This window comes from Crassostrea angulata, chromosome 6 (assembly GCF_025612915.1).
Source record: "Crassostrea angulata isolate pt1a10 chromosome 6, ASM2561291v2, whole genome shotgun sequence".
Taxonomy (NCBI): domain Eukaryota; kingdom Metazoa; phylum Mollusca; class Bivalvia; order Ostreida; family Ostreidae; genus Magallana; species Magallana angulata.
The window spans coordinates 7,091,834-7,235,640 of record NC_069116.1 but is presented as its reverse complement, the minus strand read 5'-3'; the positions used below and the strand labels follow the sequence as shown (position 1 = coordinate 7,235,640).

Genomic DNA, 143,807 nt, shown 5'->3' with positions numbered 1-143,807 from the left:
TCTATCTAATATCTGATATTGTATTATGCCAAATGTCTATAAATATCATTTTACTTATGTAATATGTTGTTCATATTGCCGCAATATGATTATATATTGAGCAAATAAAGAATGAATCTTGTTTATTCATTGAATTTTAACCTGATACTGAGCATGAAGCTGTAGATAGGTTAAAGAGTGTTGTATATTTGAAACATTTGCAAAAACTCTTTATTAGCTTTACTTTAAAAAAAAAAGTAATGGTAATGGTAATGCATTACTTTACTCATGTAATGGTAATGTAATGCATTACTTCAAGAAAATCAAGTAATGGTAATGGTAATTTAATGCCCAAATTCATGAAGTAATGGTAATGTAATGCATTACTTTACAATGTAATTCGCCCCAAGCCTGATACACACACATACACACACACACCATACCGAACAGGTTATTCGTGTATACGTATATTTAAGATCAGCAGTTTTTGAACTTTCCGTAATGAAAGGCTAAATTTATTTAATACGATAAATCGGTTTGAACTCTATTTGATATTTATTTGTTCCCATCTGAATATCATAAGAATTTAAACACACACATGAATCGTAAACGCATCGCATACTTTCCAAGATCTATAAGTATCGTGTGAGGGAATCCATAAAGACCCGGGCAATAATAGGTCGTTCAGGTTGCTTTCAATAAAACTAGAACGGTGCATGATATTATGGAATCCCATAATATTGAAGTTATGATTTCAAAAAGCTTCTTAATTCATGTTTGATAATCGGTACAAATGCTACTACAGAAGCGTGCACTCGATTGTGTATAATTGTCAGGTATTTAAATGTTCTTGAGGGCAATTATCCGCCAAATTAATGAAGCTAATTGAAAGCTGTATTTTACAAAGTTGGGATTTCTTTCTTCAAGGAATACCAATAAACCAGCAGCGATCGGGAAACGACAGAGAAAGCCGGGGCAATCCTCGCAATAATAATGAAGTCATGGACGTGCTGGTTAGCAAAAACAATATACTTCCTGCCTGGTAGAATCGCGGGAGTAGAGTTCAGACCATGCAGGAGATAGTTCCGGGATCGAGGAGAAGTTCTATGAATGGTCTGATGGGTGATGACACGTTTAGGGGATACCTGAGCCCCCCGGTCGTATCAGTGATGTACTTAACGCGGCAGGGAAGCGGCTGTTCTCTGTATAGCCCCGGGAGTCTGACCAGGAACATAGAAACAGGAGAAATAACACAAACTCAGAATTTGTCAAACTGCCGAGGGGAGCTCGTTGTAGGATGTGTTTCTGATAAATCGCTTCGATAAGACACTCAATTTACGCGCCTTCTAATCGGAGAATCTGCTCGATCCGCACCTTTCTATCGCCACTAATAAATCAACTCTCAGGAAAAAACAAAAACTCACTGTTATTTACAAGTTGGTGAATAATACTGAAAGAACAAACAAGTGAATTAAGCTGTTGTTGGATGGTTTATTTTTGGGGGGATCAGATAAATTTATTCCCCCCGATAAAGGTGTCAGGGCGATTGATCTGTCGATGAGGCTTATACCCCTCCCTATTAAACCATTAACAACCGAGATACAACGGACGGCCTGAGACAACCTCCAGCTATCTATTTTACTGCCTACAAAACAACATCAATTTAGATAGAGTATACAAGCAATGCTCAGTGCTTGGGGATCAGGTGCTATGGGGGTTGGATACCCCGACTGACCCTATATTCCCTATATAACACGGAATGTTTTGTGAAGGTTTCCTGTAACCACGCTCCGTCTTGCTCATCAATCAACCAACTTCTTTGTACAGAGGCGCGACAATTCATTAAAATTGAGGAAATCTTGATATTGGTTTCATATCTTTCTCGTTAAGGGAGAAATTACTCCGGGGTATTTTCCTTTACAGAACAGATTTTCATGAAAATGTTATAAAGGTTTTAAATTTCAAATTTTAAATTGTGGACTAAAATAGACCACGCGCGTCCCATCCCATGACGGTACTGGAATGTCCCCGACATATTCTGATTTCAAATCATTCTCCCCGGATAGTCTCTTCAATGATGAATAGTGTACTACTAACTTAAATATAAATTGAAAAATAAATAAATTTTTTACAAAAGTAAATAATTCATGCACTGGTTTATACGTTTGTTTGTTTTTAAAAAAATATCAAATTTTTGAAATATGTAGAGGTTATAAAATTTCTCTGAAAAAAAGCCCTTTTGCCGTTTTCTGTGTCATTCTATGAACACGTTTGCCCACATTTTCTGATAATTTATTTCACGCAGTCTTGTAAATTACCAATAATTATGCTCTCTCTCCCTCAGATATTTGATATATTTTTATGAAAATAAAAAAGTATTTATAATTGTTTGCCGATACCTTCAGAATTGTTTAAGCACCTTTGCCATTCTTATCTGTCATAAATATATCTCTATAGCTGCACAATGCGTCATTTTTTTAAATGTTGGAAAAATCATAAAATGAATGCAAACCGCGCACTTATCAATGAATCTCAATAACTATATTTCATTTGAACGGATTTCTTTTCTTTTGCATAAACAAATTATTCTGAAGGCAGTCAAGTCAGGACTTCCCTCATGATATGTGATGAAAGTATTTAGCTTTCAATATTATCAACCAACAATACATTTTTTCACCAGTAAACTAACATTTTACGTCAATACAAACCAAATCATTTTAAATGTACCATCGCAAGTTTTGATCTGAATCTACAACATATACTCGTTGCTTTGAATGAAAGCTGAATAATCTGCATGCTTTGACTGACGTGGAATTATGCACTAAAAACACAACAAAAGTATCTGCAAATTAACATTAAACGATCCATCAACAAAAGTCATGTACCTTACAAACAACTACCAAATCAATCGATATGATATAATCCCACTTATCAAACATAATCAAACCCGCGTCTTCCGATCCAAGAACTGTTCAGATGTCTGTAGGAACAAACAGGATGGGTAAAAATGTACAACAGGCGCCAGAGACGACAACATAACCCTACAATAACAGAATTCAAAACTAGAATTTTGATGAACATCAATTCTTGTGGAAAATGTTAATTTTTTGTGGAATGTTGAAAAGCTGACAGAAATCTCCCGTTTCTTAGCTTGGTATGAAAGAATGCAAGACATTTATATTAAGAATCGAAATCGCAGGCTTATTTCATCTTTTGGGTTGTTAGCATTGGAAGTACTCCGAACTCTGACATCATCTAGAATCAACACCTGGCAAGGCGGCGGCATTAACCCGGAATTAGTTTCATTTTTTTGACTTTATTTCTGCTCAGTGCTAATAAACCCAGACTTCTCCAGGTGTTTAAGATTTCAGCATCTGTTGGTGGTTGATGTAATTAGTGCCATTCTTACATCATGCGTGCAATGGGGTCAAACTCCATATCAACACAGAGACAGTGAGGATTAGTGGCACAGGTGAAATTCTATAGCAAACAATGGCTTATGATTTGATCACTTTTTCAATGACTAAAAAAATCAAACATTTAAAAAAGAATTCCTGTAAAATGTCAAAACTCGCTTACACCTTTGTGGAATAACGTATATATATTTGTATCAGATCCAAGTCCTCTCATCATTTCATCGATCAGTCCATCTTTTCGACTATCTATCTATCTATCTATCTATCTATCTATCTATCTATCTATCTATCTATCTATCTATCTATCTATCTATCTATCTATCTATCTATCTATCTATCTATCTATCTATCTATCTAATCGATACTGATCAATCGATCGATCGAGAGTAGACGATTTTTAAATCAATGCGTTGGTAACACGGTTGGACCCACGGATAGCTATCCAAGCAATGACGAAGAAAAAATCAGAATAATAAAACTCCCTCTCCCTCGATGATATATGCGATTATCATGTAGCAATTGTTCTTAATATCTAAAGACCAAATGCCTGATCTATTGTACCCGCAATTGTCTGTAAATCCCAAATGAACGACATTAATTAATAAAGCTCTTTCGTATTAATTACAAGGATCTCTTTGCACATATTAAACGACCTTAGAGTGACTGTTTTTGGAAAACAACATGCATACGGTCACCAGGGGTATTTGAATGATGTGTTCGAAAATCCACAGAACATTCCAAAAGACGATTGCATGAAATGGTGAGACTAGATCAGATTAACGCGAATTTAGATCAAAGTTTGGTTTTCACTCAGGAGATTAGGCATGTTTAATTTAAATCCCCCTGTCATGTTCTTTGTGTATTGGATATCTTGAAACAAAGCGATCGCAGATTGCTTAGTGACTCAGTCAAGCAGAATACTGCAGACCGCTGCGCCACACGCACGGGGCCTGGAGACCCAGTCGGTCGCCATACAACAACATGGACAGAGCCACCAGTCGAATGTCCGTACGGACGACGGTGTCCACATCCAGTCGTCTGTCCCGGGGGACCTATATCCCGTCCAGGGGGACAACGTTCCGTGGGGAACCCACCCACCTCAAGAACTGCTATATTCACCACGACGAAGACCTGATCCTGATGTGTAAGAGCTGCATCAAGCCGATCTGTCTCGTCTGCTCCAACAACGACCACCAACACCACGAAGTGGAGGCTCTGCCCAAGTACATCAGACATCAGCGGAGTGTTCTACAGGCCAAGTGTCGCGTCATCAGGGATTCCCAGCTCCCCAAGATTCGGGAGGCCATCTCCTCCATTAACGAAGCCACAGCGAGGCGCATGCAGGTCATCAAGGAACAGGAACACAAGCTGATAATGGCCGTCACCCAGGTGGCTCAGAAACTCCTGTCCAAGTGCCGACATCTTGCGAAGCTGCAGAAGACAAAAATATCGGAGCTGAAAACTCATGCCGCTGACCTCAAGAGTTTCACAGAGGTCGTGGAAAATAATACGGGGGATTTCACGGATGCCGAATTGGTCACTATGGTTCAGAAATACAATGCGCTGCTCGGTAAAACAAAGCTACTGGACTGTCCGGATGAAGCCAACCTGCTGAAGTTCCAGAAAGGAGAAGTGAGGACGGAGCAGTTGGAGTCTATGTTTGGACATATAGACACCAGTGATTATGATAAGAAGATGCTGATGAAGTACAGAGTGGAAGAACCAGAAAACAAGTTTCACGTGAAAGAAATCGGAATATTCACGAATGGATCGGAAGCTATCACTGCAATGGTTCCCATCTCTGTCAACAACGCTTGGCTCTATAGTGACAACTCTCGTCAAAACAAGGAGGTCACAGTGAACGGAGAGGTCAAACAGATGATGGAACTAGGGGCCTACTCACGCGACTTCTTCATTGATGATGACGGCACGCACGTGCACGCGTGCACGGATAAAACCGTTCGAACCGTAAGCCCAGACAATATAAACATCCTCTTTAGCACGAAACCCCTAATACCACTGTGCGTGTGCAAATCTTCCAATGGAGAAATATTGCTGTCGCTGGTAGACAACCTGTCCAACTCGCGTTCCCGTTCGAGCACGCGCGTCGTGCAGAGGATGACGCGGACGGGTCAGGTGACCGCTACGTATCAGTACCAGGAGGACGGGCGGACTCCGCTCTTCACCAAGCCCTACCGGATGACGCTCTCTAGTCAGAAGGACCTGATAGTGGCCGATCACACCAGCTCTCATACAGGCAGGCTGTGTGTCCTAAACGAAGACGGACGCCTCAGGTTCATCTATGAAGGAAAGAGTGGGAAAAAGGACTTCAAACCCAACGGCGTGTGTTGTGATACGGAGAGCCACATCCTGGTGGCGGACAGCGCTAGTCACGCCATTCACATCCTGGATCAGGACGGCAAGCTCCTCCGCCATCTGATTACCAAGAAAGAAGGACTCGTGTACCCTTTCTCTATCGCCATATTTAGGGACGTTCTTTGGATTGGAGGGTACTATGGCCTCGTCAAAATATTTAAGGTCAAACATATTAAGTAACTCTTGTCACGTTTGGCGCAAAATTTTGCATTTACCTGTTACTAACATGAATGATGAGTAACATTAGTTTTTTTTTAATTAACTGAAGTTTTTGTTTTATAGTACTTTACGATTAATGTACATTTATACTTATTTATACTTATGTTGAAATTAAAAGAAACAAAACACTTGCATTAAACTTCATTTTATTTCCAACAAGACAAAAACAAACGTAAGATAATTGATATTTTTTCAACAAACAAATCTTGTCAACAAAATGTTTGGTCTATTCACAAATGACCACAGAGTAGATACACTCTGGATCTCTACTTAATGCTAAAAAATAAAACAAAAATCTGTCATAATGCAACCTTTCATGCAATCAGTAAAAGTTTACATTACATCAAAGTGCTAAGATTGTCAAACAGATGAAGAGGACTCGCGAGATTGCTTGCCTCCTCTTTTAAAAATAGTAAATACATCAGATCTAAGGGAGATGACTCTAATGTTGAATTAGAGCCAATTTGCAATACAAAAAAATTCCTTTAAAATACCAAGTCATGATTTTATAAAAAATATTTGTACAATAGACAAAGAAAATAACAAAATAAACTACGATATTATAAAAGCAATACCTACCGGTATATTCTGATAAAGTCAAAGACTTTAATACATATCACATGATCTTTTACAGCAATTCATTTTGTTCATAATCAGGATAGGAAAGAAGTAAAAAAAAAACATCTCTAACAGGACAATGACTTACTGTTGGTTTATAAAATAAAACCAAAAACACCAACATAAATACTATAAATGTAACCCATATGTAATCCTAAAAAATCTCCCAATATAATTGTACACGTATATACAATAAACAGGTTGGCATCAATCAACATATTGTGAAGAGAATACTGTACGCAGAACAAATATCATTGATATCAGTGACAGTTCGTAAAAAGAAAAACAAAGAAATACATCAGTTAATGGTGATAGTTAAACATTGTTTTAAAAGAATACAGGTCACTGGAATGCCAGGTTCAGTTTGCCTTGACATATTCGTTTAAGTTTGGCACAAAGTGAAACAATCGTTAGCAAACGATGGATTTTTGCAGAATTTTAATTGATCATGTTAAAGAATTCCTCAAATGGGTAAACATGTGGAGGAAGAGAATGATGTTTCATCTCTAATTTCCTGTCCGATGCATTATTTGGATGAGCTCAATGGGAACCACTGCCATTGGTCAGTTTGTCACTCCCTGTGCTGCCATTGGTTGCTTTACTTGGACAATAGTGTTTCTTACAAAATTCTTTGATCCTCTCACAGGCAGTGGACACTTTGGCCTTGGGAATGGTAAGTACAACTCGGAAAAAGTTTGGAAACTGGAAACACTGAGGAAGTAAATATAAAGCTGTTGAGTAACACATTATAGGAGACAATGTACCATAGTAGCCTCAGATGAGATAAAAAAAAAATGTTCATATCCACCTGATGTACAACAACTTTAACAAAATCCAAAATTGACATACCCTCATCAGGTCAATGAAAACATAATGAAACATATCAAAGGCTATTTTCACTACACAGTTATATTTTCAATGTTGTCTATGTACTGTCATAGCAAAAGGATATACGAAAAAAATGAATAACATATATTTTAGTAGAATTTTAGTAGTATTTTAGTCTATCAACTCTATAAAAATATGGTTTATAACAGAAGTTTTTAAACAATACGATTTAATAATAAATACCAGTATGAATATTTCTTGAATTACAAAATTACCTGGGCAGGTAGACAGAAGACACTTTGTTCCTTGACCATCCTCTCTGTGAAATCCACGTCGTCCTTAATGCCAGGAAAACAATCAATGTCGATGCCGATCTACAACACAGAGATTTCAAACGTACAGACACCAATCTTCCACTGCACCAATGTTTACATCAACAATTAACCTGGCACATGTTATTCTCACAAGTGCCTGAAGACAAACTTCCCCCCTTTCTTTTTAATATACTAGAGGGGAGTTATGGTAAGGGTTTTTAAAAATTCATTAGTTTTTTGTTGTTTAAAAAAACATTTTGGTTATGTTGTGTACTGGCAATTGAAATTATTTTTTGGGATGCGTATGTTAAGTCCTGTCTTGAAGCACCTGTGGACATACTGCAATTTTTTTTTTTTAAGTTTTTTATGGAATTTTTTGAGTTTGTATCCAAAATTTAGAATATAGTTCAAGAATTGCTCTTGGCAATTCTATCAACAAATTTTCAAAACTCCAGCAAGAAAGACCGGTAACACCTTGCAAAAAATATCAGTGATAGAATACTTTTCTCATATACCACCATATACATAGCTTCCAAACATTACATACCATCATGTACATAGCTCCCTGGGGCTCCACTGGTCTCAGTCCAGGTACTTTGCTGATCCTGTTGTAGAAGTTTCTGGCATTTTCCTCCACATACTGTACAGTTTCATCAAAGAAATGCTGTGGGGTGGCCGACAATATCTCTGGGAGAGCAGCTTGGACGATTGAATTAGGACCCAAGAGACGCTGGGACAATCTGACCAAACCTGCTCGCACCTAATCAGTTACAGATTACAACTATTTAAAACACCTTCTCCAAAACATCAACATAAGCTCCTTTTCAAAAATGATCAAAGTATGCACATATTCACACAATCAAAGTTATGATATATGTTAACTGATAAATGATCAGAAGTTTGTCCTGTAATTTTTTTCCTGCAATATTAGATAGATATTCCTTATTACCAAAAATTTGGACCTTGAAGTATGCGTTATACTACAGTATTATTTAGATCTGTTTCATACAAATGACATCCCTCAATGAGAAATGTTTGAGAGTTCCTTACCTCTGTAAATGTGTCATGGCGATCATTGATAACAATCCATCCGAGTCTCCACCCTGGGACTAAAAACCTAGACAAAGACAAGACTTGACATAATGAACAAACTGTCAACTCTTTTTTTAACAACTGATAACATTAACTGATGTACTGTGGTTTCATTAATTTTCGTGGGTATCAATTTTCGTGGATTTTATGAAAACCACAGTTTTAAGGATGCGTTATTTTGTGACCAATGATCCTATCAATACAAATTGTTAGTTGAAACTGAACTTCAATGAACATTTAATTTCGTGAATCAATTTAACAACGAAATCCACAAAAATTGGTATTCAACGAATATTGATGAAACCACAGTATTAGTTTGCAGAGAATATAGAACTATTTAATATAATATATTCAGTGAACACTGGCAGCCTCCTTCAAATTCTTTTTTTACAGCTACATACATGTATGTAGGTCACAGTACTTATGGGGGTCACATGATTCTTACCGCTTTGTCAGACCACTGCAGGACAAAATGGGGACATCATCTGACAGTGACCCCAGAGAGTGGTACTCGTTCCCAGAAAACACCTGTAAAAATCAACCAATCACTCACTTAGTACAGAGAGAGAACATTATGCTAATGTTGGCTAATTCAAGCAATGTAAAATAACTAGGATAGATTCTAAGAAACATCAATAAAGCAAATAATTAAAATTAATAAGTAAATATTTTTATATTAGAGAAATAATACAACCTTATAAAACAAACACTCTTTTGGGCAGAACTTGCATGAAGATATAACTACAGATAACATGGAAATACTTTCATACATTAAGTAAAAAATCACAAAAATTTGCAAAAAAAATTGATAACTTACAAAATGTTCATAAATCTCGTCACTAATGATTGGCACTTTGTGTCTTTTGGCCAGCTCTAGAATTGACAGGAGATGATTGCGACTGAACACGGAGCCACAGGGATTGGACGGGTTGTTGATGAGAATTGTGGCCGTTTTGTCGTCAATCAAAGACTCCAAGTGATCCAGATCAACTTCCCAGTTCTTTTCAGGCTACAATTAAATCAAAACTTTTAAAGACAAGTACATTTAAATTTTTTTTACAAGATAACAAAAGCAATCCTTATGAAATATAGCATATTTATTGTGTTATGATAAAAACAACTAGAAAACTGACCAGTCAGGAAGGGCCCCGCTATGACAATTAATATAGAGAAGTGAAAAAAATTTTGAATTCCATCCTCTTTATATAAACATTGAATCTTCTTTAAAAATTTCAAGATAATTCCTGAATGTCCAAAAACTCTAAATAGTAACCTTGTATCTGCATAAAACAGGGATAACCTCATGTCTTATAAAAAAAACTAAATTAAATGTGTATTTAAGAAAGATTTAAACAGGTGTTTTATAAAATGCAAGCCTTCAGTGAATGCAAATACATTGTATCACCCAGGGTTAACCTCAACTTCAAAACAAACATCAGTTGCAGACAAAGGTGTTCATATGACAGATAGAGATAAGCCTCTAAATTTTCTACAGCAGACAAGATAAATAATCCCAGGGGATTAATTGTTCTGCTCTCTCATCCTTTTCTTCTAAATTTACAATAAGATTTTTTTTTCAGAAATGACAGAATGGAGTTATAATCTGATTACCTGTTAAAATTAACAGCATTAAGGCAGAAAAAAAATAAAATAAATAATTAAAAAATAAAATAGTGAAAAAGGACATCTTAATATATATCTTGATTTTAGAATTCAATAAAATTACCATAAATCATTGTGTACGGTATATTTTAACCAAAATAAAGTATGAATATTATATTTTAAATCCATATTTCAAAGAATGTACACAATACTACACATCATTCAAAATTGACCTTAACTTCAAAACAAAGTTCATTTGCAGACACAGGCAGTGCAGTAATTAATCTCAATGTGACAGATAAAGATAAAGCTTAGAATTTTCTTCCTGTGGAAGGTTAATTAATCCCAAAGGACAAATATTGCACAGCCTTCCAAGTATACAATGATAACATTCTCAGCAGTTATCTCTCTTTGCCCATTCATTCTTATGCATAGTTAAGGAATCTACCCCACCACCCAAGCTCCAAACCAGAAGACAAAGAGAACCAAACTTAGCATCAAAATATGTATGTTTGCCTACTGAACTACCATACCAAATTTGATCTTGATTGGGCAACCATAAAAAAAGTTATAAGAAAAAAAACAGAAAATTTGTGGACGGAAGAGTGACATACGGACAGACAGACGGACGGACAGACAGAGTGATTACTATAGGGCACCCTTAAATCCTTGCGGGACCCTAACTAGAGAAGTAAGCTTTTTAAACATTTTCAATCTTTTTTCATAAGAATGTATTATATCTCATAATGTGGAATCATTAAATTTGTAGGGATGAATTTTCATGGATTGTCAATTTTTTATATTGGTTTAAGGGGATTTAATTTCAAGGATTCCCTTGTACATATAGAAAAAGAAAAAATTGTGTGTCATTAATTGTTAGGGTACCCACAAATTCCATGAAAATTAGGACATCATCAATTCTAACAATTCCACTGCACTAATACATGTACTGAAGATTCCTAATTAAACATGAGGAATTAATATCTGCGTAAAATCGAGAGAAGCTCATTTGGCCAATTTTAAAATCTCGCTTTTATTTTTCAGACAGGTTTAAACTAAGTAAAAAATCAGTGTTTGCGTTTTTATATTCTTGCTATTTGATGCAAAACAGTGGAATTGCGGAATTAAGTTTTTGCGTAAAATAGGGAATTTACAGTACACAAGGGAGACTACTGAACATCACAGTACCCTGAGGTTGTAGTGCTTGACTAGGATGCCATGTGACTCGGCCAGTGTCTTGTAGATGGAGAAGCCCGGCATAGGGACCAGGATGTTCTGTCCGGGATTCGCTAGGACGCAGATGCACAGGTCAAGGGCCATGGAGCAGCCGCCAGTAAGAACGACATCCTGTCAATGAAAAATGTGACAGCTCAGGGCAACATTCAGCTCACTGGGGTCAGTATGGCAATGAATGCAGGATATATATAGCAATGTGACAAAACATGTCGAGTGATGACAAATCTATAACTGTATGATAACAACTTGTTTACATAAAATTCCTCTAGCTCTCATTAAAATGCAAATCATTTCCAAAGCATACCTGGTAGAAATTTTTTTTTAAACTAAAAACAAATGAATCAGGAAAGAGTTATTTTATAATTGTATTACGGTCATACTTATATACAAAGTATATATATGTTGTTCAATGACAAATGTCAATTTTGATCCACACACGTCATTTTTGGTAAAAGTTACAACAAATGATATATAGTAAATGAAAATGTAATATTTACTCTGGATGATTTTAAATTTTATCGTCTGGCTGGGAATGCTACGTAATTTATCAGAACCTGAAACAAAACTGAGTTATAAAAACATATACAAATATCTACTCCGTTCATTTTGACAAATATTTCATCCTCCGAATCATTGTACATTGGCCTTGACATTTAAACAGAAAAGACATGGCTAGACTTTATTGAATTTGATAGTTTGATCATTGTCAATAAAAAACGAATTTTCTTTGACATTCTGAGACCTACCACACTAATCTCTCAGTTGTTTCATCTCCTTTCTATCTGAAAGTGTAGGATCATTAATAGAACAAAGAAAGGTGACAGTAAATTACTGACGGAGCCGTACATCTTCCCGAATTTATTCTTCAGACTGATAATTAAGATTTTGTCATAGAAAAACTTTCTAAACTCAAATGTTAAACTTTGAGAATAAACAACATCAGGCATAGCCGAATTTTTCATGAACTTCTTAAAATAGCTAAGTCGAAACCTCTCCAACCTGTACAGTATGGAATGTTAATGGGCAATAGCAAAATAAATTTTTTATGTGGATTTACTCTGTAAGTTTGTATAATTTAAATTACACAATGAATAATTCATTTCTATTATCAAGGACCGATTCACAGCTAGAGTTTTTTTTTTTATATCTTAATCTGGTATTTACCATCATTTAGATACCTTACAGCCCAGTAGTTAGTATACAAATCATATACAGTACGGTAATTTCTGACTAGATTGCCAAAGATTTACAAACATTACACCCACCGCTTTAAACACATAGAAAGGGTTTAATGACATTTTTGAGCATTTAATGTTGCATGGACATGTCCTACCATAAAGTATACATATTTCCTACATACCGGTAATTGCATCAATCATTAACTGTTTTATCGAGACAAAAACAAAGCACATACATATTTTAATTAATTGTTCCATGAAAATGCTTATGCAGTCATATGAATTTCGAATACAGTACTTGTGGCCTTCAGAATGTTGACATATTGGTCTGTGGCAGGCCACTGCTAACTTTTAATTTGTTTGTATTCTGTGTCCTAATCATCAGCTGTACTGAGGTGATTTAGATGTCGAAGCTGACATGTTTGAAGACATTATACTGAGACTGATAAATGTAGCTGATGTAATGATAGTTACCTTTGCGGTTAGCTCTTTGCCCGGTGTAGACGAGTACTTTGCCACTGCCGCACGGGAATCTTCATAGCCTGACAAAACAACCACATCAGGTCCATTAAAATTGTAATTTTATTTAAGACATGAAATACAAAAGCTGTCGACTGATAAATTAACAACACATGTATCTAGGGCATCCATTGTGCATATAATTTACAACATATTAAATAGTTTCCACAACAATTTTGGAAACTTTCTTTGCATCTATTCTGTGGTATTGTACAAGGCACAATATGCATGTGGTAAATTTTTGAAATAATCGTAATTATGTATCCCTCCCGTCTTACCAATAGATGGGTTGAAGCTATTAAATTTTTAAAAGTTTTCTAACTATAGATCTATACGAACCTGTTGCTAACTTCTACATGTAGTCATTAATACCTGGTATGCAATAATATATTGTACTAATAAATGGGTTGTAGTCACTTTTTTCTACTTAAGAATCTATATGTACGTTACCACATGTAATCATTAATACTCTATATGAATGCGTTGCTATACGTAGTTAAACACATTTACTTATATTGATAAGTCATACCTATGGAAGGGTTGTAGCCATTATGTTTCTGACCATGGATCTTGTCCACCACACACTTGTTGATGTGCTCTGGGATCGGGAGGTTGTTAAACACAGTCGGGTCTCCTGTAACACGAATAATAAAACAGGCTCAGAACCATTCAATATACATGTAGTGTATACCTGCATTTAACAACATTCACTGGCCACTTTTATAATCAATAACAGCTAGAGGGAGACATATGGTCTTTCAATCAATAATATTCTTATGACAGAGGAAAACTATTTCATTTTATATCTCAGGGGAATGCTCAGCTAAGGCCACCTATTAGTTTATGTTAACAATGATATTCACTTCAATCTTGTTGTTGACACTTGTTTAATCATGTATCATAAAGCATATTGGATTTGCTATCAATTCTAACTTTTCCTAATATTTAACTTATTTGCATTTGGTCAAATTTGTAAAAACCAGTTATCTAAACAATGTTCTTGGTAATAAGCAATATCATAATTCATAAATGAAACAATTTTACTTTGATTTGTTAATATTCCAATTTCAACTGTTGCATTTTTTTTACCCTACATAATATTTAGTTGCCTAAATTCTCATTTTTATATATGGTCCCCTGCCATTGTCTGTTTTGGAAACAAGGCAAGGAGATGGTGGGGGTTTACAGTATATTTTTGGTGACAAAAACTCTTTGATTATCCATGCAACAACATATTCAACATAATTTGAAAGAAAGCAGATGCAGTCAAAGAAAGATGAAAAAAAACAAAACCACCATAATTATTCAACTGGAAAAATAAAGCATAAAGCCCAACAGAAAAAAATATTTTGTTGTTAAGGCTGTATGCATACACCGTTTATTATAAAAACCATTTTTGAACTGTCTGTATGAAATGTAAAGCTTACCAATGGATAAAGCTATCATCTCTTTATCTGGATTGGGCGTTAGCTTCATTGTATCCACGATGTTGCGGATTGGATTAAATGTCTGGTGAGACATCTTTGAAGCTGGCACCTCCCAGCTCATTCTCATTTTCTTGCTTTTGGATGACATATTGCTGCTAATCTGTAGGTATAAAATATAACAGCATTTAAATTCACTACAGTCATCTATATATATTTTTTATTGCTATTAAAAACAATTTTGAACAAATTCATTAAATCCTGGCATTGTCTGACGTACAGAACGATAAGCCTCAACAATCGGTGTTCCAATTGTCAGACAAAAATGAACATCATTGTTGCAAAAATGAGCAGTATCAGTGATTACCACACACACACACACAAACCCACGCATACGGATTCCGGTAATTGATGTAGATCATCAATAGCCTACATATTTTGCATATTCATATTCATATACAAAGCTACTTTTTTTAAATGGGAAAATTACATATTTCATTAGAGTTTTATCATACATGTACCTAAACTTACTTTTTGTTGACAAATTCCTTGGATATAATTCCTATCACCTAGCAACTGATGGCTGAAGAAAAGGACATGTGAACAATGATGCATCTACAGGTTAATGCATGATGTCAATTTATCTGCATTTTAAATTACAAACATTGATTTACTTATGAACCACCAAAGAAAGTATGTTATAGTTAATTTCTATCATAGAATTTTTGGTCATGCTATGCAGATGATTGTATTGATCATAAAGTTTTAAATGGATCTATTCGGTAAGACATAACTTTTGCTCCTTATATTGCTAGCTGTTCATAATGTTCCATGATGAACAACAATCGCTTTTCTTAATTTTCCCTGGATGTAAATACAGTAATAAATTATAGGCTAGCTAGTACTTAGTTATCTACTGATTCATTTAATTGGTGGAGAGTCTGTACCCAGCAATGACGTACTGACCCTACTGTATGATCCACATCCTGGGGATTAATCACAGAGATTGCCTGATCAGGATCAGACATACACTGAGCTGGTGAGGAGAATACTAACTATACACGACGGTCTTTCATGGTTGAACAACTTAGTATACTTCTTGCAAGTTTTGATGATAACAAAAACTTTGCTTTCAGAAGTTTTAGTTACATTAAAAAAAACAAACTCTATAAACTGGCAACAGACTTTTGAGCTAATAAGTCTATTAACTTTCTGATTGTTAAAAAAATTAATATCTTTTTAGTTTAAGTCAGCATGTAAAATTATTTCTGAGAAATTCAAAAAATTATGTGAGGGTACATAAAAAGTAAAATCCTATCTTAGTTGATTCAGTTACGTAAGATGACTGAAATCAAATGGTAGAAATTCTGCAGGATAACTGGTGTGACTTACAGTGCCATATCAACCCAAGGTATTTTCTGCATTGCCCACTAGACTTATGTGGACCATTAAGGAAAACATTTAGAATTTTAGATAAATTATACTTTTTCATTCCATCATCTTTTTGCCAATTTATGTCAATTTGCCGTACAAATTAAATTGGATTTATAACAAGATAGTGAACAACTATTCACGTTATAAAGTAGAATTTTAGACCATTAATTCTCCTTTAAATTTGTCAACCCTTTTCTTCTTTTTACAAACATTTTTGTTTCGGATTTTTGGCAGTTTTTTCTCATTATTTAAGGAATGAATTTAAAATTTATTAGTTTTATACGATATAAAATGGTTTGGGGCAGTTTACGCTTTATAAACCGCGAAGAAAATTGCTTTGATTACTTACCTTAGTAATTTAAAATCTTGCAAAAATTGGTTTTAACCGGTCAAGTATTTGTAAACAAAAAAAATTGAAATTTTAACACCTTCAAAAATTAACGATGTTTCCCCACAATGAAATAATAGTTCTGTTACGAAATCTTCACTGGGCCCTATTTGTTGATAACGCAATAGAAACTGCGCACGTGTAACTTGTGATGTTTACGACCAACGCGTAAACATCACAAGTTAACATGAATGGATTAATGTGTAAACAATCATTCACGCGATCATGTTTTACAAACAAAACGACATAAAAATTCATTGTTCGGGTTCTGTTTTGGTGACATAATACGTTAAAAGTATCCATAAAACAAAGGATCTAAGGAGTTTTTTTTTTTAAATATTGTTTTACATACCTTTTTTATGATGAAACCTTCTTATTCCACTTGCTTGTATATTTCCGTCCTTGACTTCGGAAAAGGTTGAACGTCTGTAAACAATTTCATTGGTCAGAAAAGTGGGACGGGCAGCACAGCTTTGCCACCTATCGGCAAACTAGATACCTATGGGGAAACAACTTATTCAGAAATTATAAAAAAGCATATTACAAATTGAGAAGTGATCTTATTAATTTAAATTAACTCATCTAAAAAAATCTTGACATGCAAAAAAAATAAAAGTTTACTTTACTGAAAATTGAAAATGCTAATCTGTGTCCGGAAGGAGGCGGGGGGGGGGGGGGGTTATACTCATTGTTTATTTCCTTATCTTCTATTCAATTTTTTACATGGTCCCATAAGAGGGGGGTGGCAACTCCATGTTAATTAAATTTTTCGTATATAAATTTAAGAAAAATCTTTGCTGCGCAAAAATTGGGGGTGGGGGGGGGGAGGCCATTTCATAAGGATGCATATGAATGTAGCAAAATTCTTTTTGCTAAAAAAAACTAACTGCATATATATCGGTATATTTAGCTGAGGGATGAAAAATCTAAACTGAATTGGATGATATAAATGTATCTTTTATAGGACGTCATATCTCTAAATTTTGTTCTTTAGGTCAAATTTTAGTTTGTTTTGTTTTTTGGGTTTTTTTTTGTTTTTTATATCAACAAGTTGCGTAGCTGCAGGACTGTAGCTCCCGGTCTCAAATATTCGGATGGACGACCTGGGAGGGCCTGTATAATGACCTGATATGTATAATGTCCTGATGACCTGATGAACTTTCTTTTTAAGTTTTAGATAATTAAATAGATGGTTTTTAATAAATTTTGCATGTTATTTGATTAATTTTTATATTCTTAAATGATTATTTGAAAAAAAAAATATTTTGTTATGAATTCGGAATATTTTATTACATGTTTTTAAAATCTGACGGGTATAATGTCCTGATATTTTGTATAATGACCTGATGACCTGATGAACTTTCTTTTCAAGTTTTAGATAAATAAATAGATGGCTTTTAATAAATTTTGCATGTTATTTGATTAATTTTTATATTATTAAATGATTATTTGAAGAAAAAAAATATTTTGTTATGAATTTGGAATATGTTATTACATGTTTATAAATCTGACGGGTATAATGTCCTGATATTTTGTATAATGACCTGATGACCTGATGAACTTTCTTTTCAAGTTTTAGATAAATAAATAGATGGCTTTTAATAAATTTTGCATGTTATTTGATTAATTTTTATATTATTAAATGATTATTTGAAGAAAAAAAATATTTTGTTATGAATTTGGAATATGTTATTACATGTTTATAAATCTGACGGGTATAATGTCCTGATATTTTGTATAAGACCTGATGACCTGATGAACTTTCTTTTCAAGTTTTAGATAATGAATAGATGGCTTTTAATAATTTTTGCATATTATTTGATCAATCTTTATATTCTTAAATGATTATTTGAAGATAAAAAATATTTTGTAATGAATTTGGAATATTTTATTACGTGTTCTTAAATCTGACGGATATAATGCCCTGATATTTTGTATAATGACCTGATGAACTTTATTTTCACATTGATCATAATTAAAATGGTGATATTTAATTATTTATACTTATATTTGATTCATCTTTATATGACGTTTATTGCTTATTAAAAAAATAATAATTTAGTCACGACTTAAGAATATTTTATACCGCCTTTTGAAAACTGATTGCATTTCGAACTGTCCTGATATTCAGTATAACGGTAATGACCTGATGGCCTTTCCAGGATAGTACACTCTCCCTATCAAACATTTACAAATACATACAACAAATACTTTTCGAGGGTTCAATTTTTTTTTTTATCTTTTTCCTTTTTTTTTTTTTTTTTGATTTTGTTTTGATTTTTTTTTCTTTGTATATATATATATTTTTTTCATTTTGTCTTTTTTTTTTCATTCTTTCTCCCTCATTTTTTATCCTATTCGAAAGGGAACCTACACTATACATAATATTGATCAATGTAGAGTGATCTGTCTCGGGTTGTACACAAAACATTGATCTCCTATTCTAAACTATCATGTACTTTACTAGCGATCTGTCTTTGGTTGTACGCTGTTGAACACTGATAGTTTTCCTATCAAGGTCACCCCTACTGTAGATATAATGCCAACAATACAAACAAAAACATTTTCTTCACACGGAATTTAGGCAATGTATAACATATATATGAATATGCAAATATGTATTGCTCACAATGACAACCAGATACCAAGTACACCTTAAAAAATTAAATGTAATCATTTTGTACCAAACGTATGAAGTGTCGGAATTTCTTTGTTGCGCATTATAGTTATTACCTTGAAGTTACACTGTCCAAAAAGATGTATCTTGAGTTTTTACTCAACAACCAAAAAATGTTTCAATGTTCAAGAATTTTTACAAACATACAGCTGTATTAAGTTCGCCGTACATTTATTTATCATTAAGGTAAAGCCAATGTGATTTCTGTACAGTATGTTCATGTATCGGAATTGTGATTTTTCTTTGTTTTTTGGTTGATTTTTTTTCTTCACTTATTGTATTTTATGGTGAAATTCTGAAATTTCTGTGATAAAGAAAGAAATATGAGATTTTCTTAGTTGTTATTATCATAATATGTGTCCCCTATTCAAAAGGCATTTTAGCTTGGTCAGTAGTTTGATACGTACCATCAACACTTGGACCTACATGTATTTTTTTCTTTGTGTTGGTTAAAATTCATTATTAATCCAATGGGCATTTGTGCCATCTTGATTGTCAATGTTCTTTAAAAATTACATGTGGTTAAAAGACCTTCCTATAGGAATGAAGCTATGCGATTTGACCGTCTCTTTTGTTTATTTTAAATAACTGATATGAAATATATATACATTGAACATGTATTGACTAAATGATCCAGTTATTTGATTAAAATTAGTGTCCCTTTAAAGTTTGCAAGCTTATCAACAACCAGGTAATGATACAGTTAAACTAGTAATAATATATGTTTATTGAGTCAGTCATTACAATTCATCTGTATAATAAAAATAAAAACGTTAACATAATCACGTGTTTATATTTTTAAATACTAAAAACTTAGTTCAATACACTTGTATGTTTTAGAATAGCAAATTTGAAAGTTATTGTTAAATCAAACTGCACTCGATACAACTTATCTTCAAGTACTGTATGGAAACACATCTTTACCAGTACATGTACATTGTATTATAAGCTTTCAAGTATTTTCTCGAATCTTAATATGTCAAAAGGCGAATCATTGCATTCTTACCTCACTAGTTTCTTTAAACTAAGAGCTAATTTAAGATGACAGAATGAATGTATACATGTACCATAAGAAATAATTCTACAAAAATTGCAATAGCTCTTTGCTGACTTCAGTTTTTCTTCAAATTAAAATGTAAATGAATATACTCTGAGGTCTTTTTTCCAACTCCAACAGCGTGGAATTTAATATAAATAAAACAAAAGTACATTTAGATGATCGGGTTATCTTTTTCTCCTCTTTTTTGACGGTGGTTCTGTATTCTTTGAATCGTCTGTGTCAGCTTTCGAAGTTGATGGGGCTGAAAGAATAAAAAAGATTAATGGCACAATATTAACTTTAAAAAAAATGTTTATGCTCCTATTCTATATAGTCACAATGAATAAGAGAAAGCGACATCTATTGGTTGGAAAATGAATTTAGTGTTAATCATTGCTTTATAGCACAGCATTATTGTATGACACTAATTTAACCATACACATCTAAATGACCATGATATTTATCAATTTACTGGTAGTTTTTTTTTCTTTAACCTTGAATATATAGTCAAGCTAAGATGGTCATAATTTGACTAATGCTATTTTAGACAGACATAAAAACAACATATGGCCTGGAATTTTAATAACGTGGATTAATTAATTAATAATTAAATGCTACCATCCCATGTATTTTTGAAAATTCAAAAGTTATGCATGATTCATGACAAAAAAGGTATCTTTTTGTATACCTTCAGCTTTATCTGTGCTAGGAGTGGTCTCCCCTTGTTTGTCTGCTTCAATGGCCTGTTTTTGGGCAGCCTTCCACAAAGCACTCTTTACAAACCTCTTGGATGCTGCTTTGTCAATTTTTGGAGCCTTAGCCAAGTCCTGTATGTTTTTGGCTCGATCCATGTAACTCCTAATTCTGTCCTGCAATAATTTTTTTAATGAACTGCTCGTAAAAACACAACTGCATTTTGATATATATGTGATGAAGTTGACAAATTTGCAAAACTAAACTAGAAAATGTCAAAGTTAAATTGGTATTTCATGTTTTTCATGTGCACTTATGAAATGAAACAAAGTTATACTAAGTCTTGTAATCAGATTTCGTTAATAGTCGCTGTGCTCATTTCAAACAGTGGCAATTCAATTTTGAGTTTGATTGACATAAAAGTTAAGAATTACGAGGTTAATTTATTTCTGATATATTTAATGAAAATGAACACATTTACTAGGATATAAACAGTATTTTTTCAATTGAACCTCAATATGTAGTTGCAATCACACATGGTATAACCTTGCAAGATTTTTTCCTACAAAATAAATGGAAGTTACCAATTCTTGTTTAACTCCATGTTCTTTGGGGTTTACACCACAAATGTTCAGGTATGCTGAAAAGGAAATCAAATCTCATTATGAATATGCATTTGCTGTTGAAACTTACTCAAACAAGAGGCCCAGGGGCCACATCGCTCATCTGAGCAACAATTGCCTTATTTCTGATCAAATTAGCTTTACAGTATCAAAATATCTTGACAACTAAGTAGATCTTGCTACAATAAATTTAAAAATCTGCCAATTTTTATCCACCTCTTTTTTGGGGGTAAATATCAAGCCCCTTTTGTTGTTGTACCTGTAAGAAGATTTTTCTCTATTCCTATATACCCCCCCCCCCCCATTTCGTGGCCCCACTTTTCTCTAGGGAATCATGGTTTCATCAAACGTAAATCTGCATAACCTGAGCTTTCACACTAAGTACTGAGTTTTGGACCAAAAACTTTCCCAGAATATTTTTAAAGATTTTCTCTATATAATCCTATGTAAAAATTCAAACCGCCATCACGGCCCCGCCCTACCACTAGAGACTATGATTTTGCAAACTTGAATTTACACTACCTGAGGATGCCTGTACACAAGTTTAAGCTTTTCTGGCCAAATAGTCTTTAAAAAGAAGATTTTAAAAGATTTTCTCTATATATTCCTAAGTAAAAATTCATCCCCCATTGTGGCCTCACCCTACCCCTGGACTATTATTGAAACAATCTAGAATCTATGCGATCTGGGGATGCTTCCACTCAAATTTGGGCTTTCCTGGCCTATAAGTTTTGAGAAGAAGATTTTTAAAGATTTTCTCTGTATATAAAAATCTATCCCCCATTGTGGGGAAATGAGACAACGCGATGAATAATACACGCAAAACCCATTTTTAAAATGAAGCGCGTTTTACATTTGTAGAGAAAAATTTAATCTTAAATAGATACAAATTTAATTATGAGACGATAATAGCAATATGAATATGTATTTTTGTATAATCGCGCATGCAAAAATTACTTACTTAACCAATGAAAAAAATATATTCTGCCTTACGACAGATCAAAATAAACAATGTACATTTTCGCTCCAATCATCTTTGTGACTTATAATTTTGAGAAGAAAATTGCTATAGATGCAGTGACCAATCGTTGGAGACTATCTTCATCTAGATCAAATTTGATAATTGTTTCTGATTATGTTTTTAAAAGTTTTTGAAACTTTGCTTTCCCGATAGTATCAAAGTAAAAATTGCCGCTTTATAACAACTGGTTATAATTATTTCAATTCATAGTTGAGTGGCTGAATTACCATAATTATCAGTGAGATCAATATACTAGCTATTAGGTCTAAAATTTAAATCAATATGATATTTTAGATATTTTTGTCACTATATACATGTATTAAATAATGTTTAGTTTTATATTCATGAATTTATAAAATCCTCTTTATGGATGAGAAAATCTTACACATGTACTTATATCGGTTAACCTTTTAATGCAAACCAACACAATCATTATTAAGTTTAATACTAATAACACCTTTGAACATTCGGATGAACAATATATGCAGTAAACTATGCCTTTCGTACAGAGCATATTTTGTCTTCATGATGAATACGCTATTAGCATGATCAGATCTCCGATCAGGGCATCAGGTCATTGTATCGACAAATCAGGACATTATACACAGTTACTTTTTATATGGTCTATAAAATCTAATCGAACGCATATTTTCATTTTTTTTCTCTTGATTATAGTATTAATAATCAATATGCATAGCTCCAAATTACCAAATTATATTTGAAGTCATTAATTTGACTGTTTATGTATCATCAGGTCATCAGGTCATTATACATAGAAATCAGGACATTATACACATCTATTTTTTAAATGACGAATAAAAACTTACTGAAAATATGTTTTATTGTTTTTTAATTTTTTTATAGTAATAAAAACTATTTACAATCATAATCAATTACAAAGAACAAAAATTATTCATAATAACAATCTTTATTTTTCATTTTATGGCCCATCAGGTCATCAGGACATTATACATATCAGGTCATTATACAGTTCCGACCTGGGAGCTACAGTGCCTCCCATAGTAAAAAACTGCAATTTACGGCGCACAAAAAAATGCGCTAGTTTTGGACTTATTAACCTTATTTTAACACAAATTCTGTAAAAATAATTAGTACCATTAAATTCTTCAGCAAATTTACTACTGATATCGTCAATTCACTTGCCTCAGATTTTCTCTTAAACATGATAACCGACCTCGGAAAAGAAGTATGTTAATTTACGTCGAGATCGGGAGTCGCCATTTTTAAATGTAAACAAACTTGCACCTCTTTAATTTACAGGGCTGGTGATGGTGTTTAAAAGACTATCAGAAGTAAGTGAAGTGACGATATCTGTAGTAAAATGTCCGAGGAATTTTTTGAGATCAAGGATTTGTACAGAATGTGTTCGTAAATGAGATTAATAAGTCCAAAACTAGCGCATTTTTTTGTGCGCCGTAAATTGCAGTTTTTTACTATGGGAGGCACTGTAGCTCCCAGGTCGTCCATCCGAATTTTTTCAGACCGGGAGCTACAGTCCTGCAGCTACAAGTTGCGCGAGGGGATAATTAATGTGTAAGGATTTAAACAAGCGCGGGATACCATTATATAAATAGTGCCTGTTTGGGAGGGTAACATTTGAAATTGACACCCCGAGGAAACTATTGTCAACCGACGCGAAGCGGAGGTTGACAATGGTTTTCGAGGGGTGTCAATTTCAACTGTTATACTCCCAAACAGGCACTATTTATTTTATTATACTGAATGTCTTAATTTTAGAGATTTTTTACTGCTTTTATATAGAAATGACGTGAATTCCGTGGCGAACCGTTGTGTTACACGTTGCTAAGTGTGTTGCTAACGATGAGGGTAATAGAACGGATTATCAACTGCGTCTAAACCAATCAGATTTCAGTATTTAACATGACAGTCTTATCGAACGGGCGGAGTGAGCTTTCTTAAGGTGGAATAACACAACATCACAAAAATAAAAACGACATTTCGTTTTATTAAAAGGATTTTATCGAAAGCAAGATGAAACGAATGGATAAAGTGTCGGGCATGTGATCCGTAGATCCCGATCGAGTTTGTATTCCGCAGGGGCTTTTGTTGTTCCTTACTAAATTGAATTTTTAAGACATTGATTTTATATCCCCAAACTGCAAATTTTTCAGATGTGTTATTCCACCTTAATCAATAGCGAAATCGCTAGAATTTTACTTAACACACATTTTCATCGCCAAATCAAAAGTTTTACCCCAATCTAATTTAATTTTTCCATCGTTTACGGTTCTCTAAGCTGTCTATCGAAAACTGACGTCTAGATAAATGTGAACTTTGAGAGATTCTTAAAGGTTAAAGGCATAACTTATAATAGGGTATTTTCGACCTTTTATTGGATAATAGAGTGGGTGATGTTGTTATCACATTTCTTTTCATAAACATGATCATGATGATATTACTTTTCTAACCAAATTGCACGTTATGTCTTGGTCACCCTAATGAAATGGGCGGAGCCAGTATACTAGCTGGTGTTGTCTTGTCTTTTTACGCAATTGTGTTTGTGATTTAACCCTAGGTAGATGTTTGTTACCTGAAACTATCCTAAACATACAAACATATCAGTCATTTACAAGACGAGGTGGATGACGAGAAAATGACTGCTACTGGATAGATAATGTTACACTCTCTCCCTCGCCAAAAAAGAAAAAAGAAACTGTTATCTCTCATCATTTTCAGAATATTCGATCATGATACAGATTATTTCAAATGAACATGAAATGTATAATGTAATAATTTATTGTCCAATTTTGACAAACACAAACATATTGTTTAAATAATGTATGTACATCTATATCTAGTAACAAAGCTGACTTTTTAGACAAGCCAAAGTGTACGTCTTGTCTTGCGTGTCAGTACTTTCATAATATTACGATTGTATAAAATGTACAAGTACGATTTCAGAGCAAAGACTACCTCAGCCAGCGCGGCGGCGTATTCTAGGACATCCGTGACGTCATGGACCGAGCTGATGTTGATCAGAAGCAAAAGCATGTAGGGAAACATTAGCATAGCGAGAATGAACGCCAGGAGCATACGTTTAGAGACGGAGTCGGATGTGCTCACTGAATTATGGGTAGACTGGAAGCGTCTCCTATCGCAAACACATTGCTGATCCATGCGATTTGCAGTCTGAATTTGTTCTATAATTGGGTATTCCTTCATGAAGGCATTCCTTCTGGAGACGATCTGATTTCCCGCAGTTGACGGTCGGATAATTTTGATCTCCACTGGTACGTCTGGGTTTTTGCTCTGACTGACCTTTGAACTTGGCAATTCGTCGACGTCATCATAATCGTGTTCGTCTTCATCCAAGTCCTCGATTATCTTTTGCTTCCAGAATTTGACCTTCTCAGACGGCGTGAATGAGATGTTGGAGAATTTATACTCTGGAATATCTGGAGAAAGGAATATTCCACCGATCTTTTGGGTTGTCATGTATTTTTCAGAGCTGTTGACATCCTCGATATCGTTTGTTGAAAGGGAATGAAGGGACAGACTAGTCTCTGTATAGCTCTCCTTTTCTTCGTAACTTTTATTCACCACGCCTTTCTCTGTTAGATGCAGTTCTAATCCACTTGACAGGGACAAGCTAGTCTCTGGACGAATTAACTCTGGTAATTCTCTGCGTTTTTCACAACATGCACATGGTCTTGAATCTATAGAAGAGTGACGATTGCTCTCGCTGCGTTTCTTTATTTTCTTTCTTGCGTACAGCCACCGCTCTTTAGGACATCTATCACTTGCGTTTTCTGTACACGAAAATCTTTCGCTGCTTAATATGGATTTCGTATCCGATATTGATGCCAAATTCTTTCGTTTTCTTTTCATAACGTAAATGTCGGTTGGGGATTCCCATGGGTGGTCCAAGCTGGAAAGCTCGGACCAAGATGTCAAGTTCGTCACGTTTGTTCTACGTCTTGTTTTCAGACGACAATCTCCTGGAGAAGGCGGGAAATCGTGACTTGGCGGCGAATTTTTCGTGTCCGAATATGACGTTAGCGTCGTACGTTTACAGATGCTTCTACGTTCAGTTGATGATTTGTCGCTTGAGCTTATCCTCTTCGAATCTGTTGATGATTTTTTGCAGAGATACCCATCGTTACTGGTGCTGAAGGTTTTAGAACAGGAATTATGTTTCGATCGAAAATTGTTTAGGGATAAGTCACTCTCTTGTAGTTTAAAACTCTCAGCTCTGGACCAGAAGTCGCCTGAGCTATGACTTCTCTTCAAAACCTTTGACTTTTGTTTACCGTCGAAGGAGCACTTACTAGACAGGGTTTCCTGTGTGAATTTAAACTTCGAGGAATGTCTCCTTGATTGTCTAAACGAGTTTCTTTTTTCCCGACATGTTAAAGATGCAAATTTTTTCTTTGGACTCAAATCAGCGTGTTCGTTTAGCTTTTTCATTAACTTTTTAATTTGTGTGGGATTCATATCTGAATGGCTTCGAGAAAATCTGGATCGCCGAAGTCGTGGACTTGATTTTCTTCTAGAGGTAAACAGATTAGACAGCGTAGTGTCTCTTTCTGACCACTTTTGGGTATGTCGAGAATTAGGACTGATATTGAAGGTTCGACGAAACAGCCTGGAAGGACCAGAAAATTCCGAAACGTCGCTATACCCCGGTTCATCGTTCGTTGTTGTCTTCAATGATTCTGTATAGGAGCCTTCAAATGCGTTAGTTAGACTTTCCTCAGAGTCAAATGAATTGAAATGTCGAATGTCTGACCCAGTCGATTTAATTTCTAAGTCAAATTCTGATTCGTGTCGAGTTTCTTCGTGAATGAACCCAGGGATCGATATTTTGATCACTGTATCTGAGATAGAAGTCACTCCTTTCTTGATTGTTGGATGTCTCGTTAAGGCAAAACTTAGTGATTCTAAAGGCTGGACTTGGTGTCGCACTCGGATCGCTAGTAAAATACCCAACCAACAAAAGACGATAGCAATAAGCATGGCGCTGTATAAAAGCATTTGCAAGGATTCGTGAAATAAGGTTGACGGATTAGACGCGATGATGGCGCACCCTTCGCCGAAGAAGGACTGGTTGTGGAATTCACTGGTCCAGGCCTGCGAGTAACTGGTCACCTGTAGGCTGGAGAGGAGGAGGCTGAGGACCCAGGACACCGAGATCTCTATCAAGTTGGTGAGACTGGGGCGGATCACGACAATCCGCTGGCGGACGCGGTTCAGACGGTGGATGGATATGAAGAAGATCGTTAGGCACATGTTGCTCCATGTCAACGTCCGAAAGAACAGGATTGCTAGGCAGTACTTACAGTCGACCACGAAAGAAAACAGAATACTAAGGCGACTGACGAACGTTAGTGGAATGTACAGTCCACAGAATATAGCCCCTGTCACCACGATATTCACTTCTAATGAGTAAATACGACGGAAGTCGGCTTCCAAGATACTCTTCAGAAGGAGATAAATGTTGACCGAGATTCCCAAAGTGAAAGATGTCAGTTTGATCAGAAGTGTGATGATGATGCTGGCAAAAACACTCATGGTCTAAATAGAAAGAAAAGAAAGACGGGGTATATCATTTTTAACTGCACTTTCTCCTTTTGTGTTTAAGATGCGACGATATAGTATTCGAAAAGAATTATACTCAAAGTGTTCATAAGTGACGTATATAGTATAGGAATCTTACCGTGTTTGTAGCCCTACTCAGTTGGATGTGCTAATAGTCTATCTTGTCTTTTTATATAAGATAAGTTGGAGAAAAGACATTACTGATTGGTTATTTTGTAAATAGGCTTTATCGATACAAAACGCCCCTTATATTAACTCAATATAAAATAAAGATACGGTATACGCTGACTAAATGCTCTTTTCTAAAACTGTCTTCAGTATAGCATAAAACATTTATCTCACAACTTATTTACGTTTTCGAATGCAAGCTTTGAGATCTGAAATTAAAAGTGCGGATGCGTATATAGGGAAATGTTTTTGAGCATGGGAATTACTCCATCGTATTTTCAATATCATAGCAAAGTTTTATATCTTGTTATTCGTTTCAATGAATTGTTGAAAGAACAACGAATCAATTTCTTTTGATATTCAGTTTTTCGATCTACATCACCGTCACCTGACGTTATAAATTTTTGCCATCATGAAAAAAATTATACCCCCACCCCCTTGATGATCGGGTTAGGGATATATTTTATTATGAGAAAAATATATAATGTCAAATGCCTGTAATTTACATGCGCATCAGTCTTGTTGAAATCGTAAATTTTGTCGAATTGTCTAGATTTTTCCTACTGATGATTTCGATACAATGATGTCTCAATGTCATGTTAGAATTTTTTAGTCTACCCGCACAGAGATCTGAAAAGTCCACGGGTTCGAATCGAGGATGATAGACGAGTAACCTGAACTCCATGCAACGGGAAATGTAGGTCGCAGGCAATTGACTTGCGGCTCTATTTTCTACAGTGCATCGCAATGTACGAAAGACGAATAGTGCCACATAAAAAATATTTTTATCTCGTAATTACGAGAAAAGATCTCGTTATTACGAGTTAATTTTCTCGTAATTACGAGAAACGATCTCGTTATTATGAGAAAAGATCTTTTCAAAATGGCGTGTTTCATTATTCTATTCTCTTTATGTCAAGTGTATGAACTACTGCAATGTCTTTTATTATACACATACTTAGCATAATCATCGCTTAGTAGCATAAACAGAATTTGACATAAAATCGGACCAATCAGTTTTAACGAAATTTCAGAAGAAGGAGCAAAGCAGGTTGATTGATGAATTGATTGAACTATTTATTGATTAGAAGGATACATGTAATTTGTTTTCTACTCCAAAATGTTGATATACAAAATCAATTATTTTCAATATACATATAGGTTGTGTATGAACACAATTCAGGTAAATCCTGTATATCAATGATTGAAACTACATAGTCATTAAAGTCAACTGTAACAATAGAATTGTGTTTTTACGACAAGGGCTACCTGGTATTTACTTCGGAGTGGGATTGTGATAAATAAGATGAAATGAGAATTACGTGAAGTTCTTTCCACTTACTCATATTAGTAAAATGTCGAATCCAATCATTTTATTTAAAAATTAATGAATAATGTCCGTTGTTATTTAAACATTAATCAGAATTGAATTAACGTTCATGGAAAGAAAAAGAGTGAACCAGTCGACTTGGAGGTGTTTTCAGAAATGCACCATTTATATAAATCTTTTTTCGTAATAACGAGATCTTTTCTCGTTATAACGAGATAATTAACACGTGATAACGAGATATTTTCTCGTAATAACGAGATCTTTTCTCGTTATTTCGAGATCTTTTCTCGTAATTACGAAAGGATGAACTCGTAATAACGAGGTCTTTTCTCAATATAACGAGATAATTAACTCGTAATAATGAGATCTTTTCTCGTAATAACGAGATCTTTTCTCGTAAATACGAGAAAATTAACTCGTAATAACGAGATCATTTCTCGTAATTACGAGATAATTAACTCGTTATAACGAGATCTTTTCTCGTCATTACGAGATAATTAACTCGTAATAACGAGATCTTTTCTCGTTATAACGAGAAAATTAACTCGTAATAACGAGATTCTTTCTCGTTATTACGAGATAAAGATATTTTTTTATGTGGCCCTATTCGTCTTTCGTAGCAATGACATATATAATACAGGTTAGTATAATTATAGTGAGAAAACATCGAGGTAGAAATTGGCTGCAAATTTGAGGCTTATTTTTTTTGACTGACTTGAGATGAGAAATTTTGGGTAGGAACATTTTATTGCTATTGTAAAGGTTAACAAAGACAAGCATCCGTTCAAATGCACGTAGTGACGCAGAGAAACTGTCTGATGATTCTGGTTAAAGTAAAATCACGTTTGTTACTGCCATCCTGTACAGAAAATAGCTTATATACTGTGAAAAAATCTAATGCAGAAAAATGTCTTCTGATTAAAATCTAATACATGAATTAACGTTGGCCTTATTCTCACCAACTGCGCCTTTAGGTTACAAGTAAAATAACCGTATTAATACCACGTTTTAACCACGAAACAAAAGTTGTTTATAAAAATGTTGTACATACACATGTATGTTCATACTGTTTTTAATATTTATAAAAACGTTCTTCTCATATTTGTTTAAAAAGTATATTTAAATTATAGCAGTCAACTAGTTGTTATCTCTAAATGGTAGCATATAAATTAATGTTAATTTGACGATATTTATTCAATTTTGTGCATGTATGAATAAAAGAGGGATATAGATAATCATAGTTCTTACACAAAATAAATTGTCTCTTTGTAAAAGTTCTTTAAAATGTTCCATGGCAAAACTCCAGAATATCTTTCCAATATTTTAGAAACACAAACTTCTAAAGATGGAACACATAATACAAGAAGTAATGATTCCGTAGGAGAAATTTTCGCACGAACAAAACTATATTATGAGTCATTCTTTCCAAGTACAATAAGGCTCTGGAATTCACTACCTAATGAAATTCTAAACAGCCCTTCTTTAAACAATTTCAAAAAAATATTTAAATCGTAGCAATATAAACATCCCGGTTATTATAAATTTGGATCCAGAAAGGACAAATTCTACATACCCAGTTAAGATTAGAGTGCAGCGCCCTGAAACTTTATATGTTCCGCAGAAACCTCTGCCCCTCCCCATTAAGTACATGTGGTTCAGTTGAAAGTAATGACCACTATCTTTTATATTGCCCAAATTATAATGTAATACGTAGTGAAACAATTAACAAACTTCGAGATTCAACAAATGTCAACCTATTACTCTTTGGGTCTCCCAATATTAGCGATAATGACAATTAATACATTTTTATATGGTTCAAAAATTTATCATCGACAGTAAACGATTTTAGGGTACCTAGTGTAACCTCGACACTTTTTCTGCTTAATTATATTCTCTAAATATGTAAAAGCATCCAGGATATATTTATACAGGGATGTATTTCATATATGTATTTCCTTTGGTGTTTTACTTCAAATTGTTCTGAACACAATTTCATTGTTTTCCTTATAGTATAACATGTAGTTATACGTTCGTGGGTCGATTAGCTCACTAGTTTAAAAATAAATGCACTTGTAATTCCAACTCTCAAACTCATGCATATGTCAAAATGTATACTCTTGATTGTTATGTATATTGGATGTCTTTTTTTCTCCTCTTTTATATAAGCTTTCTGATTCTTCATTTAATCATACATACATGTAATTTGCACCTCTCATATTTTTTCTTATCTAAGAGAGGGATTTGTATAAGCTTTTTGGCTTGTTTCCCAATCCTATTGTACTTTATGCCAAATTCTTATACCTGCTATTGTAAAATATCAAGAAATATTGTTTAAACTAATTTTCTTATATTTACATATAAAATATAAAAATGGACCCCCCCCCTTTTTTTTGGAGCATGTAAAAATTGGACTGAAAATAAGGAAATTATGAGTGAAATTGAAGTTGTAGATATACTACGCCCCCCGGGATTAGTTTTTTGAAGATTTTGAAAAGTTTCCTTTTTTTACTAGTCAAGATTTTTTGGATGAGTCTGCCCCCCCCCCCACTTTCAATAACGATGCTACTTGCCTGCATTATGTTTAGAATCGTCAATTAATAGGGAAGCGTAGGGTATGTGACCTTGCTCACTTTTTCTTTATTTTTTTTTTAATTAAATGTATATGATATCCTGATACAGGCACTTAGCATCGTTTTTGAAAGTGGGGGGGGGGGGGGGCAGACCCATCCAAAAAATCTTGACAATCAAAAAAAAAAAAAATCTTCAAAATCCTAATCCGGGGGGGGGGGGGGGGGGTAGACTAACTGTACTTCAATAAATAAAAATTCTTCCCTACCAAAATTTTTTCCCCTACAAATCATGAAATTCCTAATCCGTGGGGAGGGGTAGAGGTAACTTCAATTTGACTCCTCATTTCCTTATTTTCATATCAATTTTTTACTTACTTCAAAAAAAGTGGGGGGGGGGCGGCAACTCATTTTAATTCATTTTTTTATATGTTAATTTTTAAAAAAAATTGTTGCTGAGAGAAAAGGTGGGGGGGGGGGGTTGGGCAGCCCCCCCTGCCCCCCCCCTGATGCTACGTGCCTGTGATACCATGTTTAAAATACAATGTATTTTAAGAAAGTCAGAGCCACAGGCGCATGACGTTAAAATTTTTCTTAAGTAACTAAGTTTATCCATTGTACTATAGTATTATAATAATATCATTCTATTATTATCAATTATTTAGGCGCTTGTGCTTTTGACAGTAAGTTTTTAGGGGGTTGGGGATTACGCCCCCCTCCCCCCCCCCCCCCCCCCCCGGCCGGAGAATTCAAATTTCTTACATATGTACATGGTAAAAAGAAGCTGCCATATCTATGCCCCGAACCGTCTGTCAAACATAGATCCCTCCGACCGCCCCCCCCCCCCCCCCCCCCCCTCATGAAAAAAAACACTTCTGGTTCTGGATTAATGTACGTTACCATTTCACGTCATTCTACAAGAATAGAAGGATTCTATCATGTCTATGTTACGGTAATTGTAGTCGAGTGTCATTTCGTATGTGTTATTTAATTTCTCCTAACCGGAAGTCCATCAGACGATTCGAAGGAAAATCACATGACGAGGGGATGAGAATCATTCTACAAGGATACAATGCTCCAAACTTTATGACACAACAGTGGAAGTAAATGATAATGCCGGGACCGGAAGAAGACGGTGTACGAGGCACGGGGGGCCAAGTGGACGGTAAGTAATATTTGTAAAGGGGGAGGGGCAACTGAAGTGGCGGATCAAAATAAGTCAAAATAAATGATTTCAGTAACACACTTTGCAGCAGATTCGAAAAACAATTAAATTGGGTGAATACTGGGGTACCCAGTTGCTCAGAGGTTCGTAAATGTCCGCGTAATGAGGGTGTTTATAATATTGATTGAATGGGAAAACAATTACATCAACATTATAGTCATTAGGTGCGTTCAGAGTTGTACCGTTGGTGAAATTGAGATTTACCGCTGGCAGCATTTTGTTGCCATCAGTGAACTATGGTAGCCAATGGTCAACAAGTGCTGCCATTTGTAGCAATTTGCATAGGTATAGTCTGTCCCAAGATATTTATGCAGCACATTTGGACCACAGGGGCTTGGTTGTTGGATAGTGAATTTCCTAATTATTTGTTCCCGAGTAAAAAATTGATTAAAATTGGTTATCTTATGTGTATTTCTGTGTATTGCAATGAATAAATTCACTGAAACCCCCCGTTTCAGTCATGTTATAAAAGTGTATTCAATGTACATTAAAAAAAGTATGGGGACGACACTCGCCATCTTGGATTTATAGGGGGTCCTCGTTTCAAGCTATGTTTTAAACAAGTTCTTCCGTTTCTCCAACGATTTCTGACGAGATCTAGGTTGGAAAATGTTAAAATTACTAATTCCTATCGTCCGACAACATTTGAGCGCTGCATAATAAACACATCGTTCCTCGCCAAACTTATCGAAAGCAACAGAAGTTTACTTTTGAGTGACGTAAATTCTCTATATAATACTGAGATGTTCCGAAAATGTATGATAAATCTAGAGAGAGCAAATATTCCGTGAAAAGATATTCCTCTTGGTTTATCCAGTGCTTTCGGATCTCTGCAGTGATTACATGGAGAGTTTGCATCAACTTCCGTTGCTTTCGATAAGTTTGGCGAGTATCTAGTACATTTCGGAACGATGTGTTTATTTTGCAGAGTACAGATGTAGTCAGACGATAGGAATTAGTAATTTTAACTTTTTCCAACCTAGATCTCGTCAGAAATCGTTGGAGAAATGGAAGAACTTCTTTATAACATAGCTTGAAACGAGGACCCCCTATAAATCCAAGATGGCGAGTGTCGTCCCTTTACTTTTTTTAATGTACATTGAATACACTTTTTTAACATGACTGAGACGGGGGGTTTCAGTGAATTTGTTTATTGCAATACACAGAAATACACATAAGATTACCAGTTTTAATCATTTTTTTCTTCGGGAACAAATAATTAGGATATTCACTATCCAACAACCAAGCCCCTGTGATTTGGACGATTTTTAATAAAAATACACGTACCTGTGAAAGAAGTGCAATTGAAATAGTTGAAAGGGATAATTTTCAAGATAATTTCATTGACACATTATCATCGTTCACTCGGAAAAATGTACAGGAACGAAAAAAGATTCCTTGCGGAGATTTATAATGGGGAATGTTTACATCTTTTCTCCATTCAGAATACACTCGGAATACATCGCGCAATTTTACAACGTTATCATCCGGGCTTACTGCAATACAAAATCCCCGTAGACATCACATTTTTTAGCATTGTATTGAAACCTGATAAGCTAACAGGGGCGTTTCGACTGAGAAATCTTGGAAATTTTTCATACTTTTGAATGAACATCGTTTGAACCCTGAGGTATTTATAAATATCATGCAATAAAGCAAAATGTAAATCCAGGATATCTTTGGACAGAGTATAGTACCATGAACGATTTTTGTCAAATTAAAAAAAATGGTAGCCTTTGGTTACACTAAAAGTCTTATAGTTACCAGTTGTAACCATCTGAACATATAAAACAGTTGAAAACAAAACAAAATACCTTTTCTCTGTAAAGTGTGACTGTTTAAAGTACAAAACATTGATGAATAACTTACTTTGTTAAATTCCCAATTATATAAAGAAGTCTACAAAATGACTACAATTCCATCAAGATTAATTGCAAAATTGATAATAAATCTCTAACCCCAGCAAAAAAGTATATTAATTAAAATCAATTTTAACAAGAGATTGGACTTTGGGTAGTTGTATTAAACAGCAATGTGACATAGGCATATCAATAATTTCTTTGTTGGCAATTCAGCCATGGATCTTTGAAATCAACAAGATTTGTCCGACTAATATATATTAATAAAGCAATTTCTATGCAATCTGTGCATATTTCACTTGATCTTAACTTGATTTGATGCAAGAAATAGTAACGTTCTACCGAAAGTCCAAGTTCGAATATCAAAATACCAGTTCTCTATCACATACTTTCTATAATAATATTAATAATGTTTCTGGGTATAGAAGTGGGTTTAAGAGGCCCTCAGTTGTCTTAGATTGTCTTCAATATATTCATTCAATAAGATAAGCATATATCCTATTCTAAAGTCTTTATTTACATCAGTATCTATAGGCATCTTATAAATAACCCGCCGTGTTGAATTAGCATAACGACGTCACCTACCAAACTTGCCTAAGCTCTAGGCTGCCGGTAGATTTGGTGACCTCATTTGAAATTGAAAGTACACCAATGGTCAACATTGGTAACCAATTGCTACCATTGGGAACCATTTGTAGACATTGGTAACCGAACTTGCCGTTGGTAACAATCTGGTGAACTCTGAACACACCTATTGTTAATGATGGCACGTAAATAGGACCAGTCACCACAATGCGTTATATCAGCTCGTTTGGAATATGATATCGGAAATGTGATAAAGATTAACTGTGCAAATAGTAGAAAGAAATGTTAAAAACTAAATGCATGATTATGATGTCCATGAGGCCCTCTACCAAAGTTGTGAAATTCATGACCCCTAGGTGAGGGGTTCAGGCTCTAGGGTGGGGCCAATATGGCCATAAAGTAAAAATGTATTAAATCTTAGAAAATCTTCTTCTTTACTGCCATATATATTTGTTAAAAACTAAATGCATGATTATGATGTTAATGAAGCCCTCTACTAAAATTGTGAAATTCATGACCCCTTGGTCATGGGTTCAGGCTCTAGGGTGGGGCCAATATGACCATATAGTAAAAATGTATTAAATCTTAGAAAATCTTACTCTCTACTTCCATATATATTTGTTGAAAACTAAATGCCTGGTTATAATGTCCATGAAGCCCTCTAAAAATTGTGAAATTCTTGACCCCTTTGTTAGGGGTTCAGGCTCTAAGATGGGGCCAATATGGCCATATTGTAATTTTAATGTTTAAATCTTAAAAAATGTTCTTCTCTACTCCCACACGTGTGGGCAAAAAACTGAATAAATGGTTATGATGTCCACTTACTCCTCTACCTAAATTGTGAAATTCATGGCCTCTGGGTCAGGGGTTCAGGACATGAGGTGGGGGGGGGGGGGGAGCAATATGGCAATATACTAGTAGTGTTAATGCATATAATGTTTAAAAATAATTTTCTTCTTTATTCTCACTCATCTGTATTAAAAAGTGACTTATGATTATGTTTTCCAGGAAGTCCTCTTCTGAAATTTTAATTTTAATTTTTGATTTTGTAGACCAGATCTTTAAGTTTTTTGCAAAAATTATAGGTTTCATAGTTCTTTTTGAAAGATTTCAGGCAGGGAGGTGGTCGTCATTACAAATTTATAATTTTTCTACTCCAGAATGAAACCTAATTATTTAAATGCATATATGAGACTCCTCGACAAGTTTGTGTATGGGTTATATGCTACTCAGGTGACCGTTAAGGCCAATTGGCCTCTTGTTTTATTTGCTATGAAGCGAGTATATGGGACAAATTCTATCGTTTAACTGGGTCCCTTGTACATCTGTAATTTTAACGATAGAACTTTCTACCTAGTTCTCTGCTTGTTCATCGCTCAAGCAAGGACACCATTTTCAATGGGAGAGGAAAATATCACATTTGCGGAGCTTTCGGATGTTATTTCAAAAGAATTTAAAATGTTAGAAGAAAAAATTGATTCCATTGAGATAGAGTGTTATCACAAAGAATTACAAGAGTTTGCTCAGGAGCTGATTACATGTGACAGTTTGGACAATCATGATCGGTCATGTGGTAGTGCCCCAATCATTGGTTGCACTAAACAACCCAGCTCCACTTTTGCATATCCCACTGGTGTAGGCCCAGATACCCAGGGTTCGAGCCACTAATGCTCATTAAATATATTTAGGAAGTTCAAAAATTATTTGGGACGCTCTCATGCATTTGGTGAATGGCTTCTGGATGATGTGCCAGTAACCCGAAAGATATATTTTGATGTTTTAGTATTTGTGTTTTACAGACATGACAATGGCTCTAATAGACTCGGCCAATGACAGAACAGAGGAGGGACAGGAACAGATCTCGCAGGCCCTGTATGACCTGGGTAAACACAAGCCTGCCCTGGTACTCAGCTCCTGTTACTCTTACCTGAAGAAGCACACAAAGGTAGAGCTAATGGAGACATGCTCAGTTATAACATGCATGTCCTTGACACATGTTGAGATCAAGTTCAAGGTTTATTCAGTATTTCAAAGCTACTAGCCTGAAGTATAATCTATAGATACATGCACTTTGATTAAAATAAAGAGACAGATCATGCAGAAGCAAAAGGATAATATAGTTCATTATTATAGCATGTAGTCTTGCTTGTTTCAGAAGCGTTTTAGTGACCTTTTTGTGTTTAAGAATTAAAATGTAAATCAAGGTCTTGTATTTTCTCTATATTTGACTATTTCAGAATGTTTTTATTCACATACAAATTACACATACAAATCAAGAAAATAATCATCAAATCTTCATTAAAGTTTTGAATATCTAATGATTTTTAAACCATAAACTATTGTGTTTTAGGAAAAAAATTATCCTAAACTTTAAGCTTTAAAATTTGAATATTTTCCGATATCTTTAATATACAATGGTCTTCTTCTAAAGAGGATTGATATAGTTTAAAAATCACAAACATCATGCACTCTTAACAAGTACAGTAAAACTCGGTTAGTACGAACATGGTTATATAGCCAATTCTCTGATAAAGCGAAGTTTTTTTTTAGTTCCCGATAAAATTCTTTACAAATCTTTGCAGAACTTTATGGTTATAACGAATTCGGATATAATTAAGAATCGGATGAAAGAAAATATGTATATTGTGAATTCACTATAGATATTATTATGAATTCGTTATGTGAATATAATGAATTACGGATATAAGAAAGTAATTCCATTGGTCCCTAAGACTTTGCTATGACCGAGTTTTACTGTAAATGTCTGACATTTTGCCCTGGTTTGTTTGTCAGCTGGCCCAAGAGCACCGGGTGATCCTGCTTCAGTGCATGGAGAAGATTGTCAAGGATACTCTGGATCAGATCGATACAGGACTGGCCACGGATCTCATCAAGCTCGGGGCCCTGGAAATGACGCTATCCAAGGTCTCTATGCACACATCATTAAACAAGCTGGACAAAATTTTTGTTGATGTATTTATAATTTTACATCATAATTGCCAACTGACCCGATTTCGTCGGGTCACACCCAATTTTTCAACCCTTCACCCGATTATTTTTTATGACCCGGCGGGTCATGCTTTTTGAGCTTGGATTTACGTAATGCGTAAACAATGCCGATGGCTATAATAGACACATTAAGTGTAATTATTATCGTGAGTTGTTTTGACTAAGTGAAGGTTTAAATCATTAAGTGTGATGGCTTCCAATAAGAAAAGGTCTTCATCGGGGCCAGCGGAATCAAAACCAACAAAAAGAAAACGATATTTTTGTACCTTTCACCATATCTTGGAAAATGTATTCCCATAGGTAAAACAAAGTAATCGAGTAAAAAACGAGGCCTTTGTGTTCTATGAAACGCACATTTGAATATTGGATTTTGTGCCCAAAATGATCTGACGAATAAGAAATTAATGACATTATTGACAACACGTCCTTAAAATGTACGTCACACGTTATGTCTCAAGAGCTTGGCTATGCATGTACATGTACATGTTTTGCACAGTGCATGTATTGAGGTTTAAAGGACATATTGCATGTTTCTAAAGTATGAGACATTTTACATTTTTTGGCTTCCTTGTGTATCTAATAATTACTTCTAACTTACTTCTAACAGTTTGTTAACAGTATAAAAGCGGTAATTAGCCATAATATCAATTTAAAGTATAGCCCTGATCGTTTAAGAACTCGTTAATTAGATAGCGTGTCACGTGGTACAGTGACGTCACATGCGACCTTCTTCGAACAGCTGATTGTAAACAAATTGGAGGATTAGCATTATCTTCTTTAAATCTTTGACATTTATTCACCATGCACGTGTTTTTTTTTTTACATGTTGACTAAATTAAAAGAATCTTATTATTCAGTCGTACATGTTTGAGCCACCAGTACGGATAAAAAACGATATCGCCGAAGAAGCGACGATGAAGTCGGCAATAACGATCAAATTGATCGTCGTGTATACATTGTAAACACAACTTAGTAAGGATTTTAGCTCAAATAAATCGGTTAAAGGTGTTTATTATATTAAAATCTACAACAGTCTTGTTTTTAGCATTCCTAACGACTCAGAATATTCATTATTGTAAAACTATGGTGCACAAGAAGTTTGTCTCTTCGGCTGTAACTGGTCACAACTTTCTAAGGTTGTTTACTTCATATTAATGTACACTGTATAAATATATATCTTAAAAGGAGACAAGAACGTTTATCTTATTAATTATTGGGGGTTTTTTATGTAAGATCCAATCTCCGTATTTTTTTATCCATTTACATATAAATGTATATCAACGAACTTTGTCAATTTCTCGCGTTAACATTCAATATCGACAACTCGATCCTTGACTTCCTCCAAAAAAAAATAAAACTCACAGAAATCTCACCTACCGTAATTAAATTATGATTTCTGCAGAGGTGAGCTATGAATGAAGAAATCTTTTATACAAAACCGATGCATACATGAACCTATAGTTTAACAATAACAATAAGAAAACAGCTAATGAAGCGAGGAGGTATCCAAAATGGCATCCTCTTTTGTTATTTTTCTCCAATGAATTTGCGTTTTGTACACAGGCCCCTGTGCATAAATATATTTTTTCTCTTTGAAAAATAAATTCGATTTATTTATGAAATTATGATTACTAAAATATACCATATAAATAATAATATATGTATTGAATGTTTATTTATAAATTCTCTCGTCGACATATAGACCCCTATTTGTCGCAAGATTTCCGTATAACAACAGTCCAAATCCCCATTTTTGACGGCTAGAACACCCACAGGAGTCACGAAACACCATCTTGTCCCGTTATCGGCGTTTTTTTTTTGATAATTAGTTTGATTGTCGTTTAAATCTAATCCAATTACATAGATGGATAACAGCACCTTCTCGCTCGAGGTCGCATATGATGTCACACATAATGGCGGGTAGATCAACAGAGAAAATATGCATATCGTGACATTTGAATTTCATCGCTTTCAAACTCCCGAATTAGCCAGATTATTTTATGAAAGCGATAATAAACTTCATTTTTAATGAGTATAGAATGATTTTATTTTAAAAATTCCGAAAATTGAAAAACATGCGATATGTCCTTTAAGTAACAAATTTTTTCATGATCAAAATTTTTAAAGTACTTAACTTAATTTAAGATGGAATGGGACACTTCCATATTGTGACATATTATACATTTATTGCATGATTGTGAGGGAAACAAATCTTCATATTTCCCTCACTATCATGTAATAAATGGTGTATTATACCGAACGACAATTGATGATAAGAATACATCTAGTTCTAATCCTTTTTAGCTCACCGAGACCAAGTCAGGGGAGCTTATGCTATACTGTCGGCGTCGGCGTTCAGACCTGGTTAAAGTTTTTGTTGCAGGTCCTGTATCTAAGTTATTACTTGTCCTATCTTCAGCCAACTTGCATGGATGCTGCATCTGGGTTCTAAATTTCAGATGCTGGAGGAGGTTAAGGTTTTTGGAGCAGGTTAAAGTTTTTGTTGCAGGTGCCCTTTGATAGCAATATCTAAGTAACTGCTGGTCCTAACTTAACCGAACTTGCATGGATGGTGTGTCTTATGATACTGATGCACCAGACAGCTTGAATGCTGAATCTGAGCTGTAGGTTTCGGATGCTGGAGGAGGCTAAGCTTTTTAGAGCTCGTTAATGTTTTTGTTGCAGGTGCCCTCTGATGATTACTGTAAATTCCTAATTAAACGCGAGGAATTAATATCCGCGTAAAATCGCGAGAAGCCCGTCTCGCGAATTTTTAAATCTCGCTTTTAATTTTGGGACACATGTAAACAACATGAAAGTAAGATAAAATTTCGGCAATCGCGATTTTATGTTCTCGCGATTTGATGGTAAATCGTTGAATCGCGGAATTAAGTACTCGCGTAAAATAAGGAATCTACAGTATATCTTGGTTACTACCACTGGTCCTAACTTCACCAAACTTGCATGGATGGTGCTTCTTATGATACTGATGCTCCAGAGAGGCTTGAATGCTGAATCTGAGCCATAGGTTTCAGATGCTGGAGGAGGTTAAGCTTTTAAGAGCTGGTAAAAGTTTTTGTTGCAGGTGCCCTCTGATGATTATATCTTAGTTATTACTTGTTCTAACTTCACCAAACTTGCATGGTGCATCTTATGATACTAATGCAACCGACAGGCTTGAATGCTGAATCTGAGCTATAGGTTTCGGATGCTGGATAAGGTTAAGGTTTTTGGAACAGGTCACATGTTTAATAGATAATAGTACTATTTCAAACTTGCATAGTTGATTAAACTATAATATGAATGAATCGCATAGGTAACTTCAGATGCAGAGCTTGATCTTAATTATCAAAGATGCTAAAAAATATATCTTCGTTATTACTGGTCATATCTTCACCAAACTTGAATGGATGGTGTGTCTTATGATACTGATGCACCTGACAGACATGGATACTCAATCTGAGCCATAGGTTTTGGATGCTGGATGAGGTTTAGTTTTTTGGAATAGGTCACATGTTTTATAGATAATAGCTTGCATAGTTGATTTAACTATGTAACAAATGAAATGCAGAGGTAGCTTCTGATGCAGAGCCTGATCTCCATTATTAAGGATGCTAAAAAAATCTCCTTCCTCACTCGAACCTGCTTGATAGATAGATGTGTTTGTTGTTAAATGATATAACATGATTCCTATGATAAAGTATTGTATAACATGATTGTTTGATATGATACAATATGATTTTATATGTTATATTGTAAAAAAGTTATATTGTATCAATATTTTTTTTTATATTTTATGATATGATATTGTATCATAATATTGTTATGTAAAGTATTGTATATTATGATACAAAATTGTATAATATGATATTGTGTTATTTATTTATTACATAATCACATGATACTGTTACATATGATATTGCAATATATAATATTGTATCTTATGATACAATATTGTATATTATATAAAATTGTATCATATAATAATGCATAATATGATATTAGTTTCTATAATATAGAATTTTATCACATGAAATTGTATTATATGATATTGTTATATTATATATTGTTATATTCAGTAGTATATTCTCACTATATAACTCTATATAGACAAATAGTCAATAACTGTGATATTAGCTCGTCCGAAAAATATTGACCGGTCAATATTTTTTTGATATTGACTGGCTAGAAATAATATCTAGAGAACATTCCCTCTATTTCAAATAATCGCCTCTGATTTTTTGATTCGTAAACGATGACGTAAATAACTCTTCGCGACTCCACAACAAGGTGACGTCATAATAGACAGTCAGTCAAGGCAAGTAAACAACGGACGCGCAATGCGACGGTTTGCTATCATAACGGATATAAGGATTTGCGAATTACTGTGATTTAAAATCAGGTAGAACATCTGTATTTTAATTCTTCCGGTCGGCGGAATATCACCAGTGACCGTTTTATGCTGAGGATATTTTGGAAATGAACTTTGCACAAAATTGAATTCGTGAATTCTTTGTTGAGCTGAGAAAATTACGGCGATCTGTTTTCAGTTACTTTCTTAAATTTTGGTTTGTTTTTTCATATAACAAAACAAATGTTGACTGTGTTTTCGGGCAACATTGATTATATTAGCCCCCTTGGGACGAAAATATTGCCCTCCGCTTCGCGTCGGGCAATTTTCGTCCCTCGGGGGCTAATATAATCAATGTTGCCCTCAACCCCAGTCAATATTTGTATAATATTGGATCATATGATATTGTTTATTATTATGCCTTCTGTCAGTTTGTCACTATATATTCAATACTTATTTATTTTCGCATAGTATCAAAGGATTTATATAGCGTAAGCATACTATGCCGAAATAGAGCACGGCAAATATTTTCAACGAAAACCTTTCAAGCGCCGACAGTGGGGTTCGAACTCACGACGCTAAAATCATTCCAGCTTGAAGCCCAACGCGTTACCACTACGCTAAATTAGACGTTATTTTACTCAACGGTATTTATAAATATAAAACGTAGATATATATGATGTACATCAAGCAATTAAAATTATTCATTTTTCCAAAAACACTTCATTATTGACGGTAATTTTAAAGTTAAAGTTTTCTATAAACTTTTGAACAAATTGATTGAACATTTTCAAAGAAATTCTACATGAGAATCACAAAAACGCTTTTTTAAATGAGGCTTGATAAAGAATGTTCAAGAAAAAAAATTCAATGAGATTTCATCTGCTAAACATTTCGAGTTTTCTCGGTAAGGCCAAACATCTCTCATTTCTTGAAAAGAACATAAACCTTTGTTGACTTTTTATTGTACAACAACTTGTTGATTAAATAAACGTTAACAATCAAATCAATTGATTAATTTGAAGGAAAAAAAACGCTTGCTTTTCCGGTGATTATTTTTAGGGACTTGTCAACACTCGAACGTCACAGCTACTTATAGCTTATCGCCTCCGGCTCGTGCACTATGTATCAAACCCTGACTACTATTTAGGCATAGTACATGCACAACACAACACTTTTATATAAATATAATATTGGTTTTTATTATATATGATTATATCCCATGAAATTGTATTATATGATATTGTAAAATATATTTTTGTATTATATGATACAATATGTATAGTATGATATTGTATTATATAATATTTTACTTTATCTCATACGTGTGGTGTATATTACGCGTGTGATAAACCTTTGCTATATCAAATGGGTGATGCTTTATCAAATACTTCCTGTCCGAACTATTTTTGACAACGCTTCATTGACCTATTTTGAAGATTTGCTAGTACTTTTAACATATCTATATCTTAAACCAAAAAATTGATATAAAATAGATTTTGTCAAAAATTTGAATTACAAACTTGAACAAAAACACACAACTGCAAAGTATAGGTGTAGGAACCAGGGAGCTGAGGGGGGGGGGGGGGGCTTAATAGCCACTCGTTGAAATGGTTATTTTTGCTCGGCAAGCCTCGCGAATATATACACCATTTCAACTCGATGGATAAAGCAAATATAAAATCACACAATATAGATATCCTGTATATATCACATGATATTGTATCATTTGATATGATACATTGTTGTATCAAATTATATTGTATCATATGATACAATATCATATTATGTATCAAACATGATACAGTATCATACAATACAATATCATAATATATTATACAATATAGGGTGATTTCACCATGCATCGGACACCTTTGGATTTTTCCCTTTGTTCTCGCATCAAATATCGTCCAAATATAAATAAAACTTGTTTTAAAAGTTACAGGTTTTCCCCTTGCTTAATTATCGGAGAAAAAATTGTGAAATTGTTAAAAATGTAGAAAATAAAGCAAATTATTGAAGTGTTGAACTATTTCACCATGGAACAGACAATATTTACCAAGCATCGGACAGCTATAGCAGTACAGTAGAGATTAAAAATAACAACATTTTCTGGTTTTAAGGGGAAAATACAAAGGTTTGGAAAAATTAATTTATTCAAATGCTAATCAGATTTCTTTTAACGTAAATCCTCAAATCTACATATAGGATTTTAGACTAGTGCTTCTGTTTAAAGGAATATTTATCATATGGGGTTCTTTATCGTGCCAGCTCCTACAGGAATTTTGGACTAAAAAGGCTGTGTCCGTAAAACTCGATTTTTAAGTGGTCCGAGGAAAATGTTTGTATCAATTGTTTTTCAAATTTTTATTTTACTTCACATTAAAAGTATATCACAAGGAATGGGCACATAATCTCCATATTATCAGAAGAAATCATGCAGTGAAAACTGTCCGCTGCATGGTTAATTTGTGTCCGATCCATGGTGAAATGAACATGTGGTGCAAAAATGACCTTGACATTAATTGTTCAAATTTCTTGAACTTATTTAAATCAAATTTTGTTTCAAAATTTACTTCTTTCTAATTATTTTACGCAGAGAGTGCATTTTCACTAATTCACAATCAAACGCACAACATTCAAATAATGCTTTAGTGTAAAATCTTCGTAACTAAATTTTCAATAATGGCGTATTTGACGTCATTTTACGATGCCTATATTGCTATTTCTTTGACAATGTGACTGTCAAATTCTTAATAATGATTAAGTTCATTTGTTCTAATTCAGGAATATACAAAACAACACATGAGCGCATGCACATTTATTTGTACATTTATAAACAAAGCTGTCCGATCCAAGGTATGTGTCCGATGCATGGTTAATTCACCCTAATATCATATGTTACAATATTATGATGTATTATGTAATATAATATTGTATCATAATAATATATTTTGTTTTCCCTTGGACTGAAATGTCACATTTTCATTGGTTTAAACATAGCACGTGACTGCCTCATATATCTCTATATTTGTTCTGTGAGAAATAATATTAGGCAATATGGCCGTCATTGGTCGACGCTTCGCTTACTCATTTCGACATTTCATAGTATTTTATACATAAACTGCATGCCGTAAGTTCTTAAAGTATTTGGAGTAGTTGCCCTTTGAAATTCTTTAAAATTAGAGTAGTTGCCCTTAGAATATTGACGTCACATTGTTTTGTCTGGAGCAGAACAAAATGGCAGCGTCGAAATTTGCTCAAATCTCTGCAGAGGAAAGGGAGAAAACATTTAAAATTGAATAGCAACAAAACATTGTAAGTAAACATGGGTGAAGCAAAGATTTTGAAAGAGTATTTGTAAGGTGAGATTGAAAATTTTGAAGAGTTTAAATGAGTTAAATTGGACGAGATGTAAGGCATCTTGTACATGGCTTTGCGTAGATCATCGCTATTTGTGAATAAATGGTCGCTTGAAAGTCCTCGAGAAAACAAAACACTTATTAGGTTAGTTACTGACTCGCCGAGCCTTCTATGAGATTGATCAACTCAATATATTTCCGTAGTGAGTCAGTAACTAACCCAATAAGTAATAGTATTATATATTAATATATTATGATATTATATTATGTAATAAAATACAATTATTTATAACACAATACAATGTCATATCATATGTTATATATAATATCATATCTCATCAATGTTTATTACAGTACTGTATTTTATTTTATTATATGATATATATTGTTAGTTTCATAGGATGCAATATTCTATTTTATATTATTGTATTGATAAAGATTGTATCTTATAATACCGTATGAAATGAACCTATGATTATCATACAATTTTTTAACAGATGATATATGATATTGTGTCAAAACAGTATCCATGAATATCCAAGATCATAAAGTATGATTTTCATTTAAAATGATAAAGGTGGTTTCATACAGGTGATGCCTCATAAAGGTGATACCTTGTCTCGGTGAGCTTTGTAATCTGTGATTACCTATGTTTTTATTCTAATGAAGCAATAAGATGGTGAATGTTTACCGACCTCTCTCAATATCAGCTTTCTGATATAAAAAGGATTTAAAACAATTTTTTTTAGAATTAATCATTCAATCACATCGTATGCTCATCCTAGCAATATTTCATAGTGATACGCATGGAATGAAAATTTGAAGAGTTGGGATATGGTGTAAAATATGACAGGGAAATGTTATACAAATATTGACGGGGGTTGAGGGATGAAATATTGCAGGACGCAAAGCGGAGGGCAATATATTCGTCCCAAGGGGGCTAATATAATCAATGTTGCCCGAAAACTCAGTCAACATTTGTTTCGTTATATGAAGGAACAAACCAAAAATCAAGAAAGGATTTGAAAACAGATCACCGTAATTACCTTGACTCAACATAGAATTTACAAATTTAATTTTGCGCAAAGTTCATTTCCAAATTATTGCCGGCATCAAAAGGTCACTGGTGATATTCCATCGTCCGTAGGAAGTAAGCTTAAGATGTTTTACCTGATTTTACTTCACAATAATTCGTGCAATTCCATATCCCCGTTATGATAGCGAACCATTGCATTGCGCGTTCGTTGTTTACTTGCCCTGACTGATTGCCTATTATGATGTTATCTTGTTTTGGAGTCGCGAAGATTTATTTATGTCACCGTTAACTAATCAACAAATATGAGGCAATTATTTGAAATATAGGGAATGTTCTCTAAAATTATTCCTAGCCGGTCAATTTTAAAAAAAACATTGACTGGGCAATATTTTTGGGACGAGCTAATATTACAATTATTGACTATTTGTCTATAATATAGAGTTATATAGTGAGAATATACTACTGAATATAACAATAAGTTTTATTGCCCGTGACTGTCTAGAACCATTCCGATGTAACGTTATATACAGTAATTATATTAAGGTATAATAATACTGTTTATCAAAATAAACAATAAAATCAAGTGTTATTTTATAAACAGTTTCTTTCCAAAAATAGAACAATAACAGCACAGCGAAGTGGGTTAAAGGGTTTGATACAAATCTGTAAATTATGAGTTCGAATCCCACTGGGGTTTTTAAAACTTATACCTTTCCAAAATATTTTAAAATGTATTTTCTGGCTAATTATTGTAAGATTTGAGAACCTAAACTGGTGAGAGTATTTTAATTATAATGTACTTTAAGGTGGTATGAGACACCTCTATGTTGTGACGAATTGTTTATTGAAATAAACAATAAAATGAAGAGTAATTATATAAGTAGCTTCTTTTCTGATTTTGTCACCTAACAGCAGAGCGCAGTGGGTTAGAAGGTTTACTATAAGTAATGAGTTAGAATCCAGCTGGACTTTTTGATTTTCTACCTGTTGGGTTGTTCCTAAGGTGAGCTGTGTGTCTCACAAGCCTCTTGTTTTGTAATTAGGAGGTGGTACCGGACTGGCAGAATGCAGCCAGTGGACTTCTGGTGGCTCTTGGGGCTCAGTACTGTGACGAAGTAATGGCTGAGATGTTTGAGAGATTTCAGCCTGGCACTCTCCCTCATTATTTTGTTGTCCGGACAATTGGCAACCTAGCCCAGGCTAATGGTAAATATAATAGCTTACAAATCTAAGAAAGCATTTCAATTAACTCAAAATTGTTAAAATTCTGTAAAACACCATGCAGATGTGTTTAGAAAAGGATAGGGTTGGCTTCTTACAACTGGTGAACTGTAGGGAACTTTAAGCCCACGTGAGTCTGTTGAAGAGATATTTAACATGACCTATGGAGTAGAGACTAACTTTTGTCTGTTTTCTAGTTTACAGGATGGTCCCCCATCTGACAGCTGTTCTCAGTACCACCCTTCCTATGCTTGGAATGGTTAAACACGACAACATGAAATGGGTCTTCTCAGCAGGTAGGCCACTGATATACATTAGATCCCTTGTCAAACATGCATGAGGAATTAATAACTGTGAAAAAATCGCAAGAAGCATTCCTAGAAGATTTTTGAACCCTTGCTTTTATTTTTCTGACAGTTGTAAAATATATAGAATTATGGTAAGAGTTTGGCATTTACAGTTCTATGATTCCAATGATTTGATACAAAACAGCAGAATTGCGTAGTTTAAAAGTACTTTGGGCATAAAATAAGGAATCCACAGTCATCTCATCAGTCAATGTAGACAGTGTTACAGAATTTATTTTTTTAGATGATGCGAATGCCTGTGTTAATTCATTTAACATAGCTACTTTATTGTGAAGAGATTAATTATGTGTTAAAATTCATTTTGAAACCTTGATTTTTGTTATTTATACATTTTTTCAGTCATGTTGCATGGCAGTGTAGATAATTACACATTGCAGGGACTGAAAGAAATTCTAAATGTTCTGTAACTAATATACAGTTTTAGCTGTATTCCCTGTAGGACAACTCTAACATAAATAGGTTCATTTGACATATTTAGCTGACTGTATCTTTCAGTTCTATCAAACATTTTAGGGTGTCTTGTTTTGCAGCTCTCTCCAAGTTCAGCGAGGCTATCATTGAGTACTGTGCTAACATTGACAAGGCCCCAGACCCGTCCATCACCGAGGACCGGTTCTCTCAAGAGATAGGATCAGCGTTTGATGTCCTCTTCTCTAGCTGGCTCCAGTCTAAAGAGGCCAAGGTACAAATAAAACAAAGTTTAAAAAAAGGAATACACATCAAGATTAAGGAAGCTAAATACTTTACAAGTTAACCATCAGGGTTAAGTTAAGGCCTCAGGATCATGAAGCATATTTAGACTAAAATCAAAATTACAATCATTCATATACATGTACATAATTATGATATATCATAAAATTATGCTAAAATTTTTAACTATCACTGTAATATGGAGAAACATTTTAATAGTGATTAATTCCTTCAAAGTTTTTTATCACAAGACAATAAGACAGTGTACAAATCTTTTCTTAAACCTAAGAGTGCTTTATGATCTTGTGTGGGCCAGATCTTCATCTTATTAGCCATAAGGAAAAGATCCTTTTTTTTCCTTTAAAATTTACAAAGGAAATTAATATATAGTCAAAAAATGGCCAGAATCATGATCCACACTTATAACTATAAGGGAATGAACCTTTAATTGATCCCAGGTTATATATGTACTATGAGGAGTACTGTCACATTATACAGCAAAACTCGGTTATAACGAAGTCACTGGGACCTAAGAAATTACTTCGTTATATCCGTAATTCGTTCTAACCGTATAAGAAAATCATTAAATTTACATAGCTGGGGATCCAAGATGACTTCGCTATATCCGTGAATTCGCAATATCCGTGTTCGTACTAAACGAGTTTTACTGTACATGTACTATGAGGAGTACTGTCACATTATACATGTACTATGAGGAGTACTGTCACATTATACATGTACTATGAGGAGTTCTGTCACATTATACATGTTCTATGAGGAGTACTGTCACATTATTGGATGATACAACTTCCTTGTTTTATAAGGAAATAAATCTTTAACTGTCCCAAGGTTATATATGTACTATGAGGAGAACTGTCACATTATACATGTACTATGAGGAGAACTGTCACATTATACATGTACTATGAGGAGTACTGTCATATTATACATGTACAATGGGGAGTACTGTCACATTATACATGTACTATGAGAAGTACTGTCACATTATACATGTTCTATGAGGACTACTGTCACATTATACATTATACAAGGGAATTAATATATAGTCAAAAAATGGCCAGAATCATGATCCACACTTATAACTATAAGGGAATGAACCTTTAACTGACCCCAGGTTATATATGTACTATGAGGAGTACTGTCACATTATACATGTACTATGAGGAGTTCTTTCACATTATACATGTTCTATGAGGAGTACTGTCACATTATTGGATGATACAACTTCCTTGTTTTATAAGGAAATAAATCTTTAACTGTCCCAAGGTTATATATGTACTATGAGGAGAACTGTCACATTATACATGTACTATGAGGAGAACTGTCACATTATACATGTACTATGAGGAGTACTGTCATATTATAAATGTACAATGGGGAGTACTGTCACATTATACATGTACTATGAGAAGTACTGTCACATTATACATGTTCTATGAGGAGTACTGTCACATTATACATTATACAAGGAAATTAATATATAGTCAAAAAATGGCCAGAATCATGATCCACACTTATAACTATAAGGGAATGAACCTTTAACTGACCCAAGGTTATATATGTACTATGAGGAGTACTGTCACATTATACATGTACTGTGAGGAGTACTGTCACATTATACATGTACTATGAGGAGTACTGTCCCATTATACATGTACTATGAGGAGTACTGTCCCATTATACATATACTATGAGGAGTACTGTCACATTATTGGATGATACAACTTCCTTGTTTTATAAGGAAATAAATCTTTAACTGTCCCAAGGTTATATATGTACTATGAGGAGAACTGTCACATTATACATGTACTATGAGGGGTACTGTCACATTATACATGTACAATGGGGAGTACTGTCACATTATACATGTACTATGAGGAGTACTGTCCCATTATACATGTACTATGAGGAGTACTGTCACATTATACATGTACTACGAGGAGTACTGTCCCATTATACATGTACTATGAGGAGAACTGTCACATTATACATGTACTATGAGGAGTACTGTCATATTATACATGTACAATGGGGAGTACTGTCCCATTATACATGTACTATGAGGAGTACTGTCCCATTATACATGTACTATGAGGATTTTTGTCCCATTATACATGTACTATGAGGAGTACTGTCCGATTATACATGTACTATGAGGAATACTGTCCCATTATACATGTACTATGAGGAGTACTGTCCCATTATACATGTACTATGAGGAGTATTAACTGACACCAAGTTATACATGTACAATGAGGAGTACTGTCACATTATACGTGAACAATGAGGAGTACTGTCACATTATACATGTACTACGAGGAGTACTGTCACATTATACATGTACTACGAGGAGTTCTGTCACATTATACATGTTCTATGAGGAGTACTGTCCCATTATACATGTATTATGAGGATTTTTGTCCCATTATACATGTACTATGAGGAGTACTGTCCCATTATACATGTACTATGAGGAGTATTGTCCCATTATACATGTACTATGGGGAGTACTGTCCCATTATACATGTACTATGAGGAGTACTGTCCCATTATACATGTACTATGAGGAGTACTGTCCCATTATACATGTACTATGAGGAGTACTGTCCCATTATACATGTACTTTGAGGAGTATTATCTGACACCAAGTTATACATGTACTACGAGGAGTACTGTCACATTATACATGTACTATGAGGAGTACTGTCCCATTATACATGTACTATGAGGAGTATTAACTGACACCAAATTATACATGTACTACGAGGAGTACTGTCACATTATACATGTACTATGAGGGGTACTGTCACATTATACATGTCCTACGAGGAGTACTGTCACATTATACATGTACTATGAGGAGTACTGTCCCATTATACATGTACTATGAGGAGTATTAACTGACACCAAGTAATACGTGTACAATGAGGAGTACTGTCACATTATACGTGAACAATGAGGAGTACTGTCCCATTATACATGTACTATGAGGAGTACTGTCCCATTATACATGTACTTTGAGGAGTATTAACTGACACCAAGTTATACATGTCCTACGAGGAGTACTGTCACATTATACATGTACTATGAGGAGTACTGTCCCATTATACATGTACTAAGAGGAGTATTAACTGACACCAAGTTATACATGTACTACGAGGAGTACTGTCACATTATGCGTGAACAATGAGGAATAATGTCACATTATACATGTACTACGAGGAGTACTGTCACATTATACATGTACTATGAGGAGTACTGTCCCATTATACATGTACTATGAGGAGTATTAACTGACACCAAGTTATACGTGTACAATGAGGAGTACTGTCACATTATACGTGAACAATGAGGAGTACTGTCACATTATACATGTACTACGAGGAGTACTGTCACATTAGACATGTACTATGAGGAGTACTGTCACATTATACATGTACTAGGAGGAGTTCTGTCACATTATTGGATGATACAACTTCCTTGTTTTCCAGTCTGTACCCTTCTCTTACTAGCTTTCTGATTGGTCAGTGAAATACTGAATCCTGTTGATTTGTATTCCAGGCTCATAAAATTCCACTTATGAAGGCAAATTATATTTCATTAATAATTTAAAGTAGGAAATTATTTAACACTCTGGAACTTCAATTAATGATTATTCTTCAAGAGACTCTATTAAACAAAGGAAGCAGTCATTATATGCATTACATATTATGTCACGTATAATACTGGGTATTCCACTTATTATTCTGCATTAAATTTTGTTGTGTAACATCTTTTACTTAGTGGTCTTGAAAAGTAAAATCAATTTGATTTGAAAAATTATTGCATGAAATCCTCCATGAGAATGGTGTTCAGGTTTTTTGGGCTGTACTTCCAAACTTACTACAATCTCAGTGCAAACAGGGTATTGAATTTAAAGCTGAATACCATTTGTGAATAGGCACCATCACATAGGTATCTGGTATTTAAACCCTTCGATTTCATTACACTTGATTGCACACCTGAAACTCGTGGCTGATATGTAGTATTCCTTTTGTGGTGTTTGGATTTTATGCATTTTATTCTTAATCTATGTGCATAATCTGATTGTAAATTATATTTTGACCAGTATATTTGATGTTAGTATTCTCCTGGCTGGAAAAAAGTGCGTAAAACTTGATAATTTTATCGTGGCCCAGTAAGATGTACGTCCACACAGGTGAGATCTCTACAGCGAAATACTCTTAACTGTTAAGAGGTCTGCGCCTTATATAGGGGTTGCAGGGATAACGGTGGTGAAAGAGAAACATGGCAGACAGTGCCTATTTACAAGCAGTGTACAGCTTGAAGGACCCAACTGTCTGATCATTGTTGCAATTTAGAGAATAGGACACTTGTCTCCTAATCATTCATGTTTCTATATATGAATATACAGCCTGCAAATGAAATATGATGGACAGGAATATCTGATCCTCTGTCTGTAGATATGATTTTGTCTAGAAGTTTTCTTTGAGACTAGTGCATGTATACTGTTTATCACATAGGGATGTGTATTTGATATTTTTATGATGACTTAGCAGTCTTTTTTCATTCTACAGGTGGGTTCTAAAGATATAATCAGCAGTCATCATTTGTTACGTAATCTTCTATAAAGTTTTAATCTGCAGAGAAACATGTATGTGTGCAAAACGAGTAGGAGTGAACACTTCAGTTGTGACACTTACTCAACAGTTTGACTAACTCTTACCCAATCATCTCATGTTTTGCTAATATTTCCTTGTCAAATGATAAACTGTTTTCCTCTTACACTGGTGCATTGGTAGTTTGTCCCATCCCTAATGACAAATATTTTTCACATGACAAACTTTTGCCCATCAGTTGCGTGACAAAGACCATGGAACTGTTCTAACATCGGTACAAAATAACTGTTAGAGACTAAATTTTTCCTTTAACTTGACTTTCAAGAACCACTGAACTAGAAAAGCCAAAATGTTTGCTCAGGTATGAGGTTTGCTCAGAAGCCCCCCCCCCCCCCCCCCCAAAAAAAAAAAAAAAATGAAGAAAGGAGAGAATATGTATATGTAGCTGTTGACTTCCCTCAATGATAAAAAGATGAGAAATGAAAAGAATTCATGATTTATTTAAGAGGTAGGAAGATGTATCAAAATGACCTTGAATAAGTCTGCAGTTGCTCCAGGACAGCATAAAAGTTTTTCAGCTGTCATGCTGATGACTAGCAACTTCCTTTAACATTTGTAAAATTTATCTTTGATAACATTCTGATGATTTTTTTTGAACTGGTGTGTTTTTCCTGAGAAGTAAGGGTAAATGTCTTAATAATTTCCCAACGGCCCTCCTAACATTGTGTCCATCCCTGTAGGAAGCAGCTCTTAATTGGCATCAGATGAAGTTTCTTATTCTGGAGCCATTGTTCAGTGATAAATCATGTATTATGTTTTTTCCTCTAATTTCAGTTGCGCCTGACAATTGTGGAGGCCATGGGTCACATGACACACCTGATGGCCAAAGACAAGTTGGAAGAGATTCTACCAAGAGTGTTGCAAGGAATTCTGGGATTGTACAAGAAACATCCTGAGCCATTCCACATTACACAGGTGATTATTTCTCTGTATACTGGGAAGGCGTACAGTGTAACCATGTAGATGTAAATAATATATATCTATTATTACAGTTACTTGTTGAGTCGCCAGGCGCAAATCATATCAGATCAAACTCAGCACTTGCGACTCATTTAACAATTAACCAACAAGTGATGATGCTTTAGCAGTTATATTAAAGGGACATATTTATAAGTAGCCTGTACTTGCTTATGGTCTTTTTGATTTACAGCAAAACTCGGTTATAACGAAGTCACTAGGACCTAAAAAATTACTTCGTTATATCCGTAATTCGTTATAACCGTATAAGAAATTCATTCAATTTACATAGCTGGGGATCCAAGGTGACTTCGCTATATCCGTGAATTCGCAATATCCGTGTTCGTACTAAACGAGTTTTACTGTATTCATAAAGTCATGTTCAAAACATGAAAAGTTTGAATGTTTCAGGGGTTGTGTAATGTCCTGGATGCTGTTTGTACAGAGGGGAATACGATCCTGGAGCCCCAGCTAGAACTGCTTCTCTCAGCTCTGTTTCCACAGGTAAGAATGAAACACCTGGCCAGGTGATCACAGGTAAAACACCAAGAATTAAATCAAATACAAAAACATTAAATAATGGTACATTTATTTTTGTGTGTGTACTTTTCATACCAATATCTCTATAAAATTAATATAAAGGATAAAAATGTCTAAGAATTGCTCAGTTTTTGTTATATCATTCTAATTCTCTGTCAACTAAAGTTGCTAATTACAGAGGAACCTTAGTAATCTGGACACCATTGTTTCCAGTTATATCATTTGGATAGGTTAAGCGACCAGCTATCTTAAATGAATCATTTCTAGTAGTTTTTATAATGGCTGTTAATATTGCTTTCTTTGCCTTCCATACCAAAAAGCAATACATTAGAATTGTCTTTTCATTAAATTCACTTTGACATAAATAACTTTTTCACCAGAAATCTATTTAATGTGTATATGCAAATGTTGTCAGAAGTCATATTGATAGTCTGTGTACCGGTATATCACCTCACACTAAGAATGCCTAGTTGCAAAACTTATAATGACAAAGTCTGATGCCATGCTGTTTAATTCAACATTAATAAAAGATGGAAAAACTGGGGTTTTTTTCATATGTATTAAAAAATGGTATCACTAATCATCAAAAAATAATAATTTTTCTCAAATTGTACATTGTATTATTTTTATAATCATAATAACTTAAAAGTGTGGAAAATTACAATTTCCTTTGATATGTTCCTAAAGTAAGTGTACCTGTATTTTGAGCTGGCTCCATAAAAGAACTAGATGATGCAATTTCATGAAGCTTTGCATGTACATAAGAACTGGTGTTTATTACACTTGGTTTAAAAAACAAAGATTATTTCTACTGTAGTAATTTGCCAAAAAATCAGCCTACATAAGAGATAAGATGTTTTTACAACAATTAAATCTCTTGATAAGCAGGAGAAAGCTATCTATAGTGTAAACTGACCATTCATTTTACCATATACATGAATAGATAATTAAAGCAAAATTTAAAATTAAGTAGTGTTTTGTGGTAAAAATAGACATTCCAGATTTTGAACGTGGAATTCTGGATGAATCACACAAAACAACATAAAAAAGCAATTCCAAAATAAAATCTATTTAAAGTAAACTGTTTTGTCTGGGTATCTGGTGTCCAGATATCTGATGTCCATTGAACTTGGAGTGATTGATTGATTCTACTATAAACAATCATCTGAAATGAACAAACAGTGAAGGAACATAAGACCATTCATGAAGTGAGAAGATGTAGTTGACCATGCTTCTTTTCCAGGTGTTTAATCCGCCCGACTACAACAACCCATTCAGCATCAAGAACCACAATGAAGTGCTCCGCTGCTTCGCAATACTTGGTACAGATATTTAGCATTATTTGTGTTGGTTATAAATAATATCGTAAATAATTTTGTGCAATCCTACTAGAATAATGGTTTGCATCTGAAAGGCTTCAAAGCAAGATATTATTGAAAACTATGTGATGAAAAGAATCAAAGAATCATTTTCTATGTAGCTTGTAAGAAGTTTTGAACAAATGAATTTTTGAGTTATGCTCTTATCAAATTATGTTGTGTATTTGATGCAATGTGTATTTGATGCAATGTGTGTTTGATGCATAACCTTCCATGCATTATGTGTAGCTTTATCAAGTAGTGGGAGAGGATGGGGTATGTGAGCTTGCTCACTTTTCCTTTATTTAAACTGTAAAAGATCGTGGAAAGAGAATGCACTGTACAATGAAATAGAAAGCTGTTATCATTGCCAAAAGTCAAGCCAAAGAAAAGTAAATATTTTTACATTGACAAAACTAGAAAATAATTCTTAATTGTGGTTTTCTGTTTGTAGCTCGTCCATTTTCTGGGAAGTTGACTGGAATACTGCTACAGAAGTTGGAGCAAGGAAATGAAAAAATCCGAATCGGAATCCTGACCATCTTCAAACACCTTATCAATGCAGCAAGTATGTGCTGCCTTACATGAATTATAGCAAATGATTTTTTTCTCGGGTGTAAATTTGAAGTGTGTCAATGATTTTCAGCATTATGATTTTCGCAATTTTGAGTTGATGGTTTGACATTGATCTTAAAAGAAGAGTTCTACTATGAAGCACCTGCTATTTAATAGTATATAATTGAGTTTTTATCAATTAGAAGGTGAGGATGGATACTGTCATTTAAAGATTAAATTGTCAGTTAATGATAAGTAAGCACAAAAGTAAAGCTGCTTCTTACATACATAAGAACCCTGTTATATAGCAAATCAAAGAATGTTGTATTTATGTTCAACATTATGTAGTGTTTTGTTTGTCTAGTAAATGTTATGTAAAAGATGAAAATTGTAGAATCAAATTTTTGTATGAGGGTACTGTGAAAGTAAAATTATTTTAGTGAGGGAAATACATGTACAGTCAAACTTTGTTATCTTGAACTAGATGGGACTGTTTAAAAAATTCGAAATATCCGAGTATTCAAGATATAACGGGTAAAAAGATTTTTATAAAGTGGTTGGGAGTTACAAACCACTTCGACATATCCATTGTATTCAGTGTTGGAGATATTGAAGTTCAACTGTATTTGCAAAGTGGAGGTACATATAGGTACTTGTAGAGAGTACTTTTGGAGGTACAGGTGCATACAGGTACTTGTGGAGGTATAGGTACTTGTGAAGGTGCAAGTACATAAGGTACTTGTGAAAATACAGGTACTTATATAGGTACAGGTACTTTTAAAAGTACAGGTACATTTCTGTTTTACAGGTGAAGCCATGGAGGACAAGCAGGAAGTAGTGGTCTCTGGACTCAAGATGATGCTGGGTGAACAAAACAACAAGGTGAGTGACCATTACTAATAAAATTGATTACATAACTGATTACATTGAATACATAACTGATTACATAACTGATTACATAGATTACATTGGTTTATTATTATTATTTTATTTTTAGTGAACTAAATTGTTGAGTAATGTTCAGAAGTATTTAATAATTTTGCCGCTTCCTCAAAATTGACGTTATCCACATTAGAGTCGCACCTTACAATGACTTCAGTTGAGGATTTGACACAGCAATTGACAAAAATGAATGTTCAGGCATTTTTTATTGCAGCATCAAAAATTAAAACTAAAAATAGAATTTTCAAAATTAAAATATATGCACAATCCTTTTATGTTTTTTGTAAATGGAATTTTTTCTTTTTTTATCAATTGCAAATAAAATTAAATTTGATTCGTAAACATTCTTTTATTTTTTACAATTCTATATGTAAAATGGCTGGCATGACATGTTTATAGGACCAAACTATGAGGGTGGATAGCATAAAAACTTACTGCTTAATTTCATTTTAATTCGGCAAAAAGTTAACTTATACATTAGCCCTCCACTGCTGAAAATTATAAGAAAATTGTATGTCTTATTTTTTAACATATGAAATTGAAAATGAAAAAACCCCTTTTTCCTATTTAATCCTCTGTAAAATGTCAGGGATGATTCAGACATAATTAAGACATAAATTTGAGCGTGGCAAACAGGTAAACTATCCGATCAATTTTCTTTATATTTTGCAAATAGTTTACTCAGAGGTTGACCTTCCACTGTATAAAAAAATAGAAGGAAATTGTATGTTTGAAACATTCTCCCCTGAGTCTCCTTAAGAGAAAGTCTTCATGTTGGATCTTAGGTTGAGGTTAGGACAATTGTCTTTTATGGAGGTCAGACGTCCATTGTGTTTCCTTTGAGACATTATGTTTCTCAAACACCTTTCATTTTATTTTGTTTTACAGCTGAAGAAGATTTTTGCCCAGGTGATTATCGCCATGGCTCACCATGGTTACCTGGAGTTGGAGGGGGGTCATCAGATGATCGAGTTCATCGTCAAGCAGTGTTCCCTGCCCAACGACCCACCCGTGAGTTCACTTTTTACCTCACCTGACCCTGGAGTTCTCACTTCAAACAATTTACGAATCTTCTTCTCTAGACAAAACCTTTTTTTAAAAGCATTTTCATTATTTTACAGATCTTAATTTTAAATAGCTGCAGGTCTGTAGCACCTGGTCTGAAAAAATTCAGATGGGTGAACTGGGAGCAACAGTTTACTACCTTTCAAAAAGTTGCACTTTAGGAGGCACACAAAATTGTGATAGTTTTTGACTTATTAACCTTATTTTCACAAAAATTCTGTTGAAAAAAATAGAGCTATTCGGAAATAAGATTAATCAGTCCAAAACTAGTGCAAGTTTTTGTGTGCTGTAAATTGCAACTTTTTGATATACCGGTAACTGTAGCTTCAAGGTTGTCCTTACTTTTTAGACTGGGAGATACATGCAGACCTGCAGCTAAATTTCAAATATCTTATTTAAAAATCTGTACTTCATCAACTGTTTTTCATTAGTCATACATTCTTTTAACTAAAACTTCTTCAATAGGATGTTATGAAAAATTGCAGCTGTCGCAAAATTTATAGCAGTACAATAAAAGTTTAGATTTGAATTAGGGTTATTGTTATTAATAAAAAACTTGAATTAATAAAGCAGGGCAAGCGTTCGACTGACCCAGAGTATGTGAGTAACCAGGCACTGCGACTGATGTGTGATAACGTTCTACAGCTCCTTGCTACAACAGTAGAAGACATGGAACCAGTAAGTAGATCAATGATGTCAAAGTGAACGCAGCTAATTCCTTGAGTCTTTTAATTAAAAGCCCTTAATTTAAAAAAATCTTGAAGAAAACTTATTCATGATGTGCTAGATAGTGTTTTGTTGGTAGGCACGGATCATTAGATTGAACTGCAGGCCTCGTGTCTCGCTCCCCGTCTGTCTGTCTGTAAACTTTTTACATTTTCAACTTCTTCTCAAGAACTACTGGGCAGGGCCAGTTCCAACCAAGCTTGGCACAAAGCATCATTTGGTGAGGGGATTCTAATTTGTTAAAATAAAGGGCCTTTTAAAGGAAGATTATTAAAAATTATTTAAAAATTTGTTGGTATTTTATCAAAAATCTTCTCATTAACCGATTGGCCAGAAAAGCTGACACTTGTGTGGAAGCATTTTTAGGTATGGTAGATTCAAGTTTGTTCAAACTATTATGATTCCTAGGGGTTGGGTGGGGCCACAACGAGGGGTCAAACTTTTACATTGGAGTGAATCTTTAATATCTTCTCAGAAACTATTTGGCCAGAAAAACTGAAACTTGTGTGGAATCATCATTAGTTGGGGGGGGGGGGTTCAAATTTCTACATAGGAATATATAAAGTAAAACTTTAAAATCTTCTCAGAAACCAATTGGCCAGAAAAGCTGAAGGTAGTGTAGATCGATTCAAATTTGTTCAAATCATGATCCCTAGGGGTAGGGTGGGGCCACAAAGTGGGGCAAATGTTTACATAGGATTATATAGAGAAAAATTTTAAACCATCTTTTTCTCCAAAACTGATAATCCAGAAAAGCTGTAACTTTTTTGGAAGCATCCTCAAAGTAGGGTAGAAATCATGATCCCCAGGGGTAGGGTGGGGTCACAACTGTAGGTCAAATTTTTCCCTATGTATATATTAAAAAAAATCATTAAAAATCTTCTTCTCAGAAAGTGATTTACCAGAAAAGCTGAAACTTATGTAGAAGCATCCTCAGGTAGGGTAGATTCAAGTTTGTTCAATCATGATAAACATAAGAATATCAAATGAACAATTGATTTTTTTTATACAGCTAGGTTCTATATTTACTAAATGGTCCAAATATTTTGTTTATGGGCCTCTTGACGTCGCTATTAGAAACTTCCTTTGTACTGTAATTAAATAACGCAAAATACACTCTTACAGTTTTGGTCAACATTTCACTAATGATTTATTCTTACCTAATTTTTACAATAAAATCAGGAATGCAATTACCCCTGTTGTCTGGCATCAGAGGAGTGAATAGATTTATTAATGATATGAATTATTCCAATGAAATAATATGTCTTATAGAAGCATGTGGAGCAATATGACATCTTCAGTCATTAATTCTATGTATTACAAAGTTAAATGGGTTACATAGGTCAACAACCAGCCAGTGTACATGAATTAAAGATGATTCTCCACTGTGTTAATGTATGCACTGATGAAGAATAAATAAGAGCGGCCTGCTTCATTAACATTCTATGTGTTTGACACACTTAATTATTAGAAGGCCATTCGGCTCCCTATTAATTAGAACAGCATGCAGATGGTTGCAAAGCTTATCATTTGATTTTTGATAAGTTTGTGAGAATGATTGATAATTTTAAAAGATGTTCAACTGTTTATCTTTTTTTTTTCTTGTTGTTTCTCTGTTTAAATGAGGTTTTGTGTCTTGATCTAAATTTCAATGAAGGACAGATGTCACAATCACAAAAGCACATAACTAAAGGTTAATTGTCCTTAATTAATTAGTTAATTGCCCTTCATCTTATGTAGGGTATGTGATGATCTTTCTGCAGAGTTTCCACAGCTGCTTCCATTTGTTTCATGGCTGCTGCTGTAGCATTGACTTTATAGAATGTCTGACCTCAGTATAGTACCATTGACCTTGTAGAGTGTCTGACCTCAGTATACCTTGAAGTTGAAATTAGAACTATAAACCTAATATTTATAACCTGGCAAAGAAACTAGTAAAAAAACCTGTCATCATTAGTCTAAGATGTAATGCAAGCATTCAAAGTTCTAGGTCATAAACATCCAAATAATTCATTTAGGTCATTATGTTCGATGTGCCGACATACGCAATTGGTGCCACTATAAAACCATTTTAACAAGACCTTAAATTGGACTTTCGGTTGGGTGCATAGCTATCTATTTCTTGTGTCAAAACAAGTTTAAAATGATGCGGTTTCAATCGAAATACACACAGATTGCGTAGTCTTGGCTCAAAAGCCAGAAAGATCTTGTTGATTTCAAAGAGCCATGGCTGAGTGGCCAGCAATGAAATAGACAGGCATCGTCAAATTGATGTTTACACAACTACCCAAAGTCCAAGCTCTTGTTAAAATGGTTCTAAGTACAAAGAAAATCGTATTTTGAGTTCAAACACATTTATGATCTAAACATTTTTATTAATTACATCTTGACGTAAGTAACTTTAGCTACAATGATGTACTGATAATGCTTGTGTTTGGAATAAATACCGGTATGCATGTTTGTCATTTCATTATCCAAAAGACAATGTTTTCACTTAAATTCTCCTATTGATAGATTAATGGGTGTAAATGCTGATATTTTACTTTTGTAAAAATTTATCACTCTAAATGTTTTCTCCCTATAGTTTTGTTATAGAAGGACTTCAAAATTTAGACTTTCCAATTCATTGTAACGCAAAAAATCAGAAGAAAATTGAAATGTCCACTCAATTTCATGTACAGGGAAATCAATTGCTTAGAGAACATGTGTTACTTCCAAACAAAGACACTCATTTGTTAATTTGGATATAGCTATTGCACGGACTAATCAGAATTCTTTCAGCCACCTGCTTAGCCTATTGTTTGTTACTTGTGTTATGTGGGTGTTCTGAGGGAGGTACGTGATGTGTATTACCTTAATTAGCTTGAATAAAGGAGCTTGAGATATGTTTTCAAAATACAGTTTTCTGTTGTTATTTCAATTTGAAGCATATACATGTATGAATCCAAAGTCAAAAATATTTTCAGTCTTATAAATGATATATAAAGAAACAAAACTAAGAACTTTATTTATACAGCTACTCTGATGTCCATGATAATATTTTACAACCATGAGAATAAAACATTGAGTAGATTGTGATTAATTAACGTTCATTAATTTGGTCGTAAGTCGTAAGTTCTTTTGTAAAACGCAGCCCAGTGTTTTTTGTGATGTAAACAGTGTGATTGTATTATAGAAAATGTTTTTTTGCGAAAAAGTGAAAATTGCTTTATGTAACATATTTTGGCTATCATTTGATGATTAAACTTTTTTTCTATGAAACACCCACATATCTGTATATTCAAAAATCATTTCAGATCTATCAGATTCTTTAGGCTACAAAGATATTACAAATGTACTTCTTTGATATCATATGACTCCTGATCTTATTTTAAATGATAGATTTTAAACTTTAAACCCTGTAAAATGTGTAGTGTACTTAATGAATAGAATATACAAGAATTATTTGTTTTGGGGACAAAATTATCTATGTATATACATGTACAACATTACTGGTACTTAGGCTTTATGGAAGCTTAATTTAAAATACCACCCCATTCTATGAATTTTGTAGGTCCTCTGGCCATTTCTGTTCGAGATGATCATTCCAGAACAGTACACAGAGGCTGGAGGAGTGGTCTGTAAGTGCCTTTCGCACCTCGCCAACAAGAAACGAGAGGAGAGGGCCGAAGATTACGAACTTGACTACGAGATCCTGGGTAAGACTATCTTTTACAATATACATTGATATTGCTGTTAAATTTAGCTGTTGGCAAAAACTCTATGTAGCCCTATAATTTTTTTTTTGCTTTCAGCTAATACACCCAAACCAAATGTAATGATAGCCAGACTGATGGTATGTATTTAAACAAGAGTTGGAAATTTTTAAACTGTACAGGATACTAGTATACTATAACAGTAAGAAATTTGAAGCCTTGGGAATTACTATGATGCTGTATTGACATATGCTATCATAATAATAGAAAGTGTAATGGGTTTATCAGTATCAGTATTATAGATGGGCATTGACTTTTAAATTTCTTCTTCCTGATCTGCTGAAATATTTGGATTATTTCATTGGAATTCTGATTGTCAAGTTACCTGTGCTAGATGTAATAACTGTAATTCCTCTCTGTATCTTTCCTTATTACAGTCTGAGGTTTCTTGAGATGTCATGACATTTTTGTGTTTAATGAGGAGTTATAATCATAATATATGTCCCAAATAGTGCAAGATATTTTATACCCCTGCATGCTCTGATTTCCTAGTAATGACATAATTGTACAAAGACATGAAGTTAATATCATACTCAGATGAATACATGCATTGATTTATGAAGGTCTTAGCTGGCCGTCCAAAAAATAACCGAGACAGAGGCATCCATGTTCTACAGCTGATGAAGGGGATGTCTCCAAACTTCCATGAGAGTTTGGTGGAACTCTGGGATACAGTTATACCAAAGCTCACACAATATCTTGAGGGTATGTCTCAAAACTCAGAAAAAACTTTAAAAATCATATACCACATTTTCTAGAGGATATTTTTAAAGGATGTACCAGAAGGTTTTAAATAATCATTAATTTGGTCTTTCACTGATGTCATCTGATCATGAATATTTATGAAATATAAATTTATTATGGTTAGGTATGTTAGATTTTTAGTTAGAAATGATTCAGAAAGGGTTGAATATGGAATACAAAACTTTATTGTGTCTTCAGGGCTTCAGTATAAAAAAGGAGTTAAAGGACTATAAATGGTTTGAGCCTAAAATGGCACCCACAAATGAACATACTCATTTCACTGTAATTCTTTGTTTTATTTGTACAAATATACATTTGAATTTTTTTCATAATTTTCATTTTGATTTTAGTGCCCACTATTTAAAAATATGACATCATAAAATTTACCTTTCCTGCCATTTTTGCATTTTTAGCATAAAACGACTTGTTTTGAATCAGTTTTTCTTTAAGGAAACATTGAGTGACTGCTTGAACAAACAAAATATTTTCACCAAAGATGTATCTCTCCAGTACTTATAAGTGATAAAAATTTCGTTCTTGTTCAAAGTCCAATTCGAAAAAAGATAAGAAAAATGTCAATTTTTGACTGATTTTGATTGAATTATAAAAATAGCGTCACTTCTGACGTCATATATACTTCCAGTGAGTGCATATAAATCAAATAAATAGATGAAAAACATATTTTATGTCAACTCTTGTGTAAAACAACACATCAAATTAGTGTACCTGAATCACTTTAAAAATAGCGAATTATGGGGGCCAAATTTGACTAATATCATATATAGTTCTTTTTAAATATAAGTTCATTTTAGGGACCTATTGAGGGAGGAAACATATGAACCTCTATGACATTATCTTTAATTGTTTTTAAACCTTTGACATTGCCTAATAACTCATAACTGTGTATCGTAGATGCCAGCAAAGAAGACAGTTGGTCTCAAAAGAATTGGGAAGATCTCACACTGAAGGTAGTGCCTTATGTATACAGCTAACAAACTTATTAAAAACCTTATCACGAAGCAGTTCTACACATTCTTGGATTCTTGCATGGGGTATATTCAAGCTGTCAATTTGAAATCTCTGCATCGATTTCTGCCAACTCCCTTGAAATACCAATTATCTACTAACTCCCCTGAAATAGCGATCCCTCAGTCTGTCCATGTGATCTGATTTGTGAAAAACTTGTTTCAATTCTCTCCCATTTGTACAGTTGGGCTCAAACCATTTAAGTGGTTTGGCATTTGAAACATATACAGTAAAACATGCTCATAACGAATGCCCAAGGACAGCAATTTTACTTCATTATAAGCGTAATTCGTTATATCCGTCAAATTTAGAACATGTAATAAAGTCACGGGGATTGAGAATCACTTCGCTGTAAGCGTCAATTCATTATAAGCGTGTTCACTATAACCATGTTTTACTGCATCCTTTAAATGAACATTTCTGCATCAAATATTTTTAAAAACTGTTATTGAAATGCACACAGAATCAGTGAGGATACATTTACCTGGTAGGGCCAAAGTTAAACAGCTTGTGTAGGTTTATATTGTTTTACGTGTTACAACATCATGATGTTTTGTTGTGTTACAGTTGCTGTCCAAAAGTTTGGATGTGGTGGAGAGTGAGGACTGGATTGCTGATTTGGGAGAAACTTTTGGGAGTCAGATTCCTCTTTATCACTCCTATCCTGAAGAGAAGGTACACATAATACTGTTAAAACTGATATAGATACATTATATCAGTATTTCAAAATACGGTTCATTGTTTACCAAGTATTTACAATACTGTTCTTTGTAAGAATATAAAGTTCATGAGAGGCAAAAATTAATACATGTTATAATAAGTTTTTATCTATGTCAGAAGTTTTAAACAAAATTATCTACGATACATTGTAGTCCATAGCAAAGAGACTTTAAATCAAAACCTAATATAGCATTCCTTTATTAATTAAAATGTTTTAGAACTTCCTGTACAAATGTATTGGGATAATAATGAGGAAATCAACAAAGAAAGACTTTATCAACAAGCACTTAGACTTGATATTCAGCACGGTTAAACACACAGACCAAGTTGAGCGAGAGGTATACATTCACAATAACTGTCAAAAAATTTAAAACCTGATTCCTTTGTCAATAATATTTTCAGTTAAAAGAACTGCATATGAATAAAAATTAATACATAATTTATACATGTAATGAAGCCTTGGACACTAATACTCTGTGTTACAGTAACCATTTGACATTGGTGTTATGCTATATAAAGATGTTTTGTTTAAGTTGGTAAACATTACTTTGAAATTGCATGTAATGCAATTGAAAGCTTCATATTTATGAATGAATAAGTCAACTAGTGGCTTTGATGTTAATTCATGTAATCAACATGACCTTTTGACCTCTCTCATTGACCTTTTGACCTCAGGGTGTGGCCATTGCTATGGGCTTCTGTGCTGCCTCCCATCTGGATTCTGTTCTTGGGAAACTGGACTCTGTGGCTAAAAATGACATGGCTCAGAAATCAGGGGGCATCTTCAAGTTCATGAAGGTAATACAGTTTTTGTACCAATAGTGTAAAATGAATGATAAAAGATAATGAGCTTGTTTGATTTCCAGATTTTGCAATGATTTTTTATTACAACTTCAATGGCAGATGCCAGTGAGTGAAAAGTAATTTGTTGTTTTTCAGATACCACATCAGTGTTTAAAAAAAACTATTCATTGGGGGTCAAATTGTGTGTTTTGTTGATAAATCTATTAACAAAATGGAATCTTTGACAAATATTTTTTTTATTTTACTTTACAATTTTTTTATAGTTATTTTTAAACAAAAACAATAAAATCTTTACAAAACCATTTAAGAGCATGAATCAACACATTTCTGTTTCTACATAATTATGTGAATTCTTTCGCTTCATTATAATTCTCATGTTTATGTATTGTTTGTAAAAATTCATGAGCAGTTTGTAAGGTAACACATTTGATTGAATGATTTCAAAACTAAAGCAAATAAATCATGATTATTGGTATGTTTTTTGAGTATTAGGATTGTATTATTTGAATTTTACTAGATATTGTTATTTTAATTTTATTATAATTTTGATTCCCCTCTAAAGGACAAGTCAGAAGTTGACGTTGAGCGTATCAAGGCGACCCTGATGCTATGCTATGGATACGTGGCCCTGTTCTCACCGGTCAGCCTCATTGTTTCCAGAATGGAGGCCACCATCCTCCGCAGCATTACCCCACATTTTGTCAATGTCAAGGTCAGTTGTACCACACAAGGAATATTGTTGCTGGTAAAATTGTAGATGATATCTTGACATTTAGAACTTTGCATGGGACAGATGTCTGAGGGGTTTTTAAATTGTAGGGTTTATTGGTAGAAATAGCACTGATGTTTACACCTTTGAGATAAATTTCTATGGATTTTCTTAGCTCATGTATAAACAATTACTTTACCTAATGAACATTAAGCAGGCTACTTTAAAGACACATGTTTAGATGTTTGGGAAACATCAATTACGGTAAACGTATTACATTTGGCTGTGTATTCTATTTAGCGCTTTTGGCGGAATGCAGCGTCCGCTAAATCAAGTACATCGCTAAATGTCATGTATATATGTTTAAGAATAGTCACATTTAGGAATGCGCTAATTCAAATCCTCGCCAACTTGTTCAAAAAACTATTTTTCGCTAAATATCATACGCGCCAAATGTAATACTTTTACAGTACTGTTAGGTCTCAAGTATAGTACATGTACATAGAGCTGAAACAAATACATGTACCGGTACCATAAATCAATATTCGAATGTTTGTGACTGCTATTCTATTCATATTAGAATATTCGTAGACTTCTTCTACAAAGTAGGATTTATGTTCGACAGCTTATTTGACTATGTAATTGCATGTGTAGACTGCATAAACACTTTAGCTTGACTTAAAAAACATATAAGTATCCATTGAATTAGGGGAAAATTTTAATTTTTATGCATATGATATCCAAAAAAAAAAAAAAAAAAATCTCTATTAACTACAATTGAAAGATTAATTTCTTATATATAATACTGCAGTCCTGACTCCCGAGACCAGTATGTAATCAATCCAATGCTCCCCGCCATGTTTGATTATAGTATATTAATACTTGCCAACTGACCCGATTTCGTCGAGTCACACCCAATTTTTCAACCCTTCACCCGATTATTTTTTATGACCCGGCGGGTCATTCTTTTCACCCGAGTTTTGTCGAACAACCCGAAAATCTCCCGATTTCCGGATTTGGTTCGTAAATTACGTTGCGCGTTTGACTTCCAGTTATGAACCCAAGCTGAGCTTGGATTTACGTAACACGTAAACAATGCCGATGGCTATAACAGACACATTATGTGTAATTATTATCATGAGTTGTTTTGACTAAGCGAAGGTTTAAGTCATTAAGTGTGATGGCTTCCAATAAGAAAAGGTCTTCATCGGGGCCAGCGGAATCAAAACCAACAAAAAGAAAACGATATTTTTGTACCTATCAACATATCTGGGAAAATGAATTCCCATAAGTAAAACAAAGTAATCGAGTTCAAAACGAGGCTTTTGTGTTCTATATAACGCACATTTGAATATTGGATTTTGTGCCCAAAATGATCTGACTAAACATTCAAAAACGCTAAGTCATGCATGTTTAGGATGTTTTTTAATACACATATTAACTCTTCCAAGTCACTTACAACTTTCATGCCATCATTTACAGAGTTCAAAAGCAAGGTTAATGTAACAGAAACTCTTTTTGCATTTTTTTAGCTGAACACAACCTACCATTTTCTGTGTCAGATCACTTTGCAAAATTCAAAATCAGCAACTGTTAGTTAAAATGCTTCTTTGCAATAAAGCATTACACATAAGTTTTAACACATATTTCTATTGTATATACCTATGAAATGCATGGTAAATATGTCGTGAATGTCGTTACGCGCTATGACCAGATTTTTTACTTTCCAAATCTGGTCATGACCAGATTTTCACATGTTGGAGGTTGGCAAGTATGATAGTATTTGATAAAACCAATAATGACCATGATTCCAGAAACGTCTCGTTGAAATTTTTTCATCGAACTTGTATCATTGAAAAAACCATTTGATGTACCTTCAATATTATCACTCTGTAACTCACATGCATTTGCTCGAACATATTTAACAAATTATTTAAATATTTCTGCTATTAATACATTATTCATATTAATATCCGGAATGTTTGTCTCCATCCAATGTAAGCCCTGCTTTTACATTCAATGTAAACAAGTATGGCAGTCCTAGATCATAATTTTGAACTTATGATAAAATAACAAATATCATGAGGCCCATGCGTGTTTGCCTTTTAGATTATTGATTAGGGTTCACCCTTCTATATAATGATACTTGTACCAATTGGACACAGCTTGAAAATGACATTGTCTTTAATTTCGTTTAGAGTAAAATGGTCCAAAACCCAGCTTCTCTTTTCAATCGTAATACAATGCTGTATAGTTTACAGTGCTGCAAATGGGCGATAAACATGTGACCGAATATTCCAATACTAAATATCCATTTGAATATTAGAAATTGACTATTCATTCGCGAATATTCAAACATTTGTTTCAGCACTAATGGGACATGCTTTTTGTCAGCCGAAATTTTAATTAAAAGTGGGGGTTGTGTATTAAACAAAGGAACAAATTTACACCCTAATATTTCAGGCCATGATTCTGGATACTGGGGGAGTGTGATATAGATTGACTGCTGATATTGTGTGTAATACATCTTATTCTATCAAAAAAATGTGATTCTATATTAAATTCCCATGTATTGGAATAGTTTTCCATTGTTCCTTGCATCAAAAAAGTTCTCGCCAGTGTATTCTCCGTTATGTAATCATCCACTATTATACATAGCAACAGTGGTTTTTTCAGCATTTTACACCCAACTTCATGTGTATCATTGTCAAGTTATGTGGAGCTTACCGGTACTCACTTTTTCTTCCATTTTTCATGAATTATATTTTCAAGGCTCATTTTCACATTCTATGTGATAACCATGCAGTTTAAACCAGTTTAAGAAAATATTCTTGCTGTTACTAATTTACTCCCTCTGTGATCTGCAATTTATAACGATTTATTTATAAAATAGTTTATTTCATCAGTAAGGGATGTAAATATAAGCATTTATTTAAATGATTTATTTTTGACATCATTGTGTCAAAAACGCTGTCAGTTGTGCAGACAAATTATACTGTGCTAATGCATGTTACTCAGTTTGTTTGTTTACATGATGGCAGTTACATGTATTGACATGATGACATCAAAAATAAATCATTCAATGCTATATTAGAAATACAGATTAACAAAACATATATGTTTTAAATTAAATTTTTTCTTTTATTTATTTTATGCATCAATAAACAGCACAATTTAACCTTAAAATGTTCTTATTTTCAGCCAAAACAAATTTTTAGCACGTCTGAGCCACAGGCTCAAGTGAACTTTTCTGTTCAAAATTTGTCTGCAGTCTATCATTGTTGTAAACTTCACATTTTTATCTTCTTTTCCAAAACCCAGAGCCAAGTTTAATTAAACTTTGCACAAAGCATCCTTGGGTGCAGGGGATTCAAGTTTGTTCAAATGGAGGGCCACACCTACTTTCACGGGGGGATAATTTAGAATTATTGAAAACTTGTAGGTATTTTTGAAAACTTTTCTTTTCAAAAACCCTTTGCCAAGGAAGCTAGGTCAATCTTGTATGGAAGCATTCTCAGGTGATGTATATTCATGTTTGTTCAAATTATGATCCCCTGGGGTGAGGAGAAGCCACAATAGGGAGTTGAAATTTATGGTATTATTATTGTATACCATTTTTGATCTCGCACCGATTCCAGAAATTTTTCAACACTGTGATAACCCCAGGTTTGACAGGGCCTTATGGTAGTGTAGATTTAAGTTTGTTCAAATCATGATTCCAGGAGGTAGGGTTTGGCCATAATGGGGTTGAGATTTTACATAAGAATATATTATATATATAGAAAAAATACTGATTTGATTAGAGTTATATGTTATACAGTTTAATGCCATTATTGACACAGGACAGTTTTTATGCTTTATAAACAGACATCTTATTTAAGCTTGTCATGATAATCATGAATTGATTTTAAGATATTTATTTATAATAAAGCTTAAGATGGATATATTGTAACATATTAAGAAGACTAGCTTGCACAGATTGTTTATGTATTCCATTGACCTGATTTCAGACCCATCAAAGCACTGAACTGAGGAAAGCAGTCATACACTGCATGGACCTGATGGGCAAAGCTTTCCACCCGGAGCGAGTCAAAAACCTGAACTTTGTCTTCTCTCGGAGGCACGAGTTTCTGGTTTGTCTGAAGGTAACAATCCTTACACACAAGTCATGATTTATTTTCTGTTTTAATAGGATACAAGTGTCAAAACAAACTTAATCAGGACACTTGACCTCATTGGGAAGGCCCTTCATCCGGACCATCTAAAAGCCCAGTACAGCTTCAGTACCCGGGGAGAGCTGATAAATCATATGGAGGTATAGGGAGCCTCTCTACCCCACTCCTCAAGCACTCACTAATTCCCTCAACAATCATATGGAGGTATAGGGAGCCTCTCTACCCCACTCCTCAAGCACTCACTAATTCCCTCAACAATCATATGGAGGTATTGGGAGCCTCTCTACCCCACTCCTCAAGCACTCACCAATTCCCTCAACAATCATATGGAGGTATAGGGAGCCTCTCTACCCCACTCCTCAAGCACTCACCAATTCCCTCGACAATCATATGGAGGAATAGCAAGCCTTTCCCCTCCTCAAGCACTCACTAATTCCCTCAACAATCATTTGAAGGGATAGCAAGCCCCTCCCCCCCTTCTCAAGCACTCACTAATTCCCTCAACAATCATGTGAAGGTATAGCAAGCCTCCCCCTCCTCAAGCACTCACTGATTGATCATTTCCTCAACAACCACATGGAGGTAAAGCAAGCCTCCCCGTTTCTCAAGCACTCACTAATTCCCTCAACAATTATATGGAGGGATAGCAAGTCTCCCCATCCTCAAGCACTCATCAACTTATTCCCTTATTAAGTTCACAAAGCCCCCATGCATTGTCTACTTAAATTGCTAGAAAACATGTCCACACATTGCTTTGTCTTGCTCTACTAAAATAAAGATCTACCGGTATAGGTCATTCTTACATACAGATATATAGTTGAGGGCTTTTCTTCTTGGTCATTTAATTTCACAACAATGTCAGATTCTTTCACTTCAACATCCCAATTCCCACAACCGTGCAATCTTTTCAAATTTTCAGTGAAAATATCAGGTTTTTTTTTCAAATGATATGTTTACGAAAGGAATAATGTTAATAAAGTGTAGGTTGAATTAAGTGTAATGTTTTTCAACAATAAAGAAAGCAAGGATTAGTTTATGTGTTGTTTTATGTGAACTTTTCAGAGTTATATGAAGGCCGAGAGCCTGACCTCACTGACCACAGAGACACGAGCCCTGGCAATGAATGCTTGTGCCACATTAGTGTATCCTTATGTTGTTCAAACATTAAATACTGGTACTGTAGGCATGCATGGTATAATGAGAATACTAAAAGCTGAAAGTAACCAACCTTTTAAACTGATGGGTATTCTCATGGATTACTGTGGAATCATTTAAATTCGTGGGGGCCAATTTTTGTGGATTGTGACTTTTTTGTTCATTTGCGGGGATGTACTTTCGTGGATATGTCGGTTACTGTTTCAGTAACAAAGATAACTGTTTCTAAAATTGTTTTCGTGGAGGATTTAAATACGTGGGAGAGGACTTCCATTGAATACCACAAAAATTGAGCCACCTTGAATTCTAATGATTCCACAGTATTTCAAGTTAGGCTTCTATGTGCACGTATTTCTTTGAATCCCATATTAGTGAGTACTTGAAATACTGAGCAAGATAAGGAAGGAATTGCTCCAGAATGTGTTTAAAGCGAGATTTTTCTATAGTACTCGTTCCTCTCCCTTAATTTCTACCTGAATATCGTTCACATATGGTACTCAAAAAATGCATAGTACTTAGTATTTCATCTGAGGAAAAAAGACTTTGACTCTGTGATAGAAAACTAGATCCCAAGCTGTCGGAGGCAGAAGAGTTTGACCTCATCAAGACAGCCACAGAATGTGTGTATCCTCTACCTAGAGATGGCGGGGGAGTGGCCAAGAAGGGGAAGGAGGAGATGGAGGTTGAGGTTGAGGTGCTGCTGGAATCCTCAGTGGAGGCGCTACATGACCTGTTGAAGGAACTCCTCAAAAAGGACCTCACAACGGATGGTTTGGACTCCATATTTAAGGTGAATGCTTACAATGTTATTGTACTGCATATGTGGATTTTCTGTTTGAAATGGATCCAGGTTAAATATAGGGTTATCCACCTAACAATCAGATCCGGTTAATATTATTTCAGTGAATCAAGCTATTTGAAATAACTAAATTAAGGTACTTAACTGAAGTAAGAGATTGAGCCAGAGCAGATGCTGTAGAATGAACTAGCTATGTTAGAATTCCAATCATACCATGGGATGGTCCATTAACAAAGGAGTTTGCTGTTCATGTCACTGTGTGACCAGAGTGATAATTAATGCAAAACTGTGGTGTTGGTAATCGAAATAACAGAACTATGGTGTGTTTAACAGATTTAATTAAATAACAACAAAAATGAGAGAATATTTTCATGGTTTTATTTTCTCTCCCAAACTCAAATACTGATTTAACTTTATTGAGTTATCATTATTGAGTAAAAATTTACATGGTTTTATTTTTCCCCAAAAACCAAAATAATGATTTGGTTATTTGATACTTGCATGGACCTTCAGTTTAGGCAAGTAATTGAGTAACCATTTACTCAATTCATCGATTGGTATCTGTCGATTTCTGGTCTTTTCACTTTTATTTAAACATGGTATCCTATGTTTGTGTTCTTACAGGGATGACCTGTACTAGTACTGTGTGATTTGTGTATCATTATTAAAGTCTCCTCTAACTTGCTTGATCTGTAGCACATTGTTCCATGGCTGTTGTCCACCCAAGACCATGAGCGAGAGCGAGCCCTGAACACATTCCTCGAGTGTGCTCAATTCCTACTGGAACACATGGAACCAGCCAAAAGTGTAAGCCATGTTTCTTTTCTGATGTGCATATAAATTAATTTATAGGGATCTCCTTATCCATTCCTCTAGTCCTTTATCATTCTGTCATTATTTCCTACTGATTACGAGGCTTTGTTTGCCTTGTCTTTGGGTTTGAGTTCCCATACGATTGTTTAGGCTTTAAAGTCTGTGATGATGAAATACTGATTACTTGATAATTGTCACTCTGATTGTGATTGCCATACAAAAAGGCTCATTAGAGGAACTAAAATCTGTAGATATGTATACAAAATGCTTAGGGCATGGTATTGATTAATATCAGATCCTCGATGCGATTAATATTTGACCGGGTTTGAAAAATTAAACAGCTAGTCTACAAAATAGCTTGAATACTCACTGTGTTTTGATTAATGAAAATGAATAAAATTTTATTCTCTTGTTTAAAAAGTTTGTTTGTTTTAATCTTGTTGCTCTCCTTCATAGGTTGGGTATTTTTAAGGAGACATTAAATATAGAACTAACTTTGGGCAGCCTTAGTTCTGTTGATTAATTTATGGAATGAAGATAAAATAAAATCATGTAAACTCTTTGGATGATTATTAAAGATTAAATGAATTGATATTGTCACTTAATTGTATTAATTAATTAATGCCATAGAAATCTCTATGATTGTATATGTCTCGTTTCCTGTTATTCCTCAGTGTGACGTGGGTAATTTTCAGCTTAAATGATATTTGATGTATGATATTTAATAAGTAAACGTTTTACCCCCTGCATGTTCTTGTGGTGGCCTTTTAGAACTTCAGCAACCAGAGCTCGATTATCGCCCGCCTTGTTCCACGCTGTACAGACCCTGATGCTGAGGTTCGAAAGCTTGCTGTAGACTGCATCTATGTCTCTCTTAAAATCGCCTCACGAGTAGAGGGTGAGTTCCTTCTAAGACATGTCACCTACATCATGTTACAGACAATTAATAAACACAAACTAATAAAAACTGATTAGGCAGAGTTAGCACTGCTGAAGCTGGAAGTATCTGGAAAAAAACCTTGGCAAACAACAACAAAAATTGAAATTGTTCGTTTGGTCGTTTTACCAAAACATTAAAACATAATTTTGATATCTTGCATCATCATTTTCACTCTTTCTTTTGTAAAATAAACATAAATTTTGTATCCCAGATTAAATTCATTTTGTAAGAATTCTAATTGGGTCATTGTTGCTATCTGTAGATTATATGATAACTGTGTGCTACAACAAATTGTTTCTGGACAGGTCATCCAGCTGATTATAAGGACACAATGATTGATGCACTGCCCACTCTGAAAGAGAGGCTTGTCAAAGGTGACCCCAGTGTTTTATTCAGTGTCATCAATGACCTCTCCAAGGTATGTAAACTACAGCTTCTGAATTTAGATAAAATTTTGGTAGTGATAAAATATCTACACTCTGTCTATCTTTTTATAGTCCATGCCCAATTCTTCTCTCTAAAATTAAACAACATATTTTTGATAGAACACTGCAAACTAAACTGTACCATTATATTTTATCAAGTACTTGGGACAGTAATACAATATCAATAAATAACAAGAATAAACTGCTTCTTAATAAATATTTACAATACCGGTACCTTCAACAGTATACAAGACAAATTGCAAAGATGCTGTGATTGAACATAAAATCTGAGAATAACTGAATTTTATGTATCAATCAATCAAAGATGTGAGTGGTAGACCAACAATACGTTTATATTTTCATCAGTTAAGAAATCAAATTCTTGATACAGGTGATTGCCAAGAAGATGCCCTCAGACCAGCTACAGAACTTCCTGGAGGTGCTACAGGAGGGGTTACTTGACCCCCAGTCTCACAGCTCCTCGGGGGCATGTGTGGTCCTCAACGGCATGATGAAGATCCGAGGGGCCGAGATCCTGAAACAGGTAGGACCAACGTGTGTTATGGTACCAGAGCCAGCTAACAAGTCAGCGCTCTCCAAAACTCATCATTTCCTCTGTGTAACACAAAACATTTTTTATTTAGGTTCCTAAGAAAATGGTAACAATATACGATTATGAATATCCTCTCCATGTAAAACTTGGGAAACTTGTATTATAATACGGCTTGGCTATTACTTTAAAGAAAGAAATATAATATACATTGCGATTTGTTCTCCCTGTTTTCATATTTCTGTCTTTTTTTTGGATTGAAATTCATCATTACATTACCACCAAGTTTTTTCTAATACATGTACATATAAAATAAATCAGCATGTTTGGTTCTTGACAGGTTGGGACTTACAGCTTAAAATGGGATTTTATAGCCAAATGGGATTAATGTATCAATCAGATAGCTGAAATTGAATTGTTTGAGAATATTATTAATTTGATTATGAGAAGAGAAAACCCAAAATGAAAGATGTTAAAAGCAGGGTAATTTTGACAAAATTTAAAACTTAACAAAATCAGATCACTGGGGGTTTATCTAGTAAGCCTGGCCTCACCATTTAAAAGAGGGACCGAGGCAACTCAGTGATGATATCAGTAGTAAATTGTTTGAAGAATTTTATGATGTGAATTTTTTTCACAGAATACATGATTAAGGAAATAAGGTTAATCAGTCCAAACCTAGCATAATTTTTATGTGGTGTGAATTGCGAGTTTTGTATGGGAGGAACTGTAGCTAAGTCTGTCAACCGGATTTTTTATCGTAGAGTTACAGATCTGCAGGCAGAAAATTTCCAATCTATTTGTAATAGTTTTTAAAAAACAAAATGCATTGTAAATCATTATCCATGGAAAGTAATACATGCAGATGAATATAATATTCAGTTGTTTGAGGTTTGACTGATATTATCCAATTGGATAGGTAGGAAATATTCAAACATAATGAGATTTCTTACAAGGTATTTTGGTTTTTATTTGCATGTTATGGTCATTGAGAAAATTGCTCATGGACTTCTTGTTTTTCATCTCTTTACATGATTATATATTATTTACATCCTTTCTAAAACAATGGATAAGGAAAAATCATAGGTATTTACTCTCCATTTCTCGTTCTTCTTAAATTCCATAAATATTTACGGTATGTTATCACCACCATTTTTATTTTTAAAGATAAACCCATTAATTTGTGTTGATTTCTGTGTTTAATTATTGAAAGATAAAAGAGTACTGGTACCAAGTTTGCCTGTCAAGCAATTACTGTTTTACTGTTATATAAACAGATTTAAAAGAAAATGAAGGCTCTTATTAAGCTAGAATTAAGGAAGCAGTATCTGTGGAAAAGTAGTTTATTCATAACATTGAACCCTATAAGTATACGATAGAGTCACAATTAGGGATCAAAATATTCAAGCAGAAGTTACTGTAATATATTTTTGATGAAAATGGTTGTGATATTTTGATTTTATCTTCTTTGAAAGAATATGTCATTAATACTTACAGTAATTTAAAATGTTCTAAATACTGAAGTTTATTTGCATTTTTGACCATACTTGTATTTTTAAAATATACTAAAATTCCATTTATTTGAATGGTTTTGTTTTGCAGGTTGACAACATTGTTACATCTCTTCACAATAAACTAGCAAGCATTGATTTCACACAAACTCGGACAGGCACCTTGCGCTCGATACGGACACTGGCCACTCATCATCTGAGTTCTGTACTCAAAACTCTTCTCAGCTACCAGCTGCCATTTGACAGGTATGTACCGTAGGTGTACATTTGTCAGGTATGTACTGTAGGTGTACATTTGTCAGGTATGTACTGTAGGTGTACATTTGTCAGGTATGTACTGTAAGTGTACATTTGTCAGGTATGTACTGTAGGTGTACATTTGTCAGGTATGTACTGTAAGTGTACATTTGTCAGGTATGTACTGTAGGTGTACATTTGTCAGGTATGTACTGTAAGTGTACATTTGTCAAGCATGTACTGTAGTATCTTACTTGTACATGTACTATTGTCAATGAAGACAGGTTAATTAGGTTTTTAGAACTATCACAATAAAGCAATAGATATGTTAAAACATGAAGAGAGCTGCAGTGTGGTGATCTCTCTGCAGTGACATGGTGGAGGTCTGGCAGACCCTGTGTCAGGACCCCCAGCTCACCGCGGCCATGATTGACCACATGTTGGACCTACTACACAAGAGCTTGCCCTATGAAGAGAGGACCAACGAAGAGGAGACGGTTCGCACAGCCACCAGTCTACCAATGGCAGTAAGTCCATTAAAGATGTAATGGATTAGTTGTAATTTATACATGGATGGGATGGTTAAGAAATAAGGAAATTAACTTTATACTCAAAAATCAAAATTGACATCTTGATATTGTAAAAAACTTTTTTTTAGTTAGTTAGATTATTCATTTTGTTCCATGTTATAGATAGTTAACATTCATCAAACTTCCTTTTTGTTTGATGGTAGAAAAAATCATTGAAAAGACCAAGATCTCCAACATATTCACACATTCAGAAACATTACAGAATTAATAATTCTGTTCTCATATCCAGTCATTTTTTTTATGCCCCACACAACAAAGTTAAGGAAGTGAAACTTTGTAGATATTTAGGGCACAATGTGTAGATGTGCATATTACCAGGAAATTTTGATTCCATTCATTTCCTGGGAATTTCGGCCCTTTAAGAATTTTGGTCATATGTCAAGTATACACATTATCTATAGCACTGTCAAGTAATGGGGGAGCGTGGGGTATGTGAGATTGTTCACTTTTTTCATTTTTTTATAGGTGACTTGTGCCTTAAAAATAATTTTTGATTGTGAAGAGACAGAGGAACAGGGTCTTAAAGCTTACCACACACTGATGGGGGCATTAATGTTACGAATAGGGTCATCTGTCGGGGTCAAACCAGTCAGGCAGAAAGAGGTGAGTACGTTTGTCAGATTTACTGCTCGGGTATAAAGTTGATCATGCCAGGGACTTATTTATGAAAACATGATGGGCATTTATCCATTGCCATGTTAATTTCACAAAATATCATGTGAACATTGGCAGGGTTTTAAAACTAATACTGGTAATTCTCAGTAAAAAAAAAATGAACCATAATAATTTAAGATTGAATTTTAAAGATTTTGTACCAAATATATTTGATAACAAGATAGATAAATTGAAGTTGACTATGAAATTGTGTAAAGCGAGAATTAGCAAGACTTGCTGTATACTAGTAGTTCAAAAACATTTTACATCCTCAACAAATTAATACATAAAATTATATTCCCATGAACCTATGAAAGACAATAAATAAAAATTGGTGCCAACTAAATTAAATGATTCAACAGTACACCATTACATCCTCTGTACTGGCGGGCATCTCAAAATCAAACTGACCGAGTTTGCTACATGTATTGTTTGATCTGATCTTTAACGCCTTACAACTTGACAGGATCTAAGTTTTCAGCACACTGAAAAGATAAAATCAGACTAGGGGTTATAATACACAGCCATTGATTTCAACTGATATGGTTTCTTACAGATGGAGAAAGAGGACAAGCCAAAAGGCAAGAAAGTGGCTCCTGTGTCCAGCAAGAGCCCTGAACCAAGTCTGTAAGTGATATCTACCAAGTCAGTGATATTTACCATGTCTAAGTGATATCTAACAAGTCTGTAAGTGATATATAACAAGTCTGTACCTGATATCTACCAAGTCTGTAAGCAATATCCACCAAGTCTGTAAGTGATATCTACCAAGTCTGTGATATTTACCATGTCTAAGTAATATCTCACAAGTCTGTAAGTGATATCTACAAGGTATGTAAGTGATATCTACCAAGTCTGTAAGCAATATCCATCAAGTCTATAAGTGATATCTACCAAGTCTAATTGGTATCTACCAAGTGTGTAAGTGATGTCTACCAAGTCTGTAAGTTATATCTACAAGGTCTGTAAGTGATATCTACCAAGTCTGTAAGTGTTGCTTAAAAGGACAGAATTTATAACAGGCAATGGTCAACATTAGGTTGTTGAATGGCAAATTTATTTATATTTTCGTAGGCTTTTTAATAACATTATTAGGGATGGGAACTGTTTTTAACGGATTACTTCATCAAATTAATGGGAACCAGTTACACAAGTAGTAATTAATTAATTTTGTAAAAAATTTGTATATTCTAGATCAAATTCTTTGCAAATTTAATAGTTTTTCTTGGGGTGTTAATAATTTGAGACAGTTAGGCCCCAGGGGCTTGGTTCATAATAGGAAATTGTTCAGTAGGTGTAAATGATATATAATGCCCACAAAACAATAAGTCATCGCTGATTGGTAGTGCTGCAACTAATTGCCATCCTTTTCATTCTATGAATCATTCGTCTAAAGAAGCTGCTGTATATATCACACCTTTTTAAATTCTCATCCCAGTGTTATATATGTATAGCAAAATCAATCTTTTTATGACCTTTAATTTCGTAAAAATGTGATCTGTAAGTATTGAAAGAAACCTGTCAGCAATATTGCAGAATGTAGTCAGGAGGTTTTTTATTACTGCTGTATCATGCATAAATTGCAAGGAAAAGTACTTTTGGAATATAAAAATTCAAATTAAACATACATTGATATTTGATAATAATTTTATTATTTACTCAGAAAATGTTTTGGCTATAACAAAACTTTTAGATATTTTATAGCGTGTTTTGTGACAAGTTGAAAAGTTAACCCGTAATAAAATGATGATGTCAGCGTTAAAGGTGGTGCAGCAGTAACTGATACAATTTTGTATAGACTATAAAATAAATCCTAAGCGGCTTTGGAAGTAAATGAAATTAACAAAATCGATTAGAAATGCGTTTTGTAAATAAGTAGTTAAACAACATTGAAAATATTTGAACAAGTATGATGACAATAAGTCGAAAAAAGAAACCTGAACGATATCAATGGACATCAAAATGCTGAACGACACAATTCGGCAAGACGGACGTTAGACAACAAGTAATACAGGCCAAGTTTGGAGCCGACAGATCATTTGTACTTAAAAAATATTTAGAAAAAAAACAAAACTAGAAATATATGTTGAATGTGCACTCATGGTTCATGTTCAAAGATAATGGTTTTTCTATGACACTTTCGAATAAAACGTAAATGTTATCGTAAACGATGTGGAGGGTTTAGCAACAACGTAAAACTGGAAATTTTCGATCGCACATTGCGCCACCTGACAAAACTTGTTAAAACTATTTACAGTATTTTTCGGGGCATATGACGATGTGGGGCATGGGCCGAATTGCTCATTTTCAGACAAAATTCAGGAAAAATCCTTAGACTAATTGGGGGATAAGCCGATTTTCAATCAATGATTACTATAGTGAAAATATGACCACTGAATTAGGAAGTCGTTGTATTAAGTATTGCTTAACATATATTTAATTAAAACAATTTTTAAAAACATATCTGTGTTTTGTGGCTGTTTGGTCTCTTCCGTATTCATCGGTATATCGTTACGTATCGTAATTATACATAGTGTAAATTTAATTGCAACACCAACCTCTGTGGTTCTGCCTGATAGAACTAAGTATAATATTTTACCAAACCTTTTGTATTTTATTAAAACCTTATTGCTAAATTTCATTTAATCAAGTTATACTTTGCAAGCTACTTGTAAATACGGGGTATGTCGTCCATTAGCTCAACACATGGTTTCATATTCAAATAGAGTTATCCCCCGTAATCGCTATGAATGAGAAAACGAAATACCACACATAAAATATTTAATTTGTGTTCTTTTCCATTAATTAATTAAATAGTGACTTGCTGTCATGCAGAGAAGTTGTAATGTTAAATACACAGTGAATGCAATGAAGTGTAACGGTGTACACTACATACCCCCAGGCTGTGTTTTAGTCACAGGTTTCACACCTTTGTATATACAAAAGACACCAGAATACCGTTATTTTACCCAACAGAAAATTAATTGTAAAAACACAAAGCATTTGATTTATTCTACACCCAAGACCAGTGATTCCCACAAAGCAGACATGAAGAAATTCACAAAAATTCTGTCATATTACATTCTACCCGGTTTCGTTTTCTTTTTTACTCCGCAATAAAAGTTACCAGGGTTAATACATGAATGTGGGGGAAAAATTCTTTTGATTGGGGTTGTAGAGACATACCTCGTACAGTAGTGTACATTTTATTACTCATGATGTCATTACAAAAATTATCGATGGGGCAACTATCGAACAATAGTTCAAATGGATAAAAAAAACCAAAAACACAACCTTCATAATAAACTGCTACAACTGTACAATGGATAAAAACTGAATTTTATATTTGACTGTTTAATTTTTTCAACTTTGAGCCTACGATGAGCCGATCCGGGGGGTCAAGCCGGGGCTCGCGCATCAGAGGAAAAAAATACCGGTCTATGCCCCCCAAAAAACGGTATTCATTTTCTCAAGAAATAAATAAAGTACAGATTTGTATTTTTTCAGTATTGTTTGCCAATAATAGTTACCAGGGTTAATACATGAATGTGGGGAAAAAATTCTTTTGATTGGGGTTGTAGAGACATACCTCGTACAGTAGTGTACATTTTATTACTCATGATGTCATTACAAAAATTATCAATGGGGCAACTATCGAACAATAGTTCAAATGGATAAAAAAAACCAAAAACACAACCTTCATTATAAACTGCTACAACTGTACAATGGATAAAAACGGGATTTTATATTTGACTGTTTAATTTTTTCAACTTTGAGCCTACGATAAGCCGATCCGGGGGGTCAAGCCGGGGCTCGCGCATCAGAGGAAAAAAATACCGGTCTATGCCCCCCAAAAAACGGTATTCATTTTCTCAAGAAATAAATAAAGTACAGATTTGTATTTTTTCAGTTTTGTTTGCCAAAGCGTCATTGAAAAAAAAATACAAGTCTAATGAAATTGCAGTGACTAGATTATAAATTATGTGTCCTGTCTATGCTATTTTGGGACAACCCTCATAAACACCTGTATCATGCTCTCCATATAACACCTGTATCTTGCTCTCCATATAACACCTGTATCATGCTTTCCATGTAAACACCTGTATCTTGCTCTCCATAGAAAACCTGTATCATGCTTTCCATGTAAACACCTGTATCATGATCTCCATGTAAACACCTGTATCATGCTCTCCATATAACACCTGTATCATGCTCTCCATGTAAACACCTGTATCATGCTCTCCATAGAACACCTGTATTATGCTCTCCATGTAAACACCTTTATCATGATCTCCATATAACACCTGTATCATACGCATCATGTGAACACCTGTATAATGATCTCCATATAACACCTGTATCATGCTCTCCATGTAAACACCTGTATCATACTCTCCATATAACACCTGTATCATGCTCTCCATGTAAACACCTTTATCATGATCTCCATGTAAACACCTTTATCATGCTCTCCATGTAAACACCTGTATCATGATCTCATTAGAATACCTGTATTATGCTTTCCATGTAAACACCTTTATCATGATCTCCATATAACACCTGTATCATGCGCTTCATGTGAACACCTGTATCATACTCTCCATATAACACCTGTATCATGCTCTCCATATAACACCTGTATCATGCTCTCCATGTAAACACCTTTATCATGATCTCCATAGAACACCTGTATTATGCTTTCCATGTAAACACCTGTATCATGCTTTCCTTGTAAACACCTGTATCATGCTCTCCATGTAAGCGCCGTTTCATACTCTCAATATAACACCTGTATCATGCGCTTCATGTGAACACCTGTATTATGCTCTCCATATAACACCTGTATCATGCACTTCATGTGAACACCTGTATTATGCTCTCCATATAACACCTGTATCATGCGCTTCATGTAAACACCTGTATCATACTCTCCATATAAACACCTGTATCATGCTTTCCATGTAAACACCTGTATCATGCTCTCCATATAACCACTTGAATCATGTTCTCAATATCAACATCTGTACCATGATCTCCACATAAACACCTGTATTTTGCCTTCCATATAACACCTGTATCATGTCCTCCATATAAATACCCTGAGTGTATCGTGTTCTCCATGTAAACACCTGTAACATGCTCTCCAAATTACACCTGTGTCATTTTTTCCATATAAACACCTGTATCAAGTTCTTCATATAGACACCTGTATCACGTTCTTCATATAAACACCTTTAATATGCTCTCTATATAAACACATGTAGGGGATATATCAAAAGATGACAGACTGACATAAAATTAAAAACAACTTGACATATTTGTATACATGGATTACATCTATGAACAGAAAACTGATTTTTCAAAAACTTGTATGTGCACTTTAAATTCTTCTTCAGGGCAGCCATTGAGACTTTCAGGTCCTTTCTAACAAGAACAAAGAGTAATGACATTCTCGATATTCTGACAGAGGAAGGATGCTGGGAAAAGTTTGAGGCAGAGGAAGATTACCCAGAAGGCTTCACAATACTCACCCGGTATATTACTTATTCCTGATATTTGCACTTGTTTTAGTTACAGCATTGTTGTTGAAATTTCAGTCATTAAAGATGTTACTGTAATGGAAGTGTTATTCTTTGGTACCTGATGAATTACAATATTGTAATATCAACAGACAATAAACGCATTTAGTTTTCTAAATAAAATGCATTTTGCAAAGCATGCATTTTATGTAAATATTGGTATAAAAGCAACATATTTTTGTCATGAGATGTAGTTTGCTTTCTAATAGTATTGTTAACTGTTATTCTTTTTAAGGAATTGCTATTGTAGCCATAAAGGCTTGCAGGCCTCTTTTATTGGTTAAGACAAATCATTATTTTTACTTAGTAGGATTTTAAGAATTGGAATCATTTTCATTAATTTAATTTTGGTTTTTATATACTATTTCATCGAATGGAGAAATTTGTTTAATATATTATAGAGCATGTTGTCTCATCACAATATGTTGCACATGCAAAGTATATCTTTCTGTTTGATGTTAAATTCATTAATTTAAATTAACAGTATGTATGAAGATAATTTTTAAAAACATCGTTTTCTACAAACAATGTTTCTTATTTTCTGAGCTTATTGAAAGAAATTAAAGAACATGGAAAGAATTTAATTTTCATCCTATATGATAATTTTATATAACATTAATAACAAAACTTGGGTCAGTTTACATTTTCTTGTCATTTAAATGCAAACTTTTCTCATTGTGTTGTACAAAAATACCATGGGTATATTGTTTTTAATTTATTCCAAAATTTACGTCACCAATCATTTTCTGTTTTCCTCCACATATAGGGCACTTGTGGCCAGCAGTGTGGCCGCCCCACATATCTCTAAGATTGTGGCTTCTCTCACCTCTGCTCTCTCCAGCCTCTACGACCCCCAAAGAGTTGTGGTGGCAGCATTTTTTGCCGAGGTAAGATATTTTTGTTTGTTTTGGTTAAAACTGCAGCTGGTAGCAATTATATCATTTTTATTAAGGTCAGAAAATACTTTTGTCTGTGTTAATGATATGTTTGAACTTTAAATATTAGTAACAATTATATCATTTTAATAAATGTCAAAAAATATTTTTTTGTCTGTCACTAATACGTTTGCATAACTAGGCATATACTAATGTACCATTTATATTAGATTTGGCTCGTTAATAAATGGCTAAGCAATAAATACATTGTTGTTGATCTCGTAGTTATGTCACATGAACTGGCAGTAGCTGTATACTGTGGAACTATTAGAATTCATAGTGGCTCAATTTTCGTAGTATTCATGGGTAGCCCTTCCCCTCGAATTTACATCCTCAACGAAAAAATATTAGAAAGAGTATTCTTTCTTACTGAAACTGAAAACTGACGCACCCACAAAATTACATCCCGACGTATTAACAAAAATCCAACTATCTATGAAAATTGGCCCCCACAAATTTGAATGATTTTAGAGTATACAGAAATTTAGGTCAAGGCTCTTGGAAACATACAATTTTGCAGATAAAAAAATATGTTATTTATTTTAAATAAAAATGGAAGTCAGAGGATTAAGCAATTTTAGCAACCATTGCAAATTTGCAAATTTATCACCAAGCTTTTAAACTGAGACCTTAGGGATTTCTTCTTGTGTTGAGAAGTCAATTTTTTTTTTTTATTTTATGGTAAATGGTTACTGCATTTAAAAAGGTTAAGTTTATTTTTTCAGCTGATTAATCAGAAGTGTATGGATGATGCTGATTTGGTGGAACTGGTGATGAACAGTTTGCTAGGGAGACTGGTCGACTCATCTCACAAGGTCCGCATGTTGTGTATACGCGGCCTCGGGAACATCGCCAGTGTAGGGTCAGAACTGGTAAGACCTGTTGACAACAATGTGACATTAAAGTTTACATCTCTTTGTTATATAGAAATAAGTAAAGTAAATTATCAGTACAGAAATACACTCAGGACTATAATATATGTTTGACAAACATATCAATCATTCATTTGGAAATTTTCTTAGTACAATAGGTGAAAATCATTGTTTGTATCAGTAAATCCTTTTCTCAGGTGAAAAAGTACTCCACCACAGTACTGTCGGCTATGATGGCGGGGATGGATGATAAGGAAGACCCTGATGATGACATCACCACTGAGGCAATGAGTGGGTTGTCACGGATACTATGTGAAATTGAAGAAAGTCACATTCGAGCTATCCTTATCAATGTTTCTCTCAAAATCAGACCCTGTTTTGAGAAGGTAATTCTTCCGATTTGCTGTTCTGTATATTTTGAACAATTAAGATTTAAGAAAATTTAACAAATTAACCATCAATGTCTTTACTTTGTTGAGAAGAAAAATTTGTTTAGAAACAGCTTATTTGCTCAAGGATTTTAAGCTAAATTTTTTAATGAATTTTGATCTATTTTTTTTTTTATTTAAATGCACTTTTTTCTGTATAATCTTTTTCAGGAGAAGCCAGCAGTGAGAGCTCAAGCAATCATTTTATTTGGAAACCTTTCCCGCTTTGGAGATGGTCCCTCCAAAGCTCCATTTCTCGAACAAATCCATAGCAACCTTGTTAGTCTTCTGCTTCACCTCAATGACCCTGAGATAGAGGTCAAAAAGGTCAGTTATAGTTTATTTTAGGAGATGATGTTTGAAGTATTAATTGAATAATGACGCTTATGAAATTAAATTCTTTTTTTCAGGCATGTAAATTTTCTCTTAGACTGTTGGGTCCTCTGATGGGATCAGAGGCCATTAACAACAAATTTCAGCGCCATCTGCTGGAGGATGCTAACCTTATCTATGGAGAATTCCTAAATGACCTGGCAAAGCTAATGGTAAACGAACAAGTAGAATTCCTACGTTTTCATTTATTTCTTTAAAATTATCTTGACCTTGATATGGAATTATATGTATAATGATGAGGACATTTTAGATTGATGATTTTCCTGACAAAGTGAACTTTTATGTGATGGGTTGTGTCTCCTTCTTCAAAAGTTTTTGGCCGGAGATCAAAAGTAACGCAGCATTATTTGTGGGTAAGAGTGATATTTACGATTTTGAATTAATTGACATAACAATAAGGTTGTTATTCTTTAGGATGTAACAACAATGCTAGGAAATCTCAGTCAAGTTGTATAATTAAAATTATGGGGTACCAGAAATCTAAGTTAAAAATTAAATTAATTGTTTATAGGGTTATTTTTGGTCTGCTTTATTTTCTTTCTATGCTTACGGTGATTGAGTTTGCCTCAATTTAAATTTAATTTAATTGCTCCAAAGAGTTGTGATTAACTAGATTAACTAGATTTTGATTACTTATCAATCTCATTGAATACTGTAGACTCCTTATTTTAGGCAAATACTTAATTCAGCAATTCTACCGTTTTCCATCAAATTGTAAGAATATAAAATCTCGAACACCAAACTTTTATCAGAGTTTCATCTAGTGTACATAAAAGCAAGATTTTAAAATCTTCGAGATGTGCTTCATGCCATTTTATGTAGATATTTATTGCTCATGTTTCTCACTTATATTAAGAAATAATAAGAGGATAATGAAATGGAACTAAAATTATCTCTGTAAACAGATATAGTATAAACTGGGTAAGACTGGTTTACTTAAGAAATAAAGTAGGAGTGTTCATGAATGTTGCAGAATAACCTCCGAGGTCAAGAAATGTTGTTAAAAATATAAAAGCTGAATGAAGCTTTCCTATTTCAAACAACATTTCAAGACCATGCAAGGAGATAATCCTGCAGCATTCACAGTAACAAGAATTTTAGTTCTACTCTACAAACAGTTCAGAGTTTTCTGAATCACCGATTGTTTCTCTGCATTGTCCATATACATGTGTTTGGCTCCAGAAAGCTGATTTTTTTAGGCTACTGTTGCTTAGATGACCATGAGGCCCATTGGCTTCTTCTAGTCTTGTTAAAATTCCTGTTTATCAAACATGGTAACATTAACTCTTGCAAAATATACATTTCTCAACATATTTTTCTGTAGTTTAAAAACTGACAATTGTTTTTCATAGTATATTCTACCCTGGAAAGCATATTGTTGCCCTAATTCAAAATGGTTTTGATTAATATCATGTTATATTTCTCCATCTTTACTCTCTGTTACCATAGCTTTGGGACCACATGCCAACAGTTTGATAATGTTTAAAGTTTTAAGATATCAAATTTACCAAACTGTTAAGTATGATAAAAAGTTGATGAGCATATGTGATCATTGCATTTTGTTATTTATGTAGAATTGATCTTAACAGTCTAACAAACTGTGAGAATGATGTTTGGTATATTACACATAGTTGTCTTTTCAGAAAATGTAGAAAATGTTTTAAATTGTAGGTTATTTACTGGGAAATTTACCTGAGGCCAGGCAGAATGCAATATCCAAGGAACATGTTTGCTCAGGTACATCCACTTCTGAACAACATAACATATTGAATACAAATATCTATCAAGACATGGTTTGATAATAAATTTCTGGTAGATCTTATTTATAGTATACGTGACATAAGTTTTAAATATTCTAGATAAAACAGAAATTAAGTTACAATACTGTAAGTTTCTTATGTACAGAATTCATGACATTGTGCATGGGTAAATTGGAGCAAATGTTTTCCAAAGAACTATATATGATATGACTTAAATTTGGCCCCCATAGTTTGCCATTTTTTAAAGTGTTTTGGGTACAATAAAATGATATGTTATTTTTTATATGAGTTGATGTAAAATATATTTTTCACATTTATTTGATTTATTTGCACTCACTGGCAGTATATGACGTCAGAATTGACGCTATTTCTATAATTCAACCAAAATAAGTCAATAATTTACATTTTTCGTATCTTTCTATGAATGGGAAATATAGAGTGCATGCTTGAACAAGGAAAAAAATTTTGTCACTTATTAGTCTTGGCTAGGTACATCATTGATTAAAATAAAATGAACATGTATCTTATATAGTTCTTTGATGTAGAATCAATCTTGATCTTTTTAAATAAAATGGGTTAAGTTAGACTTGTTTATTCAGTAAGTTGGTATTTTTGTTGGTTTCAGCGTTAATCATGTTGCTCAAGGACCAGACGCCTGCCGTTCGCTGCCGAGCAGCGGAAGCTATGAGTCTCCTCTACCAGTATTAGGGCTCATCTTTTATACATAAGTGAACAAACAGAACAGACAGTGGAAAAACTGTGGGAGCCCTGGAGACATGGCATGAAAGAAATCCATTCTAAAATCTGAACACAAAATCAGCACATATCATTGTTACACCTAATCCAGAGTGAAAGGGAATCTAAGGGTCAGGGTGACCAATGACAGTGTTTGTTTTTTTATTGTCCTTTTTGGATTTTTTTTAATGGGTATCATACTGGTATTTCTTATTTCTTGTTAAATTGATTGCTTTTAAACTTGTTAATGTTTTGAAGGAACATATTTAATTTGATGGGTGATCCAGAAATGTTTCTTGATTTAGTAATGTGGCCCAATGAGCCTTTTTCTATTTTAAAATCATCATGCATAAGTGGGTGGCAAAAACTTACTTACTGAAAAACTCTTTTGTTGATTGGATGAAAATGTCAACATTCTCGTTTTCAACCCCCGGTCTAGATAGATTAAAATGCTGGTAAACATTTTGGCACATTCAATTCTGTTAATTGATTTTCTTCAGTTTGTTATTTTGTTACAAAAAAGATTTTGGGCCAGGTTTCCTATACATGTGACTTAAAAGTTCAGTTAAGCTGAGGAATGTGAAAACAATAGTGAGAAAGTCCGTATATGTTTATGTACTAACGCGTATGATGCAGTAGATACCAAATTGAAAGATGTTTTGGGATGTATGTGCAATATATCATTTTCTGTGTTTATCAAGTCAATTTTGTTTTGTTTTTAATATACATGTATATTGGTAAAAAAACATTGACCTGGCTAAATGTAGCTTGTTTGCTTATGTTTAGTCGTCCCCCAGAATTTGAAGTGTTGAAATGAGAAAGGTGATAAGTGGTGGGCACAAGATCAAACTGTGAGGAGTATTAATTTACACATGTATTACAGCATATAAGAGATGAGAATTGTAGCACTCTGTGAGTTGTGAGAATCAGTATGACATGTATACTGAATGATTATGTTGTTTTTTATGATGTTATTTATTCATTAAGGCCCAGTGTTTGAGTGAAATGAATGGTTTGGATGCTGCTTCTTTTATTATTAATTTTTGTTTATGAACCAAAGTGATTGTGAAAGACCATTCCAATGTAAAAGTCTTTGCTTTAAATTTATGCAATAAATATGTTATTCCCTTAATTTTTTTGTTTTGAATTTTTGATCCAAAAGATTAATAAAAAAAGATTAAAACATGTTTTAAATTGATTTATCTTTTAAAACACCTATTGTTCCAGAAATGAACTTAAAAAGATGACCAAGCAAGGAAATCAAAGCATTGAAACTATTGATAGGAGTCTATTATTGTAAAACTGTGTAATGTTTGGTATTGTAGGACCATTAAATGATCCATTTTTATTACATAATCTGAAATGCTGGCATCAGGGCATGTCTAATATTTGAATGATTTATTTTATGATTTGGCAAGAAATGTATCGTTCATACTAGTCAGGCATGAATCATTATTTTTTAAATTGGAGGGAGGAGGTGTTATTTTTACAAAGAACATTTAAAAGCCAAAACAAAATACAAAATGAAACGAAAAAACAAAAAGAATAGAAAAACACCAACTTTAAAAATTTTGAATGTAGGCTCAAGTATTATTATCAGATTTATAAGTAAACATTCAGAATAATAATGGTCTCAAAAAATGTGAAGAGAGGGAAAGGCAGTTGAATTAATTTACTTATAGATTAAGGGGGAGGGGTTCTGAAAGCGTATGCCACTAAGTAAAATGCAGTTTACGACCAACGATATCGGCATAGATCCAACAGCCTATAATACGTTTATCAAAGTTGGAGCTTTTCAGTGTGGTGGATGACCAGTTGTTAGTGATGCAATAGATTTTGTTTGCCTCGGACTACAACGACGCAACCTCATTGGATAAAACGCGTCACGTGATTGCCGTCTAAATCTCTACAGAAGACTATTTGTATTTTGTCGGCAACAAGGCGGATGCAACCGCAATTTTTTTTCACGTTGTATTTCTTTCTTGTATATATCAATAAAGAAAAGAATTTGATCCTCGACAAAACAAACCACTTGATAAGTTTGTTACTGACGGTCTGCTAAAATTTGTCGGGTTGATATCGTCCACAGAAATCAAGGTAAAACACGGTAAATGTCCGTAAACATGCAGTCCATAACAAATCAATAAGAAATAGCATTCATAAATTACAAAAATGAACATGATTTCCAGCAGCGGACGCCATGAGTCTCCTCTACCGGTACCCCTTTTATGAGTGAGAGTAAAGAAAGGAACAGTGAAAAATGTGACAGGAGCACTAAAGACGCGTCACGAAAGAAATCCAGTCTATAATATGAACACAAAATTTGACACAATCGATTAGATAATGTTGCCCGCGTTAGCAATGTTGCCCATGATCCTCTTTTCGCCTTTTTAAATGAAGGGCAGATAGTTAATTGGGAGAAAAATGTCAACGCTTTTATTTTCAGCCCCCAGTCTAGACTACTTCTTACGAAATAGACTTATTTACATGTACTTGTAAATGTTAATGTTCTTCCACGTTAAAATTTATTAATTATTGCCCCCTCATTTTTGATGTACATCTGTCTTAATCAGGTCGGGTACACTACCTTTTATGGATTGCATTATTTAACATGTGACTATTTACGTCAAACAGATTCTCCAATCAAGTGAATGAGTTGCAAAGCATAACAGTCTATGAAGTGTTTACACAATATTTAATTGCTTTCCAGAAAATTTGTTCATCTTAATTTTTCCTTTAGAAGGTAAAAAATATTATGTACCATTAGCTTTGTTCCATGCTCACATTGAAAAATACTGCTGTTTTAGTTGATCAGTTGTTGCTTCAAAAACCGATCAGTATCAATTAGGCAAACATACGCATACAAGTACAAACAGATTTTGATTACGAAAAAACAATACGATTGTTTTTTGGTGACTTTATCAGTGTGCACTAGAAATAAATACAGGTAACTGTACATGTTATAACCTACGTTAAGGCCCTGTCACAACAAGCTGCGTCCCCCAGCGTGTTCACGGCGTTGTAAAATTCATGGAATCGCCGTACGATCGCAAGGCAAATTCAGAAAAAATGTACAGTTTTATTTGAAAATTTTACAAGTGGAGATGTCACGGCGTCCTGACGGCGACCGAGGCGTTCTTACGGAGCTCCCACGGCGTATAACTGCGTTTCCACGGAGTTCTACTTGGCGATTAACTGCGCTCTTGCTGAGTCAGCGCCATCTGCTGGAGGATGCTAACCTTATCTATGGAGAATTCCTAAGGTAAATGACCTGGCAAAGCTAATGGTAAACGAACAAGTAGAATTCCTACATTTTCATTAATTTTTTTAAAATTATCTTCCAATGATCTTGACCTTGATATGGGATTATATGTATAATGATGAAGATTTGTGGACATTTTAGATTGATGATTTTCCCGACAAAGTGAACTTTTATGTGATGGGTTGTGTCTCCTTCTTTAAAAGTTTTTGGCTGGAGATCAAAAGTAATGCAGCATTATTTGTGGGTAAGAATGATATTTACGATTTTGAATTAATTGACATAACAATAAGGTTGTTATTTTTTAGGATGTAACAACAATGCTAGGAAATCTCAGTCAAGTTGCATAATTAAATTTATGGGATACCAGAAATCTAAGTTAAAAATTAAATTAATTGTTTATAGGGTTATTTTTGGTCTGCTTTATTTTCTTTCTATGCTTACGGTGATTGAGTTTGCCTCAATTTAAATTCAATTGCTCCAAAGAGTTGTGATTAACTAGATTTTGATTACTTATCAATCTCATTGAATACTGTAGACTCCTTATTTTAGGCAAATACTTAATTCAGCAATTCTACTGTGTTCCATCAAATTGCAAGAATATAAAATCTCAAACACCAAACTTTTATCAGAGTTTCATCTAGTGTACATAAAAGCAAGTTTTTAAAATCTTCGAGATGTGCTTCATGCCATTTTATGTAGATATTTATTGCTCATGTTTCTCACTTATATTAAGAAATAATAAGGGGATAATGAAATGGAACTAAAATTATCTCTGTAAACAGATATAGTATAAACTGGGTAAGACTGGTTTACTTAAGAAATTAAGTAGGAGTGTTCATGAATGTTGCAGAATAACCTCCGAGGTCAAGAAATGTTGTTAAAAATATAAAAGCTGAATGAAGCTTTCCTATTTCAAACAACATTTCAAGACCATGCAAGGAGATAATCCTGCAGCATTCACAGTAACAAGAATTTTAGTTCTACTCTACTAACAGTTCAGAGTTTTCTGAATCACCAATTGTTTCTCTGCATTGTCCATATACATGTGTTTGGCTCCAGAAAACTGATTTTTTTAGGCTATTGTTGGTTAGATGAGCCATGAGGCCCATTGGCTTCTTCTAGTCTTGTTAAAATTCCTGTTTATCAAACATGGTAACACTAACTCTTGCAAAATATACATTTCTCAACACATTTTTCTGTAGTTTAAAAACTGACAATTGTTTTTCATAGTATATTCTACCCTGGAAAGCATATTGTTGCCCTAATTCAAAATGGTTTTGATTAATATGTTATATTTCTCCATCGTTACTCTCTGTTACCATAGCTTTGGGACCACATGCCAACAGTTTGATAATGTTTAAAGTTTTTAGATTTCAAATCTACCAAACTATAAAGTATGATAAAAAGTTGATGAGCATGTGTGATCATTGCATTTTGTTATTTATGTAGAAATGATCTTAACAGTCTAACAAACTGTGAGAATGATGTTTGGGATTACACATAGTTGTCTTTTCAGAAAATGTAGAAAATGTTTTAAATTGTAGGTTATTTACTGGGAAATTTACCTGAGGCCAGGCAGAATGCAATATCCAAGGAACATGTTTGCTCAGGTACATCCACTTCTGAACAACATAACATATTGAATACAAATATCTATCAAGACATGGTTTGATAATAAATTTCTAGTAGATCTTATTTATAGTATACGTGACATAAGTTTTAAATATTCTAGATAAAACAGAAATTAAGTTACAATACTGTAAGTTTCTTATGTGCAGAATTCATGACATTGTGCATGGGTAAATTGGAGCAAATGTTTTCCAAAGAACTATATATGATATGAGTTAAATTAGGCGCCCATAATTTGCCATTTTTTAAAGTGTTTCGGGTACAATAAAATGATATGTTATTTTTTATATGAGTTGATGTAAAATATATTTTTCACATTTATTTGATTTATTTGCACTCACTGGCAGTATATGACGTCAGAATTGGCGCAATTTCTATAATTAACCAAAATAAGTAAATAATTTACATTTTTCTTATCTTTCTATGAATGGGAAATATAGAGTGCATGCTTGAACAAGGAAAATTTTTTTGTCACTTATTAGTCTTGGCTAGGTACATCATTAATTAAAATATTTTGTTTGTTCAAGCATGCGCGCTATGTTTCCTGAAAGAAAAACTGCTTGAAAACTGCTTGAAAAATGAACATTATGTAAAAACATCACATATATATCTGTACAAAGAAAACAAAGAATTACAGTAAAATGATGATGTTCATTTTAGGGGGCCATTTTAAGCCCATATCTTATATAGTTCTTTGATGTAGAATCAATCTTGATCTTTAAATAAAATGGGTTAAGTTAGATTTGTTTATTCAGTAAGTTGGTATTTTTGTTGGTTTCAGCGTTAATCATGTTGCTCAAGGACCAGACGCCTGCCGTTCGCTGCCGAGCAGCGGAAGCTATGAGTCTCCTCTACCAGTATTAGGACTCTTCATTTATACATAAGTGAACAAACAGAACAGACAGTGGAAAAACTGTGGGAGCCCTGGAGACATGGCATGAAAGAAATCCATTCTAAAATCTGAACACAAAATCAGCACATATCATTGTTACACCAAATCCAGCGTGAAAGGGGATCTAAGGGTCAGTGTGACTAATGACAGTGTTTGTTTTTTTATTGTACTTTTTGGATTTTTTTTAATGGGTATCATACTGGTATTTCTTATTTCTTGTTAAATTGATTGCTTTTAAACTTATTAATGTTTTGAAGGAACATATTTAATTTGATGGGTGATCCAGAAATGTTTCTTGATTTAGTAATGTGGCCCAATGAGCCTTTTTCTATTTTAAAATCATCATGCATAAGTGGGTGGCAAAAACTTACTTACTGAAAAACTCTTTTGTTGATTGGATGAAAATGTCAACATTCTCGTTTTCAACCCCCGGTCTAGATAGATTAAAATGCTGGTAAACATGTTGGCACATTCAATTCTGTTAATTGATTTTCTTCAGTGTGTTATTTTGTTACAAAAAAGATTTTGGCCCAGGTTTCCTATACATGTGACTTAAAAGTTCAGTTAAGCTTAGGAATGTAAAAACAATAGTGAGAAAGTCAGTATATGTTTATGTACTAACGCGTATGATGCAGTAGATACCAAATTGAAAGATGTTTTGGGATGTATGTGCAATATATCATTTTCTGTGTTTATCAAGTCAATTTTGTTTTGTTTTTAATATACATGTATATTGGTAAAAAAACATTGACCTGGCTAAATGTAGCTTGTTTGCTTATGTTTAGTCGTCCCCCAGAATTTGAAGTGTTGAAATGAGAAAGGTGATAAGTGGTGGGCACAAGGGGGCACAAGATCAAACTGTGAGGAGTATTAATTTACACATGTATTACAGCATATAAGAGATGAGAATTGTAGCACTCTGTGAGTTGTGAGAATCAGTATGACATGTATACTGAATGATTATGTTGTTTTTTATGATGTTATTTATTCATTAAGGCCCAGTGTTTGAGTGAAATGAATGGTTTGGATGCTGCTTCTTTTATTATTAATTTTTGTTTATGAACCAAAGTGATTGTGAAAGACCATTCCAATGTAAAAGTCTTTGCTTTAAATTTATGCAATAAATATGTTATTCCCTTAATTTTTTTGTTTTGAATTTTTGATCCAAAAGATTAATAAAAAAAGATTAAAACATGTTTTAAATTGATTTATCTATTAAAACACCTATTGTTCCAGAAATGAACTTAAAAAGATGACCAAGCAAGGAAATCAAAGTATTGAAACTATTGATAGGAGTCTATTATCGTAAAACTGTGTAGTGTTTGGTATTGAATGTTATTCATTAAATGATCCATTTTTATTACTTTATCTGAAATGCTAGCATCAGGGCATGTCTAATATTTGAATGAATTATTTTATGATTTGGCAAGAAATGTATCGTTCATACTAGTCAGGTATGAATCATTATTTTTTAAATTGGAGGGAGGAGGTGTTATTTTTACAAAGAACATTTAACCCGTATTTTTCCGACGATTAGTCGGTATATTTTTCCTCTGAAGCAGAGCACCCGACTTATCGTCTTGTTCGACTTGTCGTAGGCTCGTAGTCAGAATTTTTTTAAAAATAGCATTAAAAATGTTGGTTTTAATCATCTTGAGTTGGCTGTGTGATTGAAAATTACGTTGTTGAATTCACTGTTCATCTTTAATAATTATCATTTCCACTCATCTGTCAACACTTAAATACATAATAATAACAACAGTTATTAAAAAATGTTACATTGTCTTTAATCGATTAAAAGTTTTACCGTTCCATTTTTATAAACACATCGTCACATGCTTCTATGTATCACAAGTAGGAAGATAACATTGCGCAGTACAAATGAAACCAAGTTTGAATGGAACAAAACATTGCAGTAGGTCGGGGGGGGGGGGTGGTGTTTTTTTTAGATTTAATTATTTTATTTGTAAAGAGTTGTTAGTGGAAAGTATAAATCAGAAATATTTAATGTTCAAATTCAATCTTAAAATACGTAATCGGCAATTATCAATACTACTGTTTATACAATAGGCTGACACCGGTTGTGTTAATAATCTTGCCCTTAGGCTGAGATATTTACGTCAATTTCACTCCCTGTGTATACAAAGAGTACCGTTATAAGAGTGATTATAGTTCATTGATTAATTATTGTCCAATTCTTTGATTATTGTTAGATAATTTTTTTAGGAAACGTATGTATGTCGTATATCGTCATTATCAAGTCGTACAAATGATCGATTTATTTCTAACAGTGGTTATATAAAACAATAGCGTGTAACTGCATTACTGGATACAAAGTAAACAAGTTTCATCAAATCATAGTAATTGCTAAGCTTTCTGCACTTGAGATCCCCCTTTGAAGTCCGACACGAGACAGGTGCATGCCTATGACACCGGAAATTGTTAAACAAACATTGACCACGCGCCGAGTCAACAGGTGGCTGGTTACGTAATGGCGAATACACTGGCGATAGTCAGAGTGGATACTTATTTTAATGCTTGGGAATAAAATATTTCTGACAAAGTAAGTTTAGTTTTGCATTACACGCGATATCGGGAATTGTTTAAAATGCAAGCGACTTTGTAGAAGTTGCCGGTATTTGAAAATTTGATGCATAAGTATAAAGCGTAATTGTTTAAATGTTAATCATTAATAATAATTGGTAGCAATATCGGTGACATCATACACTGATAATGTTACTGCAGTTTTATAGGCCATTTTGAAGTGATAAGATCGACGTATGGTCTGAGATCGACGTTTCGTAGGATTTTGTTAAAATTTTGGCTAAAAATGGGCAATTCGACGAGTCGTCCGCATCGACGAGTCGTCGGGAAAAAAAAATACACCTTCGCTAGCCAAGGGTTTTCGGTCCACTTTGCTCCGGGGAGCAAAGTGGACCGAAAACCCTTGGCTGGCGAAGATGGGAAAATACGGTAAAAGCCAAAACAAAATACAAAATGAAACGAAAAAACAAAAAGAATAGAAAAACACCAAATTTAAAAATTTTGAATGTAGGCACAAGTATTATTATCAAATTTATAAGTAATTATTCAGAATAACTTTTTATGGTCTCAAAAAATGTGAAGAGAGGGAAAGGCAGTTGGATTAATTTACTTATAGATTAAGGGGGAGGGGTTCTGAAAGCGTATGCCACTAAGTAAAATGCAGTTTACGACCAACGATATCGGCATAGATCCAACAGCCTATAATACGTTTATCAAAGTTGGAGCTTTTCAGTGTGGTTGATGACCAGTTTGTTAGTGATGCAATAGATTTTGTTTGCCTCGGACTACAACGACGCAACCTCATTGGATAAAACGCGTCACGTGATTGCAGTCTAAATCTCTACAGAAGACTATTTGTATTTTGTCGGCAACAAGGCGAATGCAACCGCAATTTTTTTTCACGTTGTATTTCTTTTTTGTATATATCAATAAAGAAAAGAATTTGATCCTCGACAAATCAAACCACTTGATAAGTTTGTTACTGACGGTCTACTAAAATTTGTCGTGTTTATATCGTCCAAAGAAATCAAGGCAAAACATGATAAATGTCCGTAATATGCAGTCCATAACAAATCAATAAGAAATAGCATTCATAAATTACAAAAATGAACATGATTTCCAGCAGCGGACGCCATGAGTCTCCTCTACCAGTACCCCTTTTATGAGTGAGATTAAAGAAAGGAACAGTGAAAAATGTTACAGGAGCACTAAAGACGCGTCATGAAAGAAATCCATTATATAATATGAACACAAAATTTGACACAATCGATTAGATAATGTTGCCCGCGTTAGCAATGTTGCCCATGATCCTCTTTTCGCCTTTTTAAATGAAGGGCAAATAGTTAATTGGGAGAAAAATGTCAACGCTTTTATTTTCAGTTCCCAGTCTAGACTACTTCTTACGAAATAGACTTATTTACATGTAAATGTTAATGTTCTTCCACGTTAAAATTTATTAATTATTGCCCCCTCATTTTTGATGTACATCTGTCTAAATCAGGTCGGGTACACTACCTTTTATGGATTGCATTATTTAACATGTGACAATATTTACGTCAAACAGATTCTCCAATCAAGTGAATGAGTTGCAAAGCATAACAGTCTATAAAGTGTTTACACAATATTCAGTTGCTTTCCAGAAAATTTGTTCATCTTAATTTTTCCTTTAGAAGGTAAAAAATATTATGTACCATTAGCTTTGTTCCATGCTCACATTGAAAAATACTGCTGTTTTAGTTGATCAGTTGTTGCTTCAAAAACCGATCAGTATCAATTAGGCAAACATACGCATACAAGTACAAACAGATTTTGATTACGAAAAAACAATACGATTGTTTTTTGGTGACTTTATCAGTGTGCACTAGAAATAAATACAGGTAACTGTACATGTTATAACCTACGTTAAGGCCCTGTCACAACAAGCTGCGTCCCCCAGCGTGTTCACGGCGTTGTAAAATTCATGGAATCGCCGTACGATCGCAAGGAAAATTCAGAAAAAATGTACAGTTTTATTTGAAAATTTTACAAGTGGAGATGTCACGGCGTCCTGACGGCGACCGAGGCGTTCTTACAGAGCTCCCACGGCGTATAACTGCGTTTCCACGGAGTTCTACTTGGCGATTAACTGCGCTCTTGCTGAGTCTCCGCCGAGAGCTCATGACGTGCTAGGAGTTTTTACCGCGCGTCCACGGCGTGCTCTGCGCGCTGACTGCGCTCACAAGACGTTCTTTACTTCTTGATTAGTTATATTAATTTGTACAATTGTATGGGAAACAAACAAGAATTTACAACTAGTAAATAAATGATTTAGAGATGATCAGAGGCCATTAACAACAAATTTCAGCGCCATCTGCTGGAGGATGCTAACCTTATCTATGGAGAATTCCTAAGGTAAATGACCTGGCAAAGCTAATGGTAAATGAACAAGTAGAATTCCTACATTTTCATTAATTTCTTAAAAATTATTTTCCAATGATCTTGACCTTGATATGGGATTATATGTATAATTATATGTATAATGATGAAGATTTGTGGACATTTTAGATTGATGATTTTCCCGACAAAGTGAACTTTTATGTGATGGGTTGTGTCTCCTTCTTCAAAAGTTTTTGGCCGGAGATCAAAAGTAATGCAGCATTATTTGTGGGTAAGAATGATATTTACGATTTTGAATTAATTGACATAACAATAAGGTTGTTATTTTTTAGGATGTAACAACAATGCTAGGAAATCTCAGTCAAGTTGCATAATTAAATTTATGGGGTACCAGAAATCTAAGTTAAAAATTAAATTAATTGTTTATAGGGTTATTTTTGGTCTGCTTTATTTTCTTTCTATGCTTACGGTGATTGAGTTTGCCTCAATTTAAATTTAATTGCTCCAAAGAGTTGTGATTAACTAGATTTTGATTACTTATCAATCTCATTGAATACTGTAGACTCCTTATTTTAGGCAAATACTTAATTCAGCAATTCTACCGTTTTCCATCAAATTGCAAGAATATAAAATCTCGAACACCAAACTTTTATCAGAGTTTCATCTAGTGTACATAAAAGCAAGATTTTAAAATCTTCGAGATGTGCTTCATGCCATTTTATGTAGATATTTATTGCTCATGTTTCTCACTTATATTAAGAAATATTAAGGGGATAAGAAATGGAACTAAAATTATCTCTGTAAACAGATATAGTATAAACTGGGTAAGACTGGTTTACTTAAGAAATAAAGTAGGAGCTTTCATGAATGTTGCAGAATAACCTCCGAGGTCAAGAAATGTTGTTAAAAATATTAAAGCTGAATGAAGCTTTCCTATTTCAAACAACATTTCAAGACCATGCAAGGAGATAATCCTGCAGCATTCACAGTAACAAGAATTTTAGTTCTACTCTACTAACAGTTCAGAGTTTTCTGAATCACCAATTGTTTCTCAGCATTGTCCATATACATGTGTTTGGCTCCAAAAAACTGATTTTTTTTTTAGGCTATTGTTGCTTAGATGAGCCATGAGGCCCATTGGCTTCTTCTAGTCTTGTTAAAATTCCTGTTTATCAAACATGGTAACATTAACTCTTGCAAAATATACATTTCTCAACATATTTTTCTGTAGTTTAAAAACTGACAATTGTTTTTCATAGTATATTCTACCCTGGAAAGCATATTGTTGCCCTAATTCAAAATGGTTTTGATTAATATGTTATATTTCTCCATCGTTACTCTCTGTTACCATAGCTTTGGGACCACATGCCAACAGTTTGATAATGTTTAAAGTTTTAAGATATCAAATTTACCAAACTGTTAAGTATGATAAAAAGTTGATGAGCATGTGTGGTCATTGCATTTTGTTATTTATGTAGAATTGATATTAACAGTCTAACAAACTGTGAGAATGATGTTTGGTATTACATATAGTTGTCTTTTCAGAAAATGTAGAAAATGTTTTAAATTGTAGGTTACTGTATTTACTGGGAAATTTACCTGAGGCCAGGCAGAGTGCAATATCCAAGGAACATGTTTGCTCAGGTACATTCACTTCTGAACAACATAACATATTGAATACAAATATCTATCAAGACATGGTTTGATAATAAATTTCTGGTAGATCTTATTTATAGTATACGTGACATAAGTTTTAAATATTCTAGATAAAACAGAAATTAAGTTACAATACTATAAGTTTCTTATGTGCAGAATTCATGACATTGTGCATGGGTAAATTGGAGCAAATGTTTTCCAAAGAACTATATATGATTTACATTTTTCTTATCTTTCTACGAATGGGAAATATAGAGTGCATGCTTGAACAAGGAAAAAATTTTGTCACTTATTAGTCTTGGCTAGGTACATCATTGATTAAAATATTTTGTTTGTTCAAGCATGCGCGCTATGTTTCCTGAAAGAAAAACTGCTTGAAAACTGCTTGAAAAATGAACATTATATAAAAACATCACATATATATCTGTACAAAGAAAACAAAGAATTACAGTAAAATGATGATGTTCATTTTAGGGGGCCATTTTAGGCCCATATCATATATAGTTCTTTGATGTAGAATCAATCTTGATCTTTTTAAATAAAATGGGTTAAGGTAGATTTGTTTATTCAGTAAGTTGGTATTTTTGTTGGTTGCAGCGTTAATCATGTTGCTCAAGGACCAGACGCCTGCTGTTCGCTGCCGAGCAGCAGAAGCTATGAGTCTCCTCTACCAGTATTAGGGCTCTTCTTTTATACATAAGTGAACAAACAGAACAGACAGTGGAAAAACTGTGGGAGCCCTGGAGACATGGCATGAAAGAAATCCATTCTAAAATCTGAACACAAAATCAGCACATATCATTGTTACACCAAATCCAGAGTGAAAGGGGATCTAAGGGTCAGTGTGACCAATGACAGTGTTTGTTTTTTTATTGTACTTTTTTGGATTTTTTTTAATGGGTATCATACTGGTATTTCTTATTTCTTGTTAAATTGATTGCTTTTAAACTTGTTAATGTTTTGAAGGAACATATTTAATTTGATGGGTGATCCAGAAATGTTTCTTGATTTAGTAATGTGGCCCAATGAGCCTTTTTCTATTTTAAAATCATCATGCATAAGTGGGTGGCAAAAACTTACTTACTGAAAAACTCTTTTGTTGATTGGATGAAAATGTCAACATTCTCGTTTTCAACCCCCGGTCTAGATAGATTAAAATGCTGGTAAACATTTTGGCACATTCAATTCTGTTAATTGATTTTCTTCAGTTTGTTATTTTTTTACTTTTGTTACAAAAAAGATTTTGGCCCAGGTTTCCTATACATGTGACTTAAAAGTTCAGTTAAGCTTAGGAATGTGAAAACAATAGTGAGAAAGTCCGTATATGTTTATGTACTTACTCGTATGATGCAGTAGATACCAAATTGAAAGATGTTTGGGGATGTATGTGCAATATATCATTTTCTGTGTTTATCAAGTCAATTTTGTTTTGTTTTTAATATACATGTATATTGGTAAAAAAACATTGACCTGGCTAAATGTAGCTTGTTTGCTTATGTTTAGTCGTCCCCCAGAATTTGAAGTGTTGAAATGAGAAAGGTGATAAGTGGTGGGTACAAGGGGGCACAAGATCAAACTGTGAGGAGTATTAATTTACTTATGTATTACAGCATATAAGAGATGAGAATTGTAGCACTCTGTGAGTTGTGAGAATCAGTATGACATGTATACTGAATGATTATGTTGTTTTTTATGATGTTATTTATTCATTAAGGCCCAGTGTTTGAGTGAAATGAATGGTTTGGACGCTGCTTCTTTTATTATCAATTTTTGTTTATGAACCAAAGTGATTGTTAAAGACCATTCCAATGTAAAAGTCTTTGCTTTAAATTTATGCAATAAATATGTTATTCCCTTAATTTTTTTGTTTTGAATTTTTGATCCAAAAGATTAATAAAAAAAGATTAAAACATGTTTTAAATTGATTTATCTTTTAAAACACCTATTGTTCCAGAAATGAACTTAAAAAGATGACCAAGCAAGGAAATCAAAGTATTGAAACTATTGATAGAAGTCTATTATTGTAAAACTGTGTAATGTTTGGTATTGAAGGACCATTAAATGATCCATTTTTATTACTTTATCTGAAATGCTAGCATCAGGGCATGTCTAATATTTGAATGAATTATTTTATGATTTGGCAAGAAATGTATCGTTCATACTAGTCAGGCATGAATCATTATTTATTTGAATTGGAGGGAGGAGGTGTTATTTTTACAAAGAACATTTAACCCGTATTTTTCCGACGATTAGTCGGTATATTTTTCCTCTGAAGCAGAGCACCCAACTTATCGTCTTGTTCGACTTGTCGTAGGCTCGTAGTCAGAATTTTTTTAAAAATAGCATTAAAAATCTTGGTTTTAATCATCTTGAGTTGGCTGTGTGATTGAAAATTACGTTGTTGAATTCACTGTTCATCTTTATTAATTATCATTTTCACTCATCTGTCAACACTTAAATACATAATAATAACAACAGTTATTAAAAAATGTTACATTGTCTTTAATCGATTAAAAGTTTTACTGTTCCGTTTTTATAAACACATCGTCACATGGTTCTATGTATCACTAGTAGGAAGATAACATCGCGCAGTAAAAATGAAACCAAGTTTGAATGGAAGAAAACATTGCAGTAGGTCCGGGGGATGTTTTTTTAAATTTAATTATTTTATTTGTAAAGAGTTGTTAGTGGAAAGTATAAATCAGAAATATTTAATGTTCAAATTCAATCTTAAAATACGTAATCGGCAATTATCAATACTACTGTTTATACAATAGGCTGACACCGGTTGTGTTAATAATCTTGCCCTTAGGCTGAGATCTTTACGGCAATTTCACTCCCTGTGTATACAAAGAGTACCGTTATAAGAGTGATTATAGTTCATTGATTAATTATTGTCCAATTCTTTGATTATTGTTAGATAATTTTTTTAGGAGACGTATGTATGTCGTATATCGTCATTATCAAGTCGTACAAATGATCGATTTATTTCTAACAGTGTCTATGTAAAACAATAGCGTGTAACTGCATTACTGGATACAAAGTAAACAAGTTTCATCAAATCATAGTAATTGCTAAGCTTTCTGCACTTGAGATCCCCCTTTGAAGTCCGACACGAGACAGGTGCATGCCTATGACACCGGAAATTGTTAAACAAACATTGACCACGCGCCGAGTCAACAGGTGGCTGGTTACGTAATGGCGAATACACTGGCGATAGTCAGAGTGGATACTTATTTTAATGCTTGGGCATAAAATATTTCTGACAGAGTAAGTTTAGTTTTGCATTACACGCGATATTGGGAATTGTTTAAAATGCAAGCGACTTTGTAGAAGTTGCCGGTATTTGAAAATTTGATGCATAAGTATAAAGCGTAATTGTTTAAATGTTAATCATTAATAATAATTGGTAGCAATATCGGTGACATCATACACTGATAATGTTACTGCAGTTTTATAGGCCATTTTGAAGTGATAAGATCGACGTATGGTCTGAGATCGACGTATCGTAGGATTTTGTTAAAATTTTGGCTAAAAATGGGCAATTCGACGAGTCGTCCGCATCGACGAGTCGTCGGGAAAATACGGTAAAAGCCAAAACAAAATACAAAATGAAACGAAAAAACAAAAAGAATAGAAAAACACCAACTTTAAAAATTTTGAATGTAGGCTCAAGTATTATTATCAGATTTATAAGTAATTATTCAGAATAACTTTTTATGGTCTCAAAAAATGTGAAGAGAGGGAAAGGCAGTTGGATTAATTTACTTATAGATTAAGGGGGAGGGGTTCTGAAAGCATATGCCACTAAGTAAAATGCAGTTTACGACCAACGATATCGGCATAGATCCAACAGCCTATAATACGTTTATCAAAGTTGGAGCTTTTCAGTGTGGTTGATGACCAGTTTGTTAGTGATGCAATAGATTTTGTTTGCCTCGGACTACAACGACGCAACCTCATTGGATAAAACGCGTCACGTGATTGCAGTCTAAATCTCTACAGAAGACTATTTGTATTTTGTCGGCAACAAGGCGGATGCAACCGCAATTTTTTTTCACGTTGTATTTCTTTCTTGTATATATCAATAAAGAAAAGAATTTGATCCTCGACAAAACAAACCACTTGATAAGTTTGTTACTGACGGTCTACTAAAATTTGTCGTGTTTATATCGTCCATAGAAATCAAGGCAAAACATGATAAATGTCCGTAAACATGCAGTCCATAACAAATCAATAAGAAATAGCATTCATAAATTACAAAAATGAACATGATTTCCAGCAGCGGACGCCATGAGTCTCCTCTACCGGTACCCCTTTTATGAGTGAGATTAAAGAAAGGAACAGTGAAAAATGTTACAGGAGCACTAAAGACGCGTCATGAAAGAAATCCATTATATAATATGAACACAAAATTTGACACAATCGATTAGATAATGTTGCCCGCGTTAGCAATGTTGCCCATGATCCTCTTTTCGCCTTTTTAAATAAAGGGCAAATAGTTAATTGGGAGAAAAATGTCAATGCTTTTATTTTCAGCCCCCAGTCTAGACTACTTCTTACGAAATAGACTTATTTACATGTACTTGTAAATGTTAATGTTCTTCCACGTTAAAATTTATTAATTATTGCCCCCTCATTTTTGATGTACATCTGTCTTAATCAGGTCGGGTACACTACCTTTTATGGATTGCATTATTTAACATGTGACAATATTTACGTCAAACAGACTCTGTAATCAAGTGAATGAGTTGCAAAGCATAACAGTCTATAAAGTGTTTACACAATATTTAATTGCTTTCCAGAAAATTTGTTCATCTTAATTTTTCCTTCAGAAGGTAAAAAATATTATGTACCATTAGCTTTGTTCCATGCTCACATTGAAAAATACTGCTGTTTTAGTTGATCAGTTGTTGCTTCAAAAACCGATCAGTATCAATTAGGCAAACATACGCATACAAGTACAAACAGATTTTGATTACGAAAAAACAATACGATTGTTTTTTGGTGACTTTATCAGTGTGCACTAGAGATAAATACAGGTAACTGTACATGTTATAACCTACGTTAAGGCCCTGTCACAACAAGCTGCGTCCCCCAGCGTGTTCACGGCGTTGTAAAATTCATGGAATCGCCGTACGATCGCAAGGAAAATTCAGAAAAAATGTACAGTTTTATTTGAAAATTTTACAAGTGGAGATGTCACGGCGTCCTGACGGCGACCGAGGCGTTCTTACGGAGCTCCCACGGCGTATAACTGCGTTTCCACGGAGTTCTACTTGGCGATTAACTGCGCTCTTGCTGAGTCTCCGCCGAGAGCTCATGACGTGCTAGGAGTTTTTACCGCGCGTCCACGGCGTGCTCTGCGCGCTGACTGCGCTCACAAGACGTTCTTTACTTCTTGGTAAGTTATATTAATTTGTACAATTGTATGGGAAACAAACAAGAATTTACAACTAGTAAATAAATGATTAAAAGATTGTTTTGATTTTATGAAAATGTACATTGTAATTGAAACATAGTTACTTCTAAACAATTTGTGAAGGACTAGGATTAAACTCTTAGTAGTCAGGTCTACAAAAACGATCCGTTATTAGCTGTTAGAAAACATAAAAAAGATATGAAAACATCAGAATCAAATGGTATGAATTCCATCTACGTCCATTGATTGGTCTTGGAATATTAGCAAATGCTGCTTTTTACATAGTCATCTACATCCAGTTTGATAATTATTACATCGCTTGCTATTGTACAACAGCCATTTTTCGAGTTTTCGTGGTCTTGATGACAACGCACTAGAAACGCCGTCGGAGCGCGGTATAAACGCAGAAGAAACGTCACGAGAGCGCGATGAACGCAGCAACAGCTCTTTGGGGTCGCTGTGTGAGCGCGATAGAGACGCAGTGAGATCCCAAAGGACTCCGTGAGGTCTCTGTGCAAGCGCAATTGACTTATCACTGCGTCTACACTGCGATTAGCTGTGTTCCTTGAGCGCGCCGACGGAGCTCTTGTGGCGCTGTTGGAGATCTTACGGCGCTGTCACGGCGACCTCACTACGCTTCTTCGATGTGTTTATCAGAACGCCGAGCCACGGCGCGTACTTTGTGCATGTTCAAAGTGCGCGCCGTCGCATGGCGTTCAATGCGATCCCACCGCGACGGACGAAGATGCCGTTGCGTTGTTACGGCGCTGTAGGAGAATCTACTGCGTTTACCTTGGCGTTTTGCATTATTTAAGGACGCAGCGGGATCGCCGTGAGAACGCAGCTCCGGTGTGACAGGGGTTATAATAACCACGGTAATAGAAATGCACAAATATACAACCGCAGAAGCGCAAGCTATGTAGCATATAGTATTTTGTACGTTACGCATTCTGATGAGTGTCCCTGAAGAAAATATCAATGCGCATTCTACTGATGTTGTCTCAGTTCTGGGGTATCACGTGAAAAACGGTACTCACTGCCTCTAATTCAATAGGACATACATTGTACCTCTCTTTTTAACATTGACAATGGAGTATCTAAATAGGTTGATATACGGCCTCATATGCAATATTTTTTTAACCGTGAACTTAGAAATGAAAGATCAGACATAATTGTCCATATTTATTTCATAAATTCTGAAAAGTCATTTAAAATGAGTTTCCACAGGACAATTCAAAATGGTATATTTTTTCAATACTCTTTGTATACACTGAAACTTGTAGTAACCCACAATGCCTTGCAACTCATTCTGCTGATTGGTTTGTCGATAAAAGTAAACAGATGGCTAATTTAGTATGCATTTATGCCGACGTCACAAAATCTAGTGGTCTCGACCTGTTAATGCTCTTATAAATCTTGATTTAAAAAAAACACTTGATGAAAAACGAAAAAAAAATTCTTCTTGATTTCTTACAAGTGCCTCTTCTCCACTGCTGTTGTATCCTATCTTTTCGATGGTATTATTCCTAATCCTTGCCTGCCTATTGCCACATACACTTCCCAACAGTATCACCACTCTGCCTCTCGTACTGTCTTCTTGGCTGACTCCTTCCTGTCCGTCTTGATGCCCTTGCCTCTCGTACCTTGGCATCACTGCTGTCGCGCATCATCAGAAACTGCCTGAACTTAGTGACCTTGATTTCCTTGACGACTGACGTCATGCATCAGTAATTGCAACTTTGCTCTCGTGATGTACTAAGCAATGCTGCTGAAGCTTCTGAGAACCTCGAGCCATCTTCTAAGATACACTGATCTATCGTTCCATCGATTCCACTGATGTTAATGGCACGTTGTACACAAGTAGAGGCCAAAGAACTGTTGTGCTGGTATATCCATGCCTTGTATTTTCCTGGTAAAGCGGTTTTGTCTATGATGTCCCCTGATACTGTATAGCCAGTGAAAATCGGAACCTCTAGGTGCTGGCACAATGTTGTGAAGTCCTGAGTGGTGAACATTTCTTGTAGCCTGTCAAAGTAACTCTTCAGCAGCATCCATATCCTGTGTGGTCTATGGCCGGTATTGTGTAATGTATGTTGGGCTAGCTTATGAGGCATGGAACCATCAGTGACTGGATCCAACCAAATGACTGACTTATCATCTCCTTGGCCTCCTGTAAAATTTCTATTAGAACACTTGTATTCTCTTCACAACCTAAGACCCCTCGCACTCCACCCTTCTGCATACGTTATACTATATGAACTGAAATATGAAACTTCTCTTCCCTTGTTTTACCCTGCCTTTCTTGGTCTATATACTGTATGTTGTTTTATGACAATATTGTAACTTATTACCTGGCCAAACGGTTTGATGTTTTGTCCAATGCATGGTTGTCAACTTTAACCGTTTGAGGGGCAATGTCACAAACCAACAAGAATTTCATAGAAAGTGGAAATTTTAAGGAAGGAGTCTTTTCTGCATGGTCTTCGACTTGTCAAACGAAAATTTGTTTAAATGTTCATGAAATCAAGATGACAAGAAATTAAATTATCATAATTTTCATTCATTTTTACTATCGTACAACTTGGCATAGAAATTGTCATCAAAGTTTAGAATCTAACAAGGACTATTTTTTGTGGAACGTTGGCGTGGGAAAATATCACGTTTTTGCAATTCAGTATTGTTCATGAGTTTATTTAGCATTTTAAGAACAATAAAATCGATGTTGGATTTTTTTTAACTAACGTGAACTAATGATAAGATACTTGGGTTTCAGAATCTGTTTTTAAAATATGATTTGCCTATCAAATTACATTTTTATTAGCTTTTTAAGCGCTCATTCTATAAATAGATTTATGTAAAATAATTCGTTAATTAAAATAAGATTTTCTCTCTTATTAAATGGTCAATATATTAGCTTTTTGTCAGTTTATATCTTTTTATAAAGTCTTCATGATATGTAAAAATCAGAAATATTTTTATGTTGGAAACATAAAAAAGAATCAAATATCTTCAAAATTTGAGAAAATTTGAGGAAATGCGGGCTAAGCAATATCAATTTAAGTTTGAATATTCCAATTTAGTATAAGCTGATAGACATTTTAATATTCTATCATTTCATTAAAGAATAAAAACTTCATACCTTAAACAGATGTCTACATAACTGCAGATAACTACATTTATTTTTAGCATCATTTACATGTGTAGAGTAAAATGGTAGTGACCTTGACTTGAACTCTCTGCGAAAACAAGAATGTCAAATTTGTTTAAACTGATAGAATCATTAGGTAATATAATCTGTTTGACTCGTCACTGTGTCAAAATTTCATGAAATTCTTAACATAAGAAGTATGTCCAATAACGAAAAGACTCTTTCCTTAACACATATATAATTATATATACCTCTTTATCATTAAAAAAAACTCCATAGCACTGACTTCTTAATGTTAACGATTGACAGGTGTAAAGGCCGTATCTCTCCACTGAAATAACCAAGGTCATGTTCGCTCACGTTCGCAGTGTTATAACATATTCTGTATGAAATTAAGGAAAGTAGAGAGAGAGAGAGAGAGAGAGAGAGAGAGAGAGAGAGAGAGAGAGAGAGAGAGAGTGTGTGTGTGTGTGTGCGTGTGTCTGTGTGTATGTGTATGACGTCTTCAAAAGTTACTTCATTTAAACAAAGATCTTAGAAGACACATAATACCAATTATAAAAGAAAATGGTTGCATGAAAAGCTCTCCAATTTGCATTCGCTTAAGAAGATGGAGGAAATAAGATAGTGCAAATGTCCATATTGGTTCCAATTTCTAACTAACCAAAGGTTTGGTGCTTTAACCACTGAGCCATTTCAGGCACAAAAAGAGCGTTATTTAAATAATATATGGGACTTAAGCCACGAATTCACGGACTTTTATTTTTTTAAAACGTTCATTGGTGGGATACAAAACGATATTTTTTAATTTATAGTGGGTCATCAGTCATCATTGAAATGAAAAACAGGAATAGAAGTTTAAAAAAATGAAATTACATGTATATTCGAAGTTTTAATGCGCATACACCGCTTAAAATCAACTTACTCCAAGTATTGAAGATATTTAAGGGTTACAAATCGATACATGTTAAATATACATTGTTTTGAATGATTTTAAAAAAAAAATGATTTGTTGATATTTTTATTTTACAAATCTTATCCGTCCTAATATTAAGCATTTTACACGCCTTATCCCCGGTTTTCGTTCATATACATGTAATTTTATATAATATTCTCAAAATATTTTTTCAATATAGGCCTATAGCTCTATGTGGAATTGTACCCCGGCCCTCACTTGGTTGCTTCTTTATGACTTGCTGGGGTTATGGTAGGTTTATGGTAAAAAATCATTTCACAAGTTGTTGTCGAATCGATAATTAAATTGTAGTATTAGCCTAAAAAATGTCTGATAGTTTTTTTTCTTCAAAATGTCTAAAATTCATCAGTACTGGTCAACCCCCCCCCCCAAACAAAAAAAAAGGGGTTTATACTGTACATGTTTTGAAGTTTTAAAAATCATCGCTGAAGTGAATGATTATTTTGTTGAGATTAGAAAATAGCCATTTATTTCAACACTTTTTCCAAAATAATTTATGCCATGTTTTATGGTAACTAACTGGAGTAACAAGATAATGCGAATACACTAAGTAACATGCTACTTTTGTAATGAAAAAATAATGTGAAATTAAAAAGATAGAGTGCAATATTAATGTTTTCTGAAAAATAAAGCCGAGAACATTGCTTGTAATCAAGATGCTTAAACTATAATAATGTTTGGTAAAAAAAAACAACTTGTTTGTGCCGATATTTTTTTGTAATAATGAGATAATCCCAAAAAAGTCGAATACATGTATTTGTGTTTGGCGAGGAGGGTTCCGAGTCCTAATTTACGCCCGAGTCCTATTTTTTACTATGTCAAATTAATAAGTTTGAATTTTTCAGGGGAAGGGGTTTCTTGACCCTCCCCACCCCCATCCTAATCCGCGCATGGTTTGACGAGTTTTTTTTGTGGAGGTGGAGACAAGGGGATTTTTTAAAAGAAATTAGGCTTTAAGTATAAATTTTTGTCTCGTTTACATGTTGGGTTTACTTATATAAAATCAAAAGATGCTAATAATTCGTATTATATGTCGCATTCATTTTTTGTAAACAAATCAATTATCTACCGCATATCAAATCACATTCGCCGTAACTTTGTGAGGGGGATTACCTTTATGAAAATATAAATACAGATTATTAGAAAACTAAACATTACAATATCAATGCATTTTATGCTTAAGACTAAGTTAATGATTGAAATTATTATTTATTATATGATAATTCGTCCACTTAAAAAAAGCCAGTCGTATAGACCTGTCAGTTCCCGCTACTAGTGTCACCAGCTGTGTTTCACGGAGTACACGCCCAGCGTAAGCTTTCTGTTGCTTACAAATAAATTAATTAATCCCAACATTCTAATTACGCTGGAGCCAGACACGTTTAACGCCATTTTCTGAAGAAGTTTTAAAGTAATTTTTATGGTTTTCTGAAAAAAAGTCCCATTGATTTTTGATAAACATGCTGTCTGTGCATTTGACTTTTGAATACCTTTATTTTGAGGAAAACATTTATATCTAAAGTGCAAATAAGGTACTTTCCTGCATAATTTCGATGTTTTTGGTGAGGTATATATACAGGGGACGGTATACGTCTGGATACAAAAAACAAACAACTCAGTATGGTGTCCATTGCTCTGTGTTTTGTACTGCTGGTAGCTGAATCTTTCTGTGGGGTCATTCGTAAGTACACCGGATTTGTATGTTCGATACCGACATGTAAGAGCATAGATATAAATAACATTTATTATTTATTTATGTCTCTGGTAAGAGGGTGTTTCCGATGTTTTGTTTACATGTATATCAGCTGTTATAACGAGAAGGTTTTTATTTTGATAGCCCCTGGCGGACACGCAGCCGGCGAGCATTGGTCTGTTGAAAAGGAATCATCATCCAAACTAGAAAAGGCAGAACACAAAGCTTGGGAAAAATCCAGCGGAAGTAAGTGGAACAGCGAGGGTGCTGCCACCGGAAGTCAGCAGGGCTCTCAATGGGAGAGTTCCTCGGGAGGGGCTCAGGGATCACAAAGCGCTATGAAGGAGGAATGGTCAGCGGGCTCCCAGGGGTCTCAACAGCAATCCGGCAGCAGCTGGTCAAAGGGGTCCCAGTGGGGAGCGAAAGAAGCTTGGGACAAGAAGTGGGGCTCCTCAAGCGGGGGTTCCAAAAAGTCCGGAGGAAGCTGGTCCCTGGGATCCAAAAAGGGCACAGCATGGAAAGCAGAATGGGGAAGCAAACCAGGCGCCAATAAATTTTGGAGCACAGAGTGGGGTTCAAGTTCAGGAGGCATAGACAGACGGCAAGGTTCACAGGGAAATGCAGGTGGTTCACAGCAGTGGAGTGAAGGATCACAAGGTGGTTCAGAACAAAGCTGGAACACAAGGGGGTCAGAACAGTCGGGAGGGCAGTGGAGTGAAGACGATTCGTCAAGAAGACATTCAACTGGCTCTGAAGGATTCCATTCAAACTTTGCGGAAACACAAAACAACGCTGGGGCGTCCACTGATGACGGGTTCGGCGGAAGTCAAGGAGCAGCTTCCGGTGACGCTAGGGCCGGCGCAAATGGCTTTGGATCAAACTTTGCTAATACACGCACTGGTTCATCCGCCTCCACCGACGGATTTGGCGGAAGTCGCGGTGACGCTTCCGGTGATGCTCAAGCTGGATCTGATGGGTTTGGATCAAACTTTGCTAATACACGCACTGGTTCATCCGCCTCCACCGACGGATTCGGCGGAAGTCGCGGTGATGCCTCCGGTGACGCACGGGCTGGATCTAATGGATTCGGATCAAACTTCGCTAATACACGCACTGGTTCATCCGCCTCCACTGACAGATTCGGCGGAAGTCGCGGTGATGCTTCCGGTGACGCACGGGGTGGATCTAATGGATTCGGATCAAACTTCGCTAATACACGCACTGGTTCATCCGCCTCCACCGACGGATTCGGCGAAAGTCGCGGTGATGCTTCCGGTGACGCACGGGCTGGGTCAAATGGATTCGGATCAAACTTCGCTAATACACGCACTGGAACAGCAGCTTCTTCAGATGGATTTGGCGGAAGTCGCGGTGCCGCTTCCGGTGACGCACGAGCTGGGTCTAATGGATTCGGATCAAACTTCGCTGAAACACGCACTGGTACAGCAGCTTCATCAGATGGATTCGGAGGAAGTCGCAGCGCCGCTGCTGGTGAATCCCGTGCTGGGTCCAATGGTTTTGGATCAAACTTTGCTCAAACACGCACTGGTTCATCTTCGTCAACAGATGGATTCGGTGGAAGTCACAGCGCTGCCTCTAGTGATGCCAGAGCAAAGTCCCAGGAATTTGGATCAAGTTTCGCTGAATCCCAAAGCGGTGCCTCTGCCTCGTCTGGACAAGGAGGAAGCCACAGCCACGCCTCTAGCAATGCTCACGCCGCCTCTGATGGTAATGGATCAAGCTTTGCCGAGTCAAAAAGCTCATCGTCAGCAAGCTCAGGAAACGGCGGCAGTCACAGCGAGGCGTCCAGTAGCTCCCACGCGTCTGCCCACGGACCCGGCAGCTCTGCCCATGCGTCTGGCAATGCTGCGGCCGGTGCTCATTAACACAACTTTGGATTTTATAAAAGTGTGGCGTGGTTTATCATCGTAAGTATCAATGTGGTCAGGTTTGTATCCCTTACCTCATTTAAAAAAATCTGCTGAATGTGCATTTCATACTTTATCATAAACACTGATCTGAACAAACCATTCACCGTCGTTTTCTTTTTTTTTGCAGATGAAGCAAGGTAATAGCATTGTCGAAAAACAAAATCCAAACCGTTGTATATGTAAATCTATTTATTTATTTATCATCTATATAATAAATTATTAACAATTGTTATAAGCGTGTGCTTTGTTGGGATTACCAGAAGGGTTGAGAGCACCGTGTCTCGCCATCAGCCTGCCAGGAACTTCTAACAAGGCGGATAATTATAGCACAATGAAGAAAGCCAACAGGTAGAAATACAAGTAGACATCATAGAACGTACACCAAACAGATTGATAGATACAGCGTTGGTTAACATAATATAAATAAATTACCTATAGATATTGTATACGTGACTATGAAAATTTCGTCAAACTTCAACTTACAAAAAATCAACAAAAACAACTAAAAATGCAACAAAGAGAAACATTCCCTTGTTAAGCACTACTGCAGTGCTGGAAAGGCAACTCAATAAAATTTAACAAGAGATTTTAACACCGTTTCATTGGGTAGAACGTGCCCACACATTTATGCATTATCATCTAAAGACGGCCAAGTGCTACCGTCTCTATTAATTACTTGTACAAAACAAGACGCCATTACCAAAACCACTAAACAAAAAACCGAAAATTACCGATGTACACTTTTCAGAGTGGAAATAAATAAATGTTAACTTTTTAATATCAATCCATAGTTGAAATCCAGCGTTATTTCAATAGCCGTTGTATTTAATCGGGGGGAAGTGGTTAAATCGCGCTGGTTCCTCGTAATTAGGGGGGTTGTAGAGTCCCCACTTTGGGGGTGGCACTTCCATGGGGTAAGGCTTGGGGTAACTAAACTGCCCTAGGTAATGCTTGCTGTGGGGCATCGCTTTTTGGACATCCTTCATCATGACGTCATTCTCACGTGGTATAAAGTGGTCGTGGACTCTACTGGTCGGTTTGGATGGTCTCTCATAGTGCCAGTTGATGCACTTGTAGTCACCTGAAATTATGCAATTTGTCTCCTGTACATGTCTTATACCTGTACCCTGTACAGACTGTACATACATATATATCAAGAGAATTTATTACACCTGGAATGACACGATTTGTCTCCTGAACACCTGTATAATAAAATTAGAAAGGTCTTCAGAAGACAACATGCAGTAATTATTAATAATACCTGCATATTTAAAGTGTTTTACCAGCAATCATTATGTTGGTTATGACCTGTTGGCATACGGATTTTATAGCGCTAGACGACGCATAGGTTTAGCCTATATACAGGTAAATGTACTGCTTAAATTACTAGCAATTTTATGGCCATTGCCTCTTGAAGATAAAACAAGTGCCTATCTGATCGCCTTAAATAAAGATTTTTATCGCAAATATAATTGTTGCCACTGTAACCAAACTAGTTTAGAAATAAAAACTTTGTGAATTTTATAAATTTGATTGAGCATAAAGCCGGGAGCCTTACTGCGCCTGATAGTGTCCCTCTCCCTATTGTACCAGTCGGGGTGGGTGGAGGTCGACCGCCGAGCGTACCAGTCAGGGTGCTCGCGACTCCACTTCTGCCATCCAGCCTTGTACAAGATACGAGACAGTCAGACAAATATTGGAAATGCCTTAAGCATTTTGATGACAATTAAAAATAATTTTTTTTCTAAAGTCATAATTAATTTCAATTTTGGCAAAATGAAAAACTATAGTGAAGCTATAAAAATCAAGCATAATATGTTTGTTTGTTTTTTTTTTAAATGAGATACTGGCAGTCGACAATTTGTTAATATATGAACACGCACCTGCCGAACATCAGGATGGCTGGAATGGTAGACTTTCCACTCGTGTATCTTTGGCTGCCTACACACATATAAAAAAAGACAGAATAATTATGTATTTTGTAATGAAGAAGTGGCACAAAATCTCCGGTCATATTCATTATTGTGTGTTTAGCTTACCATTCTTTCGGTAATTTCGCAGGTGTTGACAGGAACTGCATAGAGGCAGCCATGATTCCTCTATCCTGAAAGTGCCACTTATGTTCTGATAAAATCACGTAAAAATCATTTATACACGTTATTTTTGCAGCTTAACCAGTATATATGTTTTCTAGTCAAAATATTTATAAATTGCAGTGAAATAATGGGATGAAGGTGCGGGCACGAACGATTTGTTTTCGGTTTTACTGACATTGATATAAGCGATATCGATTTTTTCAGGTCTTCTCCATAGGAACGTTTGTCAACTATCTACTTAGTAACACCTGAAGTCACTTACAACAATGACAATAAAGCCCGACGATTTAAACATATTCTACGTTGTACACCGTACTGTATATTACAAGAGTTATAAACACACGTTCCTCGCGATATTCAAAACCGCCTATTGATTTGATTGTATCTATTTAAAAAATCTCTCTCTCTCAAACTTTGTTTACAATCTTATCCTAAGCGGGCCTGTTTACCTGTCCATTCAGATAGACTTCAAGACAGTCGGCACCGACCAAAGAAAAATGGCGATGGCAGACACACTTTTCTTTAATGGGCGGCAGGACAAGTATCCGTACCACACGAACTATCCCCCGACCGTGCCAAGGTACCCCAGCTCACAGGAAATGTTCAGGTACGATAGATACTTCAACCCCCCCCCCCCCACCCTCGCCTTGTGAATCTGATTGTATCTTACTCGCATAATTAAGAATACTTAAAAGGGGACGTATGTAAATGTATTGAATTATTTTGTTCTTCCTTTCCTGCTGAGGGGAATATACAATCATGTACATATACATAGTCCGAGCACATTGCTAGCACATGCTCGTCCACTCCTCAAGGGAATAGTGCTCACCTCCTCCTGGCGTAACATTTGTAATATAAATGTACTATATGTACTTTACCTTAGTATGACATATCTTGATAGGGGTAAAGAAAAATATATAATTTGTCAGGTACCATTAAGTGCTAGATAATTTTGTCAGTGCTGATAAAGCATTTGTGCACCCGTCTAAATGGAGAGAAGTTTAAAAATGCATGTTATATTATACACTGTATACCATAAATCCACTTTTGTTATGAATCAAGAAATATTCTTATCTGTTGGATGGGACATTTATATTATACACATATTTTCAAACTAAACATATCATTAAGGAATACTATATTCCCAAAGGAAAAATATTTTTTTTTTACAAAATATTTAGAAAATCTAACCAGAATCAAATAATTGTTATTGGAATTTTGCATTAATTTCTGATAGAAATTGAAAAATATATCTGTGACAATTAAATTCATTAATGTAAGAAAATTCAGTGTTGTTAATATGTTTACTACTCGTCTAGACTAAATTCTTACAGGAATTAATTTTATTGTTTATAATTTTTCAATATATCATGGCTACAGATAAACTATTTTTCCTCTAGGAATTTTCATTTTCCAATGGAATATCTATTTTCAAAGGGAAATATCTCATTCGTCAAACAAGACACGTTGAATATTCCTACTATATAGGCCTATATATATGGTTAATATAGGATATGACACAGGTGATTTTTGTTGGGAAACTACACCTCTAAAGGCTCTATTGGATGAGTACAAATGTGTAATGAACCTTAACCACCCGTTCATTCTTTAGGTGTTCGCTTATATTTGAGGTAGAGGAGTAGCTTGCACCATAAACTATACAAAAACGCCATTTTTAATAAAAATCTTTGTTTAAATTGCTCCAGATAATGATTACTAGTATATTACTGCCCCAGTGTACAGGCCTGTACAAAATGAAAAGCCAAAGGTTATTATGACGTCAGGAGTTAACGTCATAAAAGACTGTCACAATGCTGAATTTGATGGTTTTGAAGTATCCCGTGTTGAGGTTTCATATACTAAAGCTTTTTGTGTTCATTATCAATTTATTTGTTTAAATCTTCCGATAATCAATGATTATTCTGAGTTATTTTTTAAACATGTATAATAATTAATTGATTATTTATTATCTGTAGGCGGGAATCACCTGACAAATATACAAAAGTGGTGGGAATGATAGCTCACCAAGAGTTGGACACCAAAATCGGACAAAGATCCTCCCACCAGGTATTCGTTTAATTAAATATAATAAATGTTCAATCTTATTCAAACTGTAAGGGATTCTGAAACGGGTATTACACGCGACCAAACTGTTTCTAGAGCATATCAATAAATGATGACATTGTAGAAAATTCAGTGAAAGAAGAATTATTTGAAGAGTTTGTAAAATTTTAAAGGATTACAGATATTCTATGAAACGAAGTTTTGATTTGCATTTTTATTAAAATTATGCTCAGATATGAATGATTCAGAAACATTTAAAACTTGAATAACATGAATAAAATTTTGCTTTCATACATGTACATGTATATCTCGTCCATTGTACGGATACATTTAATTTAATATTTAGCCATTATTTTTGATAATGCATTCCTTATTGTGTAACGATAGTCATCTTTCAAAGTCAATGGTTTTTTATCCGTTCCTCTCCTCACAATTATAGGAGGAGCGGATCAGAAACCCTTGACTTGGAAAAATGAACGATGATGGTAAATCTTATTTCACAACATGAGTTAGACTACCTCTAAATCACTGAACTCTTAAAAAGACGTCAATGACATACATGTAATAATAATTGATTCCAGATAATTTACCGGGTTGGTTAAGATACAGTAATTTTCTCAAATAACAGTTCACAGTATAGTATTCTAAAGGATATTAAACTTTATATGCTCTACTGGAGTTAATGTTTTGCTGTTGGATTTACTGTTTTTGAATTATCCCCAACCTGCTTGAATTTTAATTTTCTATAATATTCACGTTTATCTCATTTTGCTCGAATAAGAAAATCCTGTTTTCTAGATACATCTGTAACTATTATTGAAAAATATTTACTGTCCCAAAAATGTGATATGCCCCGTTATACATATGATCAATTAAATATAACATCATCCTTGTCTTTTATTTTAGTCGTGGTACGACAAATGGTACGATTCGGGAGTTCCGAAACTCCGCAGAGAGGAACTCCCAAAACTTGTGGACCGCCATGAGCCATGCAATCAACCGTGGCAATACAACGTTGGAACTTCCGCCATCCCCAGATGGACCAAGGAGGGCAAGGATTGGCCGATATCCAAGGCGTATCTAAACCAGGGCAGACCCCCCACGGAGACCACGCGAGCGCGCGGCATCAACCGTCTGTCCATTCCGAAAGAAGAAAACCTGTATCCATTCTCCAATTATATGACATCACAGTACCGGAAGCCGGTGTATTCTATATTTGGTCATCTCCAGAGGGACAAAGTGTACGGGGTCACTCACCAACACAACAGACACGGCAACATGCCGTTTGAGGACCACTATTAAAGAACTCCTGTCAGGGTGAAGGGTGCAAGACATTCAGTGTTAGTGTCAACATTATGTACAAGTCTATCAGCACTGTGTTCTTTACGACAAATTCAATATTTATAATGGTTTTAAAATATTAAAACAATACATGCTTTCTTTATGTAAATAGTTCTCTTAGTGCTATAAGAATTGTGAAACAAGATTTTGTTTTGTACATGTAATTTTGTTAACACTCTATAATTATATGTTTTGACTCTTTGTTAGAAGTTCCATTAAATTTTACTGTATATATGCACAAACTTTATGCAATTTGAATTTTTTGCTTGTTTTTACAATTTGATATGTTAATCATTTAATATTTATTCGTTTGATGAGATATCGGCGCTTCTGATTGGTTGAAAAATTTCTTTGATACCTGCATCAATAAAATTTTCGCCGGATCTACTTTTCTCAACTGCTCTGATCTAACACTATTTATAGAACGGGAATTTCCAAGATAAACACTGTTAACAAAATGTAAAGTTCTGTCTGTTTTATTGTCAGCTAACAAAATGCAAACTTGTGAATATAAAAACTTGAAAGTTTAACCTTCAAAAAATAAACAAAACACTTCGTTTGATTCACGAAATAGAAAATTAAGCGTCTTCTCACGATTTCGTCTGCTTGAGATCAATCAACATTTACAGCGAGGCTGGCTAGCTGTTCCTTTTCAGGATTTCAATATTATAACGAACATATAGGCATATAAACTTTCACGGTAACACTGCTGTTCAAATTTGGTAACGATAATTTTTAAATTTACACACGTAGATGATCGGTCATCAAAATAAGCGTCGTATAGAAAAGCTATGAGTAATGCATCAACTCCTTCGGTGAATTCCAAGCGGCAGATATATACCATTTAAGTACATCACTGGCTATCTAGTTACCACAAAGTTTACAAAAGTCGCTTATACATACTATTCTTTGTCGACATATCAGCTATTTTCGTCCACGATCGCTTTTCCTTGGATGGTTATGTCCAGTTGCATATTCCAGCGATCTCACATGAAAACTAGTTTTTATACGAGTTTTTCTGCACAGTGAATGATATCACAAGCTATCGCATGTATTTTCCTTTCGTTTTCAATTCAGCCGGTTCAGATTTTAACTCACTTTTTGTGTTTAATCCATTAAATTCAGCCCAGTAGCTCTGCATCAGCTGAAGGCGAATCCATTTTGAATATTGTTGCTGTTGTTGTTTTGTATTCATACGCGCCGCTTCATTTACATTATTTACATTTTTGATCAATGACACTTCACATTTTTTTATTTGAAAATGTTTATTAAATGATAAGAAATGAAGATAATAATTTTTGCTACGCGCATTGATGAAGTTTTCCGGTCAATTTTTTCTTTGATACGTCGATCAATAGAAAAATTATTATCTTCATTTCTTAACAGTTAAAGTATCGTCAAACACACAAACAATACAAGTACATCCATGTACGTTAAACAGTTTACTTTATAAGTTTTTTTTTATACAAGAAGAATTTTTAAAAGTCATTTCAATGTGTATCATTAGAGAGAGATCCTAAGTATCTCCCGTAATACTGAACGTCTAATTCATTAAAAAAAAAAAAACCGCTATAACACTGGTACAAGTACCTGCACACGAATTTATTTGAAATTAATAAATTATGAATATAATATATCATTAACTATGACAATTTATTTCTTAATATTTTATTGTACAGTTTAAAGTTCAATATATTTATATTTACTTAGTTGTAGCATTAATTGTTCATCTGTGACTGCCTGTCTTTTACTAACCTTTCTTTTTATTATTATTTTTTTTAATCTAAAGTGAAAATTAAATGATAGAAAACTAACCCGCAGATCTTATAACACACGTCGTTAAATGTGAAACAGACACAAATTAACAAAAGAATGGATGTAAAGATAAATATGATAAACGGTAGAATATAAATGCATATATAAAACCTAAAAATGTCTAAACGTACCGCACTCATGTGTATGTGTAAAGGTTACTTACATACTCCAATTTTTATCATTGAAATTAATTTTTTTTAGTATATTACTCACACAAACAATTCAACTCACACATGTCGTTTCCTTGTTTCCCACATGCGTCGATTTTTAATAGAAATTAACATCGGGATCGACATTCAATGAAACGTAAATATGGTGGAAGTGCATTTGTACAGAATATTTTGCGATGTATATCTAAGGAGTTTTACACTTTACTGTTAAAGACAGACATTTTCATTAAAGTCAATAATATCCCAAGACAATGTAAACATAGCATCACTTGAGGAGAAATGTCGTTCTTCAGCAGAAGAAAAGGTAAGGCAACTTTCTCCGAGGTCAGTAGGTTTATGACTTGGAGGCGTATCCTGTCGTCGAACTAAATTTGTGTGAGTGTAACGAGTCTTAACTGTCCGTGCTTTATTGACAGTTATGTCAGTGAGAAGAAATGTAAAGAAAAAACAAGACTGCACAGCTTAAAGATATTATAGAATCCGTGATCAATTGATCATACCAGCATACTTTACATTAAAGATAAGTCAGATTGACAATGTTTGATTACAGATAAAAAATCAAACCAACAAAAAGCCCCTGATGCCTCTTTGAAAAGAAACCACTCACAAAGAAGCACCCAGAGCCTCAGAAAAGAAGATTCAATCAATGGAGACCTAACAGATGGTTGGTTTTTTGATATCTTATTTAGAAATTTTGAACAGAATGGGAAAAATAATGATGGACCAGACCGAGATTTGGGTCCCCAGAATGTCTATTTATAATCAGGTGCTCTACCAACAGAGCTATTTGATGCCAGTAATCGAACCAGTCTGACTGTAGAATCCTGACCTGGTCTGACATTATTTCTCCCATTTCATTACAAATTTGAAAAACCTTGCCCTGAATAGCAATTATCTGGAAATACAACAGTTTTAATATTATTTACAATAACTTATGCTCAATATGTCATAAAATTGATACATTATCAATATGATTAAAGATTTTCAATTTTTTTTATTCATGTCTTAACATAGGATCAATGTAAATGTATGCACATATGTTGCATATCTTTAATTTACTGTGATAGGAAGACAATATTTGATTTGTTGTTGGCCACACAAGGAGCAGATATTTTATGAGTGCTCTGAAAAAGTACAGGTATAAATTAAATATGAAAAGATTGTTGGCAATGGATGCTTTTTCTGTTTGTGGTAATTTCCTCAAATGTAAAATTCTTTTTGACAATCAAATACATGTGTATTTTTTCCTCTACTTTTTGCTGACTTAATCTCCTCCCCTGTGCATTACAGAATCAGGCAGGTCGTTTGATGGGAGGAGTAGAAGGCCAGTGTCTCTCTGTCTGGATGAGTCATGTGACCCAGATCTAGGTAGGTGCATTTTGTGTTGTACAACAAGTAAGAAAATGTTCATTAAACAAAATATAGAATCTTATGGTAAAGATGGATATTTCTTACAGTGCATCAAATTTTACTTCTATACTGAATCCATGCTTATAGCAAAATCTGTTTCATTTCTCCTAGTTTGAAAATAAAACACAAAATGAGATATATACCGGTAGATGTAAGTTTTGTTACAATTCAGAGTTGTTGGCCCTAAGCCTTTTTCTAAGAAAAATTGTATGAACCATACTTGACCCAAGTGCTGAGATGTGTGTTTTTTACAAGAAATTTTTTCAATAAACAGGTGTCACATCCAGACAACCTGCTTCCCCATTGAGATATTCCAAGCTTTCCAAATCCCTGGATGAAATTCTCAAAGACAAAGATGCCCTCTCCTGTTTCATTGAATTCATGGAGTCCCGCAAGTCTGGGCAGTACATCCGATTTTGGTTGGATGCGGAGAGTTTCCAGGTCTCTACATGGAGCAGATTGAGAAGTCAGTCCTTGGACTCTGCCAGAAAATCATCATCAATAGTCAAACAGGATAAACATACTTCACAACCACTGCGGACTGGTCAGTGGACATCGGAAAATACGCTGGACATGGGTAGTTCCTGTCAAAGAGTGACAGAAGGAAGTCTACCCTCCAGTAATACCACAAGCAGTGAAAAACTGACCGAGGAAGTGCCAAACAAACCTATAACAGACACAGGACAACCAAGTGTTCAACCAAATCAAACCGAGACCTATTTAAAACCCAAACCTCACAGTCTCCCAGTTACACCTGTAGACCCTGAGGACAAGCACCTGCCAGGGGCGCCCGACCCCACCTGTGATATTAGCGACAGCATAGAGTCAAGACTCAGTGATACCGTGTCAAATAGTGCAATCAAAAGAGCAGAGAGTCTTAAAAAGACCAACCTGTCTCAGGATGAACTTGCCAATAAGCTTAGAAAAAGTACTCATATCTCATTACTTCTTGTGTTTATCTTATTTAATCTTTGCACTGCAAGTGGTAACATCAGAATGAATAGCAGTTTCTGAAAAAATGTTAAACAATGTAAAAATTAGCTTAATTTTAACTTTCAGCTGGTTACAGAGAATATGCCTGTTTGAGAATGAATGCTTTTAGGTTGTTCTACTCATAAGTGTATTTTTCTTACAGGTATAGCAAGAGATGCTGTAAGCATATTCCAAAATTATTTATCTCATGATGCTCCTTATCCAGTACAGATTACAGACGACCTAAGAAACCAGTGCATGGGTGAGTGTTATCCTAAAGTGAACTGTAATCACAATCAGGTTATTGATTGTGCTAAGTAATTATGTAATCACATGCAGGTTATTGATCGTGTTAAGTAATTATAATGTAATTGGGATCACATGCATATTCTTGATTGTCTTAAGTAATAATGTAAGCACTTGCAGGTTATTGATTGTGTTAAGTAATTACAATGTAATTGAGCTCACATGCAATTATTGATTGTGTTAAGTATAGTAATACTGTAATTGGGATCACATGAGATAATTGATTGTGTTAAGTTATAATGTATTCACATTTAATATTTCAAAAATTTTGCTTTATCAGATGTTTTAAATGCTTAACAATTGAATGATTTTAGCCAAAATTTGTCGAGAAGACGGGGAGGTGGATCCAGCCTGCTTTACGGACTGTCAAGAATTTGTTTTGAATGTGATGCAAGTGGAGTAAGTATACTCAATACAAGTATAAACAGGCTAAGGGCAGTTTTTACTTTATATTTCATGAAACATAAGATAAAAATACATGTATAACTGTTGCAGTCCATTTGATATTATCAAAACTTGGATACTAGTTATTAGAGACATCCATAGAGTTTAATTTGTCAAAAGAAAATTTAGGAAAAGGAGATGTTTTCTTTATGACTTAATATGATTTCATAAATTTTAATTGAAATGGCATAAAACAATCTGGTTATATAATATGAACTCATAAAGTATTTTTATTTTTGTAATAATCAAAATCAAATAGTGTATTATATGTCCAGAATTAAAAAGTTTTCCTGCGATCACAAGACTGCTAGATCTACATGCATGGCTGATTTCATGTACATGACTTTTTTGATTTGATGGTTTGATTCCTTTGATAGACACATGCCTGACTTCACCAGTAGCGAGTTCCTCTGTAAACACCAGGTTAACATTCTTACTAAAGGGCAGATAACTCTGTCCGATATCCTCTACAATGATGGCGCCATGTTCTACTTTATGGAGGTACGTGTCTATTTAATGTTATAATCCATATCAGCTTCTATACCTTTCTGTTAGGCTGATAAATAATGAATTAGTTTCGTGTTTCAGAACTTGATCAGTGTACATTTAAAATGCGCTTCATGAAAATATGCCATGAGAAATCTCATACTTCATACTCATACTTCATAACTTAACAAATCTGAAAAAAATCAAAATTCATTTCTTAAATTTTTATTTGAAAATTATTCTCTCATATAAAAGATGAACATAACCATGTTTTTTTTTTTTGCATAATAATACATCATTCAAACTCATGTTTGATCATTTTGATTTCATCTTAAAATTAGTACATGTATATGAACTCTTAACCTGCTGAGAAGTGTATGCAGAAATAGATGTTTTTTCTCTTCAGTAGGTTCATATACATGTAGGTAAAGATATCTGCAAATGTAAATACATGTATTGTTAGATATTTGATCACTGGTATAGGTTAAGTGTTTCAGAACTGGATGAGGTACATTGACTGTAGGTTACATGTGTACATCGTTGATTTGTATGGTGACTGTTTTCAGTATATGGAGCAGGAAGGTGGCTCAGACCTCCTCCAGTTCTGGCTGGCCACGGACAACTTCCAGCAGCACCTGCTGTCATGTGATGGTCACTATGACGGCATGCAGGCCCAGATTGATGCCATGGTCATATACGATAAGTAAGCCATGTAGAACTAGTGCTTCCATCAGAACACATTTGCTGTTGCTGAAAGAATGAAGAACAATTTCTTGTCTCTCTGTCATCTGTTCCTAAGTTTGTTGTTTGTTCAGCTTGTTAAGTTATATGCATGTATACCAGTAACTTTGTTATCTGTTGTAGGTATTTTTCTCTCCAAGCCTCGCACCCTCTTGGATTTGATGATAAGACTCGGTTTGAGGTGGAAGGAAATATCTGCAGGGAGGAGGGTCCGCTTCCAAGTTGTTTTGCCAAAACTCACCACATTGCCTTTCGTACAATTGAAAAGGTATTTAATAAGAGATACAAAGATGTGATTTTCATCCAAATTGCCATGGTTATGAAAAATGGTCATTTGATGAATAATTTTAATTTTTAAATTATTTAATTCTTAAAGCATCTATTTTTCTTTCAGTCCTATTTTCCAAGCTTTCTACAAAGTGAAATGTACTACAAATATTTATCAGAACTAGTCAGCACAGTAACCATAGCAACAGATTTACCAAAGCAAAGCAAACACAAACGACAAGGTCTGAATTTTTAACAAGAATACTTACTCCAAAATTACTTCTAAGTATTGGATATTTAGTACCAGTACATGTATTTTGTTTAATAACAGTAACATACTTATACACAAGAATTTTTCAATTTTGTGTAGGGAAACAAAAATGACAAACAGCAACTATTACATTTGAATGATCATGAACCTCTAACAATATATTTGTATTGTTGTTTCCAGACAGCGATGCTTCATCTGTACACAGCACTCACAGTGCGGGTAGTGAGAGCATCAAGAACACTCTGTTAGCCATGGACAGCAGTTATCTACGCAGAACAGCCAAAACAACGAGTCGCCTCAAGGAGAGCGAGATGAACCTGGACCCATGTCTGCTCAATCCGGACCTGTTGTGGAGACGTCCCAGTCCTGGGTGAGATTCCACAAATTACTGATTAATCGCGGGGAATTAAAATCTAGGGCTTTCAGACAGTTGTTATCTATATCAAATTACAACAAATATCTGATTCTAACAGTTCAAAATTTTCTTGATTTGATATAAATAGCATAAATATGAAATTAGGGTACTCACCCAAAGTAAGGAGTCAACAGCACTACTTACCGGTACTTATTTCTTGTACTTAATAAAAAAAAAGCATCATGATCATGTAATATTGTAATTTTTTTTGAGTTGTGTGTTATTGCCAAAGTTTAAGCAAGCGAATAGAAAGCATGGTGCAAATAGGATAAAAGTTAAACTTCATCAAAATTCATTGGAGATTCTTTTTTTCACATGGTTTCAATGTTATATTTGTTCTTAGTGTTTGAATTGCATATTAAACTAGTGAAATGTCTACAATGTTGTGCCAAATTCTTTGTGAAATTATTAGTCACATTTTAAAAACTTTTAATAATGTCTTTTTATCCAATGGTTTTGCTAACTGTCATTAATGATTTGTCTGTAAGCCTAAACCAAACCTAATTATAAAAGAAATGTTAATGTGATTTGTAAAATGTGATATTCACTGAATATCCATTTAGTGCTAAATATACATTTCTTGTTGTCATTGCAAAGTTGTGCTATTTTAGGATGTCATTGGGTAAAGTGGATGAATTGGGTAGATTTGTATCGGAGTTGGATCCTCAACCTGTTTTGGATAAAGCCAAAGCCAACAGTATGTAATCCCATTGAAGCATTCATCTATAGGATTGGTCATTATAACTGTATGTAATCCCATTGAAGCATTCATCTATAGGATTGGTCATTATAACTGACCGGAGAATTGGACACTTTGAAATGAAACTGCAGCATATTTAAGATAATGTTTTAAGATAGTCAAAATAATTGGTTATCAAAAATGCCTTTATAAAAATACTTCAAAAGATAAAACATTTAAAAAACCCAGGACTTACAAATCAAGATGCTTAATGGACTAAGAAAAAATCTTGAAAACAAGATGGTTCATGTCTTTTTCAATTTGAAATATGTTGTTGGATGGAAGAAACCAGTTCCCACCCTGTTTGCTAACTAGTAAATAACTGAAATAAATAACTGAAATACATTGATAAATTTGTTTGTTTCAGGTACCGGTAACTCAGGACTTTTTAAGAAAAGGAAAGGCAAAGATAAGGTTTGTGTTATTTCAGTTTGATAAAGTAGTGTCATTATTGTAAAGCCAGAAGTAATATATCTTTTCATATACTTAATGAATGAATTTAATTTCTACGTATGTTATACAATATAACATTACTTGGGGCAGTTTACGCTTTATAAACTGTGAAGCAGTGTATAAAAAAGCATAAGCTCTCCCAAGTTATGTTATTCTTGTATAACATGTAGAAATTAAATTATTTATTCCTTATAATTTTATTTTTACGACTAGAATCAGAAAATAAGGCCGATCATTAAGTAAAATAATGTTAATTTGTACAAAATTTACATGTAACGTCAAGCGGATTACTACGTTTTGTACGAGCAAGTTTTGTTATACGATATATATGAATTTGTATAGTCAATCAGATTAGGTGTTATAACCAGAGTTAATCTATTTTTGGTTAGTTTGAAAAGAAAATATTTTGGCATTGTGTCTGATGGCTTCTTATATTCTGAATTTTGAAAAGCTTTGAATGCCATTAAGTATGTAATATTAGAAAATGTACATCTACCGGTAGAGGATCATGATGTTTTTGATTCTGATTATGCTAAATGTTCAAAAGAAATGAAAACCCCCCACAGAAAATCCCAATTGATTCCTTTTTGAAGGTGATGTCCAGTTGTATTTAAAACAGCTATGGAGTACTTATCTAAGACTGATAGCTAAATAACTTTATATTGTGACTGGAGATATTCTGACTCCTAACTGTAAATTGTAACTTATCAAGGATGAATATGTACATGCGTCTGCAAGAATATGTACATGCGTCTGCAGCAAAAAATATATTTTCTCTTATTTGCCATATTTACTTTAGAAAAGGTATTAATTTAATTGAAACAGATGAGAAATGTAAATATCGATACATGAAAAGAAAAACAAGAGGCCCATGGGGCCACATCGCTCACCTGAGCAACAATTGGCGTTCAAAAGATATTGTGCCATATGGTCCCTCGGTAGAATAACAAAAAATAAATATTGTCAAGTATTCGAATTTTACAATTATTTTTGCATACACGTAATCTTTGACATTGCACCTTCATGAAATACTATTTTTTACCAGAATAAGAAAATCCTACGCAAGATATAAAATTAAACATTTGGTAGGGGTACATTGTTAAGTTGTTAACTTCCAATTCCCTATATTTTCGTTCTGCCCCCCCCCCCCCCCCACACACACACACACTTTGTAAAGCGATCAAAATATATGAGAGCATATAGGTACATTTGTTTCATCAACTACTTACTTGTTATTGTATTTAAAAAAAATATATAATAGTTATTGTATTTTTTTTAAAAAATCCTTCAAGTATAGATGTGAAGAAGAAAATTGTACCTCAATGTGCTCAATTCCTCAAATTAAAACATTCAAAAATTTAATTTGTTTTCCATTATAATTAAATGACTGTTATTTACCTCGCGTACAAACCAGGATAATTTTCCGCTGTGATATTTTCTTAGGAATAGCGATAATTATTTTATCCCCATAACAGAAATGTGTCAAAACTATGGAAACTGTTTTAAAGATGTCGTTTTTATTTACTCGTGTCTGAAAAACTATCAAAATTGATGTAGATTTTACATTATTTATTGTATAATGAGGGGACCCCAGAGAGTAGGTATATACAGAATATCATTCTTTTATTTTTTTTGTACAAGTATTTAACATACTCTAATTCATATAGAATTTCTAATGTTCAACCAAAATTTCAGCGTCAATTGTAGAATTATAAGCAAGATACAGAGCTCACAGTTTCCCTAGGTTTGAGTCATATTTTGTTGACATGACTTTATTACATTCAGCTTAAGATTTTTAACTTGGTATTTCCTATTCAGCATTTAAAATGGAAAAAAAGAATGGCCTAAGATTTTCAATTCTTTTATTCACTCAAGACCAGTTCATTGGTATTTAAGGTTCAAAATCAGTTTATACAAATGTACACAAACACAGTCAAGGATCACATGTACAGTAGGAGTAATAATGACGAAAAAAGGTTAAGTTTACAATACAATAAGTTGTTAAAATTGGTTTCTGGAAGAACAGACTTTGAAAATTTTCTTAATAAATATTGACAAATTTTTTACTTTTTTAATCTTTAGTTTTTAAGGGTAACTAGATTTACCGAAATACCCGTGATTTACCGAAATGCCCAGTGAAAACACCGAAATACCCTTCAAAAACACCAAAATGCCTCATTTGAGCACAAATATTTAACATCATAGTTTGAATCTAAGTGTTTAAATGTATTTCCCAAATTTTCAGTTTGATAATGTAAGTATTTTGACATAAATAGCGATTTTTAACATGTGTAGACATTGGGATAAGAACGATAACTCTTGCATGAATTGCTTTTCACTCGAATAGAGTTCCCAGAATAAAATAACTAAGAATTAAAAATAACAGTTTATCAGCTTTTATTTTGTAATATCATATAATAATTTGACATGATAATACTATAAATATTCCTTTTTCTATCAGAATTGCTCCTTTCTCTTGCACACATATATAACATGTCAACGCCAAGCGAAATCTTTGATTTGCATTTTAGTCAATAACCACGAAAATCAGCCGATTAATTCAAAAAATTAACTTTATATACAATAACTATTTATATACAACATTATACATACACTATTTTTGGCGTAATAATGGGCATTTTGGTGTTTTTGAAGGGTATTTCGGTGTTTTCACTGGGTATTTCGGTAAATCCCGGGTATTTCGGTAATTCTATGTACCGAGTTTTTAAGATCTGTGTACAAACATAGAATTGTGAGCAAATCTCTGTATCTTAATTGCTTATAATTCGAAGCTTAACACTCAAATATGGTTAGTAAATAGAAATTGTAAACAATTAAACACAAGAAACATGCATGCACTATATAACAAATAAAGAACACAATTTATTTTTTCGAAATGAATCATATATACACATGTATATATACCTACATATTACCTTCAGCGATATCAAACTCTATTTAAACTGAATAAACTCGAGAAAATGCCGAGCATCGATCTCAACAAAACCTATTGCATTAATCTACCATTACGCAAAAGATAATGCCGAATTACCGATAGAATGAATTGTATTTCAGTACTTTTTTGATACATCAGATTTTACTTAATTTGCGCAGGTAAAGAGTTAACTGTTTGATCTACCGAAGTCTCTGTTTGAATTGATACGTAAAAATCACGAAATACGAGAGTTCCCAGGTTAAATTACAAAGCATAAATAATGAATACGAAACGAAAATCAGTCCTAGCTAACACCATGCAACGTCATGTGTGAAATCTGTCAACGCATTGAAATATTTAGCCTCAATTTACTTCACAAAATCGGCACCAATATATTTTGCATGTTTCAAAAATTTCCCTTCATACACGAACTGTTGCATAAACAAGCAAATTCATCATAGTTAGCTGCAGGACTGTAGCTCCCGGTCTGAAAAAATTCGGATGGACGACCTGGGAGCTACAGTGCCTCCCATAGTAAAAAACTGCAATTTACGGCGCACAAAAAATTGCGCTAGTTTTGGACTTATTAACCTTATTTTCACACAAATTCTGTAAAAATAATTAGTACCATTAAATTCTTCAGCAAATTTACTACTGATATCATCACTTTACTTGCCTCAGATTTTTTCTTAAACATGATAACCGACCTCGGAAAAAGAAGTATGTTAATTTACGTCGAGATCGAGAGTCGCCATTTTTAAATGTAAACAAACTTGCACCACTTTAGTTTACAGGGCTGTTGATGGTGTTTAAAAGACTATCAGAAGCAAGTGAAGTGACGACATCTGTAGTAAAATGTCCGAGGAATTTTTTGGGATCGAAGATTTGTACAGAATGTGTTCGTAAATGAGATTAATCAGTCCAAAACTAGCGCATTTTTTTGTGCGCCGTAAATTGCAGTTTTTTACTATGGGAGGCACTGTAGCTCCCAGGTCGTCCATCCGAATTTTTTCAGACCGGGAGCTACAGTCCTGCAGCTACATCATAGTCAGATCGACCCTTTTTCGTATAATGTCATGGCTGCTTTAAACAAAGAACCTCGTTTTAGAAGTATGGAATACGAGTCTTGGTAAAATGGGTATGCAAACCCGGGCCGTGGCAAAATAAAAGCCGGGGTAGATCGGCAATCGTCAATTCCAAATACGCATTATTTTGCGGCAATATTTACAGCGAATACAAATATAACTGGTCCATCAAATATCCTGAAAATTTAATGAGATTGGCAGATTAATAACTGCCAATCTTTTGTTTTGACCAGGCCAAGTCTTGCCTACCCATTTTACCGGATGCCGAACCGAACCGAAGCTGAAACACGCCTTTCCTTTATCATTATTTTCGTAATAACTCAGATTTGAAACTGAATTAGACCTTAATTTTTGCAATTTATATTTTCCTTCCCATAAGGATAATTTATGCTAAACTACGTTGAATTTGCCTCGGTAGTTCTTGAGAAGAAGATTTTTAAAAATGCACCCCCTTTTTCTACAGTTTCAAGGTTTTCTCCGCTTTGAATACAGATCGTACTTTTATTTCTGCAATTTATATTCGCCATCCCATAAGGATGCTTTGTGCCAAATTTGGTTGAAATTGGATAAGCAGTTTTAGAGAAGAAGTTCAAAATGTAAAAAGTTTACAGACGGACGGACGGACGGACGGACAGACAGACGGACAGACGGACGACGGACAAAATGTGATCAGAATAGCTCACTTGAGCTTTCAGCTCAGGTGAGCTAAAAATAAAGAAAGCAAACATGTAAAAAAAAAACAAATCTAAGCTAAAAAAATTTTTATTGCACAAGATTTAGAACCATTTTAACAAGAGCTTGGACTTTAGTTAGTTTTGCCAAACAGCAATGTGACGTAGGCCTGTCTATTTCATTGTAGGCCACTCAGTGAACGCTCATTGAAATCAACAAGATTTGTCTGGCTTTGGAGCTAAGACTACGCAATCAGTGTATATTTCGCTTGCAATCAGCTCATTTTAAACTTGTTACTTCTTGCTGAAAGTCCAAGGCCTTGATAAAATGGTTATAATCATCCTTACAAGCCCAGAAGAAAGACCATAAACTCAGCACAGCCAAGTCAATTTTAAGGTTTTCAATATTTTGATTTAAATCAAAATATTTTGTAAAAAGTTGCACAATTGTACATTTGGTGATTAAAAATGCAATCACTCGTTGTAAGCGCCCTTCTTTTATTGTAAGCATCGTTTCTGTCGCCCATACAATTTTGTAAACACTGTTTTCTGTCGCCCATTCTATAGGAGCAGGAAGATATGGCTCTACAGATTGCTCAGATGATCATAAGTGACGTCACCTCCGTCACCCAGGCTATTGGTGCTATGCAAAATTTGGATCCACCATCTCACGACTCATGAGATCAGCAGTCTTAACAACCAGTGCATATACAAACCCAGGATCCACCACCCCACGACTCATGAGATCAGCAGTCTTAACAACCAGTGCATATACAAACCCAGGATCCACCACCCCACGAATCATGAGATCAGCAGTCTGTACAACCAGTGCATATACAAACCCAGGATCCACCACCCCACGACTCATGAGATCAGCAGTGTTTACAACCAGTGCAATAACCTCTCTCTGATTTGCCCATTTGTAGCAAGTCCTATTTGTTTTTATGTAGGATGATAGTCATATATTATTGGTTTGGTTTATTAAAGAGATTGTTAATTTTAACTTTTGTTTTTCCTTGGTAGAACATGTATTCCGTATTTACTTCCATCTTCCAAAGGAAAGATCAAATGTTAATCCCTTTTACATTTCATAATTGACTCTGGAAAGTGTCCTATATTTTAAGAAGTTGTTTCTGAAATAAAGAGTATTCTATCTAATCTTCAGACAATTTTTTATTTATTTTTTTTAATACGAAGATAAAATTTCACTTTAAATGTGTGTTAATCAAAGCTCTTGTTCTTTTTTTAACCTGGTTTTCCAAAGGAAATGTCCGGTTATTGAAATGGTGAAAATGGCGGGCGGAAGGGTGGGCGGCAGCCAAAAGGGTACCCCTATTTTCAAGATGAGAAGTTGTTGTTTTGCAGACCAGTTGTACACATGGTACATATATCAAAGCTGTGCATATTACTTGGATTTTGATTTTTGATTATTTATGGAAAAAATGCCACCTGTTGAACTTATATTTTCACGCAGAATATTGCATATAGGGTACACCATTTTTCTGGATGGGTTGTGTTTATCAATTCAGGGTTGACAAATGGATTATGAATACCGTTCACACAAAAGAAAACCCGGTTTGCTTTCACATTGACAGTTCTTTTGTTTTCTATGAGATCTGAGTCTATCATTCATTTAATGAGGTTTAAATCAGAAGTATTATAATACAAATGAAAACTGTCTTGATTTATACATGTATGTATGAATTAATTTCAAGTTAGTCTCTACCTCTGCAAAATTGGGTAGAAAAAATATATAAACTGCTTGTTACTCTTAGTTGTAAACATAAAAATTGTCTATTTTTAACTGAGATGGTCAGTATTTCGAACCGCAAATCGCGGACTTTTTTTTTTTTATATTTGGACAATATCACTTGCACCTGTGTCACAGGTATTCTATAGGTCGAATTTTGAATAAATCAAAACTCATTGTATTATGGCGATGGGAGTATTTAATGATTAATATTATTAAAAATTAATCTTCTTACATTGTTTATGCATACAATATTAAACGATAATATAAACTCGTGTTTAGCCAAGAAATGTCTAGAGGAGTGTCCACACGCGTTTTCTTCCTGTTTACGGTGATTTAGTCCACATGTACGATGTGTATTCAGCTTCATCTCATCAGTAGGAGTACGCAAAACAATGACAGATTAATTTTTACAAGGAAATACAATATTGATTGACACGCCTTCATGATTGATATTACTGAGAACTGATACAAACACACGTATTGATCTGAAGGTGTGTACCCCCTGCTTGTTTTTGTGGTCATGATTCAGAATGCATGACTGTCAACAAGCGCTTCTACCTTTACTGAACATATTAGTCTTGAAGACAAATTTGAGATGATACTGTTTAATGTCAAAAGTATAACGTATATATCTTGCCTTTTCTATTGAGAGTAAGGTTATTTTGATATTAAATACACAAACACGTATTCCTTTTTTACTATAATTTTAGTAAGTTGAGAGAGATATAAGGTTTTTGACCCGACCGTCAGTCATTTTTTGTAAGCGCAACCTATCTTAAACAGCTGCACGAAATATCGCAAAACTTTGTAAGTATTTAAATAACAATATGTAGCTGTGCAAATTACCAGGAAATTCCTATTCCGTTATTTTTTCTTGAAATTTTCGGTCCTTTTGAACTTTTTATATTGGCCATATATTGAATATAGAAATGAAGTTTGTAAGCGCCACCCTTCTTACATTGCTGCACGAAATTTTATGAAACTATGTAGGTATCTAGACATAATTTGTAGAGGTGTGTTTTGCTAGGAATTTGTTAAAAAAAACCTAACGTGTATTTTTGAGAATCGTGCCTCTTTTGAATTAAATTATTTTTATGTATTTAATGCCTATCCTTTCATTAATCATATTATTATGTGCAGCATTGTCAAGTAATGGGGGACCATTTGGTATAAGCTTACTAACTTTTTCTTTCACTGCGAGGCGAGAACAAGGGTAACAAAATGTCTGTACAAGTCCCATTCATTGTAAGTTAAGGAAAAAATATAGCAATTGTTAGTTATGAGCAACATAAACGTGTTCCAAAGTGTATTATTTTGAAGTTGTTTAATGTAAAAGCTACGAAGGCTGGGTTGTCATCAAATAAACCATCACGTCTACGTTAAATTTTTAAAAAGTATTTGTTTAACTATAAAACAATTTTCTGTCTAAGAAAAATTACAAATATTTCAACTTCAAAATTTGATTGTTTTCCCTATATCTTTAAACAGGGCTGTTATTTTTAAGAAGGGTGGGTGGTCGACAAATTACCCATCAGATATGCTTTGATATGCTTTGGTCATTAACTATCATTAAGGAAAGAAAAAATCCAAACACAATGGCTTTAAAATGTGAACATGTTCATATAATCTTTATAAAGAGCTCTTTATTTATAGGAGATTTATTTAGCCTAAAAATGGCACGACCACCCAGCCCCCTTAAGTCGATGAGTAGAATTGTGGTCGACTGTTTCTGTGCGCCGTCTATGACTCATTTAACTTCTTTCATTTTGTTCGTTGTTGAATGTTGACCAACAGATTATTTTATCATAGATCATGCAAAAGAAACAGATTTTAAAGCGATTATACGGGAGTACGGACAGGGGTGTAGAAAGCCATCAACCAGACAGTGTTGTTATCTTTTATGGTTCCTACAATGATGCGCTAAATTTTTGTTTGAGTGTGATATATATTTCGAACATCGGCATGATGACACACCTTTTTCTATAAAAGATATCTTTACTATATTTAGTAGTTTAGAATGGAAAGTACATATAGGAATGGATAATACTAAAGTAGTTAAATTATTGAACAAATGCACATGTATTAAAACAATTCTGTTTGAATTTGGTCTGGACAGTAAGACTGAAATTACGAGAATCTACCACAATCTTTGATAAATCATTAAACAGCTAAAAAAATAAGTTGGTTTAAATTGACATTGAGAGATTCAGCTCCCCACAAAAGTAAATGACAATTTATAATGTTAATTTGATTTAAATTTAAAAGGTTTGAAAACAGTTAATTTCGTGTATTGGTATATTTCTTACACCACCCCTCCCCCCCCCCCCCCCCCGAAAAAAAATAAACAAAACAAAAAAACCAAATGATAAGAATCTTCTGGTAATCCACATTGGCAATAAGGGCTTTCAATAATATTTTTTCTGAAAAGGTCGAAGTATGTCTAAGTTTTGTGTGTATAATGTTAAGTCGTCTCTTGCCGAAGCAAGAATAGGACGGAGGTTTAGTTTGGTTTAATTGAATACTGCTTTTGAAACCTGTAAATGAGGAATTATTTCTGGTGATTAAACTTCAACTGTTCCATTTTTTTTAAAGGAAATTTAAGCTGAATTGGGTTAAAAGAAAGCCAGTATGAGAATGCTTCAGATTTTTTTCAATGAAACATAAATATACACAAATTTTCAGTCACATTTATTCATTATAAACCCATCGTGACATATAGATTAAATGTCATAGAAAGACCTTCAGAAATAAAGATGGAGATTATAATTGTGGAATTAGATATTAAGAAAAGAAACCTTCTCAAGTCAGCTAGTATACAAATTATCAAAATCCTAGAGAGAGGCAGCACTCGGGGTATCGGTCCAATTTAAACAGAATTGAATGTAATGGTACACAGATTTAGAATCCCTTGAGAACTACAAACAAATTAAATGCCTCGGGTTAACGGCATTTACACAGCTTAACTAGGTTGGACATATCGATTTGTTTTATTCTGTACTTGGGTTTAAAAGATTTTGAGATTTTAACCAATCGAAAGTTTGATTTACGCGGAAGTGTGCAGTTAGTTGACCAATTAAACGCTTAATTTATAGGAAGTTAAAACTCAAGCAGGCATGTTCACGAAACTTTCCTAAGATATGACTTAAGTGTATTTTCCTTGGATATGACTTAGGAAAAAAAGTGAGGAACATCCTACGATCAACTTAAGACACGTCTTCAGATGTAGTTCGACATTAACACAGGGACGTCCTAAGTTAAAACATCCTAACCTACTAGAATCAGTCTTATATTTCACATAAGTAAATAAGATAGAATTTGAGTGACTTGTGCAGAGTAAAATCATGAAAATATTTTATCAGAGAAATTAATACGTGTCGGCAACATGATATGCCTAAAACCAGTAATTTAAATTTGTATACGAAATTCTTTTTTTTTTTAACGTTTTCTAAAATATACATCTACTAAGATATATTTCAGTGACCAATAACAGTTTTGTTAAAAACAAAAACAAAACACAAAAAAATCGAAAAAACCCCCAAAAAACAAACAAAACATAACCGCTATTTTGAGTAAAGAAATATTTATCAGGATAGGTATCCTAAATGAAATGGGTAATCTGAAGGGGAAACAGATTTAGCCAAAATATTAATCTACCTGTTTCAATATGTAAAGCAAATCAATAAAATTTTCGGAGTTTTTTAATTCAGCTAAATCATATCGCATGCATGTGGTTTTTTTTATCTAATAAATGTCATATAAATTAATAATACGAGTGCCTCAATTCTTTTTGTATGACTTACCAAATTTTTACACTTCATTCCTTTTTTTAGTTTGAAATTTTTGATTTCATTATTTTGTTAACCATATTTACAAATATATTTGTGTTATGTCAAACAGTTGATATGAACTGTTTATTTATTAACAATGTTGTAATGAGGTTCTGACTATGTTTCCATGACTTTTTTAAATCACTTTTCACTTAAATTGAATTAAATGCCATTTAAAGTATTATTTAAAAGAAAGCATACAATGCAAATGTTATGGAAGAGTTTAAAAATTAATGTTTAAAAAAAAACCTTTATCTACGTTTTTTCTCTTGAAAAGCACACTATATCATTTAATATAATTCAAAGCTAATCAATAATTAAATCGACCGTGGATTGATCGATTTTCTTCCATATGAGAAAAAACATGTTTCTTTTCATTTGATAATGCATGCCAATACGCCTTAGTTCAACATTCCCTCTATGCACAGTATTGGGCAGGTTTGTATACTAGCTCGTGCGCGTGTTGTTGACGAACGTAAAAAAAGCAGCGACAGGAAATTCCAAGTTTTAAAAAGGTAATCCGATTTCAAAATCTGGAACGCTATAAATAGGCCAATGCTTCAAGTGAAAAGGGGAATTTGTCAAATGTTTCAAACTGGTACTCTGAGCGCATTTGAAAAAAGAGGATACTGGACCAGGCGACGTTAATGAATCAGTGAGACAGAATGAAGGGAAGACAACTACTGTCGTGCTTGGTTTTCCAGTGTTTTTGTTTTCTTGTTGTTTGTTTGACAGGAATTCCAAACGGATACATCAGTTGGAAAGATCCAACGCAAAATCGTACCGATTTATTATGTCCATGTAGTGATATTTTTTGCAGTGATCCGAGCGATGTAAGTAATAAAAGATGCCGGTGTCACGCACGCCCCCTGTGGGATATTCGCCTTGATGAAACGGACAATATCTTCCTGGAATACCTAAGTCGGAGAGGTGGTGCAGTAGTGGTTTCCCCAAATACCGTTCCCCCCCAAAATGTACAGATTCTTGATCATCAAAACGGATTTCTAAGCCAAATACCTGAAAATATATGTTCATATCAAAGCTTAGTAAAGATAGATTTTTCCGGAAACAAGCTGACAAAACTTGAAAACATCAACTGTTTATCTAATCTAGATACCTTGATACTGAGAGGAAACCGAATCCAAACAATCCACAATGACACTTTCCTGAGAATGACCCATCTACGTGTTTTAGATCTGGCTCAGAACGAAATAAAACATATTGAACCAAATGCAATTTCCGACTCCACCATCGGATTGTATCTGACAGACTTTAGTCAAAATCAACTGATGCAAATTGACATAACCAACATGGTAATCGAACAACCGTTTTGCAAAATAAATTATGAGAAGAATCAGATAACCGAATTTACAAATATCCTTTCGATTGAATTCAACACAGATATAACATTTGGAGCTGGAGGATTCGTCAATTTTGAGGACAATTCCTTTACAACATTTCCTGATTTTACAAAGCTAGGAATTTCCGACTTAACATTGCTAGGGAAAGTGTTTGGGTTTGGATTTGATTTCAGGGGTTGCAAATTTACCTGTGATTGCAAAATGGAGCCTTTTCTCGAGTTGTCAAAAGATGTAATTAAGAAGATCTGGAGAGATTATTTCGATATAAAGTGTTTTAATCCACCAGAGCTCGCAAATCAATCCATCGCCTGGCTTACCAAAGAGGGAAAACTGGATCAGTTTATTTGTAATGTATCAAAATCAGATAACTGTCCTAGTGGTTGTCATTGTTACCAACAGCCAAGCCAAGACAGAACTGTTGTCAACTGTACCAATCAAAACATGACCGAACTCCCACAAAAGCTTCCTGGCGACAAAAATATAACTCTAATACTTACAGGAAATCATATAACACAGTTACAAAATAGATCTTACTTTGACCGCATATCTGTTTTAGATATTTCAGACAACAAAATCAATCGCATCCCAGAATCTGTTGCCAAAGAGCTGACCATCAACAATATATTGTTGGATCTCCATGGGAATGAGTTAACAAAAATACCGTCAGTGTTTAAAGTGAGGGATCCTTGCGCGCTGAATATCGGGACGATTAGGCAGACATGCGGGTGTGAGGAAGAATGGCAAAAGCAATGGTTAACGAGCAGAGCGGATCAAGGATGTGACAATAATGCTACCCAAACAACGACCATACATTGCATCACTTCCTCAGGAATTGTTCCTATATCTAAGTTTAATTTCAAGGACTTGAATTGTAAAAGCGGTTTTGACTACAAGAGTCTGACAATTAGTATTGCGATTCTTCTTTTGATACTTAGTGGAGTTATAGTCATCGCGCATTACTTTCGCTATGAAATTTTTCTCCTGACGAAACGTTTGCAGGTTGCAAGAGAGCACAGCGGCCAATTTAAGCATGATGTTTACATATCTGTTAGACAAAACCATGGTGCCCTGATTTCTTGGATACACAGCACTCTGCGTCCGTCTTTGGTTGCCAAAGACTACAATGTGTACTTTCATTTTATCGATGGGATATTTGGGTCTGCAAAAGAAGAAGAAATTATCAATAATATAAACGACTCCAGGAATTTTCTAATCGTCCTTTCATCTGACTACACTGATGAAGACGAGAATACAATTTGGACAAACATAGAATGGAAACATGCGTGGAATCTATTTAAAGAGGAAAGTCACGTTCGAAATATAGTCATTATAAATTATGACCAACTTCAAAATAAAGTTTTTCCAATTGGTCCACTGAAAGCGTATTTACGTTTAGGAATTGACATCGACTTTGCTAACCGTAAGCATAGTCTTCTAAGGGAGGTTAGGGACCGACTGGGATTACCAAACCACGAAC

At 34.3% G+C, this 143,807-nt stretch overlaps 7 protein-coding genes across 14 annotated transcripts; 5 read left to right on the top strand and 2 right to left on the bottom strand.

Annotated features, from left to right (window-relative positions):
- Positions 1 to 4,376: 4,376 nt before the first annotated feature.
- LOC128186517 (E3 ubiquitin-protein ligase TRIM71-like) lies at positions 4,377 to 5,951 on the top strand. The gene has a single exon (XM_052856305.1). It carries the CDS (start codon positions 4,377 to 4,379, stop codon positions 5,949 to 5,951), a length of 1,575 nt encoding a protein of 524 aa, XP_052712265.1.
- Positions 5,952 to 6,119: 168 nt separating this feature from the next.
- LOC128188630 (tyrosine aminotransferase-like) lies at positions 6,120 to 17,094 on the bottom strand. 2 transcript variants are annotated; one of them, XM_052859794.1, is made up of 11 exons: positions 16,976 to 17,094; positions 14,805 to 14,964; positions 13,907 to 14,011; positions 13,333 to 13,400; positions 11,633 to 11,791; positions 9,660 to 9,851; positions 9,288 to 9,370; positions 8,801 to 8,867; positions 8,298 to 8,510; positions 7,712 to 7,810; positions 6,120 to 7,319 (listed from the first exon to the last, which is right to left on the bottom strand). In XM_052859794.1, exons 2-11 carry the CDS (start codon positions 14,950 to 14,952, stop codon positions 7,149 to 7,151), a joined length of 1,305 nt encoding a protein of 434 aa, XP_052715754.1. In that variant the 5' UTR covers positions 14,953 to 14,964; positions 16,976 to 17,094; the 3' UTR covers positions 6,120 to 7,148. The 2 variants fall into 2 exon arrangements, with proteins under 2 accessions (XP_052715754.1, XP_052715753.1); XM_052859793.1 differs by lacking the exon at positions 16,976 to 17,094 and adding an exon at positions 16,585 to 16,742.
- Positions 17,095 to 33,267: 16,173 nt separating this feature from the next.
- On the top strand, positions 33,268 to 105,452 carry LOC128186740 (maestro heat-like repeat-containing protein family member 1). 6 transcript variants are annotated; one of them, XM_052856615.1, is made up of 41 exons: positions 33,268 to 33,486; positions 37,790 to 37,935; positions 38,784 to 38,915; positions 48,792 to 48,954; positions 49,167 to 49,265; positions 49,868 to 50,019; positions 55,502 to 55,642; positions 56,096 to 56,188; positions 57,468 to 57,546; positions 58,037 to 58,150; positions 58,946 to 59,019; positions 59,968 to 60,090; positions 60,715 to 60,822; positions 64,424 to 64,568; positions 64,665 to 64,705; positions 65,189 to 65,330; positions 66,282 to 66,337; positions 66,963 to 67,070; positions 67,334 to 67,453; positions 67,791 to 67,913; positions 68,482 to 68,631; positions 72,639 to 72,773; positions 73,866 to 73,945; positions 74,517 to 74,748; positions 75,454 to 75,564; positions 76,342 to 76,468; positions 76,816 to 76,928; positions 77,327 to 77,479; positions 79,088 to 79,242; positions 79,604 to 79,760; positions 80,289 to 80,426; positions 81,034 to 81,104; positions 85,874 to 86,011; positions 86,823 to 86,943; positions 87,717 to 87,863; positions 88,061 to 88,249; positions 88,463 to 88,618; positions 88,702 to 88,836; positions 102,051 to 102,155; positions 103,463 to 103,526; positions 104,136 to 105,452. In XM_052856615.1, the coding sequence occupies exons 1-41, from the start codon at positions 33,429 to 33,431 to the stop codon at positions 104,216 to 104,218; spliced, it is 4,977 nt and encodes a 1,658-aa protein (XP_052712575.1). In that variant the 5' UTR covers positions 33,268 to 33,428; the 3' UTR covers positions 104,219 to 105,452. The 6 variants fall into 6 exon arrangements, with proteins under 6 accessions (XP_052712575.1, XP_052712578.1, XP_052712577.1 ...); XM_052856618.1 differs by lacking the exons at positions 72,639 to 72,773; positions 102,051 to 102,155; positions 103,463 to 103,526; positions 104,136 to 105,452 and adding exons at positions 72,821 to 72,943; positions 88,935 to 89,037; positions 90,356 to 90,421; positions 91,070 to 92,311 and having other exon boundaries at positions 60,718 to 60,822; XM_052856617.1 differs by lacking the exons at positions 72,639 to 72,773; positions 102,051 to 102,155; positions 103,463 to 103,526; positions 104,136 to 105,452 and adding exons at positions 72,821 to 72,943; positions 88,935 to 89,037; positions 90,356 to 90,421; positions 91,070 to 92,311.
- An 8,756-nt stretch (positions 105,453 to 114,208) lies between these two features.
- Positions 114,209 to 116,943, top strand: LOC128189485 (uncharacterized transmembrane protein DDB_G0289901-like). Of its 2 annotated transcripts, XM_052861113.1 has the most exons (3): positions 114,209 to 114,765; positions 114,922 to 116,705; positions 116,836 to 116,943. In XM_052861113.1, the coding sequence occupies exons 1-2, from the start codon at positions 114,705 to 114,707 to the stop codon at positions 116,661 to 116,663; spliced, it is 1,803 nt and encodes a 600-aa protein (XP_052717073.1). In that variant the 5' UTR covers positions 114,209 to 114,704; the 3' UTR covers positions 116,664 to 116,705; positions 116,836 to 116,943. The 2 variants fall into 2 exon arrangements, with proteins under 2 accessions (XP_052717073.1, XP_052717072.1); XM_052861112.1 differs by having other exon boundaries at positions 114,209 to 116,705.
- On the bottom strand, positions 116,880 to 118,885 carry LOC128189487 (uncharacterized). Its single transcript, XM_052861116.1, has 4 exons — positions 118,748 to 118,885; positions 118,592 to 118,649; positions 118,267 to 118,372; positions 116,880 to 117,789 (listed from the first exon to the last, which is right to left on the bottom strand). Exons 1-4 carry the CDS (start codon positions 118,798 to 118,800, stop codon positions 117,518 to 117,520), a joined length of 489 nt encoding a protein of 162 aa, XP_052717076.1. The 5' UTR covers positions 118,801 to 118,885; the 3' UTR covers positions 116,880 to 117,517.
- Positions 118,886 to 119,087: 202 nt separating this feature from the next.
- On the top strand, positions 119,088 to 122,456 carry LOC128189486 (uncharacterized). The gene is made up of 3 exons (XM_052861115.1): positions 119,088 to 119,411; positions 120,781 to 120,871; positions 121,775 to 122,456. Exons 1-3 carry the CDS (start codon positions 119,302 to 119,304, stop codon positions 122,168 to 122,170), a joined length of 597 nt encoding a protein of 198 aa, XP_052717075.1. The 5' UTR covers positions 119,088 to 119,301; the 3' UTR covers positions 122,171 to 122,456.
- A 1,850-nt stretch (positions 122,457 to 124,306) lies between these two features.
- LOC128189588 (A-kinase anchor protein 10, mitochondrial-like) lies at positions 124,307 to 136,547 on the top strand. Its single transcript, XM_052861248.1, has 14 exons — positions 124,307 to 124,498; positions 124,745 to 124,858; positions 125,485 to 125,562; positions 125,879 to 126,532; positions 126,740 to 126,838; positions 127,197 to 127,281; positions 127,704 to 127,827; positions 128,379 to 128,515; positions 128,677 to 128,821; positions 128,948 to 129,062; positions 129,272 to 129,461; positions 130,118 to 130,203; positions 130,613 to 130,659; positions 135,957 to 136,547. Exons 1-14 carry the CDS (start codon positions 124,474 to 124,476, stop codon positions 136,068 to 136,070), a joined length of 2,013 nt encoding a protein of 670 aa, XP_052717208.1. The 5' UTR covers positions 124,307 to 124,473; the 3' UTR covers positions 136,071 to 136,547.
- The last annotated feature ends 7,260 nt before the right edge of the window (positions 136,548 to 143,807 follow it).

What these genes read in the sequence shown, in the direction of transcription:
- LOC128186517 (XM_052856305.1), top strand. Translation starts at nt 4,377, where the DNA reads ATGGACAGAGCCACCAGTCGAATGTCCGTACGGACGACGGTGTCCACA.
- LOC128188630 (XM_052859794.1), bottom strand. Translation starts at nt 14,952, where the DNA reads ATGTCATCCAAAAGCAAGAAAATGAGAATGAGCTGGGAGGTGCCAGCT. An exon ending in TGGCTACAACCCTTCCATAG is followed by an intron (nt 13,401 to 13,906) that starts GTATGACTTATC and finishes TTGTTTTGTCAG; the next exon opens with GCTATGAAGATTCCCGTGCG. An exon ending in TCAAGCACTACAACCTCAGG is followed by an intron (nt 9,852 to 11,632) that starts GTACTGTGATGT and finishes ATTTAATTGTAG; the next exon opens with CCTGAAAAGAACTGGGAAGT.
- LOC128186740 (XM_052856615.1), top strand. Translation starts at nt 33,429, where the DNA reads ATGATAATGCCGGGACCGGAAGAAGACGGTGTACGAGGCACGGGGGGC. An exon ending in ACCTGAAGAAGCACACAAAG is followed by an intron (nt 37,936 to 38,783) that starts GTAGAGCTAATG and finishes TTTGTTTGTCAG; the next exon opens with CTGGCCCAAGAGCACCGGGT. An exon ending in TAATGATAGCCAGACTGATG is followed by an intron (nt 64,706 to 65,188) that starts GTATGTATTTAA and finishes TGATTTATGAAG; the next exon opens with GTCTTAGCTGGCCGTCCAAA.
- LOC128189485 (XM_052861112.1), top strand. Translation starts at nt 114,705, where the DNA reads ATGGTGTCCATTGCTCTGTGTTTTGTACTGCTGGTAGCTGAATCTTTC.
- LOC128189487 (XM_052861116.1), bottom strand. Translation starts at nt 118,800, where the DNA reads ATGGCTGCCTCTATGCAGTTCCTGTCAACACCTGCGAAATTACCGAAA. An exon ending in GCGAAATTACCGAAAGAATG is followed by an intron (nt 118,650 to 118,747) that starts GTAAGCTAAACA and finishes ATATGTGTGTAG; the next exon opens with GCAGCCAAAGATACACGAGT. An exon ending in GCCATCCTGATGTTCGGCAG is followed by an intron (nt 118,373 to 118,591) that starts GTGCGTGTTCAT and finishes ATCTTGTACAAG; the next exon opens with GCTGGATGGCAGAAGTGGAG.
- LOC128189486 (XM_052861115.1), top strand. Translation starts at nt 119,302, where the DNA reads ATGGCGATGGCAGACACACTTTTCTTTAATGGGCGGCAGGACAAGTAT. An exon ending in AGCTCACAGGAAATGTTCAG is followed by an intron (nt 119,412 to 120,780) that starts GTACGATAGATA and finishes TATTATCTGTAG; the next exon opens with GCGGGAATCACCTGACAAAT. An exon ending in GACAAAGATCCTCCCACCAG is followed by an intron (nt 120,872 to 121,774) that starts GTATTCGTTTAA and finishes CTTTTATTTTAG; the next exon opens with TCGTGGTACGACAAATGGTA.
- LOC128189588 (XM_052861248.1), top strand. Translation starts at nt 124,474, where the DNA reads ATGTCGTTCTTCAGCAGAAGAAAAG. An exon ending in CAATGGAGACCTAACAGATG is followed by an intron (nt 124,859 to 125,484) that starts GTTGGTTTTTTG and finishes TGTGCATTACAG; the next exon opens with AATCAGGCAGGTCGTTTGAT. An exon ending in AAGCAAACACAAACGACAAG is followed by an intron (nt 129,063 to 129,271) that starts GTCTGAATTTTT and finishes TGTTGTTTCCAG; the next exon opens with ACAGCGATGCTTCATCTGTA.